This window comes from Rana temporaria, chromosome 8 (genome assembly GCF_905171775.1).
Source record: "Rana temporaria chromosome 8, aRanTem1.1, whole genome shotgun sequence".
In the NCBI taxonomy this organism is placed as follows: Eukaryota; Metazoa; Chordata; class Amphibia; order Anura; family Ranidae; genus Rana; species Rana temporaria.
The window spans coordinates 930,523-1,067,858 of record NC_053496.1 but is presented as its reverse complement, the minus strand read 5'-3'; the positions used below and the strand labels follow the sequence as shown (position 1 = coordinate 1,067,858).

At 50.5% G+C, this 137,336-nt stretch overlaps 3 protein-coding genes across 6 annotated transcripts in view; all 3 read right to left on the bottom strand.

Moving 5' to 3' along the window:
* Positions 1–27,686: 27,686 nt before the first annotated feature.
* Positions 27,687–90,523, bottom strand: P3H3 (prolyl 3-hydroxylase 3). Its single transcript, XM_040361163.1, has 15 exons — positions 90,092–90,523; positions 81,793–81,945; positions 80,281–80,458; positions 79,332–79,463; positions 77,648–77,781; positions 67,502–67,591; positions 66,041–66,093; positions 62,406–62,437; positions 56,584–56,708; positions 56,372–56,467; positions 53,401–53,548; positions 51,742–51,859; positions 45,963–46,038; positions 33,245–33,385; positions 27,687–30,925 (listed from the first exon to the last, which is right to left on the bottom strand). Exons 1-15 carry the CDS (start codon positions 90,458–90,460, stop codon positions 30,737–30,739), a joined length of 2,034 nt encoding a protein of 677 aa, XP_040217097.1. The 5' UTR covers positions 90,461–90,523; the 3' UTR covers positions 27,687–30,736.
* A 10,240-nt stretch (positions 90,524–100,763) lies between these two features.
* On the bottom strand, positions 100,764–116,325 carry LOC120946603 (tumor protein p63-regulated gene 1-like protein). The gene is made up of 5 exons (XM_040361162.1): positions 115,417–116,325; positions 113,128–113,219; positions 106,718–106,894; positions 105,586–105,742; positions 100,764–101,114 (listed from the first exon to the last, which is right to left on the bottom strand). The coding sequence occupies exons 1-5, from the start codon at positions 115,570–115,572 to the stop codon at positions 100,920–100,922; spliced, it is 777 nt and encodes a 258-aa protein (XP_040217096.1). The 5' UTR covers positions 115,573–116,325; the 3' UTR covers positions 100,764–100,919.
* Positions 116,326–125,909: 9,584 nt separating this feature from the next.
* GPR162 (G protein-coupled receptor 162) overlaps positions 125,910–137,336 on the bottom strand; it is a 68,615-nt gene continuing 57,188 nt past the window's right edge. For all 4 annotated transcript variants that reach the window (XM_040361158.1, XM_040361159.1, XM_040361160.1 and 1 more), the window contains one exon: positions 125,910–126,724. In XM_040361158.1, the coding sequence (XP_040217092.1) occupies positions 126,200–126,724 (525 nt within the window). In that variant the 3' untranslated portion in view covers positions 125,910–126,199. The remainder of the gene's footprint in view (positions 126,725–137,336) is intronic.

The following is a 137,336-nucleotide window of genomic DNA, read 5'->3' as shown; positions in this document are numbered from 1 at the left end:
GTACTAGGTGGGGCCCCCCGAAGGGAGACCCCATGGGAGGAGGAGAACCTGGCCGTAGGGCCACAAGCTCTTCCCCACAAGACTTTCAGGGCAAGTTGGTCTTCCTTTGAAGAGAAAGGACCCTGTCCCTGATCCCTAGGGGGCAACAGGACTTCTGGCGGAGACTGAGGTACTCATGGTCCACCTGACCAAAACCAGGGGCACCCATTCTTCCCCCAAGGTGCAAGACTCCTGACGGGGACTGGGCTACTTGTGGTCCACCCATCTGAAACCAGGCGGACCCCTTTCTTCGGTAGACCTGCCCAAGCACAGCCTACCCAAGCACTGGGGGGGGGGGGCCCAAAGGGAGACCCCATGGGAGGGGGAGAACCTGACCGTAGGGCCGGCAAGCTCTTCCCCACAAGACTTTCAGGGCAAGTCTGAGGACCTACACCCTACTAAGCAGAGGTAAATAAAGTGGGCACACTCGAAACTAACACCAGGAGCAAAAAATAAATAAAGATTTGTTCACAAAAAGAGAACGTGTGTCCCAAAGAGAAAGAGACCCCGACCCCCCAAAGCACAAGACTCCGGATGGGAACTGGGATACTCGGGGTCCACCCAGCTGAAACCAGGCGGACCCCTTTCTTCGGTAGACCTGCCTAAGTACTAGGTGGGGCCCCCCGAAGGGAGACCCCATCGGAGGAGAAGAACCTAGCCGTAGGGCCACAAGCTCTTCCCCACAAGACTATCAGGGCAAGTTGGCCTTCCTTTGAAGAGAAGGACCCTGTCCCTGATCCCTAGGGGGCAACAGGACTTCTGACGGAGACGGAGGTACTCATAGTCCACCTGACCAAAACCAGGGGCACCCATTCTTCCCCCAAGGTGCAAGACTCCTGACATGGACTGGGCTACTTGAGGTCCACCCATCTGAAACCAGGTGGACCCCTTTCTTCGGTAGACCTGCCCAAGCACAGCCTACCCAAGCACTGGGGGGGCAAAAGGAGACCCCATGGGAGGGGGAGAACCTGACCGTAGGGCCGGCAAGCTCTTCCCCACAAGACTATCAGGGCAAGTTGGCCTTCCTTTGAAGAGAAGGACCCTGTCCCTGATCCCTAGGGGGCAACAGGACTTCTGACGGAGACTGAGGTACTCATAGTCCACCTAACCAAAACCAGGGGCACCCATTCTTCCCCCCAAGGTGCAAGACTCCTGACGGGCACTGGGCTACTTGAGATCCACCCATCTGAAACCAGGCGGACCCCTTTCTTCGGTAGACCTGCCCAAGCACAGCCTACCCAAGCACTGGGGGGGGGGGCCCAAAGGGAGACCCCATGGGAGGGGGAGAACCTGACCGTGGGGCCGGCAAGCTCTTTCCCACAAGACTTTCAGGGCAAGTCTGAGGACCTACACCCTACTAAGCAGAGGTAAATAAAGTGGGCACACTCGAAACTAACACCAGGAGCAAAAAATACATAAAAATGTGTTCATAAAAAGAGAACGTGTGTTCCAAAGAGAAAGAGACCCCGACCCCCCAAAGCACAAGACTCCGGATGGGAACTGGCATACTCGGGGTCCACCCTGCTGAAACCAGGCGGACCCCTTTTTTTGGGAGCCCTGCTGAAGCGAGGTCTACTCATGTATTAGGTGGTACTGCCCATTGGAGGGGAAGAGCTTGAACCTGACCATTATGCCACATGCCCCCCCCCCCCAAGACTTTCAGGGCAAGCTTGAGGACCCCAAACCCTACTAGTCACAGGTGAGTGAGGTGCCCATAGCCAAGAGATGACCCAACACAATGGGTATGACCTTGATCTGTACCCCACATGGAGACCCCCAGCCGGGGGCCTTGAGGTTTAATAAGGGCTCAGCCAATATCTGATGGGTATTTTCGGTGGATTGTCCAAATCTTCATCACCAACCTGATCCGGGGGACAGTATGATGTCATAGGACTCTATATACTGTATACAGATCTCTGGGAGCAGAACGGCTGAAACACCCCTCCCCCGGTGACAGCGAGGGCGATTTGTTTCTGCCGCTTTTCTACTATGAAAACAATCCTGCTTCAATTTTTTTCTCCAGCTGAAGTTAATCTTCTTATATTTGGCCTTTCCTGGTTCCTCCCCTCCCCCCTCATCAACATGCAAATGACATAAAAAAAGGTTTTCATTCCATTTCTTATTTTAGACTCAGTGATGTCATCACCGGGTCTCTGTGCTTCTCTATGCCACCTCATTACACACCACGCAGAGCCAGCAGCCACTGGAAAAACCCTCCCACTATCCAGGGTGGGAGGAGACACGACTGGCATGGGAGGAGACAAGACCAGGGTGGGAGGGGACAAGACCAGGGTGGGAGGAGACAAGACTGGGGTGGGAGGAGACAAGACCAGGGTGGGAGGAGACAAGACCAGGGTAGGATGGGACAAGACCAGGGTGGGAGGAGACAAGACCAGGGTGGGAGAAGACAAGACCAGGGTGGGAGGGGACAAGACCAGGGTGGGAGGAGACAAGACCAGGGTAGGATGGGACAAGACCAGGGTGGGAGGAGACAAGACCAGGGTGGGAGAAGACAAGACCAGGGTGGGAGGGGACAAGACCAGGGTGGGAGGAGACAAAACCAGGGTAGGAGGGGACAAGACCAGGGAGGGAGGGGACAAGACCAGAGCGGGAGGGGACAAGATCAGGGTGGGAGGAAACAAGACCAGGGTAGGAGAAGACAATACCAGGGTGGGAGAAGACAAGACCAGGGTGGGAGGAGACAAGACCAGGGTGGGAGAAGACAAGACCAGGGTAGGAGGACACAAGACCAGGGTGGAAGGAGACAAGACCAGGGTGGGAGGGGACAAGACCAGGGTAGGATGGGACAAGACTAGGGTGGGAGGAGACAAGACTAGGGTGGGAGGAGACAAGACCAGGGTGGGAGAAGACAAGACCAGGGTAGTAGGAGACAAGACCGGGATGGGAGGAGACAAGACCAGAGTGGGAGGGGACAAGATCAGGGTGGGAGGACACAAGACCAGCGTGGGAGGAGACAAGACCAGGGTGGAAGGAGACAAGACCAGGGTGGGAGGGGACAAGACCAGGGTGGGAGGACACAAGACCAGGGTGGGAGGAGACAAGACCAGTGTGGGAAGGGACAAGAGCCTGTGGGAGGGGACAAGACCAGGGTGGGAGGAGATAAGACCAGGGTGGGAGGAGACAAGACCGGGATGGGAGGAGACAAGACCAGAGTGGGAGGGGACAAGATCAGGGTGGGAGGACACAAGACCAGCGTGGGAGGAGACAAGACCAGGGTGGGAGGGGACAAGACCAGGGTGGGAGGACACAAGACCGGGATGGGAGGAGACAAGACCAGAGTGGGAGGGGACAAGATCAGGGTGGGAGGACACAAGACCAGCGTGGGAGGAGACAAGACCAGAGTGGGAGGGGACAAGACCAGGGTGGGAGGACACAAGACCAGGGTGGGAGGAGACATGACCAGTGTGGGAAGGGACAAGAGCCTGTGGGAGGGGACAAGACCAGGGTGGGAGGAGATAAGACCAGGGTGGGAGGAGACAAGACCAGGGTGGGAGGAGAAAAGACCAGGGTGGGAGGAGACAAGACCAGCGTGGGAGGAGACAAGACCAGGGTGGGAGGAGACAAGACCAGGGTGGGAGGACACAAGACCAGGGTGGGAGGAGACAAGACCAGGGTGGGAGGAGACAAGAACAGGGTGGGAGGAGACAAGACCAGGGTGGAAGGAGACAAGACCAGGGTGGGAGGAGACAAGACCAGGGTGGGAGGAGACAAGACCGGGGTAGGAGGAGACAAGACCGGGGTAGGAGGAGACAAGACCAGGGTGAGAGGAGACAAGACAAGACCAGGGTGGAAGGGGACAAGACCAGGGTGAGAGGAGACAAGACCAGGGTGAGAGGAGACAAGACCAGGGTGGGAGGAGACAAGAACAGGGTGGGAAAAGACAAGACCAGGGTGAGAGGAGACAAGACCAGGGTGGGAGGAGACAAGAACAGGGTGGGAGGAGACAAGACCAGGGTGGGAGGAGACAAGAACAGGGTGGGAGGAGACAAGACCAGGGTGGGAGGAGACAAGACCAGGGTGGGAGGAGACAAGACCAGGGTGGGAGGAGACAAGACCGGGGTAGGAGGAGACAAGACCGGGGTAGGAGGAGACAAGACCAGGGTGAGAGGAGACAAGACAAGACCAGGGTGGGAGGAGACAAGACCAGGGTGGGAGGAGACAAGACCGGGGTAGGAGGAGACAAGACCAGGGTGAGAGGAGACAAGACAAGACCAGGGTGGAAGGGGACAAGACCAGGGTGAGAGGAGACAAGACCAGGGTGAGAGGAGACAAGACCAGGGTGGGAGGAGACAAGACCGGGGTAGGAGGAGACAAGACCAGGGTGAGAGGAGACAAGACAAGACCAGGGTGGAAGGGGACAAGACCAGGGTGAGAGGAGACAAGACCAGGGTGAGAGGAGACAAGACCAGGGTGGGAGGAGACAAGAACAGGGTGGGAAAAGACAAGACCAGGGTGAGAGGAGACAAGACCAGGGTGGGAGGAGACAAGAACAGGGTGGGAGGAGACAAGACCAGGGTGGGAGGAGACAAGAACAGGGTGGGAGGAGACAAGACCAGGGTGGGAGGAGACAAGACCAGGGTGGGAGGAGACAAGACCGGGGTAGGAGGAGACAAGACCGGGGTAGGAGGAGACAAGACCAGGGTGAGAGGAGACAAGACAAGACCAGGGTGGAAGGGGACAAGACCAGGGTGGGAGGAGACAAGACCGGGGTAGGAGGAGACAAGACCGGGGTAGGAGGAGACAAGACCAGGGTGAGAGGAGACAAGACAAGACCAGGGTGGAAGGGGACAAGACCAGGGTGAGAGGAGACAAGACCAGGGTGAGAGGAGACAAGACCAGGGTGGGAGGAGACAAGAACAGGGTGGGAAAAGACAAGACCAGGGTGAGAGGAGACAAGACCAGGGTGGGAGGAGACAAGAACAGGGTGGGAGGAGACAAGACCAGGGTGGGAGGAGACAAGAACAGGGTGGGAGGAGACAAGACCAGGGTGGAAGGAGACAAGACCAGGGTGGGAGGAGACAAGACCAGGGTGGGAGGAGACAAGACCGGGGTAGGAGGAGACAAGACCGGGGTAGGAGGAGACAAGACCAGGGTGAGAGGAGACAAGACAAGACCAGGGTGGGAGGAGACAAGACCAGGGTGGGAGGAGACAAGACCGGGGTAGGAGGAGACAAGACCAGGGTGAGAGGAGACAAGACAAGACCAGGGTGGAAGGGGACAAGACCAGGGTGAGAGGAGACAAGACCAGGGTGAGAGGAGACAAGACCAGGGTGGGAGGAGACAAGACCGGGCTAGGAGGAGACAAGACCAGGGTGAGAGGAGACAAGACAAGACCAGGGTGGAAGGGGACAAGACCAGGGTGAGAGGAGACAAGACCAGGGTGAGAGGAGACAAGACCAGGGTGGGAGGAGACAAGAACAGGGTGGGAGGAGACAAGACCAGGGTGGGAGGAGACAAGAACAGGGTGGGAGGAGACAAGACCAGGGTGGGAGGAGACAAGACCAGGGTGGGAGGAGACAAGACCGGGGTAGGAGGAGACAAGACCGGGGTAGGAGGAGACAAGACCAGGGTGAGAGGAGACAAGACAAGACCAGGGTGGAAGGGGACAAGACCAGGGTGGGAGGAGACAAGACCGGGGTAGGAGGAGACAAGACCGGGGTAGGAGGAGACAAGACCAGGGTGAGAGGAGACAAGACAAGACCAGGGTGGGAGGAGACAAGACCAGGGTGGGAAAAGACAAGACCAGGGTGAGAGGAGACAAGACCAGGGTGGGAGGAGACAAGAACAGGGTGGGAAAAGACAAGACCAGGGTGAGAGGAGACAAGACCAGGGTGGGAGGAGACAAGAACAGGGTGGGAGGAGACAAGACCAGGGTGGGAGGAGACAAGACCAGTGTGGGAGGAGACAAGACCAGGGTGGGAGGAGACAAGACCATGGTGGGAGGAGACAAGACCAGGGTGGGAGGACACAAGACCAGGGTGGGAGGAGACAAGACCAGGGTGGGAGGAGACAAGACCATGGTGGGAGGAGACAAGATCAGGGTGGGAGGAGACAAGACCAGGGTGGGAGGACACAAGACCAGGGTGGGAGGAGACAAGACCAGGGCGAGACACAGAGATGGAAATCACTTCATGTAACTCAATTCTGTGAAATTTCTTCCTCTGATTGTATCTTCCATCCATTTTATTCTGTTTTCTTTTCTTTATTAACCCCTTCCTGCCCCCCGCCCCCCGCTCCCCCGCGCCCCTTTACCTGGACCTTCATGACAGAGCCGTGTTTTTATATTCTTATATTGTCACTTAGATACATTTTATGTTTTTATTCTATAAATTCCATATAAATATTTATTATGATACATTTTGTATATTTTTATAGTATATATATTGATGTGCTTTATATATTATTTATATATTTAGATACAGGAAATGCATTTTTTAATTGCAGTGTTTAATTATATTTAATATATAGTATTTTTGTAGCTTAATATTTTAGATACATTTTATGCTTTTAAAATATAAATATAAACAATGTCTTCTTTTTTGTTTCCATGTATTGTGCTTTTCTTTTATGTTATTCTGAGATACATTTGATGCGTTTTTGTAGATTAAATATTTCCTATTCTATATATTGAGATACATTTATGGGGGGAGGGGGGGGGGTTTGGGGCAGATGGGGGGTTGGGGGGGTATTTGGCTCGGGCCCAGCGGCGGCGGTTATTCTTTGTGAATGAGGAGGTGCTGGGAGAAGGGAAGAGGCTATTAGCGGCGTCCTGATTAGGAGGACAGGTCTGCGCCGCTGCGATTTCTGCTTTCTGATTTTAGCTTCTGCTAAATCCTCTGAGCTGCATCTGTTGGACCTGCTGTTATCCTGAGCAAAGCAGATAATTCTCCATAACCCCGGATCGGGATCGCCTGCCCTACTCCACCTCCTCCTCCTCCTTCGTCAGCTCCGGCCTTCCCTCTACACAGCCAGGAATCACACCTTACAGCCCCGGGATCCCGACACTTGGTGGGAAGTGATCCCGGGATCCCGCCACTTGGTGAGAATGGTGGGAAAAGATCCCGGGATCCCGGCAGTTGGTAGGAATGGTGGGAAGTGATCCCGGCAGTTGGTAGGAATGGTGGGAAGTGATCCCGGGATCCCGGCAGTTGGTAGGAATGGTGGGAAGTGATCCCGGGATCCCGGCAGTTGGTAGGAATGGAGGGAAGTGATCCCGGGATCCCGGCAGTTGGTAGGAATGGTGGGAAGTGATCCCGGCAGTTGGTAGGAATGGTGGGAAGTGATCCCGGCAGTTGGTAGGAATGGTGGGAAGTGATCCCGGCAGTTGGTAGGAATGGTGGGAAGTGATCCTGGCAGTTGGTAGGAATGGTGGGAAGTGATCCCGGCAGTTGGTAGGAATGGAGGGAAGTGATCCCGGGATCCCGGCAGTTGGTAGGAATGGTGGGAAGTGATCCCGGCAGTTGGTAGGAATGGTGGGAAGTGATCCCGGCAGTTGGTAGGAATGGTGGGAAGTGATCCCGGCAGTTGGTAGGAATGGAGGGAAGTGATCCCGGGATCCCGGCAGTTGGTAGGAATGGTGGGAAGTGATCCCGGCAGTTGGTAGGAATGGTGGGAAGTGATCCCGGCAGTTGGTAGGAATGGTGGGAAGTGATCCCGGCAGTTGGTAGGAATGGAGGGAAGTGATCCCGGGATCCCGGCAGTTGGTAGGAATGGTGGGAAGTGATCCCGGCAGTTGGTAGGAATGGTGGGAAGTGATCCTGGCAGTTGGTAGGAATGGTGGGAAGTGATCCCGGCAGTTGGTAGGAATGGTGGGAAGTGATCCCGGCAGTTGGTAGGAATGGTGGGAAGTGATCCCGGCAGTTGGTAGGAATGGTGGGAAGTGATCCCGGCAGTTGGTAGGAATGGTGGGAAGTGATCCCGGCAGTTGGTAGAAATGGTGGGAAGTGATCCCGGGATCCCGGTGCTGTAAGGTGTAATTCCTGGCTGTGTCACTTCCCACCATTCCTAGCATCTCTATAAGAAGGGGGAGTTGTTCTGTAGTCCTAACACTCACCGTACTGTATCTGTGGAGGAGCCGCATTATCAGAATAGGACAGAAGAGTGCTAGGACTACAGAACACCTTCCCCTCACCCCAGAGGGCAATGGTCTGTAGTCCTGGGGTGACAAAGCTCACTCACTGTACTGTATCACTGGAGGAACCCCGACACCATCCCCCGCCAGGGAGGTGTTTTGTAGATCACAGAGGAAAGCTGGTAAGGCTGATAACATTGTAGATAAGTCCCCAGGATGTGACTGGCGTGATCAACAAATATTTTCTGTACTTTTACCTGAAAAAGAAATCTGGGAATGGAAGATACAAAACCAGTCCGGACCGGAATCTCTTGTGGGGACACTAAATGCCCCTCCCCCCGCCCCTCCCCCCCGGGGTCACCAATGGGGTAATAAAGGGAATTCTTCCCACTGCAGTATATACTCCATGTATATATACAGAGCGGGGGAGGGGCAGGCCGGAGATAAAGGGCTCCAGATTATACTTTAGAGATTAGAAGAGACGCCCGGGGAGACGATCGAGGAGACACCTGAGGAGATGATCGAGGAGACACCTGAGGAGACGCCCGGGGAGACGATCGAGGAGACTATCGAGGAGACACCTGAGGAGACGCCCGGGGAGACGATCGAGGAGACTATCGAGGAGACACCTGAGGAGATGATCGAGGAGACACCTGAGGAGATGATCGAGGAGACACCTGAGGAGATGATTGAGGAGACACCTGAGGAGATGATCGAGGAGACACCTGAGGAGATGATTGAGGAGATGATCGAGGAGACGCCCGGGGAGACGATCGAGGAGACTATCGAGGAGACACCTGAGGAGATGATCGAGGAGACACCTGAGGAGATGATCGAGGAGACACCTGAGGAGATGATTGAGGAGATGATCGAGGAGACGCCCGGGGAGACGATCGAGGAGACACCTGAGGAGACGATCGAGGAAAAGATTGAGGAGACGATCGAGGAGAAGACCGAGGAGACGATCGAGGAGACGATCGAGGAGAAGACCGAGGAGACGATCGAGGAGAAGATCGAGGAAAAGATCGAGGAGACGATCGAGGAGACGATCGAGGAGGCGATCGAGGAGACGATCGAGGAGAAGACCGAGGAGACGATCGAGGAGAAGATCGAGGAGAAGATCGAGGAGACACCTGAGGAGACGATCGAGGAGACACCTGAGGAGACGATCGAGGAGACACCTGAGGAGAAGATTGAGGAGAAGATCGAGGAGAAGACCGAGGAGACGATCGAGGAGAAGATCGAGGAGACGATCGAGGAGAAGATCGAGGAGACGATCGAGGAGAAGACCGAGGAGACGATCGAGGAGAAGACCGAGGAGACGATCGAGGAGAAGATCGAGGAGAAGATCGAGTAGACGATCGAGGAGAAGATCGAGGAGAAGATCGAGTAGACGATCGAGGAGAAGATCGAGGAGAAGATCGAGGAGACACCTGAGGAGACGATCGAGGAGACGATCGAGGAGAAGATCGAGGAGACGATCGAGGAGAAGACCGAGGAGACGATCGAGGAGAAGATCGAGGAGACACCTGAGGAGACGATCGAGGAGACGATCGAGGAGAAGATCGAGGAGACGATCGAGGAGACACCTGAGGAGACGATCGAGGAGAAGATCGAGGAGACACCTGAGGAGACGATCGAGGAGACGATCGAGGAGACACCTGAGGAGACGATCGAGGAGAAGATCGAGGAGACACCTGAGGAGACGATCGAGGAGACGATCGAGGAGAAGATCGAGGAGACGATCGAGGAGAAGACCGAGGAGACGATCGAGGAGAAGATCGAGGAGACACCTGAGGAGACGATCACTGCTGCCGCTGCTTGAGGACGGTGGAACCAGAAAATCCGCTCGCCTGGCTCTGCTATTCCCGGGAGAATCCCCGACATTCACCCATAAGAAGGAGGATTTCCCCGTCATTTACGGAAAGGTTTTACCCCCCCATGACCAGGCCATGTTTTCTTCTTCAGCTCTGCGCTGATCACAAATCTCATTTTATTCCCACAAATCCATCTTTTTTCTGTGATATTTTATCATCACTGCGATTTTTTATTATATAAAATAAAAAAAAATTCTGTAATAAAAAGAAAAATTTAATTTCTTCATAAAATATTTTCTGCGCTTTGCGTCTTCGGATTTCCAATGTTTGTCGCCGTTTTGCGCATTGATAAAGTGCGGCGTGTTTGGTGTCTATTCACTCGCCGCTTGTTTTATATTTTATGAATTTTGTCTTTTTTGCATTAAAAATGTTTCGATAAATAGTTTGAAAAAAACGCAAATATCGTGTGACATAAAAAATGGCAACACCCACCAATTTATTCCCCGGGGTCTCTGCTGTGATAATAATTGGGGAGAGAAGGCGCGGGCTGGAAGGGGTTAATCGCTGATGGTGATTGGCTGAGATGGAATGTGGTGAGGAGGATTCTGGGAGTTGGAGGACTGCGAGGAATCGGCGTGTTCCAGGAGGAGAGAAGATGACGGAGCGTGTCGGGGATTTGGTTACACAAACCAGAAATATTTCCATCGCAAATGAGTTCAGAGAACCGGCTTAACCCGCTCCGTCCCAGAAACCTTCCCGATCCCCTCCCCCGCTCCCTTCCCAGATCCCTTCCATGACCCCTTCCCCTCCCTGATCCCTTCCATGACCCCTTCCCCTCCCTGATCCCTTCCATGACCCCTTCCCCTCCCTGATCCCTTCCATGACCCCTTCCCCTCCCTGATCCCTTCCATGATCCCTTCCCCCGATCCCTTCCCTGATCCCTTCCCTGACCCCTTCCATGACCTCTTCCCTGATCCCTTCCTCCGATCCCCTATCCGATCCCTTCCCTGATCCCCTCCCAAATCCCTGCTCCGATCCCCTCCTGATCCCTTCCCTGATCCCTTCCCCGATCCCTTCCATGATCCCCTCCCCGTCCCCGATCCCTTCCCCCAATCCCTTGCTCCGATCCCTTCCCCGATCCCTTCCATGATCCCCTCCCCGATCCCTTCCCTGATCCCCTCCCAAATCCCTGCTCCGATCCCCTCCTGATCCCTTCCCTGATCCCTTCCCCGATCCCTTCCATGATCCCCTCCCCGTCCCCGATCCCTTCCCCCGATCCCTTGCTCCGATCCCTTCCATGATCCCCTCCCCGATCCCTTCCCCCGATCCCTTCCCCCAATCCCTCCCCCGATCCCTTCCATGATCCCCTCCCCGATCCCTTCCCCCGATCCCTTCCCCCAATCCCTTGCTCCGATTCCCTTCCCCGATCCCTTCCATGATCCCCTCCCCGATCCCTTCCCCCGATCCCTTCCCCCGATCCCTTCCCCCAATCCCTTCCCTGATCCCTTCCATGATCCCCTCACCTGATTCTGAAGATATCAAAGTGCCCCAACCCTTCCTTTCCAAGCGAAGAGCGATCACCGGAAGGCATTGAATTTGAATTCCGCCGAGTGATTTACGCCGCCGCAACTTTACAGGCAAGTGCTTTGTGAATAAAGCACTTGTCTGAAAAACTTGCGGCGGTGTAGCGTAAATAAGATACGTTACGCCAGCAGAAAGATCTGCAGATCTTTCTGAATCTGGCCCACTGTATATAGAGGGGTATGAATACTTTTTCCTGTCTCTGTATATAGAGGGGTGTGAATACTTTGTCCAGGCCCTGTCTATAGAGGGGTATGAATACTTTTTCCTGTCTGTATATAGAGGGGTATGAATACTTTTTCCAGGCTCTGTGTATAGAGGGGTATGAATACTTTTCCCAGGCCCTGTATATAGAGGGGTATGAATACTTTTCCCAGGCTCTGTATATAGAGGGGTATGAATACTTTTTCCTGTCTGTATATAGAGGGGTATGAATACTTTTTCCAGGCTCTGTGTATAGAGGGGTGTGAATACTTTTTCCAGGCCCTGTATATAGAGGGGTATGAATACTTTTTCCTGTCTCTGTCTATAGAGGGGTATGAATACTTTTTCCTGTCTCTGTATATAGAGGGGTATGAATACTTTTTCCAGGCTCTGTATATAGAGGGGTATGAATATTTTTTCCTGTCTCTGTATATAGAGGGGTGTGAATACTTTGTCCAGGCTCTGTATATAGAGGGGTGTGAATACTTTTTCCTGTCTCTGTGTATAGAGGGGTGTGAATACTTTTTCCAGGCTCTGTGTATAGAGGGGTATGAATACTTTTCCCAGGCCCTGTATATAGAGGGGTATGAATACTTTTCCCAGGCTCTGTATATAGAGGGGTATGAATACTTTTTCCTGTCTGTATATAGAGGGGTATGAATACTTTTTCCAGGCTCTGTGTATAGAGGGGTGTGAATACTTTTTCCAGGCCCTGTATATAGAGGGGTATGAATACTTTTTCCTGTCTCTGTCTATAGAGGGGTATGAATACTTTTTCCTGTCTCTGTATATAGAGGGGTATGAATACTTTTTCCAGGCTCTGTATATAGAGGGGTATGAATACTTTTTCCTGTCTCTGTGTATAGAGGGGTATGAATACTTTGTCCAGGCTCTGTATATAGAGGGGTGTGAATACTTTTTCCTGTCTCTGTGTATAGAGGGGTGTGAATACTTTTTCCAGGCTCTGTGTATAGAGGGGTATGAATACTTTTCCCAGGCCCTGTATATAGAGGGGTATGAATACTTTTCCCAGGCTCTGTATATAGAGGGGTATGAATACTTTTTCCTGTCTGTATATAGAGGGGTATGAATACTTTTTCCAGGCTCTGTGTATAGAGGGGTGTGAATACTTTTTCCAGGCCCTGTATATAGAGGGGTATGAATACTTTTTCCTGTCTCTGTCTATAGAGGGGTATGAATACTTTTTCCTGTCTCTGTATATAGAGGGGTATGAATACTTTTTCCAGGCTCTGTATATAGAGGGGTATGAATATTTTTTCCTGTCTCTGTATATAGAGGGGTGTGAATACTTTGTCCAGGCTCTGTATATAGAGGGGTGTGAATACTTTTTCCTGTCTCTGTGTATAGAGGGGTATGAATACTTTTTCCAGGCTCTGTGTATAGAGGGGTGTGAATACTTTTTCCAGGCTCTGTGTATAGAGGGGTATGAATACTTTTCCCAGGCCCTGTATATAGAGGGGTATGAATACTTTTCCCAGGCTCTGTATATAGAGGGGTATGAATACTTTTTCCTGTCTGTATATAGAGGGGTATGAATACTTTTTCCAGGCTCTGTGTATAGAGGGGTGTGAATACTTTTTCCAGGCCCTGTATATAGAGGGGTATGAATACTTTTTCCTGTCTCTGTCTATAGAGGGGTATGAATACTTTTTCCTGTCTCTGTATATAGAGGGGTATGAATACTTTTTCCTGTCTCTGTATATAGAGGGGTATGAATACTTTTTCCTGTCTCTGTATATAGAGGGTATGAATACTTTTTCCTGTCTCTGTATATAGAGGGGTATGAATACTTTTTCCTGTCTCTGTATATAGAGGGTATGAATACTTTTTCCAGGCTCTGTCTATAGAGGGGTATGAATACTTTTTCCTGTCTATAGAGGGGTATGAATACTTTTTCCTGTCTGTGTATAGAGGGGTATGAATACTTTTTCCTGTCTGTATATAGAGGGGTATGAATACTTTTTCCAGGCTCTGTGTATAGAGGGGTGTGAATACTTTTTCCTGTCTCTGTCTATAGAGGGGTATGAATACTTTTTCCTGTCTCTGTATATAGAGGGTATGAATACTTTTTCCAGGCTCTGTCTATAGAGGGGTATGAATACTTTTTCCCGTCTCTGTATATAGAGGGGTATGAATACTTTTTCCTGTCTCTGTATATAGAGGGGTATGAATACTTTTTCCTGTCTCTGTATATAGAGGGTATGAATACTTTTTCCAGGCCCTGTATATAGAGGGGTATGAATACTTTTCCCAGGCTCTGTATATAGAGGGGTATGAATACTTTTTCCTGTCTGTGTATAGAGGGGTATGAATACTTTTTCCTGTCTGTATATAGAGGGGTATGAATACTTTTTCCTGTCTCTGTGTATAGAGGGGTATGAATACTTTTTCCTGTCTGTATATAGAGGGGTATGAATACTTTTTCCTGTCTCTGTCTATAGAGGGGTATGAATACTTTTTCCTGTCTCTGTATATAGAGGGGTGTGAATACTTTTTCCTGTCTCTGTATATAGAGGGGTATGAATACTTTTTCCAGGCTCTGTGTATAGAGGGGTATGAATACTTTTCCCAGGCCCTGTATATAGAGGGGTATGAATACTTTTTCCTGTCTGTGTATAGAGGGGTATGAATACTTTTTCCTGTCTGTATATAGAGGGGTATGAATACTTTTTCCTGTCTGTATATAGAGGGGTATGAATACTTTTTCCTGTCTCTGTGTATAGAGGGGTATGAATACTTTTTCCTGTCTGTATATAGAGGGGTATGAATACTTTTTCCAGGCTCTGTGTATAGAGGGGTGTGAATACTTTTTCCTGTCTCTGTATATAGAGGGGTGTGAATACTTTTTCCTGTCTCTGTATATAGAGGGGTATGAATACTTTTTCCTGTCTCTGTGTATAGAGGGGTATGAATACTTTTTCCTGTCTGTATATAGAGGGGTATGAATACTTTTTCCAGGCTCTGTGTATAGAGGGGTGTGAATACTTTTTCCTGTCTCTGTATATAGAGGGGTGTGAATACTTTTTCCTGTCTCTGTATATAGAGGGGTATGAATACTTTTTCCTGTCTCTGTGTATAGAGGGGTATGAATACTTTTTCCTGTCTCTGTATATAGAGGGGTATGAATACTTTTTCCAGGCTCTGTATATAGAGGGGTATGAATACTTTTTCCTGTCTCTGTATATAGAGGGGTATGAATACTTTTTCCTGTCTCTGTATATAGAGGGGTATGAATACTTTTTCCTGTCTCTGTGTATAGAGGGGTGTGAATACTTTTTCCAGGCTCTGTGTATAGAGGGGTATGAATACTTTTCCCAGGCCCTGTATATAGAGGGGTATGAATACTTTTCCCAGGCTCTGTATATAGAGGGGTATGAATACTTTTTCCTGTCTGTATATAGAGGGGTATGAATACTTTTTCCAGGCTCTGTGTATAGAGGGGTGTGAATACTTTTTCCAGGCCCTGTATATAGAGGGGTATGAATACTTTTTCCTGTCTCTGTCTATAGAGGGGTATGAATACTTTTTCCTGTCTCTGTATATAGAGGGGTATGAATACTTTTTCCAGGCTCTGTATATAGAGGGGTATGAATATTTTTTCCTGTCTCTGTATATAGAGGGGTGTGAATACTTTGTCCAGGCTCTGTATATAGAGGGGTGTGAATACTTTTTCCTGTCTCTGTGTATAGAGGGGTGTGAATACTTTTTCCAGGCTCTGTGTATAGAGGGGTATGAATACTTTTCCCAGGCCCTGTATATAGAGGGGTATGAATACTTTTCCCAGGCTCTGTATATAGAGGGGTATGAATACTTTTTCCAGGCTCTGTGTATAGAGGGGTGTGAATACTTTTTCCAGGCCCTGTATATAGAGGGGTATGAATACTTTTTCCTGTCTCTGTCTATAGAGGGGTATGAATACTTTTTCCTGTCTCTGTATATAGAGGGGTATGAATACTTTTTCCAGGCTCTGTATATAGAGGGGTATGAATATTTTTTCCTGTCTCTGTATATAGAGGGGTGTGAATACTTTGTCCAGGCTCTGTATATAGAGGGGTGTGAATACTTTTTCCTGTCTCTGTGTATAGAGGGGTATGAATACTTTTTCCAGGCTCTGTGTATAGAGGGGTGTGAATACTTTTTCCAGGCCCTGTATATAGAGGGGTATGAATACTTTTTCCTGTCTCTGTATATAGAGGGGTATGAATACTTTTTCCTGTCTCTGTGTATAGAGGGGTATGAATACTTTTTCCTGTCTGTATATAGAGGGGTATGAATACTTTTTCCAGGCTCTGTGTATAGAGGGGTGTGAATACTTTTTCCTGTCTCTGTATATAGAGGGGTGTGAATACTTTTTCCTGTCTCTGTATATAGAGGGGTATGAATACTTTTTCCTGTCTCTGTGTATAGAGGGGTATGAATACTTTTTCCTGTCTCTGTGTATAGAGGGGTATGAATACTTTTTCCAGGCTCTGTGTATAGAGGGGTGTGAATACTTTTTCCAGGCTCTGTGTATAGAGGGGTATGAATACTTTTTCCTGTCTCTGTATATAGAGGGGTATGAATACTTTTTCCTGTCTCTGTGTATAGAGGGGTATGAATACTTTTCCCAGGCTCTGTATATAGAGGGGTATGAATACTTTTTCCTGTCTGTATATAGAGGGGTATGAATACTTTTTCCAGGCTCTGTGTATAGAGGGGTGTGAATACTTTTTCCAGGCCCTGTATATAGAGGGGTATGAATACTTTTTCCTGTCTCTGTCTATAGAGGGGTATGAATACTTTTTCCTGTCTCTGTATATAGAGGGGTATGAATACTTTTTCCTGTCTCTGTATATAGAGGGTATGAATACTTTTTCCTGTCTCTGTATATAGAGGGGTATGAATACTTTTTCCTGTCTCTGTATATAGAGGGTATGAATACTTTTTCCAGGCTCTGTATATAGAGGGGTATGAATACTTTTTCCTGTCTGTGTATAGAGGGGTATGAATACTTTTTCCTGTCTGTATATAGAGGGGTATGAATACTTTTCCCAGGCTCTGTGTATAGAGGGGTGTGAATACTTTTTCCTGTCTCTGTCTATAGAGGGGTGTGAATACTTTTCCCTGTCTCTGTATATAGAGGGTATGAATACTTTTTCCTGTCTGTATATAGAGGGGTATGAATACTTTTTCCAGGCTCTGTGTATAGAGGGGTGTGAATACTTTTTCCTGTCTCTGTCTATAGAGGGGTATGAATACTTTTTCCTGTCTCTGTATATAGAGGGGTATGAATACTTTTTCCTGTCTCTGTATATAGAGGGGTATGAATACTTTTTCCTGTCTCTGTATATAGAGGGGTATGAATACTTTTTCCAGGCCCTGTATATAGAGGGGTATGAATACTTTTCCCAGGCTCTGTATATAGAGGGGTATGAATACTTTTTCCTGTCTGTGTATAGAGGGGTATGAATACTTTTTCCTGTCTGTATATAGAGGGGTATGAATACTTTTTCCTGTCTCTGTCTATAGAGGGGTATGAATACTTTTTCCTGTCTCTGTATATAGAGGGGTATGAATACTTTTTCCAGGCTCTGTGTATAGAGGGGTATGAATACTTTTCCCAGGCCCTGTATATAGAGGGGTATGAATACTTTTCCCAGGCTCTGTATATAGAGGGGTATGAATACTTTTTCCTGTCTCTGTATATAGAGGGGTATGAATACTTTTTCCTGTCTGTATATAGAGGGGTATGAATACTTTTTCCTGTCTGTATATAGAGGGGTATGAATACTTTTTCCTGTCTGTATATAGAGGGGTATGAATACTTTTTCCTGTCTCTGTGTATAGAGGGGTGTGAATACTTTTTCCAGGCTCTGTGTATAGAGGGGTGTGAATACTTTTTCCTGTCTCTGTATATAGAGGGGTGTGAATACTTTTTCCTGTCTCTGTATATAGAGGGGTATGAATACTTTTTCCTGTCTCTGTGTATAGAGGGGTATGAATACTTTTTCCTGTCTGTATATAGAGGGGTATGAATACTTTTTCCAGGCTCTGTGTATAGAGGGGTGTGAATACTTTTTCCTGTCTCTGTATATAGAGGGGTATGAATACTTTTTCCAGGCTCTGTGTATAGAGGGGTGTGAATACTTTTTCCTGTCTCTGTGTATAGAGGGGTGTGAATACTTTTTCCTGTCTCTGTATATAGAGGGGTATGAATACTTTTTCCTGTCTCTGTATATAGAGGGGTATGAATACTTTTTCCAGGCTCTGTCTATAGAGGGGTATGAATACTTTTTCCAGGCCCTGTATATAGAGGGGTATGAATACTTTTTCCTGTCTGTATATAGAGGGGTATGAATACTTTTTCCTGTCTCTGTCTATAGAGGGGTATGAATACTTTTTCCTGTCTGTGTATAGAGGGGTATGAATACTTTTTCCAGGCTCTGTATATAGAGGGGTATGAATACTTTTTCCTGTCTGTGTATAGAGGGGTATGAATACTTTTTCCAGGCTCTGTATATAGAGGGGTATGAATACTTTTTCCTGTCTCTGTATATAGAGGGGTGTGAATACTTTTTCCTGTCTCTGTATATAGAGGGGTATGAATACTTTTTCCTGTCTCTGTGTATAGAGGGGTATGAATACTTTTTCCTGTCTGTATATAGAGGGGTATGAATACTTTTTCCAGGCTCTGTATATAGAGGGGTATGAATATTTTTTCCTGTCTCTGTGTATAGAGGGGTATGAATACTTTTTCCTGTCTCTGTATATAGAGGGGTGTGAATACTTTTTCCTGTCTCTGTGTATAGAGGGGTATGAATATTTTTTCCTGTCTCTGTATATAGAGGGGTGTGAATACTTTGTCCAGGCTCTGTATATAGAGGGGTGTGAATACTTTTTCCTGTCTCTGTGTATAGAGGGGTATGAATACTTTTTCCTGTCTCTGTATATAGAGGGGTGTGAATACTTTTTCCTGTCTCTGTGTATAGAGGGGTATGAATATTTTTTCCTGTCTCTGTATATAGAGGGGTGTGAATACTTTGTCCAGGCTCTGTATATAGAGGGGTATGAATATTTTTTCCTGTCTCTGTGTATAGAGGGGTATGAATACTTTTTCCAGGCTCTGTATATAGAGGGGTATGAATACTTTTTCCTGTCTCTGTATATAGAGGGGTATAAATACTTTTTCCTGTCTCTGTGTATAGAGGGGTGTGAATACTTTTTCCTGTCTCTGTATATAGAGGGGTATGAATACTTTTTCCTGTCTCTGTATATAGAGGGTGTGAATACTTTTTCCAGGCTCTGTATATAGAGGGGTATGAATACTTTTTCCAGGCCCTCTATCCCATAGCAGCCGATCCTTATTGTCCTCTATTGTTATGGCCGCCCTCCACACTGCCTGAGGCCACGGTAACCCATAGCAACCAATACATAATCCTATGAAAGGAGTGATAATAGCTGCGCTGTGTGGGTATGGAGGGGTGAGAAACAAAACAGTGATCGATAAGTCCCACCGATTGGGCGGGGTGAACTCTACAAGCAGTGTCCAATCTGAACTGTGAAGGTGAGTGGTCTGGAAACGGTTATCACTGCAGCAAAATCCTTATAAGGAAATAAAATAAACATGGAAGTGAATAAAAACTCTTTTCTTATGGGACTTCTTCTCCTTGTTTCCTCCGGGGGGGGGGGGTAATAATCCCTCCCTCTGGTTGGTTGTGTCCTTGTTCATATCGGTGTTCATAATCTCTCCAATCATCTGTGTGACAGGGGCTTCTCTCTCTTGGCCTCTGCGGTGGAGGGGACCACCCGACTCTTGGGTCCTGATAGTAACTGGGACCTGGACTTCTTCCATAGATCCTAGGTCCATAATGTTCTTCCCCTCTATATTCTCTAGTATCTTAGGGCCAAATCCACAGCCCCGCAGCACAACGTAACTTAGGCTGGGTTCACACTACGCTTTTCCCGTCCGTCAGCCGCATACGATTTCAGTATTGAAAACTTACGGGCCCGTACGGGAAAACGCATACATAGACAATGCATTGCAAATCGTATGCACTCAGATGCATCCGGGTGCGTACGATTTGCTTGCAAAACGTTTTTTAACAGTACGCAAAACCGTGTTCAACCACGGTTTTGCGGCCGTTTTTGAAACCGTATGGCAAACGCATACGTTTTTTTTTAACATTAAAGTCAATGAAAAACGCACATATGTGCGGTTCCATACGTTTACGTCTGTTTCAGCCGCATACGTTTTTTTTCATATAAATCGTATGCGGCTGACGGACGGGAAAATCGTAGTGTGAACCCAGCCTAACAGGCCAGGTTTTATGTATTACCTCGGGGAGATGCAATCACTGAGCAACAAATGATATCACCTGGGATGTATTTCAGTTATCCTGCAAACCTGGCCTGTTAGTGGGTCCTGAGGACAGGGTTGATGACCACTGATATACAGGTGGTTCACCCTAAAAACTACTTTTTTTTATTACACTGGCCCCCCACATTACAATACGATTAAGGCTATTCGTTTTTTTCCTGCTGTACATACCTTACTACAGCATATTCACCCGTGGCTTCGGGGTTGCGAGTCCCGCGGGAGTGGGCGTTCCTAACATGTCTGTGATTGACGTTTTGACCAAAAACGAGCTCCCCCCCGTCGTGTAAGCCGCGTCACGGTTGGCAAAAAGGAGCCGAACGGCGAGTCGGCGCTATACTGCGCATGCGCATAGCCGTTCGGCTCCTTTCGCCAACCGTGACGCGGCTTACACGACGGGGGGGAGCTCGTTTTTGGGCAAAACGTCAATCACAGACATGTTAGGAACGCCCACTCCCGCGGGACTCGCAACCCAGATGCACGGGGGTAATATGCTGTACTAAGGTATGTACAGCAGGAAAAAAATAATTAGAGCCTTAATCGTATTGTAATGTGGGGGGGGCAGTGTAATAAGAAAAAGTAGTTTTTAGGGTGAACCTCCCCTTTAAGTGATTTAAGTTACACTGCCACAAATTTCCTAAGTTAGGTATAGATCCACAACACACTTACCTGGAAATTTGCGGCGGTGTAACTCAAATCCGTCCCGGCGCAAGGTGTGCCGAATCTAATGGGGCGAGTCCCATTTAAATTAGGCGCGCTCCCGCGCTGGACATACTGCGCATGCTCCGTTGGGTAACTTACCCGACGTGCATTGCGCTAACTGACGTCACTCCGACGTCATTTGCTTAGACGGTAACGTGAATGGCGTCCAGCGCCATTCACGGACGTCTTACGCAAACGACGTCGAGTTTGAATTTTCGACGCGGGAACGACGGCCATACTTAATAGGGCTTAGTCAAATAGGACTTAGCCCTATTTTTACGCGGCGTAACTCGACGTAAACGACGTAGCATTAGAGCGACGGGCCCGTCGGAACGTTCGTGGATCGCCGTAACTGGTCATTTGCATATTCTACGCCGGCCTCAATGGCCTCGCCACCTAGCGGCCGGCCTAGAATTGCATCCTTAAGACCTGACAGTGTAATTCAATTACACATGTCGGATCTTCTGCCTAACTATGGGAAACTGAGTCTGTGGATCAGTTCCATAGATAGAAACAGAGATACGCCGGCGTATCCCTTTTGTGGATAACCCCCTAGATACGCCTGAAAATAGGCTTCATCCGACCGACGTAACTTTCCTACGCCGGCGTATCTCTTTTGTGGATAACCCCCTAGATACGCCTGAAAATAGGCTTCATCCGACCGACGTAACTTTCCTACGCCGGCGTATCCCTTTTGTGGATAACCCCCATAATACCCTCTCGGATAAGCTTTTAGAAGAAAAACAGAAACCCATAAGCAGACCAGACCCTGTTCCCGTCATTCTTGACTACAACATTTACTATAAGAAAATTGAAAAGATCATCACCCGTCACTGGCACATTCTAAGAGCAGATAACAAACTCAGAGAAGTATTGCCAGAAAAGCCGAAATTTGTCTACAAGAGAGCCCCCACTCTCCGGGACCAACTAGTTAAGAATGTCATAGACCCCCCCAGAAAACAATTTACATTCTTCACGGGGAAGGGATTCTATCCTTGTAAGAAATGTTACGCATGTGTCCGTACCAAACGCCCAAACGAAAAGAAATTCCAATCAACCAGCAATGGTACCCATTACGAAATCAAAGATTTCATTGGATGAAACACAGAGGGTGCCGTCTACGCGTTGGAATGCAGCTGTGGGCTCCAATACGTGGGGCGGACTAAACGGCCTCTCAAGGTCCGGATAAAAGATCACGTAGTCAACATCCAAAAAGGATTTGATCAACATAGCGTATCCAGACACTTTGACGCGGTTCACAACAGAGATTCTTCCCACCTGAAATTTGGGGGGATTGCTCCCTATAATAGACCATGGAGAGGCGGACATAAAGTGAGGTCTTTGAGTCAGCTGGAATCAAAATACATATACAATATGGACACGTTTGCTCCAAGAGGCTTAAAGCGGTTCTCCACCCTAAAGTGGAACTCGCACTGATCGGAACCCTCCCCCCCTCCGGTGTCACATTTGACACCTTTCAGGGGGAGGGGGGTGCAGATACTTGTCTAAAGACAGGTATTTGCACCCACTTCCGGCCCTACGATACGGGCAAAGGACGGGTTTTTCTGACTTCCCGTCCGTCCCCCGTTGTATGCTGGGAACACTCGACTCCCAGCACACAGCGGGAGCCAATCGGCGGGCGCAGCGCGACTCGTGCATGCGCCGTAGGGAACCGGGCAGTGAAGCCGCAGCGCTTCACTTCCTGGTTCCCTCACTGTGGATGGAGGGGGGAGCAGCAGGGTGACGAGCGATCGCTCGTCATCTGCTGCGATCGGCGCTGGACTCCAGGACAGGTAAGTGTCTTAATATTAAAAGTCAGCAGCTGCAGTATTTGTATCTGCTGGCTTTTAATATTTTTTTCCCGTGGCACATCCGCTTTAAGTATAGAATTCGATCTGAACTGCTTTCTAAATGACTTTTAGTCCCTGATCCCTACTTTTCCGAGAGCCTTTCTTGCTTTGTCCTCTCCTTTCCTCTATCATCCTCTCACCGGTAGTATCTCACTAGTGCGAGTTTGACTCATCCAATAGCTAGTCTTTCCACCACTAGATTTCTCAAGCTGCTACTCATACATGTTGGCAATATGTTACCTTGTTCACCCATGTACTCCCACCATATGTCGAGTGTGTGGGTTCTAGCACTTCCACATATTAGACTCGGTCTTCTCTTCTTTTCAATGCCAGTAGTCTGACATGGCTCATCGACTGGGACCCCCTCCCCCCCTCATACGTGTAAACGTCCTTTTATCCCTACTTTTATCCCCTTTTTTTACATATATTTTTAATTATCTTTTAGAGCCTAATCATATCCCATATACAGTATGATCCATTGTATGGTGTCTTCGGTGTTAATTAAGCCTCTCCCATCCAGTTTAGCGTTCGGCTTCCAGAATAGTTACAAACCATTATAATGCACCTGGCAGCCGTGTCCCGACTGGTCAGCCATCCAGTGTTCTGACACAACGTCTTCCATGCTTATAGTGTTGTCCCCATCCGTCCTTCAAAACTTTCATGTTTTTAATGGCTTACCAATCCATATCTTATCCTTTTTGCTGATTTATATGCCAATATATACTGTCTGCACACCAGCTGTGTTCCAATGATGGCGGTGACAATGGCCCAGATTCAGTAAGAATTGCGCATAAATTACGGAGGCACAGGGCAACGATTTTGCCCTGCGCCCCCGCAAATTTGCGCCGCTGCCCTCGATTCACGGAGCAGGAGCTCCGTAAATTGCGAGGGCGCGCCAGCAAAATTTCCCGGCCTAAGCGCGCGCAATTTAAATGATCCCGCAGGGGGCGGGAATCATTTAAATTAGGCACGTTCCCGCGCCGATCGTAAAGCGCATGTGCCGTCGGGAAACTTTCCCGACGTGCATTGCGGCAAATGACGTCGCAAGGACGTCATTTGCTTCAAAGTGAACGTGAATGGCATCCAGCGCCATTCACGAATCACTTACGCAAACGACGTGAAATTCAAATTTCACGACGCGGGAACGGCGGGGATAGTTTAGCATTGGCTGCCCCTACTATTAGAAGGGGCAGCCGTACGCTAAACACGCCGTACGGAAACTCCGTAAATTGCGTACGCAGGGCCCGCGCAACATTGTGAATTGGTGTTAGTATGCAATTTGCATACTATACACTGAGCACAATGGGAGCGCCCCCTAGCGGTCATCGCAAGAATGCAGCCTAAGATATGCGGGCATAAGAGCCTTATGCCAGTCATTTCTTAGGCTGCAGTCGGCGTTACGATGTTCCTGAATCAGAAGCATTCGTAACGCCGGCGCAAGCAAGCAATTGCGCTGCGTAACTATGGTTACGCAGGCGCAATTGCTCTCTGAATCCGAGCCATTGTTCTCTATGGGCTCCGACAAAATGGCTGACGGACACCCATGTTTGCAGACATTTTGACAGCCTATTTAAAGATCCCTCGGTACTCCCATCACTATACCCCTGATGAAGTCATGTGATATGACGCCACGTGTAGGGACAGGAAGTACCAGACCTCACACACTCTGAAGAGAGAGATATGAGCTCGCTGCTCGTTTTGTTTGGATATTCCTGACATTTTAAATGTGAGTTTTTTTATATGTTTTTATATTAAATACTTTTGAAGCGGAGCTGTACTATGTACCTTCTTCTCTCTTTGCCCATCTATACCCGCTGAGCATTTAGTGCCAGTATCTGTGGATGTTTAGGTGGAGGCCAAAGAGAGAGGATCAGCATACAATCAAGATCTCAGACTGGGTCGCAGGAACTCGCCGTTCGTAGGAGATAGGCCCACTGCTCACGGCCTCCATGTGAGTGCACGTGATTGATCGTTTTTAGACCCTTGCTTCCAGTATTACGCCATATCTTTTTCTTGTTTCTTCCAATATGGTCATTTAATGTGGAGACTACATCTAGCCCTCATCCTGCTGGATCTTTGAGTACACCCTGAGTGGTATCCAGGCTATCCGTGCTATGGTGGCCTTGAGGTGAGCATTCCATAGCACTAGAGGTGTGCGCAACGAAGCTTGCTCTTCTCTGAAATATTGGATTTCCTGGTTTCTTATTACTCACAGCTATGGAGGACTGCACCTTTATATATTCGCTTCTTGGATGCGAGATTTGTATTTGCACTTGATTTCACTGGATTTTTACCCTTTATTATGTGTTGGGATCACTTACCTTTGGTCCTTAGTACCAATCCTGGACATTTATTTTGATAACTGTGGGCTGGATTCAAGAAGCAATTGCGCCTGTGTAACCATAGGTTACGCAGCGCAATTGCTTACTTTCCCCGGCGTAACGAATGCTCCTGATTCAGGAACCTCGTTACGCCGACTGCAGCCTAAGATATGCGCGGCATAAGGCTCTTATGCCCGCATATCTTAGGCTGCATTCTTGCGATGGCCGCTAGGTGGCGTTCCCGTTGTGCTCAGCGTATAGTATGCAAATTGCATACTTACGCCGATTCACAACGTTGCGCGAGCCCTGCATACGCAATTTACGTCGTTTCCGTACGGCGGTTTTCGCGTAAAGCTGCCCCTGCTATTAGCAGGGGCAGCCAATGTTACGTATACCTGTCGTTCCCGCGTCGCGAAATTTGAAACTTACGTAGTTTGCGTAAGTGAATCGTGAATGGCGCTGGACGCCATTCACGTTCACTTTGAAGCAAATGACGTCCTTGCGACGTCATTTACCGCAATGCACGTCGGGAAAGTTTCCCGACGGAGCATGCGCTCTACGCTCGGCACGGGAACGCGCCTAATTTAAATGATTCCCACCCCCTACGGGATCATTTAAATTGCGCGCGCTTATGCCGGGAATTTTGCCGGCGCGCCCACGCAATTTATGGAGCTACTGCTCCGTGAATCAAGGGCAGCGCAGTAAATTTGCAAGGGCGCAGGGCAAAAACGTTGCCCTGCGCCTCTGTAAAAAAAGCGCAAATGTACCTGAATCCAGCCCTGTGTTTATTCACTTCCATGTTTATTTTATTTCCTTATAATGATTTTGCTGCACAGTGTTAACCGTTTCCAGACCACTCACCTTCACAGTTCAGATTGGACACTCTACGTTCACCCCGCCCAATCGGTGGGACTTATCGATCACTGTTTTGTTTCTCACCCCTCCATACCCACACAGCGCAGCTATTATCACTTATTTCATTTGCTTTCACTTTTGGCTGGGATCAGGTAACTGCAGCAGTGCCCCCTAGGTTTAGAACATCGATAGCGCGAGAGCCCTTCCATTGCACAATACATAATCCTGTCCTTCTGGGAGGATGTCGGAGAGTCTCACTTCTCTCGCGGGACCCCATATAAAGTCATGGAGCTCCGTGTCCCCCGAGGCCTCGCACACAGACACCCCATTGTACACGTCTTGGCAGGACGCGCTCCGCGCCGCACCCCGCAGGACACACCGACAGCAAACATCGCGCTTCATTATAAAACAATCACAAAATACACGGCTGGCGCGCCGCCATCTTCATTAACCCCTCGCCTCCCCAGGAGGAACGCTCTGCAGAGAGCCGCCGGAGCAACGCTCTGTCCTGAGACCTGCTCCAATGGGACCCACAGAGCGTTACTCTGGGCCTGCGTTCTGCAGATCGTTACTTCATCCCCACGTCCTGCAGAGCGTTACTCCGGGCCTGCGTCCTGCAGAGCTTTACTTCAACCCCACGTCCTGCAGAGCGTTACTCCAGGCCTGCGTCCTGCAGAGCGTTACTCCAGGCCTGCGTCCTGCAGAGCGTTACTCCCACCCTGCGTCCTGCAGAGCGTTACTCCCACCCTGCGTCCTGCAGAGCGTTACTCCCACCCTGCGTCCTGCAGAGCGTTACTCCCACCCTGCGTCCTGCAGAATTTTACTCAAGGCCTGCGTTCTGCAGAGTATTACTTCCCCCACATCCTGCAGAGCGTTACTCCCACCCTGCGTTCTGCAGAGCATTACTCCAAGCCCGGCTGCATGATAGAAAATCTCCAGTGAAAGAGTTGGTTCTCCTTTCCTGAGGGACTGCCCCCTGCAGGTGAGGAGACCAAACTGTGCAGCTCTGACCGCAGCAGGGTAACAATCTGCCTTGTGATTGGTGGAGGGCACCTACCTACCTCCCGGGTAGGGTCGCCACCTTTCCTCAAGCCAGAAGAGTAGTAATGCGGTGCGCATAGCCTCAGGCAGCAAAATGTGGGTGTGGCCAAAATGCTTTTTCTGACATTATCACCCCCCCCCCCCAGTGATGCCGAACCCCCCCCCCCAGACAGCGGCCCGCAGCTCCCGGATTTGTGTGACTCTCGCGGTTACTTGGGGAGCCACAGCCTGGTCCGGATATGACATCATCCTGCCCTGCCTTGTTGCTAGGGGGGTTGCTAAGACACTCGCGGCCATTTCTGCTCACCCCCCTCCCCCACTATTACAGGTGTGACCCTCCATTTCCTCTGCTGGTTGGAAATGTCTTAGCAACGTCCTAGCAACGAGGCAGGAAGGGCTGATGCCATCGCTGGGAGTTTTTCAGCCAGGCTTCGGGGGGGGGGGGGGGGGGGGCAGGAATGGCCTACTACACTTATAGGAAGGCCGTTATTACACTTTATCTATAGGCGCCCCCTGCACTTTATTTATTGGCGCCCCCTGCACTTTATCTATAGGCGCCCCCTACCTGCAGAGGCAGTTTTTTTTGGGGTAAAGGGAAAAGCCAAAAGCAACACAAAGAGGAAGATTTACTAAACCTGGAGCACTCAGAATGGGGAGGAGCCGTGAATGGCGGCCAATCAGCTTCTGACTTTGACAGATTGTTCGCCTAAGCCTGAAAATAAAACCTAGAAGCTGATTGGTTTCTATGACATTTCCATTAGTAGTAAATCCCTCCCCCATGGATCACCCATAGCAACCAAACAGACTCCATTTTGTTTTCCTGAGGTTTCTGTAAAGTAAACTTTATTGGTTTCTACATTTTGCTCCTTTTATTGCTTACAGAATAAGCCAATTGGCTGCTGCAGCGCTGCGTGTGCAAAACAGCATGTAAGGCTAAAGCCACACAATATGAGAGATGGAGAAGCCGCTTTACAATGCAAATGAATGAGGGCCAACCTGTGTCTGTGCCCCTCCCCCCTCCATACAGCGCGGCTTATACAAAGGGAAGGTCCTTCTGCATTATTGGGACCCCTTTTTATTTTTAGATGGTTCAAACTTCCTCAGCTACTACATGCTACGGGGGCGCTGCCAAAGAGGGGTACAAAATGAGGAGATAGCCGTCAGTTCTAGGAATGGAGGCACCATGTGGAGGAATCATAGAGAGTGCCGGGGACATTTCCTCACCAATCCATCTACCTGTCAGGGAAAGGTACACAGCTCTCTCACCTGGAGAGGAGGGGGCGGAACTGAGACCGGCGTGTCTATACCGCCACCACTCCATACTCAGCCCCTTGCTAGGTGCCCAGCTTCCCACACAGGGCTGGTTGCTATGAAGCTGGCAACAGATGACATCATAGCAACCAATGACCCACCCTGGCCCCATTCAGCTGCACAGCCGACGCCATCATAGCAACCAATGACTTCCCTCCATTCAGCTGCACAGCCGACGCCATCATAGCAACCAATGACTGCTCTCCATTCAGCTGTCATTCAGGAGATTCCCTGGCCAGACGCCGAGCCAGGGACAAGTCATAGGTTACTATGATGCCAGCGGCTGCCGGCTTCCTAGCCACCAGGGAGCCCTCTATGGTAAACTGTCATATTCAAGCCCCATTCTGGGCACCTCCGTGTCCACACTGCGGTCATTCCATACTCATGCATGCTAAGCCCCTTTTTTCAGTGCACAGTTTCCCACACAGGGCTCCCTGGTTGCTATGAAGCTGGCAGCCGCTGGCATCATAGCAACCGATGACTCAGCCATGGTCCCATTCAGCTGCACAGCTGACACCATCATAGCAACGGATGACTTCTCTCCATTCAGCTATCGGCCAGAAGCTGACTAGGCCCAAGGACAAGTCATAGGTTGCTATGATGCCAGCAGATGCAAGCTTCATAGCAACCAGGGAGCCCTGTGTGGTAAACTATCATATTAATGCCCCACTCTGCACACCAACGTGTCCACACCACAGTCCTTCCATACTCAGCCCCTTGCTTACAAAGTGGACAGCTTCCCACACAGGGCTCCCTGGTTGCTATGAAGCTGGCAGCCGCTGGCATCATAGCAACCGATGACTCACCTTTGGCCCCATTTCATAGCCGACACCATCATAGCAACGGATGGCTTCTCTCTATTCAGCTATCATTCAGGAGATTCCCTGGCCAGACGCTGAATGGCTGCCGGCTTCATAGCAACCAGGGAGTCCTTTGTGGTAAACTGTCATATTCATGCCCCACTCTGATCACCAGTGTGCCCATACTCCGTGCATGCTAAGAACCTTGTTAATTGCACAGCTTCCCACACAGGGCTTCCTGGCTGCTATGAAGCTGGCAGTCGCTGGCATCATAGCAACCAATAACTCATCCCTGGCCCCATTCAGCTGAACGTCCGACACCATCATTGCAACAGATAACTTGTCTCCATTCAGCTTCAGCTTGGTCATTCTATACTTAGACCCTTGCTAAGTGCCCAGCTTCCCACACCGAGCTCCCTGGTCACTATGAAGCTGGCAGCTGCTGGCATCATAGCAACCAATGACTCATCTCTGGCCCCATTGCACAGCTGACACCATCATAGCAACGGATGGCTTCTCTCCATTCAGCTATCATTCAGGAGAGTCCCTGGCCAGAAGCTAAATAGGGCCAGGGACAAGTCATAGGTTGCTAGGATGTCAGCGGCTGCCGGCTTCATAGCAACCAGGGAGCCCTGTGTGGTAAACAGCGCGTGAGCACCGGGGTGTCCACACGGCGTCATTCCATACTCAGCCCCTTGCTAACAAAGTGGACAGCTTCCCACACAAGGGATCCCTGTTTGTTTTGAAGCTGGCAGCCGCTGGCATCATAGCAACCAATGACTCATCCCTGGCCCCATTCAGCTGCAAAGTCGATACCATCATAGCAACCAATGCCGAAAAATAGATATACAAACATAAGGTGTGGGAATGCCAGTTTATGATGTCATCAGAATCCCGCCCCTTTGTTGCCTTTCGACTGTTGGCTAGCAGCTGATGAGGGTCAGGGACAAGTCACAGGTTGCTATGATGCCAGCGGCTGCCATCTTCCTAGCAACCAGGGAGCCCTGTGTGGTAAGCTGTCATCTTCATGACAACATCCAAGCATAAAACGGCCGACTCTGAGCACCGGCGTGTCCACACCGCGGTCACTCCATACTCAGTCCCTTGCTGACGAAGTGCACCGGTTGTAGGTACTGGAAGTCTTAAAAGTCGCACACCACAGCAAAACCCTGTAAGGATGTGTATGGAAGCCAGGCCACGCCCCCAATGCATGTCACTCCGCCCCCGGCACCTGGCATTTTTGTTGTGGGTCTAAGGGCACAGCTTCCAATACAGGGCTCCTTGGTTGCTATGAGGCCGGCAGCCGCTGGCACCATAGCAACCGATGACTCATCCCTGTATGCCAATGGAGAGCCGGTGTTAATTACCGCTGGTTTGCTTATTTGTAAACTGGTGGTGATCTGTCATCGTCATAGCAACAGACTCTAAAAGTGGAGGTAGCAGGAATTACCTGAATCCGGCACACGTGTCAGGACCGGTACCGAAGCGTTTATGATTTTGGCGCAGACCGCGGTAAAGGGGCCACGCCCGTATTACATGGCCCCTCCCCCGCACAGTTTTGGTTCTCTTAGGAGGTCATTTTATGTACAAATTGTCATGTCTGGAGTTCTCCTTTAACATCTTTTCCATCACCTTACCCATAATCCCCACCCAGGATCCGCCCCCCCTTCGGCGCTCTATTAACCCTCGCCGCTCTGCCCCAGGGAGCCGGGAAAAGTCTCTGCGCTCTGCAGTCTCTTGCGCCAAATCTCAAAGTTCATCTTTAATATTTCTCGTGGTTCTTCTCCTCTGCTGCCGGCCGGACGGCCTATCAGGCTCATCGTCGTTTGAGGAGATCCGCGATCTGGTGGTCTCTCTCCCCGCCCGCGGCGTCTCCTTCTCCTTCTCCTCTCTCGGATTGGTGTCGCCTTTTACCAGAATCTTTGCCTGATGTCGTTCCTGTCGGAGGAAAGAGGTGTCAGAAAAATGGGATGAACTCAATCGCCGGCAAACATATCACCGGCCAAGGTCCTTCCGGCAGAAATTATTTTATAACTAGACCCCAATCAGGATGGACTACAGCCAGGAAAATACTACATTCTGGCCACTAGGTGGAGCCGAGGATCCCGGGAAATAAATCCCTGGAATATTTTCTAATATATTTATTTCCTGTGATCCTCGGCTCCACCTAGTGGCCATTGTGCAGCATTTTCCTGGTTATAACAACAATTCTGAAGTATTTGCCTAAATCCTTCCTTGTGAGAGGTAAACAAATGTCTGAGAAGGATTTAATAAGTACACCCCAATCAGGACGCACCACGGCCAGGAAAATACTACATTCTGGCCACTAGGTGGAGCTCAGGATCACAGGAAATAAATCCCTGTAATATTTTCTAATATGTTTATTTCCTGTGATCCTCGGCTCCACCTAGTGGCCAGAATGCTGTATTTTCCTGGTTGGCGTATTTCCTGGTTATTAAAAAATTCTCAAGCATTTGTCTGGACGTCATGATAAACATATTAATAAAAATTCAGGGACATAACGCGACGGCTAGGCAAGTGCCTGAGAATTTTTGTACATCTAGGCCCCCCACCAGGAAAATACTGCATTCTGGCCACTAGGTGGAGCTGAGGATCACAGGAAATAAATCCCTGGAATATTTTCTAATGTGTTTATTTCCTGTGATCCTCGGCTCCACCTAGTGGCCAGAATGCAGTATTTTCCTGGTTATAACAACAATTCTGAAGTATTTGCCTAAATCCTTCCTTGTGAGAGGTAAACAAATGTCTGAGAAGGATTTAATAAGTACACCCCAATCAGGACGCACCACGGCCAGGAAAATACTACATTCTGGCCACTAGGTGGAGCCGAGGATCACAGGAAATAAATCCCTGGAATAGTTTTCTAATGTGTTTATTTCCTGTGACCCTCGGCTCCACCTAGTGCCCATTATGTAGTATTTTCCTGGTTATTAAAAAATTCTCAAGGATTTGTCTGGACGTCATGATAAACATGTTAGTAAAAATTCAGGGACATAACGCGACGGCTAGGCAAGTGCCTGAGATTTTTTGTACAACTAGGCCCCCCCACCAGGAAAATACTGCATTCTGACCACTAGGTGGAGCCGAGGATCACAGGAAACAAACACATCAGAAACATTTACAGGGATTTATAGTGACGGCTGAGGAAATGCCGGAGAATATTCTCTATCTGGACCCCGGAGAGTCTCCATGACTCCGCCCATGGAACCCGCCCACACCGCGGGAAGCCCCGCCCCTTATCGAGGAGAGGTTCAGGGAAGAAAAACCTGAAAGTCGATGTAAATCTAATCGGGAAGATCCGGAACTTTCCCTCCTTCATGTTTGTTTAGAAAGAATGTTTCCAATCCTTTAACCCCCAGCGATTATTCCAGCGACTTCCTGCTGATCCAGTCACCAGTTTCCTCGTTCCCCATAAGGGAGAACTCCGCCCATCGCACTATGACACTATGGGGGGGAGGGGATTTCCACTCGGCACTACAAGAGCTCTTAGAAGGTCAGTCGCTGGAGATCCGAGGGGGAGGGGCAAGGAAAATAAAAACAGCATTTTAGCTTGCACCTGATTGGATGATAAAATCAGCAGAGCTTCCCCCCAGATCTCCAGAGACTGACCTTCCAAGGGCACTTTGCACTTGTAGTAGATTTGCCTTTCATAAATAACCCCCCCCCCCAGTCACACGTCGCTCCTGATCACCCTCATGGAGGCGGGGCTTGACCTTCTCCACAGCTTGGCACTGGAGGGGGGGGGGGGGGGGACCGACTTTTATCAGTACCCACCTATGGCAGTCCATGGAGGTCGCTCATCAGGTGAGGATGGTGTCACTCGTCCCCCTCCCCCCACAGGACACATCACATGCTCAGAAAGGTCCAATCACAAAAAGCTGTGCAAGCGCATGCATGTGCAGGGGGAGGCGACTTAAAGCGGAGCTCCACCCAAAAGGGGAGGCTGCACTTGTCTTCCCCCTCCCCCTTCCATCCCACATTTAGGCTGAAGTTTTGAGTTGTCAAATCCTCCTGAGATGTGTGAGAACCTGGAGGCCAACTCACCTCTGTGATCGCCAACAAGGGCTTCTCCACCAATCACCAGGCCATGTTCTGTGAGGGGTGCACTTACTTATTCCACTCATTAAAATGCAAATCCATTGATAACTTTTCCAGGAAGGAGAGAAGAGAAATAGAGACTGTCTGTGATTGGAGGAGATATCGGGGGGACAGATGGGGCGGGGCCTCCGGTGTTACCTGCTCTGCTTGTTCTGCCGACTCCGTGAACCACAACGCGATGGCGCATCTTCGTCCCGCGGTCACCGCCCGCACCCCGTGGGCGTTCTCCCCTCCGGAGCCGTACATCACCAGGCGGCCACACTGAGGCCGGACCTCCGCCTGTCCACAGAGAGAGAGAGACACCAATCACAGATCAATACAGGTCACAGAACACCGCTACAGGACACACAACACCGCTACAGGACACACAACACCGCTACAGGACACACAACACCGCTACAGGACACACAACACCGCTACAGGACACACAACACCGTTACAGGACACACAACACCGCTACAGGACACACAATACCGCTACAGGACACACAATACCGCTACAGGACACACAACACTGCTACGGGACACACAACACTGCTACGGGACACACAACACTGCTACGGGACACACAACACTGCTACGGGACACAGAACACCACTACAGGACACACAACACCGCTACAGGACACACAACACCGCTACAGGACACACAACACCGCTACAGGACACACAACACCGTTACAGGACACACAACACCGCTACAGGACACACAATACCGCTACAGGACACACAATACCGCTACAGGACACACAACACTGCTACGGGACACACAACACTGCTACGGGACACACAACACTGCTACGGGACACACAACACTGCTACGGGACACAGAACACCACTACAGGACACACAACACCGCTACAGGACACACAACACCGCTACAGGACACACAACACCGCTACAGGACACAGAACACCGTTACAGGACACAGAACACCGTTACGGGACACACAACACCGTTACGGGACACACAACACCGTTACGGGACACACAACACCGCTACGGGACACACAACACTGCTACGGGACACAGAACACTGCTACAGGACACAGAACACTGCTACAGGACACAGAACGCTACTACAGGACACAGAACACTGCTACAGGACACAGAACACTGCTACAGGACAAAGAACACTACTACGGGACACAGAACACTACTACAGGACACAGAACACTACTACAGGACACAGAACACTACTACAGGACACAGAACGCTGCTACAGGACACAGAACGCTGCTACAGGACACAGAACACTACTACAGGACACAGAACACTGCTACAGGACACAGAACACTGCTACAGGACACAGAACACTGCTACAGGACACAGAACACTGCTACAGGACACAGAACGCTACTACAGGACACAGAACACTGCTACAGGACACAGAACACTGCTACAGGACACAGAACACTGCTACAGGACACAGAACGCTGCTACAGGACACAGAACACTGCTACAGGACACAGAACACTGCTACAGGACACAGAACACTACTACAGGACACAGAACACTGCTACAGGACACAGAACACTGCTACAGGACACAGAACGCTACTACAGGACACAGAACACTGCTACAGGACACAGAACACTGCTACAGGACACAGAACACTGCTACAGGACACAGAACGCTACTACAGGACACACAACACCGCTACAGGACACAGAACACCGTTACAGGACACACAACACCGCTACAGGACACACAATACCGCTACAGGACACACAACACTGCTACGGGACACACAACACTGCTACGGGACACACAACACTGCTACGGGACACACAACACTGCTACGGGACACAGAACACCACTACAGGACACACAACACCGCTACAGGACACACAACACCGCTACAGGACACACAACACCGCTACAGGACACAGAACACCGTTACAGGACACAGAACACCGTTACGGGACACACAACACCGCTACGGGACACACAACACTGCTACGGGACACAGAACACTGCTACAGGACACAGAACACTGCTACAGGACACAGAACGCTACTACAGGACACAGAACACTGCTACAGGACACAGAACACTGCTACAGGACACAGAACACTGCTACAGGACAAAGAACACTACTACGGGACACAGAACACTACTACAGGACACAGAACACTACTACAGGACACAGAACGCTGCTACAGGACACAGAACGCTACTACAGGACACAGAACACTACTACAGGACACAGAACACTGCTACAGGACACAGAACACTGCTACAGGACACAGAACACTGCTACAGGACACAGAACGCTACTACAGGACACAGAACACTGCTACAGGACACAGAACACTGCTACAGGACACAGAACACTGCTACAGGACACAGAACGCTACTACAGGACACAGAACACTGCTACAGGACACAGAACACTGCTACAGGACACAGAACGCTACTACAGGACACAGAACACTGCTACAGGACACAGAACACTGCTACAGGACACAGAACGCTACTACAGGACACAGAACACTGCTACAGGACACAGGACACAGAACACTACTACGGGACACAGAACGCTACTACAGGACACAGAACGCTACTACAGGACACAGAACACTGCTACAGGACACAGAACACTGCTACAGGACACAGAACACTGCTACAGGACACAGAACACTGCTACAGGACACAGAACGCTACTACAGGACACAGAACACTGCTACAGGACACAGAACACTGCTACAGGACACAGAACACTGCTACAGGACACAGAACGCTACTACAGGACACAGAACACTGCTACAGGACACAGGACACAGAACACTACTACGGGACACAGAACGCTACTACAGGACACAGAACGCTACTACAGGACACAGAACGCTACTACAGGACACAGAACACTACTACAGGACACAGAACACTGCTACAGGACACAGAACGCTACTACAGGACACAGAACGCTACTACAGGACACAGAACACTACTACAGGACACAGAACGGGTTTATTGGCAGCAATGGACATTCATTAACCCCTTCCAGACCAGGCCTGTTCTGACACTTTGTTTGCAAGTAATAATCTGCATTATTTTTTGCTAGAAAATTACTTAGAACCCCCAAACATTATACAGTATCTGATAAAAGTAAGTACACCCCCCAGTCACATTTCTTGTATCTTTTCATGTGACAACACTGAAGAAATAACACTTTGTATCTGCAATGTTGTGTAGTGAGTGTTCAGCTTGTATAACAAATAAATCAACACACAGCCATTAATGTCTAAACCACTGGCAACAAAAGTCAGGACACCCCTAAGTAAAACATTTCCAAATTGGGCCTAATTAGCCATTTTCCCTCCCCCGGTGTCATGTGACTGGTTAGTGTTACAAGGTCTCAGGTGTGATAAATTTGGTGTTATCGCTCTCACTCTCTCTGGTCACTGGAAGGACAACATGGCCCCTCATGGCAAAGATCTCTCTGAGGATCTGATATAAAGAATTGTGTCTCTACATAAAGATGGCCGAGGATATAAGAAGATCGCCAAGACCCTGAAACTGATCTGCAGCGCGGGGGCGGGACCATCCAGCGGTATAACAGGACGGGTTCCCCTCCCCCGCCTCGCCATGGCCCACCAGAGAAGTTGAGGTTGCGTGATCAGCGTCATATCCAGAGGTTGTCTTTGGGAAATAGACGTGTGAGTGCTGCCAGCATTGCTGCAGAGGGTGAAAGGGTGGGGGAGGGGTCAGCCTGTCAGCATTGCTGCAAAGGGGGAGGGGTCAGCCTGTCAGCAGCCCCCCCCCCCCCGATCCTCTTTATGGAGACATGTGGGGTCCCCCGATCTCTCCTTTATAATAAAGAAAAACATTGATCTCTACTTTACAATAAAAAGGGGGCGGAGTTTACTGCCTAACTGGAAGTGACATCATGACGTCACTGCGGACCTCCTGGACCATAGAGACCCTCAGGTCCCCGCTCAGCTCTATGATAAACCTGCGGAATCGCCGGATTGGATTTCAGGTTCCCCGACCGCACAGGAGACCCCAGGGAAGCACCTGTGGGGGCGTGTCGTGTCCTCCCCTCCCCCCGCCTGGAAAAGCGATCCAGCAGCGAATTGATTTTATATGAAAAATCCCGGATTATGGGGAACGGGTGTAACCACCGCAAGACGATCCCATCTACATGAAGTGTCCCCCCTCCCCCCCCATCATAAAACTTTTAAATATTTGAAGTTTCCGTTTCCAATCATTTTTCAGTCCCTGTGATGTCATCACCGGGTCTCTGCGCTTCTCTATGCCATGGAGGCAGATCATGGCTGGTGGGAGGGGTCAGCAGGGGGCGGTACAGATTCCTGAAAACATCCCAGCCCTCCCAGCCTCAGTACTCCTATGAAGAGCTGCTGATGAAAGCAGTGGGAGGAGCTATGCAAATGTCAAATAAATAAATAATGGGTGGGAGTCGGTGTGAAGGTGCGGACAGATCACCAACCAATCATAGTGAGCCTCGGTGATTGAAAGGCAGAAAGGGGCGGGGTCTGGGGAGGGAAGGGCTAGATGATGCTGGACGTCCTCCACCCAGGAAATGGGGCGGGGCTCTATAATCTGCAGCTTCTAATGTACATGGTGAGGAGCTCACAGTGTGCAGGGAAATCAGAGGAAGGGGAGGAGCCGGTACACCTGTGCAAGACTGAAGGGGGAGGAGCCGGTACACCTGTGCAAGACTGAAGGGGGAGGAGCCGGTACACCTGTGCAAGACTGAAGGGGAGGAGCCAGTACACCTGTGCAAGTCTGAAGGGGGAGGAGCCGGTACACCTGTGCAAGACTGAAGGGGAGGAGCCGGTACACCTGTGCAAGACTGAAGGGGAGGAGCCGGTACACCTGTGCAAGTCTGAAGGGGGAGGAGCCGGTACACCTGTGCAAGACTGAAGGGGAGGAGCCGGTACACCTGTGCAAGACTGAAGGGGAGGAGCCGGTACACCTGTGCAAGTCTGAAGGGGGAGGAGCCGGTACACCTGTGCAAGACTGAAGGGGAGGAGCCGGTACAACTGTGCAAGACTGAAGGGGGAGGAGCCGGTACAACTGTGCAAGACTGAAGGGGGAGGAGCCGGTACACCTGTGCAAGACTGAAGGGGGAGGAGCCGGTACACCTGTGCAAGACTGAAGGGGGAGGAGCCGGTACACCTGTGCAAGACTGAAGGGGAGGAGCCAGTACACCTGTGCAAGTCTGAAGGGGGAGGAGCCGGTACACCTGTGCAAGACTGAAGGGGAGGAGCCGGTACACCTGTGCAAGACTGAAGGGGAGGAGCCGGTACGCCTGTGCAAGACTGAAGGGGAGGAGCCGGTACGCCTGTGCAAGACTGAAGGGGGAGGAGCCGGTACACCTGTGCAAGTCTGAAGGGGAGGAGCCGGTACACCTGTGCAAGACTGAAGGGGAGGAACCGATACACTTGCGCAAGACTGAGGGGAGGAGCCGGTACACCTGTGAAAGACTGAAGGGGAGGAGCCAGTACACCTGTGCAAGTCTGAAGGGGGAGGAGCCGGTACACCTGTGCAAGACTGAAGGGGAGGAGCCAGTACACCTGTGCAAGTCCGAAGGGGGAGGAGCCAGTACACCTGTGCAAGACTGAAGGGGGAGGAGCCGGTACACCTGTGCAAGACTGAAGGGGAGGAGCCGGTACGCCTGTGCAAGACTGAAGGGGAGGAGCCGGTACGCCTGTGCAAGACTGAAGGGGGAGGTGCCGGTACACCTGTGCAAGTCTGAAGGGGAGGAGCCGGTACACCTGTGCAAGACTGAAGGGGAGGAACCGATACACTTGCGCAAGACTGAAGGGGAGGAGCCGGTACACCTGTGAAAGACTGAAGGGGAGGAGCCAGTACACCTGTGCAAGTCTGAAGGGGGAGGAGCCGGTACACCTGTGCAAGACTGAAGGGGAGGAGCCAGTACACCTGTGCAAGTCCGAAGGGGGAGGAGCCAGTACACCTGTGCAAGACTGAGGGGGAGGAGCCGGTACACCTGTGCAAGACTGAAGGGGAGGAGCCGGTACACCTGTGGGAGACTGAAGGGGAGGAGCCGATACACCTGTGGGAGACTGAAGGGGAGGAGCCGATACACCTGTGGGAGACTGAAGGGGAGGAGACCTTCTGACAGCAATAAAGTTAGTACAAAAAAAAGTGTAACATTTTTTTTATAAATAATTAAATAATAAAAAATGTCCCCCCATCCCCCCGCGCTAGAAGTGTGAACGGATACGTTACTCCCGCCCACGTCGATCGCAGCACACACGTCAGAGTGAGAGCGATAATTCTACCGCCAGACCTCCTCCTTTGTATCTCTAAGCTGGAAACCTTATAAAGCGTCGCCTGTGGAGGATTGTAAGCACCGGACTTTTCCGTCATTTACTCGCCGTGACATCATCTCCCACATTCTACACAACAAAACCCGCCGACTTTACTGTTTATTCTTTTAATTCATGAAAGAAAAAAAAAATTCCCCAAAAACATTGTGTTTGAAAAATGCAGAAATACGGCGCGGCGTATAAAATTGCGACACCCACATTTTATTCTCTAGGGGTCTCTGCTAAAATAAAAAAAAATCTAATGTTTGGGGGTTCCAAGTACATCTTAGGCGAGAATTGTCGGAGGAGGGGGAGGGGGTGGGCGGAGGAGGGGGAGGGGTTAAATATTCAGAAAGTGGAAATGATATTTTTTTGCTACATTGTATTTCATGGAAATTCTGAAAAGGAAAAATGAATTCCAATGCAAACATCGAGCAGACAGCGCCCCCTGCAGACAAGGAGGAGGTACTACATCCTCACAGACAGCGAAATACAATTCCTGTACAACTTTTATTCCTCCTCCTCCTCCGATCGATCGATCTTTACATCGCCGGGAAATATAAATCACACTTCAGGTGATGAAAATTATGATTTATTCCCAAATAAAGGAGAATCATATATACAGGAAATGTACGACTGACGAGCAGACATGACAGATACAATCTCTGGGGGGGGGGGGGGGGGTGTGGCTCCTCTGATGCCCCCACTAGGGGTACATTCTCTTAGGATGGGAAGGTGAGGGGGGGGGCGGTGTGGCTCCTCTGATGCCCCCTCTAGGGGTACATTCTCTTAGGATGGGAAGGTGAGGGGGGGGGGCGGTGTGGCTCCTCTGATGCCCCCACTAGGGGTACATTCTATTAGGATGGGAAGGTGAGGGGGGGGAGCGGTGTGGCTCCTCTGATGCCCCCTCTAGGGGTACATTCTCTTAGGATGGGAAGGTGAGGGGGGGGGGGAGCGGTGTGGCTCCTCTGATGCCCCCACTAGGGGTACATTCTCTTAGGATGGGAAGGTGAGGGGGGAGCGGTGTGGCTCCTCTGATGCCCCCACTAGGGGTACATTCTCTTAGGATGGGAAGGTGAGGGGGGGCGGTGTGGCTCCTCTGATGCCCCCACTAGGGGTACATTCTCTTAGGATGGGAAGGTGAGGGGGGGCGGTGTGGCTCCTCTGATGCCCCCACTAGGGGTACATTCTCTTAGGATGGGAAGGTGAGGGGGGAGCGGTGTGGCTCCTCTGATGCCCCCACTAGGGGTACATTCTCTTAGGATGGGAAGGTGAGGGGGGGCGGTGTGGCTCCTCTGATGCCCCCACTAGGGGTACATTCTCTTAGGATGGGAAGGTGAGGGGGGGGAGCGGTGTGGCTCCTCTGATGCCCCCACTAGGGGTACATTCTCTTAGGATGGGAAGGTGAGGGGGGGGGGGTGGTGTGGCTCCTCTGATGCCCCCACTAGGGGTACATTCTCTTAGGATGGGAAGGTGAGGGGGGGTGGTGTGGCTCCTCTGATGCCCCCACTAGGGGTACATTCTCTTAGGATGGGAAGGTGAGGGGGGGCGGTGTGGCTCCTCTGATGCCCCCACTAGGGGTACATTCTCTTAGGATGGGAAGGTGAGGGGGGGGCGGTGTGGCTCCTCTGATGCCCCCACTAGGGGTACATTCTCTTAGGATGGGAAGGTGAGGGGGGGGGCGGTGTGGCTCCTCTGATGCCCCCACTAGGGGTACATTCTCTTAGGATGGGAAGGTGAGGGGGGGCGGTGTGGCTTCTCTGATGCCCCCACTAGGGGTACATTCTCTTAGGATGGGAAGGTGAGGGGGGGGGGGGGGCGGTGTGGCTCCTCTGATGCCCCCACTAGGGGTACATTCTCTTAGGATGGGAAGGTGAGGGGGGGGGCGGTGTGGCTCCTCTGATGCCCCCACTAGGGGTACATTCTCTTAGGATGGGAAGGTGAGGGGGGGAGCGGTGTGGCTCCTCTGATGCCCCCACTAGGGGTACATTCTCTTAGGATGGGAAGGTGAGGGGGGGGAGCGATGTGGCTCCTCTGATGCCCCCACTAGGGGTACATTCTATTAGGATGGGAAGGTGAGGGGGGGCGGTGTGGCTCCTCTGATGCACCCTCTAGGGGTACATTCTCTTAGGATGGGAAGGTGAGGGGGGGGCGGTGTGGCTCCTCTGATGCCCCCTCTAGGGGTACATTCTATTAGGATGGGAAGGTGAGGGGGGGGCGGTGTGGCTCCTCTGATGCCCCCACTAGGGGTACATTCTCTTAGGATGGAAAGGTGAGGGGGGGGGGTGGTGTGGCTCCTCTGATGCCCCCACTAGGGGTACATTCTCTTAGGATGGGAAGGTGAGGGGGGGCGGTGTGGTTCCTCTGATGCCCCCACTAGGGGTACATTCTCTTAGGATGGGAAGGTGAGGGGGGGGGGCGGTGTGGCTCCTCTGATGCCCCCTCTAGGGGTACATTCTATTAGGATGGGAAGGTGAGGGGGGGGGGGCGGTGTGGCTCCTCTGATGCCCCCACTAGGGGTACATTCTCTTAGGATGGAAAGGTGAGGGGGGGGGTGGTGTGGCTCCTCTGATGCCCCCACTAGGGGTACATTCTCTTAGGATGGGAAGGTGAGGGGGGGCGGTGTGGCTCCTCTGATGCCCCCACTAGGGGTACATTCTATTAGGATGGGAAGGTGAGGGGGGGCGGTGTGGCTCCTCTGATGCCCCCACTAGGGGTACATTCTCTTAGGATGGGAAGGTGAGGGGGGGGCGGTGTGGCTCCTCTGATGCCCCCACTAGGGGTACATTCTCTTAGGATGGGAAGGTGAGGGGGGGCGGTGTGGTTCCTCTGATGCCCCCACTAGGGGTACATTCTCTTAGGATGGGAAGGTGAGGGGGGTGTGGCTCCTCTGATGCCCCCACTAGGGGTACATTCTCTTAGGATGGGACGGTGAGGGGGGGCGGTGTGGTTCCTCTGATGCCCCCACTAGGGGTACATTCTCTTAGGATGGGAAGGTGAGGGGGGTGTGGCTCCTCTGATGCCCCCACTAGGGGTACATTCTATTAGGATGGGAAGGTGAGGGGGGGGGCGGTGTGGCTCCTCTGATGCCCCCACTAGGGGTACATTCTATTAGGATGGGAAGGTGAGGGGGGGGAGCGGTGTGGCTCCTCTGATGCCCCCACTAGGGGTACATTCTCTTAGGATGGGAAGGTGAGGGGGGAGCGGTGTGGCTCCTCTGATGCCCCCACTAGGGGTACATTCTCTTAGGATGGGAAGGTGAGGGGGGGCGGTGTGGCTCCTCTGATGCCCCCACTAGGGGTACATTCTCTTAGGATGGGAAGGTGAGGGGGGGGAGCGGTGTGGCTCCTCTGATGCCCCCACTAGGGGTACATTCTCTTAGGATGGGAAGGTGAGGGGGGGGGGTGGTGTGGCTCCTCTGATGCCCCCACTAGGGGTACATTCTCTTAGGATGGGAAGGTGAGGGGGGGTGGTGTGGCTCCTCTGATGCCCCCACTAGGGGTACATTCTCTTAGGATGGGAAGGTGAGGGGGGGCGGTGTGGCTCCTCTGATGCCCCCTCTAGGGGTACATTCTCTTAGGATGGGAAGGTGAGGGGGGGGCGGTGTGGCTCCTCTGATGCCCCCACTAGGGGTACATTCTCTTAGGATGGGAAGGTGAGGGGGGGGGCGGTGTGGCTCCTCTGATGCCCCCACTAGGGGTACATTCTCTTAGGATGGGAAGGTGAGGGGGGGCGGTGTGGCTTCTCTGATGCCCCCACTAGGGGTACATTCTCTTAGGATGGGAAGGTGAGGGGGGGGGGGGGCGGTGTGGCTCCTCTGATGCCCCCACTAGGGGTACATTCTCTTAGGATGGGAAGGTGAGGGGGGGGGCGGTGTGGCTCCTCTGATGCCCCCACTAGGGGTACATTCTCTTAGGATGGGAAGGTGAGGGGGGGAGCGGTGTGGCTCCTCTGATGCCCCCACTAGGGGTACATTCTCTTAGGATGGGAAGGTGAGGGGGGGAGCGATGTGGCTCCTCTGATGCCCCCACTAGGGGTACATTCTATTAGGATGGGAAGGTGAGGGGGGGCGGTGTGGCTCCTCTGATGCCCCCTCTAGGGGTACATTCTCTTAGGATGGGAAGGTGAGGGGGGGGCGGTGTGGCTCCTCTGATGCCCCCTCTAGGGGTACATTCTATTAGGATGGGAAGGTGAGGGGGGGGGCGGTGTGGCTCCTCTGATGCCCCCACTAGGGGTACATTCTCTTAGGATGGAAAGGTGAGGGGGGGGGGTGGTGTGGCTCCTCTGATGCCCCCACTAGGGGTACATTCTCTTAGGATGGGAAGGTGAGGGGGGGCGGTGTGGTTCCTCTGATGCCCCCACTAGGGGTACATTCTCTTAGGATGGGAAGGTGAGGGGGGGGGCGGTGTGGCTCCTCTGATGCCCCCTCTAGGGGTACATTCTATTAGGATGGGAAGGTGAGGGGGGGGGGCGGTGTGGCTCCTCTGATGCCCCCACTAGGGGTACATTCTCTTAGGATGGAAAGGTGAGGGGGGGGGGGTGGTGTGGCTCCTCTGATGCCCCCACTAGGGGTACATTCTCTTAGGATGGGAAGGTGAGGGGGGGCGGTGTGGCTCCTCTGATGCCCCCACTAGGGGTACATTCTATTAGGATGGGAAGGTGAGGGGGGGCGGTGTGGCTCCTCTGATGCCCCCACTAGGGGTACATTCTCTTAGGATGGGAAGGTGAGGGGGGGGCGGTGTGGCTCCTCTGATGCCCCCACTAGGGGTACATTCTCTTAGGATGGGAAGGTGAGGGGGGGCGGTGTGGTTCCTCTGATGCCCCCACTAGGGGTACATTCTCTTAGGATGGGAAGGTGAGGGGGGTGTGGCTCCTCTGATGCCCCCACTAGGGGTACATTCTCTTAGGATGGGACGGTGAGGGGGGGCGGTGTGGTTCCTCTGATGCCCCCACTAGGGGTACATTCTCTTAGGATGGGAAGGTGAGGGGGGTGTGGCTCCTCTGATGCCCCCACTAGGGGTACATTCTATTAGGATGGGAAGGTGAGGGGGGGGCGGTGTGGCTCCTCTGATGCCCCCACTAGGGGTACATTCTATTAGGATGGGAAGGTGAGGGGGGGGAGCGGTGTGGCTCCTCTGATGCCCCCACTAGGGGTACATTCTCTTAGGATGGGAAGGTGAGGGGGGGCGGTGTGGCTCCTCTGATGCCCCCACTAGGGGTACATTCTATTAGGATGGGAAGGTGAGGGGGGGCGGTGTGGCTCCTCTGATGCCCCCACTAGGGGTACATTCTCTTAGGATGGGAAGGTGAGGGGGGGGCGGTGTGGCTCCTCTGATGCCCCCACTAGGGGTACATTCTCTTAGGATGGGAAGGTGAGGGGGGGGGGCGGTGTGGCTCCTCTGATGCCCCCACTAGGGGTACATTCTATTAGGATGGGAAGGTGAGGGGGGGGGCGGTGTGGCTCCTCTGATGCCCCCACTAGGGGTACATTCTATTAGGATGGGAAGGTGAGGGGGGGGAGCGGTGTGGCTCCTCTGATGCCCCCACTAGGGGTACATTCTCTTAGGATGGGAAGGTGAGGGGGGGCGGTGTGGCTCCTCTGATGCCCCCACTAGGGGTACATTCTATTAGGATGGGAAGGTGAGGGGGGGCGGTGTGGCTCCTCTGATGCCCCCACTAGGGGTACATTCTCTTAGGATGGGAAGGTGAGGGGGGGGCGGTGTGGCTCCTCTGATGCCCCCACTAGGGGTACATTCTCTTAGGATGGGAAGGTGAGGGGGGGCGGTGTGGTTCCTCTGATGCCCCCACTAGGGGTACATTCTCTTAGGATGGGAAGGTGAGGGGGGTGTGGCTCCTCTGATGCCCCCACTAGGGGTACATTCTCTTAGGATGGGAAGGTGAGGGGGGGGCGGTGTGGTTCCTCTGATGCCCCCACTAGGGGTACATTCTCTTAGGATGGGAAGGTGAGGGGGGTGTGGCTCCTCTGATGCCCCCACTAGGGGTACATTCTCTTAGGATGGGACGGTGAGGGGGGGCGGTGTGGTTCCTCTGATGCCCCCACTAGGGGTACATTCTATTAGGATGGGAAGGTGGGGGGGGGGGGCTGTTAACCCTTTTGTGACCAGAGATACAAATTATTGTCTATATCCATAGAACAAATCCCCCTCCAGCAGTCGGCAGGACCGTCTTTAATATTGATTGGACCCCGGGGGGTCCAATCAATTTGCTTTCAGCAGAGGCGTATCTAGAACCTTCAGGGCCCCAGTGCAAGAAACCATGAAGGGCCCCCTTCCCGGCTGGGGCCCTTTACTTCTATCCATGGGAGGGCGCAATATTACAGAGAGACATGTTTGGTATCTGATTACTCGGTGTGACATCATCTTTTATATTGTACCCAAAAATTGGGAATATTATTGTTGTGTTTTTGTGCATTAAAATTGTATTTTTTCTGAAATATTTGAAAACCAGTGTGTGACATAAAACATTTCCACACCCCTCATTTCATTCTCCGGGGTCTCTGCTTTATATAATATGTGGGGACAGGCCGGGATTTCACTTACGGTGACGGATTTCCCATCCAGCTCTGTGAAGAAGAGATTTCCTCCCTGGAAGTCGTCATTCAGGTAAATCATCGCACTGCGGAGAGAATCAGACATTCAGAATCCATCACCAAATCTTCCCCGACCCCCCAGCTGTGACTACAGGACCCCTCCCCCCAATATACTACTGAGGGCAGCCAATCACACCCACCTCCACAATTATACACACACCCTCTAAATGATACGGGGAGACTTTATTCTACAGCAATTGTCTCCAAACTACAGCCAGGGGCCAGATGTGGTCCTTCCACTGACACCAATGATGAGACACTATTCCTCCCACTGACACCAATGATGGGACACTATTCCTTCCACTGACACCAATGATGGGACACTATTCCTTCCACTGACACCAATGATGGGACACTATTCCCCCCACTGACACCAATGATGGGACACTATTCCCCCACTGACACCAATGATGGGACACTATTCCCCCCACTGACACCAATGATGGGACACTATTCCTCTCACTGACACCAATGATGGGACACTATTCCTCCCACTGACACCAATGATGGGACACTATCCCTCCCACTGACACCAATGATGGGACACTATTCCTCCCACTGACACCAATGATGGGTCACTATTCCTCCCACTGACACCAATGATGGGGCACTATTCCTCCCACTGACACCAATGATGGGACACTATTCCTCCCACTGACACCAATGATGGGACACTATTCCCCCCACTGACACCAATGATGAGACACCATTCCTCCCACTGACACCAATGATGGGACACTATTCCCCCCACTGACACCAATGATGAGACACTATTCCTTCCACTGACACCAATGATGGGACACTATTCCTCCCACTGACACCAATGATGGGACACTATTCCCCCCACTGACACCAATGATGGGACACCATTCCCCCCACTGACACCAATGATGGGACACTATTCCTCCCACTGATACCAATGATGGGACACTATTCCTCCCACTGACACCAATGATGGGACACTATTCCTCCCACTGACACCAATGATGAGACACTATTCCTCCCACTGACACCAATGATGGGACACTATTCCTTCCACTGACACCAATGATGGGACACTATTCCTTCCACTGACACCAATGATGGGACACTATTCCCCCCACTGACACCAATGATGGGACACTATTCCCCCACTGACACCAATGATGGGACACTATTCCCCCCACTGACACCAATGATGGGACACTATTCCTCTCACTGACACCAATGATGGGACACTATTCCTCCCACTGACACCAATGATGGGACACTATCCCTCCCACTGACACCAATGATGGGACACTATTCCTCCCACTGACACCAATGATGGGTCACTATTCCTCCCACTGACACCAATGATGGGGCACTATTCCTCCCACTGACACCAATGATGGGACACTATTCCTCCCACTGACACCAATGATGGGACACTATTCCCCCCACTGACACCAATGATGAGACACCATTCCTCCCACTGACACCAATGATGGGACACTATTCCCCCCACTGACACCAATGATGAGACACTATTCCTTCCACTGACACCAATGATGGGACACTATTCCTCCCACTGACACCAATGATGGGACACTATTCCCCCCACTGACACCAATGATGGGACACCATTCCCCCCACTGACACCAATGATGGGACACTATTCCTCCCACTGATACCAATGATGGGACACTATTCCTCCCACTGACACCAATGATGGGACACTATTCCTCCCACTGACACCAATGATGGGACACTATTCCTCCCACTGACACCAATGATGGGACACTATTCCTCCCACTGACACCAATGATGGGACACTATTCCTCCCACTGACACCAATGATGGGACACTATTCCCCCCACTGACATCAATGATGGGACACTATTCCTCCCACTGACACCAATGATGGGACACTATTGATCCCACTGACACCAATGATGGGACACTATTCCTCCCACTGACACCAATGATGGGACACTATTCCTCCCACTGACACCAATGATGGGACACTATTCCTCCCACTGACACCAATGATGGGACACTATTCCTTCCACTGACACCAATGATGGGACACTATTACTCCCACTGACACCAATGATGGGACACTATTCCCCCCACTGACACCAATGATGAGACACTATTCCTTCCACTGACACCAATGATGGGACACCATTCCCCCCACTGACACCAATGATGGGACACCATTCCCCCCACTGACACCAATGATGGGACACTATTCCTCCCACTGACACCAATGATGGGACACTATTCCTCCCACTGACACCAATGATGGGACACTATTCCTCCCACTGACACCAATGATGGGACACTATTCCCCCCACTGACACCAATGATGGGACACTATTCCTCCCACTGACACCAATGATGGGACACTATTCCTCCCACTGACACCAATGATGGGACACTATTCCTCCCACTGACACCAATGATGGGACACTATTCCTCCCACTGACACCAATGATGGGACACTATTCCTCCCACTGACACCAATGATGGGACACCATTCCCCCCACTGACACCAATGATGGGACACCATTCCCCCCACTGACACCAATGATGGGACACTATTCCTCCCACTGACACCAATGATGGGACACTATTCCTCCCACTGACACCAATGATGGGACACTATTCCCCCCACTGACACCAATGATGGGACACTATTCCTCCCACTGACACCAATGATGGGACACTATTCCTCCCACTGACACCAATGATGGGACACTATTCCTCCCACTGACACCAATGATGGGACACTATTCCTCCCACTGACACCAATGATGGGGCACTATTCCTCCCACTGACACCAATGATGGGACACTATTCCTCCCACTGACACCAATGATGGGACACTATTCCTCCCACTGACACCAATGATGGGACACAATTCCTCCCACTGATACCAATGATGGGGACACTATTCCTCCCACTGATACCAATGATGGGGACACTATTCCTCCCACTGACACCAATGATGGGACACTATTCCTCCCACTGACACCAATGATGGGACACTATTCCTCCCACTGACACCAATGATGGGACACTATTCCTCCCACTGACACCAATGATGGGACACTATTCCTCCCACTGACACCAATGATGGGACACCATTCCCCCCACTGACACCAATGATGGGACACCATTCCCCCCACTGACACCAATGATGGGACACTATTCCTCCCACTGACACCAATGATGGGACACTATTCCTCCCACTGATACCAATGATGGGACACTATTCCCCCCACTGACACCAATGATGGGACACTATTCCTCCCACTGACACCAATGATGGGACACTATTGATCCCACTGACACCAATGATGGGACACTATTCCTCCCACTGACACCAATGATGGGACACTATTCCTCCCACTGACACCAATGATGGGACACTATTCCTCCCACTGACACCAATGATGGGACACTATTCCTTCCACTGACACCAATGATGGGACACTATTACTCCCACTGACACCAATGATGGGACACTATTCCCCCCACTGACACCAATGATGAGACACTATTCCTTCCACTGACACCAATGATGGGACACCATTCCCCCCACTGACACCAATGATGGGACACCATTCCCCCCACTGACACCAATGATGGGACACTATTCCTCCCACTGACACCAATGATGGGACACTATTCCTCCCACTGACACCAATGATGGGACACTATTCCTCCCACTGACACCAATGATGGGACACTATTCCCCCCACTGACACCAATGATGGGACACTATTCCTCCCACTGACACCAATGATGGGACACTATTCCTCCCACTGACACCAATGATGGGACACTATTCCTCCCACTGACACCAATGATGGGACACTATTCCTCCCACTGACACCAATGATGGGACACTATTCCTCCCACTGACACCAATGATGGGACACCATTCCCCCCACTGACACCAATGATGGGACACCATTCCCCCCACTGACACCAATGATGGGACACTATTCCTCCCACTGACACCAATGATGGGACACTATTCCTCCCACTGACACCAATGATGGGACACTATTCCCCCCACTGACACCAATGATGGGACACTATTCCTCCCACTGACACCAATGATGGGACACTATTCCTCCCACTGACACCAATGATGGGACACTATTCCTCCCACTGACACCAATGATGGGACACTATTCCTCCCACTGACACCAATGATGGGGCACTATTCCTCCCACTGACACCAATGATGGGACACTATTCCTCCCACTGACACCAATGATGGGACACTATTCCTCCCACTGACACCAATGATGGGACACTATTCCTCCCACTGACACCAATGATGGGACACTATTCCTCCCACTGACACCAATGATGGGACACTATTCCCCCCACTGACACCAATGATGGGGCACTATTCCTCCCACTGACACCAATGATGGGACACTATTCCTCCCACTGACACCAATGATGGGACACTATTCCTCCCACTGACACCAATGATGGGACACTATTCCTCCCACTGACACCAATGATGGGACACTATTCCTCCCACTGACACCAATGATGGGACACTATTCCCCCCACTGACACCAATGATGGGACACTATTCCTCCCACTGACACCAATGATGGGACACTATTCCTCCCACTGACACCAATGATGGGACACTATTCCTCCCACTGACACCAATGATGGGACACTATTCCTCCCACTGACACCAATGATGGGGCACTATTCCTCCCACTGACACCAATGATGGGACACTATTCCTCCCACTGACACCAATGATGGGGCACTATTCCTCCCACTGACACCAATGATGGGACACTATTCCTCCCACTGACACCAATGATGGGGCACTATTCCTCCCACTGACACCAATGATGGGACACTATTCCCCCCACTGACACCAATGATGGGACACCATTCCCCCCACTGACACCAATGATGGGACACTATTCCTCCCACTGACACCAATGATGGGACACAATTCCTCCCACTGATACCAATGATGGGGACACTATTCCTCCCACTGATACCAATGATGGGGACACTATTCCTCCCACTGACACCAATGATGGGACACTATTCCTCCCACTGACACCAATGATGGGACACTATTCCTCCCACTGACACCAATGATGGGACACTATTCCTCCCACTGACGCCAATGATGGGACACTATTCCTCCCACTGACACCAATGATGGGGACACTATTCCTCCCACTGACACCAATGATGGGACACTATTCCTCCCACTGACACCAATGATGGGACACTATTCTTCCCACTGACACCAATGATGGGACACTATTCCTCCCACTGACACCAATGACGGGACACTATTCCTCCCACTGATACCAATGATGGGGACACTATTCCTCCCACTGACACCAATGATGGGACACTATTCCCTCCACTGACACCAATGATGGGGTACTATCCCTCCCACTGACACCAATGATGGGACACTATTCCCCCCACTGACACCAATGATGGGACACTATTCCTATTTGGGAGAGGAGAGGAGGGAAGCCGGGAGCACTGCGGGGAAAGGGGGTCCGGACAGATGGAAGCGGGGCATGTGCTGGAATCAGCAGGTGCCCGGGCCCCCCTTTTGAACTGATGGGACCCGGCCCCAGTACAGCCCGGCTGGTCTGATGGTCCGGTGTTCACAAACTTTCAGGAATTTAAAGTGTGATTTACAGGAAGTGATGTCAGAGAATTATAGATAAGTGGTCCCATCCCCCCACCTGTAGTCTCTGTGGATGTACGCAGGGGGCTCCTTCCAGCAAGCTTTCTCCTCCGTGTCCAGAATACAATTATCAGCATGGACGGGGTGACTGGCGTCTGAGCGACCTTCCTGCTCCCCTAAACAGAGAGAAGAGATAAAGAAAGATCACAGTTATCAATGAACTCCTTTCCCCCGACCAGGAGGGGGCAGTACACCCAAATGCTTCATAAGTTAAAGGAGGGAGTAGCCTGATACACATACTGTACATACATATATACACACACACTGTACTATACATATACATATACACACACACATATATATACATATATACACACACCTATGCATACATTCATATACACACACACACACTATACATATATATGCACACACTGTACACACATTGGCCCAGATTCAGGTAGATTCGCGCAATATTTGCGTGGGCAAAGAGCAAAACATTTTCTCTGCGCCCACGCAAATATTGCGCTTTGCCCGCGATCCACGGAGCAGTAGCTCCGTAAATTGCGCGGGCGCTATGCTAATTAGCCCTGCGTAAGGGCGCCTAATGTAAATGATCCCGCCGGGGGCGGGAATCATTTAAATTAGGCGCGCCGAGCGAACAGCGCATGCTCCGTCGGGAAACTTTCCCGACGTGCATTGCGGCAAATGACGTCGCAAGGACGTCATTTGCTTCTAAGTGAACGTGAATGGCGTCCAGCGCCATTCACGGTTCACTTACGTAAACGACGTAAAATTTGAACGTCGCGAGCGGGAAGCGCAGCTATACTTTAGCATTGGTTGCGCCTGCTATTAGCAGGAGCAGCCTTATGCTAAAGTCGCCGTACGGAAACTCCGTACCTTGCGTGCGCAGGGCCCGCGCAACTTTTGTGAATCGGTGGTAGTATGCAATTTGCATACTATACGCCGATCACAATGGCCGCGCCCCCTAGCGGCCAACGCAAGAATGCAGCCTGAGATATGAAGGCATAAGGAGGCTTATGTCTGTCACATCCTAGGCTGCATTCGGTGTAACGAGGTTCCTGAATCAGGAGCACTCGTTACACCGGAGCAAGTAAGCACTTGCGCCACGCAACCTATGGTTGCGTGGGCGCAAGTGCTTCTTGAATCTGGGCCACTATATATATATACACACACACTATACATTTATATGCATACAATATTTGTTAAAGAAATTAAAATGTAATGAAAAATGAAATGTAAAGAAATTAAAATGTAATGTAATAGATGATAAAAGCTTCCCAGAGCATGATGGGTTAGCTAAATAGCCAGTAGCGCAGAAGTCCTCCCCCTATAGGTATAACAAAACCATTTGGCACACTGAAGGGTTTGCTACATATTTATTATTCCCTTTTAAGCATTTTATCTCTCACCCATGTAACTCATTCACGTTTATATGTAAATTTCTCCTTGAGCTACTGAGGTTTGTACACAATAGGGAAAAAAAGGGCCTTAAAACTCCACCAATCCCGTCTAATCCCATTATAATAACATGAAGCTGGAAAAATCCCAGATGTCAGATGACTTTTATATCTTTAAACATTAGAGCCAATATCCAACGTTTTTTTAAGACCGCTGATCAGCAGACGTTCCCTCGTTTCTGATTGGTCCTGACACATCGACCAGCCCCGTAACATGTATACCATGCCGCTGTATTTACCTTCAATGGCCGTCCGACACACCAGCTGAGTGTAGGAGAAATGCAGAGGGCTGGTTTCAAAATACGACTGCGCCAGGACGTGAGCTCGCTCCCCGGCGTAATAGAAAAGGTGCGCCCGGGTGGTGTCCACCGATCCCGCCGATGCCATCTAGATCCAAACGCGACAATACGATAAATATACAATACAAACACGACAATACGATAAATATACAATACAAACCCGTTCAGTGATACACGTAATATTACCGGGAAAACGCTCCCGTGTAAATACATTATACAGCGGGGCAAAAAAGTATTTAGTCAGCCACCAATTGTGCAAGTTCTCCCACTTAAAAAGATGAGAGAAGTCTGTAATTGTCATCATAGGTAGACCTCAACTATGAGAGACAAAATGTGGAAACAAATTCAGACAATCACATTGTCTGATTTGGAAAGAATTTATTTGCAAATTATGGTGAAAAATAAATATTTGGTCACCTACAAGCAAGCAAGATTTCCGGCTCTCACAGACCTGTATCTTCTTCTTTAAGAGGCTCCTCCCCCTCCACTCATTACATATATTAATGGCATCTGTGTTGAACTTGTTATCAGTATAAAAGACACCTGTCCACAACCTCAAACAGTCACACTCCAAACCCCCCTATGGTGAAGACCAAAGAGCTGTCGAAGGACACCATAAAAAAAATTGTAGACCTGCACCAGGCTGGGAAGACTGAATCTGCTGAAAGCAGTTTGGTGCGAAGAAATCAACTGTGGGAGCAATAATTAGAAAATGGAAGACATACAAGACCACTGATAATCTCCATCGATCTGGGGCTCCAAGAAAGATCTCACCCCATGGGGTCAAAATGATCACAAGAACAGTGAGCAAAAATCCCAGAACCACACACGGGGGGACCTAGTGAATGACCTGCAGAGATCTGGGACCAACGTAACAAAGGCTACCATCAGTAACACACTACGCCGCCAGGGACTCAGATCCTGAAGTGCCAGATGTGCCCCCCTGCTTAAGCCAGTACATGTCCGGACCCGTCTGAGGTTTGCTAGAGAGCATTTGGATGATCCAGAAGAGGATTGGGAGAATGTCATATGGTCAGATGAAACCAAAGTAGAACTGTTTGGTAGAAACGCAACTCGTCGTGTTTGGAGAAGAGCAGAACACCATACCTATTGTGAAGCATGGCGGGTGACAACATCATTCTTTGGGGCTGTTTCTCTGCAAAGGAAACAGGACGACTGATCCGTGTACATGAAAGAATGAATGTGGTCATGTATCGTGAGATTTTGAGTGCAAACCTCCTCCCATCAGCAAGGGCATTGAAGATGAAACGTGGCTGGGTCTTTCAGCATGACAATGATCCCAATCACACCGCCCGGGCAACGAAGGAGTGACTTTGTAAGAAGCATTTCAAGGTCCTGGTGTGGCCTAGCCAGTCTCCAGATCTCAACCCCACAGAAAACCTTTGGAGGGAGTTAAAAGTCCGTGTTGCCCAGCGACAGCCCCAAAACATCACTGCTCTAGAGGAGATCTGCATGGAGGAGATCTGGGCCAACATACCAGCAACAGTGTGTGACAACCTTGTGAAGACTTACAGAAAACGATTGACCTCTGTCATTGCCAACAAAGGATATATAACAAAGTATTGAGATGAACTTTTGATATTGACCAAATACTTATTTTCCACCAGAATTTGCAAATAAATTCTTTCCAAACCAGACATAGTGATTGTCTGAATTTGTTTCCACATTTTGTCTCTCATAGTTGAGGTCTACCTATGATGACAATTACAGGCCTCTCTCATCTTTTTAAGTGGGAGAACTTGCACAATTGGTGGCTGACTAAATACTTTTTTGCCCCACTGTATATCCATTTATTATAAAACACAACAATATCAATAATAATTACACAAGAGGGAAAAAAGACACAAAAAGTCCATCAAGTTCAGCCAATAAAACCAATAAAACAATATATTGTATCACATTGTATTATATTGTATTATATTGTATTATATTGTATCACATTGTATTATATTGTATTATATTGTATCACATTGTATTATATTGTATCACATTGTATTATATTGTATCACATTGTATTATATTGTATCACATTGTATTATTGGTTTTATTGGCTGAACTAGATGGACGTTTTGTATACAATGTAATGCAATATGAAAGTATAAAAAGTATACAAGACACTAAAATATCTACTGGAGCTAAAAACCCCACAAATGAGATCTCTGAGGTCTTCCGCTGATCGTCTTCCAGTGATAATCATGTTTGTCCCCCACTTCCATTCTCCATGGACTCTACAACAGTGAGATGTCAGATTCACCAACCCTGTTCCACAACACCTGGAGGTTTTGGGTGTTTTTGTCCAACTTCCTGTGTTTCACCTTCTCCTGATATATTCTCCATACTATTAATTCAATAGACACCCATCACAGGGATGGTGGGAACCCCTCATAATGGGCACAGCGGGTGTACAGACCCGGGAACTCAGCACAGGGATGGTGGGAACCCCTCATAATGGGCACAGCGGGGGGTACAGACCCGGGAACTCGGCACAGGGATGGTGGGAACCCCTCATAATGGGCACAGCGGGTGTACAGACCCGGGAACTCAGCACAGGGATGGTGGGAACCCCTCATAATGGGCACAGCGGGTGTACAGACCCAGGAACTCAGCACAGGGATGGTGGGAACCCCTCATAATGGGCACAGCGGGTGTACAGACCCGGGAACTCAGCACAGGGATGGTGGGAACCCCTCATAATGGGGCACAGCGGGTGTACAGACCCGGGAACTCAGCACAGGGATGGTGGGAACCCCTCATAATGGGGCACAGCGGGTGTACAGACCCAGGAACTCAGCACAGGGATGGTGGGAACCCCTCACAAAACACTTCCCCATAGATAGGCTTTCTATCACAGTGTAGCTCCCCTGTGTGCAGTAGCATGCAGAGTGCTGACCTCTAGCGCTCGCAGAACAGTCAGGGCCTGGAACTTCTCTTTCGGGGTATAAGATGAGCGTCTAGCCTTAAACCCGTCTCCTGAGGCTTCAGCTTCCTGATAGGAGAAAATGGATGCAAAGAAAAGTAGAAAATTATATAGACGCATCTCTTTCCACGCCAACCCATCCCCCCCATCCTCCAATCAAGGTAACCCCGCATTTCTCCACTCACCTGAACCAGACTGAGCAGAGACTCGCACTCCTCCTTACTAAGGACCCCATCCAGAGTCACCCGGACTGTTCCATTCATCTGTCTTGGGGTAAGTGTGACAGATACCTCCTCATAGGGCAGATCTCCTGGGGGGGAGGGGAGAAGGAGCAGCGTCACATGACCACATCAACATGGCCTCCATACTGGGACTAAGAAGCCCATCACTTCCTACTGTGGAAACGGTTTCCTTCATATGACCACAAAAACATAACGAGCCACCAAAGGATCCATATGACCTGACAAGACTGGACGGGGTGTATCTAGATAAAGGAAGGCCTGTAGACGTGGTGTATCTGGATAAAGGAAGGCCCATAGACATGGTGTATCTAGATAAAGGAAGGCCCGTAGATGTGGTGTATCTGGATAAAGGAAGGCCCGTAGACGTGGTGTATCTAGATAAAGGAAGGCCCGTAGACGTGGTGTATCTAGATAAAGGAAGGCCCGTAGACGTGGTGTATCTAGATAAAGGAAGGCCCGTAGACGTGGTGTATCTAGATAAAGGAAGGTCCATAGACGTGGTGTATCTGGATAAAGGAAGGTCCGTAGACGTGGTGTATCTGGATAAAGGAAGGTCTGTAGATGTGGTGTATCTGGATAAAGGAAGGCCCGTAGACGTGGTGTATCTAGATAAAGGAAGGTCCGTAGACGTGGTGTATCTAGATAAAGGAAGGCCCGTAGACGTGGTGTATCTGGATAAAGGAAGGCCCGTAGATGTGGTGTATCTAGATAAAGGAAGACCCGTAGACGTGGTGTATCTGGATAAAGGAAGGCCCAAAGACGTGGTGTATCTGGATAAAGGAAGGCCCGTAGACGTGGTGTATCTAGATAAAGGAAGGTCCGTAGACGTGGTGTATCTAGATAAAGGAAGGCCCGTAGACGTGGTGTATCTGGATAAAGGAAGGCCCGTAGATGTGGTGTATCTAGATAAAGGAAGACCCGTAGACGTGGTGTATCTAGATAAAGGAAGGTCCATAGACGTGGTGTATCTGGATAAAGGAAGGCCTGTAGATGTGGTGTATCTGGATAAAGGAAGGTCCGTAGACGTGGTGTATCTGGATAAAGGAAGGCCCGTAGACGTGGTGTATCTAGATAAAGGAAGGTCCGTAGACGTGGTGTATCTGGATAAAGGAAGGCCCGTAGACGTGGTGTATCTGGATAAAGGAAGGCCCGTAGATGTGGTGTATCTAGATAAAGGAAGGCCCGTAGACGTGGTGTATCTGGATAAAGGAAGGCCCGTAGACGTGGTGTATCTAGATAAAGGAAGGTCCGTAGATGTGGTGTATCTAGATAAAGGAAGGCCCGTAGACGTGGTGTATCTAGATAAAGGAAGGTCCGTAGACGTGGTGTATCTGGATAAAGGAAGGCCTGTAGACGTAGTGTATCTAGATAAAGGAAGGCCCGTAGATGTGGTGTATCTAGATAAAGGAAGGCCCATTGACGTGGTGTATCTGGATAAAGGAAGGCCCGTAGATGTGGTGTATCTGGATAAAGGAAGGCCCGTAGATGTGGTGTATCTAGATAAAGGAAGGTCTGTAGATGTGGTGTATCTAGATAAAGGAAGACCCGTAGACGTGGTGTATCTAGATAAAGGAAGGCCCATAGATGTGGTGTATCTGGATAAAGGAAGGCCGGTAGATGTGGTGTATCTGGATAAAGGAAGGCCCGTAGACGTGGTGTATCTAGATAAAGGAAGGTCCGTAGACGTGGTGTATCTAGATAAAGGAAGGCCCGTAGACGTGGTGTATCTAGATAAAGGAAGGTCCGTAGACGTGGTGTATCTAGATAAAGGAAGGTCCGTAGACGTGGTGTATCTAGATAAAGGAAGGTCCGTAGATGTGGTGTATCTAGATAAAGGAAGGTCCGTAGATGTGGTGTATCTAGATAAAGGAAGGCCGGTAGACGTGGTGTATCTAGATAAAGGAAGGTCCGTAGATGTGGTGTATCTGGATAAAGGAAGGTCTGTAGACATGGTGTATCTGGATTTTGCACACAGTTCCCCATAAACACTTACTGTATAAAGTAAGGTCCGTTGGCATGGACCATAGGGGGAGTACATGAACCATAGGGTGAGTACATGGACCATAGGGGGGAGTACATGGACCATAGGGGGAGTACATGGACCATAGGGGGAGTACATGGACCATAGGGGGAGTACATGGACCATAGGGGGAGTACATGGACCATAGGGGGGAATACATGGACCATAGGGGGAGTACATGGACCATAGGGGGAGTACATGGACCATAGGGGGAGTACATGGACCATAGGGGGGAGTACATGGACCATAGGGGGAGTACATGGACCATAGGGGGAGTACATGGACCATAGGGGGAGTACATGGACCATAGGGGGGAATACATGGACCATAGGGGGAGTACATGGACCATAGGGGGAGCACATGGACCATAGGGGGGAGTACATGGACCATAGGGTGAGTACACGGACCATAGGGGGAGTACATGGACCATAGGGGGAGTACATGGACCATAGGGGGAGTACATGGACCATAGGGGGAGTACATGGACCATAGGGGGAGTACATGGACCATAGGGGGGAATACATGGACCATAGGGGGAGTACATGGACCATAGGGGGAGCACATGGACCATAGGGGGGAGTACATGGACCATAGGGTGAGTACACGGACCATAGGGGGAGTACACGGACCATAGGGGGGAGTACATGGACCATAGGGTGAGTACATGGACCATAGGGGGAGTACATGGACCATAGGGGGAGTACATGGACCATAGGGGGAGTACATGGACCATAGGGGGGAATACATGGACCATAGGGGGAGTACATGGACCATAGGGGGAGCACATGGACCATAGGGGGAGTACATGGACCATAGGGGGGAATACATGGACCATAGGGGGAGTACATGGACCATAGGGGGAGTACATGGACCATAGGGGGAGTACATGGACCATAGGGGGGAATACATGGACCATAGGGGGGAGCACATGGACCATAGGGGGAGTACATGGACCATAGGGGGGAGTACATGGACCATAGGGGGGAGTACATGGACCATAGGGGGGAGTACATGGACCATAGGGGGAGTACATGGACCATAGGGGGGAGTATATGGACCATAGGGGGAGTACATGGACCATAGGGGGGAGTACATGGACCATAGGGGGGAGTACATGGACCATAGGGGGAGTACATGGACCATAGGGGGAGTACATGGACCATAGGGGGAGTACATGGACCATAGGGGGAGTACATGGACCATAGGGGGGAGTACATGGACCATAGGGTGAGTACACGGACCATAGGGGGAGTACACGGACCATAGGGGGGAGTACATGGACCATAGGGTGAGTACACGGACCATAGGGGGGAGCACATGGACCATAGGGGGAGTACATGGACCATAGGGGGGAGTACATGGACCATAGGGGGGAGTACATGGACCATAGGGGGAGTACATGGACCATAGGGGGGAGTACATGGACCATAGGGGGGAGTATATGGACCATAGGGGGAGTACATGGACCATAGGGGGGAGTACATGGACCATAGGGGGAGCACATGGACCATAGGGGGGGAGTACATGGACCATAGGGGGGAGTACATGGACCATAGGGTGAGTACATGGACCATAGGGGGGGAGTACATGGACCATAGGGGGAGTACTTGGACCATAGGGGGAGTACATGGACCATAGGGGGGAGTACATGGATCATAGGGGGGAGTACATGGACCATAGGGGGAGTACATGGACCATAGGGGGGAGTACACGGACCATAGGGGGAGTACACGGACCATAGGGGGTGTACATGGACCATAGGGGGGAGTACATGGACCATAGGGGGAGTACATGGACCATAGGGGGGAGTACATGAACCATAGGGGGAGTACATGGATCATAGGGGGGAGTACATGGACCATAGGGGGAGTACATGGACCATAGGGGGAGTACATGGATCATAGGGGGGGAGTACATGGACCATAGGGGGAGTACATGGACCATAGGGGGGAGTACATGGACCATAGGGGGAGTACATGGACCATAGGGGTGAGTACATGGACCATAGGGGGAGTACATGGACCATAGGGGGTGAGAACATGGACCATAGGGGTGAGTACATGGACCATAGGGGGGAGTACATGGACCATAGGGGGGGAGTACATGGACCATAGGGGGAGTACATGGACCATAGGGGGAGTACATGGACCATAGGGGGGGAGTACATGGACCATAGGGGGAGTACATGGACCATAGGGGGAGTACACGGACCATAGGGGGAGTACATGGACCATAGGGGGGAGTACATGGACCATAGGGGGAGTACATGGACCATAGGGGGAGTACATGGACCATAGGGGGGGAGTACATGGACCATAGGGGGAGTACATGGACCATAGGGGGAGTACATGGATCATAGGGGGAGTACATGGACCATAGGGGAGTACATGGACCATAGGGGGGAGTACATGGACCATAGGGGGGAGAACATGGACCATAGGGGGAGTACATGGACCATAGGGGGAGTACATGGATCATAGGGGGAGTACATGGACCATAGGGGAGTACATGGACCATAGGGGGGAGTACATGGACCATAGGGGGAGTACTTGGACCATAGGGGGAGTACATGGACCATAGGGGGAGTACATGGACCATAGGGGGGAGTACATGGACCATAGGGGGAGTACTTGGACCATAGGGGGGAGTACATGGATCATAGGGGGAGTACATGGACCATAGGGGGAGTACATGGATCATAGGGGGAGTACATGGACCATAGGGGGGGAGTACATGGACCATAGGGGGAGTACATGGACCATAGGGGGAGTACATGGACCATAGGGGGGGAGTACATGGACCATAGGGGGAGTACATGGACCATAGGGGGAGTACACGGACCATAGGGGGAGTACATGGACCATAGGGGGGAGTACATGGACCATAGGGGGAGTACATGGACCATAGGGGGAGTACATGGACCATAGGGGGGGAGTACATGGACCATAGGGGGAGTACATGGACCATAGGGGGAGTACATGGATCATAGGGGGAGTACATGGACCATAGGGGAGTACATGGACCATAGGGGGGAGTACTTGGACCATAGGGGGGAGAACATGGACCATAGGGGGAGTACATGGACCATAGGGGGAGTATATGGATCATAGGGGGAGTACATGGACCATAGGGGAGTACATGGACCATAGGGGGGAGTACATGGACCATAGGGGGAGTACTTGGACCATAGGGGGAGTACATGGACCATAGGGGGAGTACATGGACCATAGGGGGGAGTACATGGACCATAGGGGGAGTACATGGACCATAGGGGGGAGTACATGGACCATAGGGGGAGTACTTGGACCATAGGGGGGAGTACATGGACCATAGGGGTGAGTACATGGACCATAGGGGTGAGTACATGGACCATAGGGGGAGTACATGGACCATAGGGGGAGTACATGGACCATAGGGGGGAGTACATGGACCATAGGGGGAGTACTTGGACCATAGGGGGGAGTACATGGACCATAGGGGGGAGTACATGAATTGAAAACTGGCTACAAGGGGGAGTTCAGAGGGTGGTGATAAATGGGGAGTACTCGGAATGGTTGGGGGGGGGGGGGTAGTGGGGCCCCCAGGGTTTTGTGCTGGGGCCAATCCTATTTATTTGTTCATAAATGACCTGGGGGAGGGGTAAGCAGTGCGATCTCTGTATTTGCGGACGATACTGAGCTAAGCAGGGCAATAACTTCTCCGTAGGTCCTGATCGCTCCCTATTGGTCCCCGGAGATCTACTCACCCCCCGCCTCCTCCGCTGCCGTCCGCTCCGCCCTGCATAACAGAAGAAAACGGAAAACGTGTTATTGTTACAGAAAACCCCCGACGTCATCATTACTGAAGAGACACTTCAATGTATGACAAGATGGCCGATCGCGCCAAACTGCGCTCTATCCAATCAGATATCTACAAACGCCTTTTACATCTTAGAGAGGAACTTCAGAGCAAATCCACCCACAAAAGGTGTCACTGATTTCACAAAGTGTCCTAAAATACAACATTTCCTATTCAAGGAGAACCCAGCGCGAAGCATCATCCCCACAAAGATGATCCTGCAAAGTTACAAAGTAAATAACGCTAAGAAAAGACACAAGTCCACCCTGTATTGGTGTGTCAGTGTCTGTAATGATTTCCCATATCCCTGTATGTTGTGTTCTTTAAGATGTATATCTGGGGCCCCGTACACACGACTGGATCTATCCGCTGGGATTGATCCGCGGATCAGTTCCAGCGGACAAATCCGGTCGTCTGTACGGCCTAGCGGATATTTATCCGCGGAGATTCCTCGGCCCGATCGATTTCAAGCGGATATAAATTTCTTAGCATGCTAAAAAATCTATCCGCTTGAATCGGCTCCAGCGGATTGATCCGGTGGTCTGTACAGACTCACCGGATCAATCCGTCCGCTCCCCTCCCTCGCATGCGTCGTAATGATTCGACGCATGTGTGGAAGTACTTACCTTCCAGCGTCACGCATGTCTCCGCGTCATCGTGACACGTCACCGCGGATGAATTCCGCACGGATATGGATCCGATGGTGTGTACACGCCATCGGATCCAAATCCGGAGGAGGAATCTCCGCTGGAAACGATCCGCCGAATCCGCCGAATCCGGTGGTGTGTACGTGGCCTAAGGCCTCGTACACACCAGCGGACATGTCCGATGAAAACGGTCCGCGGTCTGATGGCTGTACACACCATCAGACCAAATTCCCCGCGGACAGGATCTGCGGTGACGTGGCCGCGCCGATGACGCGGCGACGTGCGTGACCCTGGAAGGTCAATGCTTTCACGCATGCGTCGAATCACTTCGACGCATGCGAGGGCTTTCGGACGAGCGGATATGTCCGGTGAGTCATACAGACGACCGAACATGTCCGACGGACAGGCTTCCAGCGGGCATGTTTCTTAGCCAAGAAACATTTTCCGCTGGAAACCTGTCCGCTCGGCCGGAAATCCGGTCCGCCCGGCTGTACAGACGACCGAACATGTCCGCGGACCAGTTTCAGCAAACATGTTCGGTCGTGTGTACGAGGCCTTAGTCTTCTAAAGATATCCCACATCCACCAATATCTTATACCGGGGGAGGGGAGGTCATGAGAAACAACGTTACTAATTTCACCTCATTGCATTCTTCATGACATTCATTTTATTTTTTAGTTTTTTGTAAGGAAGAGCTGCTTCTATTCTATTGGATATTTGAATTTTGGAGGATAACTAGATTCTTTCTATTGTTTTTTCTATTCTAAATTCGAATTTCAGACGATGACTATATTCTATTCTATTTGTTTCTATTCTATTCTAATAGACCCCGGCCCAGACCTCTCAGTAAAGAGTACCTGTCACTGTCCATTCCATCACAAGGGAAGTTATTTAGAAATGTCCGATTCGTAATGAAGAGAAATTTTGGATCTTTCAGACATTCGGATGCATCTAAATGTCCGAAGAAAATAACGAATTTCAACTCATTCTGATTCTAATTAACTGTAACTAATTATAATTATAAACAATTATGAAGAAATTTTAACGAAAATAACAAATTAATTTGTATGATTCATGAAAGGTCTAATGAAACAAAAGGTCAAATCTTAAAGTAAATCTCACAGACCAATCAGGTGATTGATTTTGTGCTGGAGGATGGATGACTGGCGAAGTGCGTTCCTGAGAAGGGGGATGAGAAGGGGGATGAGAAAGAGGGGTGAGAAGGGGGGATGAGAAAGAGGGGTGAGAAGGGAGGTGAGAAGGGGGATGAGAAGGGGGTGAGAAGGGGGGGTGAGAAAGAGGGGTGAGAAGGGGGGATGAGAAGGGAGGTGAGAAGGGAGGTGAGAAAGAGGGGTGAGAAGGGGATGAGAAAGAGGGGTGAGAAGGGGGATGAGAAAGGGGATGAGAAAGAGGGGTGAGAAGGGGATGAGAAAGAGGGATGAGAAAGAGGGGTGAGAAGGGGGGATGAGAAGGGAGGTGAGAAGGGAGGTGAGAAAGAGGGGTGAGAAGGGGGGATGAGAAGGGAGGTGAGAAGGGAGGTGAGAAAGAGGGGTGAGAAGGGGGGATGAGAAGGGAGGTGAGAAGGGGATGAGGAGGGGGGTGAGAAGGGAGGTGAGAAAGAGGGGTGAGAAGGGGGGATGAGAAGGGAGGTGAGAAGGGGATGAGGAGGGGGGTGAGAAGGGGGATGAGAAGGGGGATGAGAAAGAGGGGTGAGAAGGGGATGAGAAAGAGGGGTGAGAAGGGGGATGAGAAAGAGGGGTGAGAAGGGGATGAGAAAGAGGGGTGAGAAGGGGGATGAGAAAGAGGGGTGAGAAGGGGATGAGAAAGAGGGGTGAGAAGGGGGATGAGAAAGGGGATGAGAAAGAGGGGTGAGAAGGGGATGAGAAAGAGGGGTGAGAAAGGGGATGAGAAGGGGGGTGAGAAGGGGGGATGAGAAAGAGGGGTGAGACAGAGGGGTGAGAAGGGGGATGAGAAGGGGGGTGAGAAGGGGGGATGAGAAAGAGGGGTGAGAAGGGGGATGAGAAAGAGGGGTGAGAAGGGGGGATGAGAAGGGAGGTGAGAAGGGAGGTGAGAAAGAGGGGTGAGAAGGGGGGATGAGAAGGGGGGATGAGAAGGGAGGTGAGAAGGGGATGAGGAGGGGGGTGAGAAGGGGGATGAGAAGGGAGGTGAGAAGGGGATGAGGAGGGGGGTGAGAAGGGGGATGAGAAGGGGGATGAGAAGGGGATGAGGAGGGGATGAGGAGGGGGGTGAGAAGGGGGATGAGAAGGGGGGATGAGAAGGGAGGTGAGAAGGGGATGAGGAGGGGGGTGAGAAGGGGGATGAGAAGGGGGATGAGAAGGGGATGAGGAGGGGATGAGGAGGGGGGTGAGAAGGGGGATGAGAAGGGGGATGAGAAGGGGATGAGGAGGGGATGAGGAGGGGGGTGAGAAGGGGATGAGGAGGGGATGAGGAGGGGGGTGAGAAGGGGGATGAGAAGGGGGATGAGAAGGGGATGAGGAGGGGATGAGAAGGGGGATGAGAAGGGGATGAGGAGGGGATGAGGAGGGGGGTGAGAAGGGGGATGAGAAGGGGGATGAGAAGGGGGGTGGGAAGGGGATGAGGAGGGGGGTGAGAAGGGGGATGAGAAGAGGGATGAGAAGGGGGGTGGGAAGGGGGATGATAAAGGGGGCTGAGAAGGGGGGTGAGAAAGAGGGGTGAGAAGTGTCAGGATAGGTCGGGCATCAAATTAATAAAATGTCCCCTATGAACGGGCAGACTGGTCACATGACCGCCCACTTGTCGGGACCGGGAGGAGGTGATGATTGGCGGCTCAGACACAGCGCCCTGTAATGATCTGCACCCCTAAGCTGTGCGGTGGCGCCCCCTGGATGTATTTGGTAATAAGAGGAATTCTGACCTGACTCTTTCCCGGAGACTCTCTGGGACGATCTCTTCCGGAGTCCAGACATCCTGCACCACAAACCAACAATAGAAGATAGAAAATTCACACACAGTTTAGGGTGCAAAACTACAACTAAACATAATACAACCCCCGAAAGAAACATTGTATCTCCAGTATAGGACATTTTTATAGTGAATGTTATGTTGATATTTTACATAAAAAGTATGAAAATCCCATTATAAGCCCCTGAATGCCACAACTAGTGTAAAAAAATAACATAAAAATCCCCGCAGTTTATAGACAGTGGGCTGGATTCAGGTACATTTGCGCTTTTTTTACGGAGGCGCAGGGCAACGTTTTTGCCCTGCGCCCCCGCAAATTTACTGCGCTGCCCTTGATTCACGGAGCAGTAGCTCCGTAAATTGCGTGGGCGCGCCGGCAAAATGCCCGGCGTAAGCGCGCACAAATTAAATGATCCCGTAGGGGGCGGGAATCATTTAAATTAGGCGCGTTCCCGCGCCGAGCGTAGGGCGCATGCTCCGTCGGGAAACTTTCCCGACGTGCATTGCGGCAAATGACGTCGCAAGGACGTCATTTGGTTCAAAGTGAACGTGAATGGCGTCCAGCGCCATTCACGATTCACTTACGCAAACGATGTAAAATTTAAACTTTGCGACGCGGGAACGACGGGTATACTTTAGCATTGGCTGCCCCTGCTAATAGCAGGAGCAGCCTTACGCGAAACCCGACGAACGCAAACGACGTAAACTGCGTACGCAGGGCTCGCGTAACGTTGTGAATCGGCGTTAGTATGCAATTTGCATACTCTACGCTGACCACTACGGGAACGCCACCTAGCGGCCATCGCAAGAATGCAGCCTAAGATATGCGGGCATAAGAGCCTTATTCCAGTCATATCCTAGGCTGCCGTCGGCGTAACGAGGTTCCTGAATCAGGAGCATTCGATACGCCGGGGCAAGTAAGCAATTGCGCAGGCGCAATTGCTCTTTGAATCTACCCCACTGCGTATAAAACTTTCACACAAACCAATCAATATACATTTATTGTGTTTTTTTTTATAACCAAAGACATGGAGTGGAATACAATTTGGTCTAAAAAAAATGAACATGTTTTTAACATTTTTACTGAATATGTTTTATAGCAGAGCGTAAATATTTTTTATTTATTTTTTCATTTATATTATAAAAATAAAAAAATAAAAAATTGAAAAAAATAAATAAAAATAAAACCCCCCCAGAGATGATCAAATGCCACCAAACATAAGATCCAATTTGCGTGAAAAAAATGATGTAAATGACGTTTGGGTACAATGTTGCACAATTGTGTCGCGCGAATCCCAGTTAAAGTAGCGCAGTGCTGAATAGCAAAACATGGCCTGGTCATGAAGGGGGGGGGGGTAAAACCTTCCGAAAACCTTGTCACCGCCATGGCCAAACACCCAGAAATAAGGATTACCTGATCCTGGAATGGGATGTCCAGGTTTTCCATGGCGTAATACAAGAGCTTCTTCTCTGCCAGAGTCTGGCGCACGTACGACGCGATGCTCTGCAAGACAGGAAGCGGAAATCACACAAATACACTACGGAAGAACCTCCCACAATATATACATATATACACACACACACAACATTCCGATGTGTCTGTACAGCGAGTCCGATTAGTACAAATCAGGCTGGATTTCTGGGTCCCCCTGGACCCCTATTAAAGACACGGGGTGATCTACACATAAGAGGGTCGGGGGAAGCTGGACACGGAGTTTCTGGAGCTCTCCAAGGTAAGCCGAGCCGCACAAACCCCCCACCCCCCATCCAAAGTGACTCCCGTCACACCTTCTCATCACCTTTGGCATGAACTGGAACATTGACTTCATGCCCAATGTGAGGCCCAACATGTGATCCAGATCTTCCCATCCAATGTGAGGCCCAACATGTGATCCAGATCTTCCCATCCAATGTGAGGCCCAACATGTGATCCAGATCTTCCCATCCAATGTGAGGCCCAACATGTGATCCAGATCTTCCCATCCAATGTGAGGCCCAACATGTGATCCAGATCTTCCCATCCAATGTGAGGCCCAACATGTGATCCAGATCTTCCCATCCAATGTGAGGCCCAACATGTGATCCAGATCTTCCCATCCAATGTGAGGCCCAACATGTGATCCAGATCTTCCCATCCAATGTGAGGCCCAACATGTGATCCAGATCTTCCCATCCAATGTTGGTTCCTAACCTGGGCACAGGCACCCTCAAAAATGATGTGGAAATCCTTCCCAGAAGAGTGGAGAATGCTTAAAGTCACACAGGGGGTCCAAGTCTATAAAGACACAGTGTGGCCAGCTTGGTGAGGAGGAACTCGCGTGTCCTGTACAGAGCCCTGGATTGGATTGTGAGCCGGGTCTTCTCATCCAACATGGAAAACACACAACCAGCGCCATAAATATGTGGTTTGATCAGTTTGGTGTGTGCCCTCCACAGAGATCTGACCCCCTCCATCTCCATAAATACACAACGTGACCAGCATGGTGAGGAGGAACTCAAGTGTCCTGCACAGAGTCCTGACCACAACCCTACTTTTGGAAGACCTTTGGTCATAATATCTTCTCATCCAACGTCGCTGCCTGCCCTTAATCCTAAGGATTGGGGTCTTCTCATCCCAAAGGTGTTCCGTAGGTTGGAGGTCATAGAGGAACTTGAGTGTCCTGCACAGAGTCCTGACCTCGTCCTTGCGGAGCACCTTCCAGAGGAATTGGAACACTAGTTGTGAGAAAGTTCTTCTCATCCAACATCACTTCCCGACCTCACGTATGATTTATTCTCACAATAAACCCTGGAAATGGAAATGCCGTGTTTTGGGATTCAGGTGATTCTCAGATCTCCACAAACATTTACCCAAGAAGTGGGTGTGGCCCCGGGTGGATTAATGTGCTTTTTTTTTTACCTTCTAATCAGTGGCGGGGGTGCAGGAGCGCCGCCCCCTCTCCATCACCAATAGATTTCATGCATTTTTTTTGGAAGTGCCGTCGGCTCTAATTGGCTTCCAAATTGGTAAACAGGGAGAGCAGTGCTGGGCGTTCTCTGTACAGCGTTGTGTTAGGGAAGCGAATAAATCGCTTTCCTAACACTCACCCGCCTCTCAGCCAATCAGGTGCTCGGGTTTGGTTACCCTGTCACCCGATTGGCTGAAGCGACAATTGCTGTGATTGGACACCTATCACACGTCCAATCACAGCAGAGTATGGGAGAAGACTTGGAGCGTGGAGGGCAGCGCCGCGACCAGAGACAGGTAAGTGCCCAGCGGGGGATGCACACTGGGGCGGCAATTGATGGGCACACTGGCGGCAATTGATGGGCACGCTGGTGGCAATTGATGGGCACGCTGGCGGCAATTGATGGGGCACACTGGGGCGGCAATTGATGGGCACAGTGGTGGCAATTGATGGGGCACACTGGGGCGGCAATTGATGGGGCACAGTGGTGGCAATTGATGGGGCACACTGGGGCGGCAATTGATGGGCACAGTGATGGCAATTGATGGGGCACAGTGGTGGCAATTGATGAGGCACACTGGCGGCAATTGATGGGCACAGTGGTGGCAATTGATGGGGCACACTGGCGGTAATTGATGGGGCACACTGGTGGCAATTGATGGGCACAGTGGTGGCAATTGATGGGGCACGCTGGCGGCAATTGATGGGGCACACTGGCGGCAATTGATGGGGCACGCTGGCGGCAATTGATGGGCACAGTGGTGGCAATTGATGGGGCACGCTGGCGGCAATTGATGGGGCACACTGGCGGCAATTGATGGGCACAGTGGCAGCAATTGATGGGGCACACTGGCAACAATTGATGCGGCACACTGGCGGCAATTGATGGGGCACAGTGGCGGCAATTGATGGGGCACAGTGGTGGCAATTGATGGGGCACAGTGGCGGCAATTCATGGGGCACAGTGGTGGCAATTGATGGGGCACAGTGATGGCAATTGATGGGGCACACTGGCGGCAATTGATGGGCACAGTGGTGGCAATTGATGGGGCACACTGGCGGTAATTGATGGGCACGCTGGCGGCAATTGATGGGCACAGTGATGGCAATTGATGGGCACGCTGGTGGCAATTGATGGGCACAGTGGTGGCAATTGATGGGGCACACTGGCAATAATTGATGGGGCACACTGGTGGCAATTGATGGGCACAGTGGTGGCAATTGATGGGGCACACTGGCGGTAATTGATGGGCACGCTGGTGGCAATTGATGGGCACACTGGCGGTAATTGATGGGCACGCTGGTGGCAATTGATGGGCACACTGGGGCGGCAATTGATGGGGCACGTTGGCGGCAATTGATGTTTTTTTTTTTCGGTTTGTTTGCGCACCAGCCGCCGCTGATCCTAATGTCGCGCTGCTGATGAGGGGAGAAGGAGGAAGACGACTAAACAGAAGAATCTTCTGCACTTTTGTTGTTGCGCCCCATAAAACCTGGGCGGGGTTCTAACTCCCCTCTAATCTCTCCCGAGGTAGAACCCGCGTCAGCGTCAGATATACTTCATGGTACAGATGGCAGAGTGAGCCGCTCATTAGATGCCATAACATTGCGAGGAAGACGGTGAATGGATTGTCGCACGCTCAGCATGAAGAGACATTAAATGGAACGTTTCCTAACAGCTTGAATACGGCGTGACAGCAGCGCGCTAATTATCCCTTTTATATCCATTGGAAGAGATAAAAGCGCCTATTAGAGAAGGATGACCGCAGGGAGAGTCCCCGGGACAGACGTACGCGTGTCGTCCCCGTCCTTTCTATTATTACAAATCGTTATCCCGCACAATTCAGCACATTAACTGCTTACTTCAGCTGTTAGAGGAGTCGGCCTCGGGGTCTGTCATGGATGGAGCCGGGCATTTGGTAAATTAGGTATTATGGAGACACTGAAAGAGTAACTTTAGAATCCCCCTCCCCCCCTCAGGGTGATCTCTCTACATTGCAGGGAATGTAACAAACGTTGTAGAAGATTCCTCCATTTTGTTATGGTGAAGAAATCCCTGTGTGTTTCTCTGTGTCCATGTGACAGGGAGGGACTTTATAATTATCAATCAGCTGCGGCACCTGCAGGGCTCTAATGAGGAAAGTGACAGGATCTGCACCCCTTTAGATGTGATTTCCCCAAAAATGACATTTGTGTTGCAGGGGATACCCAAAATCTGACTTGTATCTTTGTGCAGACTTCTGGGAAAATCAGTGAGCCAATCAGACAAGGAGGAGATGATATTTCTGGGGGGGGGGGCGGAGCTCTGTATACCATCTGTGTACAGAGCGCCTCCAGGTGGCCACATTGTATTTTACAGGAAATGACAGCGGCTGCAGATGGAAGCGGAAAGGACATTTCTAATGACATCCAATCACAATCCGACTCGTGTAGTGATTGTAAATAAGAGATTATTCGTTTTTTATTTTCTATTTTTTTTCCCATGAAAGTGAAGATCATCTTTAAATGAAGATTCTTATAGTAATGTGTTTCTTATTGTAAGACGTTCCGATTGTTTACACGTGCGATTCGCTTCGTTCCCAATTCGTTTTTTTAAACAAATTTCAACACATTCAGAAAAATCCAAATTTACGAAAAAAAAATCTGACTATTTGTAAATTCTCACATTCATACATTCACACAGTCGTAAATTCGTACATTTGTAAATTCGCACACTTGTACATTCGCACATTTGTACATTCGCACACTCGTAAATTCGCACAGTCATAAATTCATAAATTCTCACATTTGTACATTCGCACACTCGTAAATTCGTAAATTCGCACAGTCATAAATTCATACATTCGCACACTCGTAAATTCGCACACTCGTAAATTCGCACATTTGTAAATTCGCACATTTGTAAATTCGCATACTCGTAAATTCATACATTTGCAGTCATAAATTCTCACATTCGTAAATTCGCACACTTGTAAATTCGTACATTCGCACACTCGTAAATTCGTACATTCGCACACTCGTAAATTCGTACATTCGCACACTCGTAAATTCATACATTCGCACAGTCATAAATTCGTACATTCGCACACTCGTAAATTCATACATTCGCACAGTCATAAATTCATACATTCGCACAGTCATAAATTCATACATTCGCACAGTCATAAATTCGTACATTCGCACAGTCATAAATTCATACATTCGCACAGTCATAAATTCGTACATTCGCACACTCGTAAATTCGTACATTCGCACACTTGTAAATTCGTACATTCGCACACTCGTAAATTCGTACATTCGCACACTCGTAAATTCATACATTCGCACAGTCATAAATTCATACATTCGCACAGTCATAAATTCATACATTCGCACAGTCATAAATTCGTACATTCGCACACTCGTAAATTCGTACATTCGCACACTTGTAAATTCGTACATTCGCACACTCGTAAATTCGTACATTCGCACACTCGTAAATTCATACATTCGCACAGTCATAAATTCATACATTCGCACAGTCATAAATTCGTACATTCGCACAGTCATAAATTCATACATTCGCACAGTCATAAATTCGTACATTCGCACACTCGTAAATTCATACATTCGCACAGTCATAAATTCGTACATTCGCACACTCGTAAATTCGTACATTCGCACACTCGTAAATTCATACATTCGCACAGTCATAAATTCGTACATTCGCACAGTCATAAATTCATACATTCGCACAGTCATAAATTCGTACATTCGCACACTCGTAAATTCATACATTCGCACAGTCATAAATTCGTACATTCGCACACTCGTAAATTCATACATTCGCACAGTCATAAATTCATACATTCGCACAGTCATAAATTCATACATTCGCACAGTCATAAATTCGTAAATTCGCACACTCGTAAATTCATACATTCGCACAGTCATAAATTCGTACATTCGCACAGTCATAAATTCATACATTCGCACAGTCATAAATTCGTACATTCGCACACTCGTAAATTCATACATTCGCACAGTCATAAATTCGTACATTCGCACAGTCATAAATTCATACATTCGCACAGTCATAAATTCGTACATTCGCACACTCGTAAATTCGTACATTCGCACACTCGTAAATTCATACATTCGCACAGTCATAAATTCGTACATTCGCACAGTCATAAATTCGCACATTCGTACACTCGTAAATTCGTACATTCGCACACTCGTAAATTCATACATTCGCACACTCGTAAAATTCATACATTCGCACACTCGTAAATTCGTACATTCGCACACTTGTAAATTCGTACATTCGCACACTCGTAAATTCATACATTCGCACAGTCATAAATTCGTACATTCGCACACTCGTAAATTCATACATTCGCACACTCGTAAAATTCATACATTCGCACACTCGTAAAATTCATACATTCGCACACTTGTAAATTCGTACATTCGCACACTCGTAAATTCGTACATTCGCACAGTCATAAATTCATACATTCGCACAGTCATAAATTCGTACATTCGCACACTCGTAAATTCATACATTCGCACAGTCATAAATTCATACATTCGCACAGTCATAAATTCGTACATTCGCACACTCGTAAATTCATACATTCGCACAGTCATAAATTCGTACATTCGCACACTCGTAAATTCATACATTCGCACAGTCATAAATTCGTACATTCGCACAGTCATAAATTCGCACATTCGTACACTCGTAAATTCGTACATTCGCACAGTCATAAATTCGTACATTCGCACACTCGTAAATTCATACATTCGCACAGTCATAAATTCATACATTCGCACAGTCATAAATTCGTACATTCGCACAGTCATAAATTCGTACATTCGCACACTCGTAAATTCATACATTCGCACACTCGTAAATTCGTACATTCGCACACTCGTAAATTCGTACATTCGCACACTTGTAAATTCGTACATTCGCACACTCGTAAATTCGTACATTCGCACACTCGTAAATTCATACATTCGCACAGTCATAAATTCATACATTCGCACAGTCATAAATTCGTACATTCGCACACTCGTAAATTCGTAAATTCGCACACTCGTAAATTCGTACATTCGCACACTCGTAAATTCATACATTCGCACAGTCATAAATTCATACATTCGCACAGTCATAAATTCATACATTCGCACAGTCATAAATTCGTACATTCGCACACTCGTAAATTCGTACATTCGCACACTTGTAAATTCGTACATTCGCACACTCGTAAATTCGTACATTCGCACACTCGTAAATTCATACATTCGCACAGTCATAAATTCATACATTCGCACAGTCATAAATTCGTACATTCGCACAGTCATAAATTCGTACATTCGCACAGTCATAAATTCATACATTCGCACAGTCATAAATTCGTACATTCGCACACTCGTAAATTCGTACATTCGCACACTCGTAAATTCATACATTCGCACAGTCATAAATTCGTACATTCGCACAGTCATAAATTCGCACATTCGTACACTCGTAAATTCGTACATTCGCACAGTCATAAATTCGTACATTCGCACACTCGTAAATTCATACATTCGCACACTCGTAAAATTCATACATTCGCACACTCGTAAATTCGTACATTCGCACACTTGTAAATTCGTACATTCGCACACTCGTAAATTCATACATTCGCACAGTCATAAATTCGTACATTCGCACACTCGTAAATTCATACATTCGCACACTCGTAAAATTCATACATTCGCACACTCGTAAATTCGTACATTCGCACACTTGTAAATTCGTACATTCGCACACTCGTAAATTCGTACATTCGCACAGTCATAAATTCATACATTCGCACAGTCATAAATTCGTACATTCGCACACTCGTAAATTCATACATTCGCACAGTCATAAATTCATACATTCGCACAGTCATAAATTCGCACATTCGTACACTCGTAAATTCGTACATTCGCACAGTCATAAATTCGTACATTCGCACAGTCATAAATTCGCACATTCGTACACTCGTAAATTCGTACATTCGCACAGTCATAAATTCGTACATTCGCACACTCGTAAATTCATACATTCGCACAGTCATAAATTCATACATTCGCACACTCGTAAATTCATACATTCGCACAGTCATAAATTCGTACATTCGCACAGTCATAAATTCATACATTCGCACAGTCATAAATTCGTAAATTCGCACACTCGTAAATTCGTACATTCGCACAGTCATAAATTCGTACATTCGCACAGTCATAAATTCATACATTCGCACAGTCATAAATTCATACATTCGCACAGTCATAAATTCGTACATTCGCACACTCGTAAATTCGTACATTCGCACAGTCATAAATTCATACATTCGCACACTCGTAAATTCGTACATTCGCACAGTCATAAATTCGTACATTCGCACAGTCATAAATTCATACATTCGCACAGTCATAAATTCGTACATTCGCACACTCGTAAATTCATACATTCGCACAGTCATAAATTCGTACATTCGCACACTCGTAAATTCATACATTCGCACAGTCATAAATTCGTACATTCGCACAGTCATAAATTCGCACATTCGTACACTCGTAAATTCGTACATTCGCACAGTCATAAATTCGTACATTCGCACACTCGTAAATTCATACATTCGCACAGTCATAAATTCGTACATTCGCACACTCGTAAATTCATACATTCGCACAGTCATAAATTCGTACATTCGCACAGTCATAAATTCATACATTCGCACAGTCATAAATTCATACATTCGCACACTCGTAAATTCATACATTCGCACAGTCATAAATTCATACATTCGCACAGTCATAAATTCATACATTCGCACAGTCATAAATTCATACATTCGCACAGTCATAAATTCGTAAATTCGCACACTCGTAAATTCGTACATTCGCACAGTCATAAATTCGTACATTCGCACACTCGTAAATTCATACATTCGCACAGTCATAAATTCATACATTCGCACAGTCATAAATTCATACATTCGCACAGTCATAAATTCATACATTCGCACAGTCATAAATTCGTACATTCGCACAGTCATAAATTCGTACATTCGCACACTCGTAAATTCATACATTCGCACAGTCATAAATTCATACATTCGCACAGTCATAAATTCGTACATTCGCACAGTCATAAATTCGTACATTCGCACACTCGTAAATTCGTACATTCGCACACTCGTAAATTCATACATTCGCACACTCGTAAATTCGTACATTCGCACACTTGTAAATTCGTACATTCGCACACTCGTAAATTCGTACATTCGCACACTCGTAAATTCATACATTCGCACAGTCATAAATTCATACATTCGCACAGTCATAAATTCGTACATTCGCACACTCGTAAATTCGTACATTCGCACACTCGTAAATTCGTACATTCGCACACTCGTAAATTCATACATTCGCACAGTCATAAATTCATACATTCGCACAGTCATAAATTCGTACATTCGCACACTCGTAAATTCATACATTCGCACACTCGTAAATTCGTACATTCGCACACTTGTAAATTCGTACATTCGCACACTCGTAAATTCGTACATTCGCACACTCGTAAATTCATACATTCGCACAGTCATAAATTCATACATTCGCACAGTCATAAATTCGTACATTCGCACACTCGTAAATTCGTACATTCGCACACTCGTAAATTCGTACATTCGCACACTCGTAAATTCATACATTCGCACAGTCATAAATTCATACATTCGCACAGTCATAAATTCGTACATTCGCACACTCGTAAATTCGTACATTCGCACAGTCATAAATTCATACATTCGTACATTCGCACATTCGTACATTCGCAGTCGGAAATGAGTACATTTGGAAATCTGAAGTAACTGAACTATTAAATTCTAGGTATTGTAATTTCTTTTCACATTTTTCTGTTAGTGAATGTAACGAATATGAATTTATCCGAAGTTACGAATTATTTTCCAAAATCACAAATGGAACGTAATTAATAATAATAAATAACAATAATAATAAAAACGTTTTATTATTAATTTGTTCCGTTCCATCGGTTATTTCGGGATAATTCGTAACTTCGGATAAATTCTTATTCGTTACATTCACTACCAGAAAAATTTGAAAGGAAATTCCAATACCTAGAAATTAATAGTTAATTATTATTTCAAATGTTTGAATTTCCAAATTTACGAATGTAAAAATTTATGAATTTACGAATGTGCGAATTTACCAATTTTCGAATTTAGGAATTGCGATCATAACGAATGACCCGGAAAAAAGACAACGAATGAAAGGAAAATTAAGAAATTGTTGGACGGCGCATGTCGTCGATTGTTTCTATGAGGCCCAGTGATCTTTTCCGCCCCGGACAACCAATCAGATCCTTCCTTCCATTTAAATGACCCCATTAGAAAAATGACAGCTGTAATCTGATTGGATAACTCTCAGTTCTAAACCATCAGATAAGTTGAATGTATTCCGATCTCGCCATGGAAGGGAAACAAAACACGAAGCCACATGAAGGATATTGTTCCATGGAGACGATCGTTTTCCTCCGTTCGATCTTTGCCGTGTTTATTTACCTCTCGTGGTTTCCCTCCGGACTTTCCTCCGAGTTTCTCTTCATAGCTCTGCAGATTCTTTAGAAGAGATTGGTCCCGGGGATGGAAGAGTGATAACGATCGTGCGATCTCTGCCGCCGACTCCCATTCTCTGACTACAGCCAGCGGAATTAAAGGGACAGTACATCAGATTGGAGCGATCGAATATACATCCGCACCACATTTCTAAAAACACCACCACCTCATCTATTATATACAGGGGGGGGGGGGAGCAACCCGGGGCCCTCGGGCTGTGGTGGGGGGCAACCCGGGGCCCTCGGGCTGTGGGGGGGGGGCAACCCGGGGCCCTCGGGCTGTGGTGGAACTACATTTCCCATGAGGCATTGCAGGGCTGACAGTTACAAACACTCCCAGAGGCATGATGGGACTTGTAGTCCTGCAGCAGCTGGAGGGCCCCAGGCTGTCTACAATGAGATACCAGTGATGGAGAACCTCAGAACCCAGGATGTGTTGGAACTACATTTCCCATGATGCTCATGCGCTCTGCAGTGTGATTGAGGCATCATGGGAAATGTAGTCCCAAAACATCCGGGGTTCTGAGGTTCTCCATCACTGGTATATACTGTATATCATTGTAGACAGCCTGGGGCCCTCCAGCTGTTGCAGGACTACAAGTCCCATCATTCCTCTGGGAGTAATTGTATCTGCCAACCTTGCAATGCCTCATGGGAAATGTAGTTCCACCACAGCTGGAGGGCCCCGGGTTGCCTACCTCTGATATACAGTATATACACCGATCAGCCATAACATTCTGACCCCTGACAGGGAATTACGCCAATTATCTCATTACAATGGTATCTGAAAGTGGGTGGGGCATATTGGGCAGCAAGTAAACATGTTGCCCCAGGTTGTTTGTGTATGGTCCCCTCTGGCCCCCCCTAGTGACGCCACTGGTATGAGGTGGTGTCATGTGGAGGGCCGGGTGGGTCACTTACCTGGGGGAGAGATGACACCAGGATGCAGTATGGGAAGAAGCCTGCGGAGGCAGCGTGATGCTCTGAGCAATGTTCTGCTGAGTAGCCTCGGCTCCTCCCATTCATGTGAATGTTTCACGTGCCGCCTACCTAAACATTGTCCGTGACCGAGTGCACCCCCTTCATGAAATCAATATTCCCTGAGGGCAGGATAATGCGCCCCACCACACTGCAAAAATGGTTTGAGGAACGCAACGGGATTAAAGTGTTGACTTGGCCTCCTAATTCTCCAGATCTCTGTGTAATGGAGATGTGCTGGAAAAACAAGTCCGATCCATGGAGGCCCCACCCCCCCAACCTTACAGGACCTATAGGATCTGCTAGTGACGGCTTGGTGTCCCGGACACCAGAGCGTATCTTCAGAGGTCTAGAGGAGTCCATGCCTCGAGGGGTCAGGAGGGGGGAGGGGGGGCTCAATATTAGGGGAGGGGTCATAAACTTATGGCTGATCGTTGTATATTGTGATTTAAGGGGATCTGCCAACCCCCCCCCAGGAATTCAATAAGACCCAATAGAATGGTGTGTCCCATACAGGGCGGAACCCACCTACAAGACAATCACACGTCCCCATTGGAGGCTCAATAATCTACTACAATAGATAGTGACAGGTTCCCTTTAATATTATATGGGGGGGAGGGGGGAATACGCATGCGTGGGTAAAAGTCACTTACGCTGGGAGTAGCTGTCCTGCAGCAATCGCAGGTGAGAGACGATGGAATCTTGTTTCGGACGTTTGCGCCCCGGCGCCAAGGAGACGTCTACAATACAGCGCTGCTTACATTGTAACACCCGAGTGTAATAATCTGCAGGAGAGAAAGAGGGGCGTGAGCAACCGCAAAGGGAGGAGCTAAATACAGATATATATTATAGTCTGTCTCCAACATCAACGCGTTTTATTGTTCTGGTTCCTGTTAGTAGATTCGATTCCACTGCCTATAATTGGCCAAATTGTCCTACAAAAGTGTCAGTTACACAAGTGTCAGCTACACAAGTGTCAGTTAAAAAGTGTCAGTTTCACAAGTGTCAGTTAAAAAAAGTGTCAGTGAAAAAAGTGTCAGTTAAAAAGTGTCAGTTACAAAAGTGTCAGTTAAAAAAGTGTCAGTTACACAAGTGTCAGTTACACAAGTGTCAGTTACACAAGTGTCAGTTACACAAGTGTCAGTTACAAAAGTGTCAGTTACAAAAGTGTCAGTTACACAAGTGTCAGTTACACAAGTGTCAGTTACACAAGTGTCAGTTACACAAGTGTCAGTTACACAAGTGTCAGTTACACAAGTGTCAGTTAAAAAAGTGTCAGTTAAAAAAGTGTCAGTTACAGGGGTTATGACAAGCCATGGAACACTTGGAGCACCATGGAAAGCTAAATTCCGAGAATTCAACTCTTTCCCCCCCAAAAAATAAATAAAAATTAAGACACACAATGGGGGGAGATTTACTAAAAGTAGGAGCACTCAGAATCTGGTGCAGCTCTGCATGGGAGCCAATCAGCTTCTAACTTCAGCTTCTTCAATTTTGGCAATAAAACCTGAAAGCTGATTGGTTACTGAGGAGCCGACCTCAGGGGAGGAGCTGACCTCAGGGGAGGAGCCGACCTCAGGGGAGGAGTCTGTGGTTAGATACCTGCAATCACCTCGGATATCTCTTGGTGGGTTTGGTTCTCCTTCTCCCGGGTTCCCTCACAGAGGGTACGACAAGCGCGAAGCGCAGACAGACAGGCGGATAACGACTCCTCCAGCTTCAATACCGCGGGGGCCATTTTCCCCTCAGAGAGCAAAGACTGGGCCTGGGAGAAGAGCGCCTGAGGAGGAAAGAAGGACCATGAGGACGGAGAGTTCTGGGTGAAGGACACACACAGCTCTGACAGCTAGGAAGGTCTCATACTATATAGATAATAAAGAATATATATACCCAAGCAAGCTATTCAATTTTCCATCCTTCTCCCGCTGTCAGCTGAAAACTAGGATAGAATCATCACTGGTCCTACCAGCCAACGGGCCAGTTGGTGTCCCGACTTTTATCTACTGCAGTTAAGGAGAAGTACGGGGAAATGCACTCATCCTATGGATCACAGGAGTAGAATTTGTTCTGCATTCCTGTGACCAGTTTTCAGCAGGCAGCGGGGCTGAAGTCCGCTGTCTGCTACGTCACAGAGCCGGTCCTGGCTGCGGGCAAGATGGTGACACTGGGGTCGGGATCCACCCACATGCCTGGGCACCAGCACCTGCTCAGTGAGCGCCCCCAAGAGCCTGAGCTGGCTGCTCCTGCCCCCTCCACAGCCCAGCGCTCCAGTGAGCATTGGAGGGGGGGGGGCAGAGCAGAGTGCTGCTGACTGACTGGGAGTTGTGAGAAACAAGCAATCTCTAGTGTTTGATTGCTCAGTTCTCAGTGTTGGAGCTGGCGGGGGACAGATGCTGCATCCACCCAGCCAGTCACCAACCTGCACCCAGCCGATCACCAACCTGCACCCATCTCTTTATTCCTTCTGGAGTTCAGGGGGATCTCACCACCTTGGAGTACCAGAGGCTCCCACCCACCTTGGAGTTCCAGAGGCTCCCACCCACCTTGGAGTACCAGAGGCTCCCACCCACCTTGGAGTACCAGAGGCTCCCACCCACCTTGGAGTACCAGAGGCTCCCACCCACCTTGGAGTTCCAGAGGCTCCCACCCACCTTGGAGTTCCAGAGGCTCCCACCCACCTTGGAGTTCTGGGAGGTCTCACCACCCTGAAGTTCCAGGAGCTTCATTCCACCTTGGGGTTCTGGAGGCTCCCATCTACCTCAGTGTTCCAGGGGCACCCACCCATCTTGGGGTTCTGGAGGCTCTCACCCACCATGGAGGTTTCAGAGGCTTCTTCCCACCTTGGGGTTCTGCAGGCTCTCACTCACCTCAGAATACCAGGGCTCTCGCCCATCTTTAAGTTTCACCCTGGAATTATAGAGACCTCTCCTGGAAGTTGGGTGTTTTTCACCCACCTTGGAGCTGTAGGTGCTCCCGGCCCTCTTGGCATTTTAGGTGCTCCTGGCCCTATTGGCATTTTAGGTGCTCCCGCCCCTCATGGCATTTTAGGCGCCACCCCTGCAGAATTCTACATAACATGGAATAAGACATGCGGGGTTCTGTGTGAAATCTCACCCTGTGTGGCGGCTCCTCCAAATCTCGCAGACTCTCCTGTTGAACGCCTTTCATTCTTCGGTAACGTCGGAGATCATCCTGGATCTGCTCGTGGTGAGGATTCCGCGTGAAGAAAGTGAACGCGGCCGCTGCAGCTTCATCCAACTCCTCCAGCTGGGAAAGAGAACCTGTCATTAATAAATGTACATCACAAGACCCTTCAGGCTTCGGTCGCACGCGCTCCGGCCGCGGGTCACAGCAGGGTGTCCGGTGTGTCACCCAATCAGGTCCGAATCGGAACCAAAGACGCACAGGACCCTTTTAATGCTCTGCACTCCGAAGCCCACCCCTTTTTTTAACTGTTCAGTCCCCGGAAAGGATTTACCCCCCTTGATGACTGGCTATTTTTTTTGTAATTCGGCGCTGCGTCGCTTTAGCTGACAATTGCGCGGTCGTGCGACGCTGCAGACAAACAAAATTGGCGTCTTTTTTTCCCCACAAATAGAGATTTATTTTGTTGGTATTTGATCACCTCTGCGGGTTTTTATTTTTTTGCGCTATAAATAAAAAAAGAGCGACAATTTTGAAGAAAAAAAATATATATTTTTTTACTTTTCTGCTATAATACATATAAAAAAAAATATATATATAAAAAAATAAAAATGTCCTCAGTTTAGGTCGATATATATTCTTTTAAAAAAATAACGCATATAAAAAAATAGATATAAATAGAAAAATAGATATAAAAAAACAAAAAACGCAATAGACGTATATTGATTGTTTTGCGCAAAAGTTATCGCGTCTACAAACTACAGGGATAGATTTTGGGACTTTTATATATTTTTTTTATTGTTTTTACTGATAACAGCGGCGATCTGCGATTTTTTTTTTTGCGAGACCGCGACATTGTGGCGGACAGATCTGACCCCAAATTACGCTTTTTGGTGACCAGTGACATTATTACTACTAATAAAAAAATGCAAACGATCAATGATAAAATGACACTGGCAGGGAAGGGGTTAACACCCTCCAGGCCATGTCATGTGGCCCTCGCACCTCCAGCCCCCCTCTGGTCCTCCTCCAGACTCTGTACTTTCTGCTTTTAAGCAAAGCATCCAGCTTCTTCCCGGCAGCAGCATAAGGAAAGGGGGGGGGGTGCACTGTGATGTAAGGGAGAGTGGGGGGCTCTGATTGTGGGGGGGCTCCTAACATCTAATGTAAGGGGGAGGGGATGCGCTGGACATCTAATCTTACAGATACGATCGGCCTTTCTGAGGACAATCATAATGCTGATGGGGGGCCCCCACAATGACACAAGGAGTTAGCTGTGTTCCCTGGGTGTGTTCTAACTGTAGGGGGGAGGGGCTACCAGGGACATGACAGCGATCACCGATCACTGGGGACAGAAGATCTCTGTGATGTCACCGGGCAGAACGGGGATCCGCCTTGTTTACATAGACAGTCCCCCCCCCCGATGGACATCAAGTCCGTGGGACCCGCGGGCGCACTCCTGTGGCGGGGCGCACGCCCGCTATCCTGCATTTGCGGACTGATGTCCGGAGAGCCGATCTGCCGCCGATCGATAACTGGTGAAGTGAATTAGAGCCTCAGGTTCCAATCATCTGCTTCTAAAAAAATAAAAAATCCATAGAAATCGATGCGTTTGGTGCCCTGCGTGTAGATTAGGGGGCCGGACGCATGGATTGGGAGGGGAGGGGGGGCGGAGCCCCATGTGCCCTCCACTGGTATGGGGCCACTATCTGTATCTGCCCCACATGCATGACGTTCCCAAGCAACTTTTCAGAGGGCCGGTTCACACCACATGCAGTCCAGTGCGGTTCTTTCTTTCTGCCTCAAAAACGCATGGAAAGTCGGTTATATGGATTCCAATGGCGGAGTCCAGAAACAAAGGTACAACTTGCTGCAATTTTTCCTGCACTGGACTGAACCGGAATGCTGTAAAACGCATCAAAAACGCACCGGAACACGCATGTCCTTATAGGGCGAGGTCACGCCATAGAAACGCACCGGGACACGCATGTCCTTATAGCGCGAGGTCACGCCATAGAAACGCACCGGAACACGCATGTCCTTATAGGGCGAGGTCACGCCATAGAAACGCACCGGAACACGCATGTCCTTATAGGGCGAGGTCACGCCATAGAAACGCACCGGAACACGCATGTCCTTATAGCGCGAGGTCACGCCATAGAAACGCACCGGGACACGCATGTCCTTATAGCGCGAGGTCACGCCATAGAAACGCACCGGAACACGCATGTCCTTATAGCGCGAGGTCACGCCATAGAAACGCACCGGAACACGCATGTCCTTATAGCGCGAGGTCACGCCATAGAAACGCACCGGGACACGCATGTCCTTATAGGGCGAGGTCACGCCATAGAAACGCACCGGGACACGCATGTCCTTATAGGGCGAGGTCACGCCATAGAAACGCACCGGGACACGCATGTCCTTATAGCGCGAGGTCACGCCATAGAAACGCACCGGAACACGCATGTCCTTATAGCGCGAGGTCACGCCATAGAAACGCACCGGGACACGCATGTCCTTATAGGGCGAGGTCACGCCATAGAAACGCACCGGAACACGCATGTCCTTATAGGGCGAGGTCACGCCATAGAAACGCACCGGAACACGCATGTCCTTATAGCGCGAGGTCACGCCATAGAAACGCACCGGGACACGCATGTCCTTATAGCGCGAGGTCACGCCATAGAAACGCACCGGAACACGCATGTCCTTATAGCGCGAGGTCACGCCATAGAAACGCACCGGAACACGCATGTCCTTATAGCGCGAGGTCACGCCATAGAAACGCACCGGGACACGCATGTCCTTATAGGGCGAGGTCACGCCATAGAAACGCACCGGGACACGCATGTCCTTATAGGGCGAGGTCACGCCATAGAAACGCACCGGGACACGCATGTCCTTATAGCGCGAGGTCACGCCATAGAAACGCACCGGAACACGCATGTCCTTATAGCGCGAGGTCACGCCATAGAAACGCACCGGGACACGCATGTCCTTATAGCGCGAGGTCATGCCATAGAAACGCACCGGAACACGCATGTCCTTATAGCGCGAGGTCACGCCATAGAAACGCACCGGGACACGCATGTCCTTATAGCGCGAGGTCACGCCATAGAAACGCACCGGAACACGCATGTCCTTATAGCGCGAGGTCACGCCATAGAAACGCACCGGAACACGCATGTCCTTATAGCGCGAGGTCACGCCATAGAAACGCACCGGGACACGCATGTCCTTATAGGGCGAGGTCACGCCATAGAAACGCACCGGGACACGCATGTCCTTATAGCGCGAGGTCACGCCATAGAAACGCACCGGAACACGCATGTCCTTATAGCGCGAGGTCACGCCATAGAAACGCACCGGGACACGCATGTCCTTATAGCGCGAGGTCATGCCATAGAAACGCACCGGAACACGCATGTCCTTATAGCGCGAGGTCACGCCATAGAAACGCAGTCTGGATGCTTTCCAGAAGCTTTTCTGCATGTGCGTTTATGATGCAATCCAGTGCACCCCCCTTATAAGCACCCCCCCTTATAAGTGCACCCCCCTTATAAGTGCACCCCCCCTTATAAGTGCACCCCCCCTCTTATAAGTGCACCCCCCCTCTTATAAGTGCACCCCCCTCTTATAAGTGCACCCCCCTTATAAGTGCATCCCCCCTTTATAAGTGCACCCCCTCTTATAAGTGCACCCCCCCTCTTATAAGTGCATCCCCCTCTTATAAGTGCACCCCCCCTCTTATAAGTGCACCCCCCTTATAAGCACCCCCCCTTATAAGTGCACCCCCCTTATAAGTGCACCCCCCTCTTATAAGTGCACCCCCCCCTTATAAGTGCACCCCCCCTTATAAGTGCACCCCCCTCTTATAAGTGCACCCCCTTATAAGTGCACCCCCCTTATAAGTGCACCCCCCCTTATAAGTGCACCCCCCTTATAAGTGCACCCCCCTCTTATAAGTGCATCCCCCCTCTTATAAGTGCACCCCCCTTATAAGTGCACCCCCCCTCTTATAAGTGCATCCCCCCTCTTATAAGTGCACCCCCCCTCTTATAAGTGCACCCCCCTTATAAGCACCCCCCCTTATAAGTGCACCCCCCTTATAAGTGCACCCCCCCTTATAAGTGCACCCCCCTCTTATAAGTGCACCCCCCTTATAAGCACCCCCCTTATAAGTGCACCCCCCCTTATAAGTGCACCCCCCCTCTTATAAGTGCATCCCCCCTCTTATAAGTGCATCCCCCCTCTTATAAGTGCACCCCCCTTATAAGCACCCCCCTTATAAGTGCACCCCCCTTATAAGTGCACCCCGCCTTATAAGTGCACCCCCCCTCTTATAAGTGCATCCCCCCTCTTATAAGTGCACCCCCCTTATAAGCACCCCCCCTTATAAGTGCACCCCCCCTTATAAGTGCACCCCCCTCTTATAAGTGCATCCCCCCTCTTATAAGTGCACCCCCCCTTATAAGTGCACCCCCCCTTATAAGTGCACCCCCTCTTATAAGTGCACCCCCCTTATAAGTGCACCCCCCTTATAAGTGCACCCCCCCTTATAAGTGCACCCCCCTCTTATAAGTGCACCCCCCCCTTTATAAGTACACCCCCTGTGCGTTCCAGTACGTTTTTGGTGCCTTTAGGTGCGTTTTTGATGCAGGAAAAATAAAACGCATTGGACTGCATGTGGTGTGAAGTGGCCCTTAGGCCCGGTTCACAATGCCAGACATCGCATGCGACTCGCAGCGCACTGCTGTTCACGTCACATGCCATGCGATTTCAGTCATACAGAGATAGTCAGGGCCGCCATCAGGGGCCCCTTACACAGCTTCAGGCATGGGGCCCCCTGGTGGAGCAACGAAGATAAGTAGTGGGCCCCCTGGTGGAGCAGAGAAGAGAAGTAGGGGGGCCCCCTGGTGGAGCAGAGAAGAGAAGTAGGGGGGCCCCTGGTGGAGCAGAGAAGTAGGGGGGCCCCCTGGTGGAGCAGAGAAGAGAAGTAGGGGGGCCCCTGGTGGAGCAGAGAAGTAGGGGGGGCCCGTGAATTAAGGTCGGGGGGGCTTTGGAAGCTGACGTACAAAAAAAAAAATAGGGGGTTGCCATCCGGGCCCCTGACAGGTGTACGGCCTGTCCCCCCCTGATGGCGGCCCTGCAGATACAACGGCTGATATCGCATTCGGACCAAACTCGCACACGACCCTTTTCTTTGTTCGGATCAGAACCGAATCGCATTGGGTGCTCACATCTACGCGATCCGATTCATGGCCGAACAGAGAGTTCGCAGTGCGATATGCGACCTGAAATGGGGGCGGGGTTAACATTGGATGACACTCCCCAGCAGTTCAGATATGGCCGTGTGCAGCGCCGTGCGAGTCGGGTGCGATGTGGGAACCCGCAGGGGATTCGCAGGATTCTCGCATCGCACCGGTGGGAGGAAAAAAACGCATGCAGAAAAGCATCGAGAACGCCCCCCGCACTGCGTTTCTACGGTGTGATTTGGCCCCCGGGGGGGAGGGGTCGCACTGCGTTTCTACGGTGTGATTTGGCCCCCGGGGGGGGGTCGCACTGCGTTTCTACGGTGTGATTTGGCCCCCGGGGGGGGTCGCACTGCGTTTCTACGGTGTGATTTGGCCCCCGGGGGGGAGGGGGCGCACTGCGTTTCTACGGTGTGATTTGGCCCCCGGGGGGGAGGGGTCGCACTGCGTTTCTACGGTGTGATTTGGCCCCCGGGGGGGGTCGCACTGCGTTTCTACGGTGTGATTTGGCCCCCGGGGGGGGTCGCACTGCGTTTCTACGGTGTGATTTGGCCCCCGGGGGGGGGCGCGCTGCGTTTCTACGGTGTGATTTGGCCCCCGGGGGGGGTCGCACTGCGTTTCTCTACGGTGTGATTTGGCCCCCGGGGGGGGTCGCAGTGCGTTTCTACGGTGTGATTTGGCCCCCGGGGGGGAGGGGTCGCACTGCGTTTCTACGGTGTGATTTGGCCCCCGGGGGGGGGGGTCGCACTGCGTTTCTACGGTGTGATTTGGCCCCCGGGGGGGGTCGCACTGCGTTTCTACGGTGTGATTTGGCCCCCGGGGGGGGTCGCACTGCGTTTCTACGGTGTGATTTGGCCCCCGGGGGGGGGTCGCACTGCGTTTCTACGGTGTGATTTGGCCCCCGGGGGGGGTCGCACTGCGTTTCTACGGTGTGATTTGGCCCCCGGGGGGGGGTCGCACTGTGCGTTCTCACAGCGGTTTGGGGGTTCAGGTCACCCCAACATTCTGAACGCTGAAAGAAGCGTGACGTTTGGAATTGTCGCAGAGTGGTGACGCGGCATTTACAGGGTTAAAGCGAGTGACCTCCAACCACCTCTGAAAAGCGATCCACTGCGGACATTAGGAATCTGCGTGACGCTCTGCAGCGCATGGCGGGGGGCATTTTTTTAAAAAATGACGCCCAGCAATGCGTTTTACTGCGGTGCGTTTACAGCGTATCCCTGCGTGTGTGCGATGTGAATGAGCCCCTCCCCCCCCAGAGCGATTTGTCTGCGATGAATGCCAACTCCTCCCCCCATAGAGATCACACAGGGGGGCGGAGTCACCACAGGAACCAATCAGATCTCAGTATCTATACAGAGAGGAGAGGAAGAGATTTCTTTCTATTTACAAACATTTCATATAAAAAGTATCAAAGAACTTCCGGATATGACGTCACTCCTCCCAGCTCCGCCCCCGCCCCTCCCCCTCACTGTACATATCCACGTGTGCAGCCCAGACTACACCGCAATGCATGCTGGTCCTGTGCACACCCCTCCCCCCCAACTGTCAGTCCAGGGGGGGGGGGGACTTCCTGTGTGCAGCATCTAGACTGCCCTCCCCCCTCTGCAGAGCATTGCACCCACTTACACACTACTCCCCCCTCCCCTGCAGAGCATCGCACCCAGACAACTATCCACCTTCCTGTACAGCCAATGCAGAGCATCGCACTGATTTCCTGCAGAGCATTGCACTAATTTCCTGCAGAGCATTGCACTCATTTCCTGCAGAGCATTGCACTAATTTCCTGCAGAGCATTGCACTCATTTCCTGCAGAGCATTGCACTAATTTCCTGCAGAGCATTGCACTAATTTCCTGCAGAGCATTGCACTGATTTCCTGCAGAGCATTGCACTGATTTCCTGCAGAGCATTGCACTGATTTCCTGCAGAGCATCGCACCCAGTGAACTGAAGAGTGGGGTTTTGTGCTCTTTTGGGTCGTGTTCCTTGTTAACTGCAGAGCATTGCACCCAGGACTCAATGATGGGACATCTACTCAATATCATATCACTGCCCCCCCCCCCCGGGCTCTGCAGAGCATTGCAACCAGGCCACTTCACTCATAACATTGGAAAACCATTGCTCCCTGTTGCCACCATACCCTGCAGAGCATTTCACCCAGTTACAGGCCACATAACTCATACTTTGCAGAGCATTCAACTAGTTGCAGAGCATTGCACCCAGTTTATAAGCCCACTGCCCTCATACTCTTTAGACCATTTCACTTATACTCTGCAGAGCATTTCAGCCCACTGCTCTGATACTTTGCACCCAGTTACAGAACATTACACCCATACTCTGCAGAGCATTTCCCCCCTGCTCACCTTGTAGTGGGCCAGTTGCAGACCCCTGTACCCATACTCTGCAGAGCATTGCACCCAGTTACAGACCCCTGTACCCATTCTCTGCAGAGCATTGCACCCACTCCCAGACCCCTGTACCCAGACTCTGCAGAGCATTGCACCCACTCACAGACCCATGTACCCATTCTCTGCAGAGCATTGCACCCACTCACAGACCCCTGTACCCATTCTCTGCAGAGCATTGCACCCACTCACAGACCCATGTACCCATTCTCTGCAGAGCATTGCACCCACTCACAGACCCCTGTACCCATACTCTGCAGAGCATTGCACCCACTCACAGACTTCTGTACCCACACTCCGCAGAGCATTGCACCCATTTACAGACCCCTGTACCCATACTCTGCAGAGCATTGCACCCACTCACAGACCCCTGTACCCATTCGCTGCAGAGCATTGCACCCACTCACAGACCCCTGTACCCATTCGCTGCAGAGCATTGCACCCACTCACAGACCCCTGTACCCATACTCTGCTCACCTTGTAGTGGGCCAGCTGCAGAGCATTGCACCCACTCACAGACCCCTGTACCCATTCTCTGCAGAGCATTGCACCCACACACTCACAGACCCCCTGTAGCCACACTCTGCAGAGCATTTCCCCCCGCTCACCTTGTAGTGGGCCAGCTGCAGGTAGTTGTAGGGCGCCCCCCTCAGGAAGATCTTCTCGGTCTCCGGGGTCAGTCGGTAGAGGGAAGGTTGCCCCAGTTGCAGCTTCTCGCAGCTCAGCAGGCAGTCGGCCCTCTCCAGCACCAGCTCCTCCAGATGGGCCCCCCGGGGCCCGCACTCCTCCCCGCAGCGCAGCCGGGCCCCCCGCACCTCCCGCAGGCTCCGCAGGGCCCCCCAGAGCCGGTCCCGGGCCCCGGACCAGTCTCCCCGGGAGAAGAGGGCCACCCCGTCCATCAGCAGCTCATCGGGGGGCGGCAGGGAGAGGCTCTGGGCCAAGGTGAGGGGCAGCAGGATCAGGAGGAGGACCCTCATTCTATCAGACTGGATGGAGGAGCCACAGCAGCAGCAGCCAGAGAGGAGGACTGGGGGGGGGGAGGAGAAACTTTCCAGCTGATGGCCCAGCCTGGGGGGGGGGGGGGGGGGGGCTGCATTCCAGGCTGGGGGGGGGACCAGAGACCTGGGAGGAGTCATCGGAAAATCACCTGGAAATGTCTGCGCCAAATGTGACAATTCCCCAAATTTCCACCCCATGGAAGATCCCCCCCCCCTCATAGCTCCTTCCCCAAGTCACCCCCCCGCCCCCACCCCATGGAAGATCCCCCCCCCACAGAGAGCTTCCCCAAATCTACAACTTGTGAAGTCACCCCCCCCCACCCCATGGAAGATCCCCCCCCCCACAGAGAGCTTCCCCAAATCTACAACTTGTGAAGACCCCCCCCCCACCCCATGGAAGATCCCCCCCCCCCTCATAGCTCCATTAACTACTTAAGACCCGGACCAAAATGCAGCTAAAGGACCTTGCACCTTTTTGCGATTCGGCACTGCGTCGCTTTAACTGACAATTGCGCGGTCGTGCGACGTGGCTCCCAAACAAAATTGGCGTCCTTTTTTTCCCCACAAATAGAGCTTTCTTTTGGTGGTATTTGATCACCTCTGCGGTTTTTATTTTTTGCGCTATAAACAAAAATAGAGCGACAATTTTGAAAAAAACTCAATATTTGTTACTTTTTGCTGTAATAAATATCCTCCCAAAAATATATAAAAAAACATATTTTTCCTCAGTTTAGGCCGATACGTATTCTTCTACATATTTTTGGTAAAAAGAAAATCGCAATAAGCGTTTATCGGTTTGTTTGCGCAAAATTTATAGCGTTTACAAAATAGGGGATAGTTTTATTACATTTTTATTAATTATTTTTTTCTTACTTACTTACTTATTTTTTCATGACTGCGACATTATGGCGGACACTTCGGACAATTTTGACACATTTTTGGGACCATTGTCATTTTCACAGCAAAAAACGCATTTAAATTGCATTGTTTATTGTGAAAATGACAATTGCAGTTTGGGAGTTAACCACAGGGGGCGCTGTAGGAGTTAGGGTTCACCTAGTGTGTGTTTACAACTGTAGGGGGGTGTGGCTGTAGGTGTGACGTCATTGATTGTGGTTCCTTATATTAGGGATCACTCGATCCATGACAGCGCCACAGTGAAGAACGGGGAAGCTGTGTTTACACACAGCTCTCCCCGTTCTTCAGCTCCGGGGACCGATCGCGGGGCCCCAGCGGCGATCGGGTCCGCGGGTCCCACAGTCCCGGTCACGGAGAAGGTGAGCGTGGCAGGAAGGGAGAGACAGGGGAGCAGAGCGGGGCGGCGGTCCACTGTCACTGAAGCTGGCCCACCGGAAAACTTCCTGTAGTCCCAATGGCCAGTCCATCCCTGCCTCCTTGGCGCCTCCCCCTGCTTTCAGCCAATACAGTTGCTTCGCCTCTTGGCCAATGGGGTCTTAAGACCTGCTTCCTGGTTGGCTGGCAGGAGAAGCAGGAAGACAATAGCAAATATGAATTCACTATTGTCACACCTGGGTGGGCTTAGGGCACAATGCTCTGCGCCCCGAGCCCACCCCTTATTTTTAAGCCAATTAGTGCCTCCGCCTCTGATCATGTGATTAGGGGGGTGGCGCCCCTCCACCCCTAATGGAGCGACTGCCAGTGGTCTGAGCAGCAGACACAGAGTTGGCAGAGTTCCTGGGTCGTGTCCTGCTGGAGGCGACCCCCGCGGGGCAACTTTCTAGGAAGTATCTGTGAGGAAGACACTAGGCCGAGTTATTCACAAATTCAAGTCCAAGGATCGAGTGGGGTCTGGAGAAGGTCCTTGGAGAGAGTCAGGAGGAGGTTGGTGGGGACGAGTCCAGCTGTCCTATGGTGGTGCGACTCTACATCTCCCTCGCGGCAGGAGGAAACCGATGATCCTGCGGCTGAGTGATGAGTGAGTGACCCCATTGCTGAGTAAGGGGGTGTGTCCTATGCTTACATCTTTTTGCTAATAAGTACAATAAACTCTGCAACAGAAACCCGATTCTGCCCAATTCTGCCCTCAGTACTAGAGGCAAGTCTTTTGTAAAGATTATCTGCCGGCTACGTTGGGGCCCTTTAAAGCTGCGGGCGCGCAATGTGGTGACAATGAATCAGAGAGTATCGGTAAACGGCATTGTGGAGCAGTAATGGCCTCATGCTCTATGTATGGTTCATTGGCCATAAATTAGCGCTAGGTACGGCAGCGGGAGGGATGAACCCCCCGATATAGAATGTCAGTGGATGGGAAATGACTCTCTAATAGTCTGGGCCGGGAAAAAGTTACCAGGGGGGGGGGGGAAACTGAGATATGGTTCAAAGTCCCCCCCTCCGAATTCCTCCCAAAGTAGTCCTCTGATGGCATCAGGTTTTCTGTATGGTGGGGGGGGGGGGCTTTTATACAGACACGGAAAACAGCACCCAATGAGATGGAAACTCTCACCTGGATGCAGATGTCCCGAGTCACAGGTATAGCTACACCCCTTCCTGGGTCATCCTTCTGGTTCCAGAATCCAGCACAGCTTGAAATAGCATGGCTCGGCACAGCTTGAAATAGCATGGCTCGGCACAGCACAGCTTGGCCTAGCATGGCTCGGCACAGCTTGAAACAGCACAGCATGGCTCGGCACAGCACAGCATGGCTCGGCACAGCTTGGCTTGGCACAGCATAACTTGGCACAGCATAGCTTAAAACAGCACAGCTTGGCTCAGTAGAACTTGAAACAGCACAACTTGGCACAGCACAGCTTTGTTCAGCACAACTTGGCACAGCACAGCTTGGTTCAGCACAGCTTGGCACAGCACAACTTGGCACAGCTTGGCTCAGCACAACTTGGCACAGCACAGCTTGGCTCAGCACAACTTTGCACAGCTTGGCTCAGCACAACTTGGCACAGCACAGCTTGGTTCAGCACAGCTTTGTTCAGCACAACTTGAAACAGCACAACTTGGCACAGCACAGCTTGGCTCACCACGGCTTGGTTCAGCACAGCTTGAAACAGCACAGCTTGGCACAGCACAACTTGGCACAGCTTGGCTCAGCACAACTTGGCACAGCACAGCTTGGTTCAGCACAGCTTGGCCCAGCACAACTGAAAACAGCTCAGCTTGGCTCAACACAACTTGGCACAGCACAGCTTGGCACAGCACAGCTTTAAATAGCACAGCTTGGCACAGCACAGCTCTCTCTCCTTTATGGTTGGTGAGCTCGCCCCAACTGCCCATCTCCATCCCCGGTTTTGTTCTTTTTTTTTTCACTCCTCCTGCTCCCAGGTGTTTATGGGCCTTGTAGTTGTGGCCCAGGGAAGATTAAAGTTTAAATTCTTCTTCAAGACTACTAGCTAGATTCAGGTAGGCAGACGTATCGTTGCGGCGGCGTAGTGTATCGTGTTTACACTACGCCGCCGTAAGTTGGCGAGGCAAGTACATGATTCACAAAGTACTTGCCTGCTAAGTTACGGCGGCGTAGCATAAATCGGGCGGGCGTAATGGCGCCTAATTCAAATGTAGCTGAGGGGGCATGTTTTATGGTAATGGGGGGTGACCTTACGTGATTGACATATTTTACGAACAGCGCATGCGCCGTCCGCCTACATATTCCAGTGTGCATGGCGGTTAAGTACGCCACACGGTCCTATTGGTTTCGACGTGGATGTAAATGACGTAAATCCCTATTCACGGACGACTTACGTAAACGACGTAAATTTTTCGAATTTCGACGTGGGAACGGCGGCCATACTTAACATTACTATTCCAGCTATTTGATGGAATAACTTTAGGCCTGATAATGCGTTACGTAAACGGCGTATCTGTACTGCGTCGGCCGGGCGTACGTTCGTGAATAGGCGTATCTAGTGATTTACATATTCTACGTCGACCGCAATGGAAGCGCCACCTAGCGGTCAGCCTAAAAATTACACTTTAGGATACGACGGTGTAAGACACTTACGCTGCTCGTATCTGAGCCTAATTTAAGCGTATCTGGTTTCCAGAATACGCTTAAATTATCGCCGGCGCAAATTCAGACTTAGGCTGGCGTATCTACTGATACGCCGGTGTCTTGTCCTCAATGTTCCACTGTGGGGGAAGTTCCTTCACTGACTGCGCAAGCGCAAACTTCCAGACGGAAATCCCCGAACCTCGCCCGGCATCCAGGCTCATTCTTTAACATCCCTGTGGATTGGAGGATGTTAAAAAAAGAGCCAGGAGGCCGAGCGAGCGGAGCGAGCCGTCTGAGCGCAGCGAGGACGGGAGGCCGACTGGCCACTTACCTCAAAATCCACGTCGCCCTGGATGCCGGCCGCCGTTCGGGGATTTCCGTCAGCAAGTTTGCACCTGCGCAGTGCTTAAAGGAACTTTCCCGACAGCTGGAACCAGCTCAGCGCATCAGTTTGCGCATGCGCTGGAACTTCCAGGACACCTGGAACCAGCACGGCAGAACACCGGCCTAAGTCTTTCTGAATCCACCTACCTATCTCCCAAAACTGCTCTGGTGCAACCTGTAAGTCCAATCAGGGCCAAGCAAGGCATAATGGGCAACGCCATCTTGTGGACAAAGAGAGTTCTACACTTCAGTAACAATGAGCAGTGTTACACTACTAAGCAGCCCATTGACTTCTCATCCTCGTTAGTCTTCACACTGCTGTTTATCGGTTGGTTGCAGGTGGGGGGGTCGGCCCCTCCTATTCTTGTTCTACACGACACCTCTGGGAAAATTAATTGCTGACTTTAGACGCTGTATGGATGCAATGACATTCAGTTTGTATTTTTCTGCTCTTGAACCTTCACCCTCTGTGATAAATTCCGCAAAATCCTCGCCTCTCATCTCATTAATGGTTCTCTAACTTCCCTCCGAATCGGAATTATCGGTTATTCCGCCTCCAGCTAACACGCTACATGTGAACTTCCTCCACCCTTCGCCCCCCACATCAAAGCTCCAGCAAATCTCATCACTCTCAGATGTAAAGCGACTCTGATGTCTTCCGTACCCTACTAATGAAGCCATTGAAATATTCATGTAAACCTGACAGTTTCCACTACGCCAATGCTTTACCAACGCGCCTGCCAAGGCCTAAAGAGACCCTGTCATCACACCATTCATTTCAACAAACAACCTCCCTTAAGATTTATTATGTGCATTTCATTTATTTTACGCATGTTATTTACCTATAAAAACCTCCCTTATGTGGACATCCAAAAGCCCTGGAATTGCTGCTGGGTGCCGCCATCTTGGATGTGATATCAGCAACCCCAGCAGACCTGGAGCTGTCACTCAATGACACTCTATAACAGTTGTTCTCCACCACCGGCCATGGTCCAACATCCAGCCACGACCTTCATCCTCCATCCAGCTGAAGATGCCTCAACTTCCCACAATAGCCCTCGGCTCCCACAGTGCTGCACAACTTTCCATAGTGGCCCACCATACCCTTCAACCTCCCACAATGCACCTCCTGGCCTCCAGGCAGCTAAAGATGTCTCAACCTCACAATACCCATGAGCTCTCATAGTGCTGCCCAACCTTCCATTCCATCTCTCTATCACTTATTGGATCTCATCATCTCTCTATCATTTCTTGGATCTCATCATCTCTCTATCATTTCTTGGATCTCATCATCTCTCTATCATTTCTTGGATCTCATCATCTCTCTCTCATTTCTTGGATCTCATCATCTCTCTATCATTTCTTGGATCTCATCATCTCTCTCTCATTTCTTGGATCTCAATCATCTCTCTCTCATTTCTTGGATCTCATCATCTCTCTATCATTTCTTGGATCTCATCATCTCTCTATCATTTCTTGGATCCAATCACCTCTCTCATTTCTTGGATGTAAGTACATGGCTTGGAGTTTTACAAAGACTGTAATGAATGATCCACAGCCACAAGAATACAGAACATCACTGTAACAGACCTATGGAACTATGTATTCTGTGTGGACATCGATGATAATCCTACAGTGAGGCCTACAAAGGGTTAATTGTAGAATGACTCTTTAACTGCTAAAATTCTAATGTCCCTTCTTAGTTAATTGACTCTTTTGTGTATTGTTCAAGATAGCAGTCTTCTGTCAGGTGTATGTTGATGGGATGATCTGTGAGTGTTTAATTGTTTTAAAGGTTAATTGAATTCTATTGTCTGATCAAGTCATGTTAAATAAGATTGGAGCCAAAGGGTCTAGAGACTGATTGATTCAAGGGAATGTCATTATTTCAAAGTATGTGTGAAGGGGGGGGGGGGGGGCGGGGAGTGTCATTGTTCATGTAAGCTTGTAACCATATAAAAAGTGAGGTGAAATGTACAATAAAAGTCAGTCCTGCTTGACTCTGCAAACGTAGCACGTCTCGTTTCTTGGAAGGGCGTTCGATGGGATATACCGGCGGTACCTGCATATCGCAGCTTGCCAGGGAAAAGGACGTCTCCAACGGCTGAGACCCTCTCACTACCTGGGTAGCCGTTACATTGGTTGGCAGCGATGGGATGGTCCTTTTATCCAAAGAGCAAGTTCTGAATGGAGTCGCAGTACGCCAGGCTGAAAAGATCCACACTAAAAGATCTATTGGAGAGTCGTGGTAGGAGCGCCAGCAACAGACCACGGAGGGAGCTGATAGCTGAACTGCTGGGGCTGGACGAAATGGATGGATCCATGGAAGGAACGGAGCCCCTTGCACCGGTCAGCAAAGAAGATGTAATTACTGGGATTGTACAGCGGAGATTATCCTTGTATCCAGAAACGTCCGTGGAACTTATCAACCAGCTGTTCCGGGAAGCAAGGGAAGAGATACAAACTAAGAGGGGACAAGAACTGGAACTGGTAAGAGCGAGACAGCCCATTACACCTGCAGTTCCTACCCCCCCACCTGCTGCTACAGGAAAGAAAATACCGTTCACTGCATTTAAAGCTTTTGTAGAAAGTGAGGAGGAAATCGATGGATATTTGGCGGACTTTGAGAGGCAGTGCTCACTACACCAGGTACCACCAGACCAATGGGTCACTATTTTGTCGGGGAAATTGTCGGGCAAAGCCAATGAAGCCTTTCGGGATCTCGTGCCAGAGGATATTTTACAATATCAGCAAGTTAAAAAGGCGCTGCTAACCCGATATGCCGTAACGCCAGAAGCCTACCGCCGGCGCTTCTGGGAGTTCAAGAAGATGGCTGTGGACTCCCACATGGAATGGGCCAACCAGTTACAAAGGGTGGCATACGATTGGGACCAAGGGTGCAAGGCCAACACCGGGGAGGAAGTATTGCAGCTGTTCCTAATGGAACATTTCTTCCAAGACCTGGCCGCAGACATACAAGACTGGGTACGAGATCGCCGTCCCGCTAACTTAAACGAGGCGGCTCGGCTAGCAGATGAGTACGCGGAAACAAGGAAAGTAAGCCAGGGTACTACACGGCTGGCTCAGAAGGTAGAACCGCGTACTCCAACCGTCACCCCATGCCCAGAGTTTCGGGCTCAAGTCCCACCACGTCCTCAGGGGCCTAGCAACTACCCCCGGGATTCGCCTAGGGTGACGTGCCATCACTGCAGCGACACGGGACATATTGCTCGTTATTGCCCTTTGAGAGCTACAAATAACAATTGGAGACGCACAACACCCAACACAGAGGTCACTCCATCACGTCCCTCTGCGGCCCACTGCCTGGAGACCGAGGGGGGCCCTGAGGGATGTCTGGGAATTTGGTATGAGGCAGACCCAATACAAGCTGCCTCTCCGGATAACCGTCAGCATCACCGTCAGGAGGTACGAGTGAATGGGCAAGTAGCACAAGGCCTAAGAGATTCCGGGACTACTATCACTCTGATTCAAAAACATCTGGTAAAGCCAGAGAACGTGTCCACTCGCACAGTTGCCGTCCGGGTCGCAGGGGGTGCTGTATTTTGCGTGCCCACCGCCCGGGTGCACTTAGACTGGGGAGCCGGGTCAGGAAAGACCACAGTTGGTATCATGGACAATCTACCTGCCGAGGTTGTGCTGGGCAACGACATTGGCCCTCTGACTTCGGCTTATTTACCTACACCTGCTGCTGCTTGTCCCGTGACCACCCGCGTTGCTGGAATCAACTCGCTTGCTGCTGAGAACCGGGTAAGACCACCTTCCCCGACATGTACTGTAGATCCGGCACAATATCACAGTCTAAAATGGGAACGTGAAAAGTTGGCCAGTGAGAAATCAGAGATGCAACGACACTATGTCATGTATTATGAGATGTCCCGTGGCTTGAACATTGAAATGCACAAACAGGCGGAAATTGTCAAAAGATTAAATGGGATTTGCATCCAGGTGGTGCCATATCTGTCCCAAGAGCATCAGCAACAGGATTTGGGAGCCATTGAGAGAGCAAAGCAAGTGACTGTTCCAGAACTGAATTCTATTATTCACCGTCACCATGAGCTACCGACCAGGTAAGCCAATGGGAAGGCCGACGTTCTGTCCAGGCAAACGGAACTTTTACCCTAACAGCAGACCGGACATCCCCAAGTTGACCCGAAAAGGATCAATCCGGGTCTGCCGGAGTGTTCCACAAAAGGGGAGTAGTGTAACAGACCTATGGAACTATGTATTCTGTGTGGACATCGATGATAATCCTACAGTGAGGCCTACAAAGGGTTAATTGTAGAATGACTCTTTAACTGCTAAAATTCTAATGTCCCTTCTTAGTTAATTAACTCTTTTGTGTATTGTTCAAGATAGCAGTCTTCTGTCAGGTGTATGTTGATGGGATGATCTGTGAGTGTTTAATTGTTTTAAAGGTTAATTGAATTCTATTGTCTGATCAAGTCATGTTAAATAAGATTGGAGCCAAATGGTCTAGAGACTGATTGATTCAAGGGAATGTCATTATTTCAAAGTATGTGTGTGAAGGGGGGGGCGGAGAGTGTCATTGTTCATGTAAGCTTGTAACCATATAAAAAGTGAGGTGAAATGTGCAATAAAAGTCAGTCCTGCTTGACTCTGCAAACGTAGCACGTCTCGTTTCTTGGAAGGGCGTTCGATGGGATATACCGGCGGTACCTGCATATCGCAGCTTGCCAGGGAAAAGGACTTCTCCAACGGCTGAGACCCTCTCACTATCTGGGTAGCCGTTACAATCACTATACGAGGAAGAGACGAGACGTCCGGCTGTTCTTTCCTTTATTTCTCAAACAAATTGTTGTCACAAAATTTCATTTTCTATAAATAAATATATTTCTAAAGTACTTGATAAGAAAGAGTGATGCCCACATGTTTTCCTCGTCATAGAGCCTGACTTCCATCGGGTCGAATGTTTTCCCCGTCATAGAGCCTGACTTCCATCGGGTCGAATGTTTTCCTCGTCATAGAGTCTGACTTCCATCGGGTCGAATGTTTTCCCCGTCATAGAGTCTGACTTCCATCGGGTCGGATGTTTTCCCGTCATAGAGTCTGACTTCCATCGGGTCGGATGTTTCCCCGTCATAGAGTCTGACTTCCATCGGGTCGGATGTTTTCCCGTCATAGAGTCTGACTTCCATCGGGTCGGATGTTTTCCCGTCATAGAGTCTGACTTCCATCGGGTCGGATGTTTTCCTCGTCATAGAGTCTGACTTCCATCGGGTCGGATGTTTTCCTCGTCATAGAGTCTGACTTCCATCGGGTCGGATGTTTTCCCGTCATAGAGTCTGACTTCCATCGGGTCGGATGTTTTCCCCGTCATAGAGTCTGACTTCCATCGGGTCGGATGTTTTCCCGTCATAGAGTCTGACTTCCATCGGGTCGGATGTTTCCCCGTCATAGAGTCTGACTTCCATCGGGTCGGATGTTTTCCTCGTCATAGAGTCTGACTTCCATCGGGTCGGATGTTTTCCCGTCATAGAGTCTGACTTCCATCGGGTCGAATGTTTTCCCCGTCATAGAGTCTGACTTCCATCGGGTCGGATGTTTTCCCGTCATAGAGTCTGACTTCCATCGGGTCGGATGTTTCCCCGTCATAGAGTCTGACTTCCATCGGGTCGAATGTTTTCCTTCACTTGAAGTGCTGAATGTAGTTAAGTATTTCAGTCCTTAAAAATTGCTAACTAAACTTAATATTCACTCTGGGAAAAGAGGAAGGATGGAGTGATGTCGATGATTGAGTGATGTTGATGATTGAGTGATGATTGATGTAGATGATTGAGTGATGTAGATGATTGAGTGATGTCGATGATTGAGTGATGTAGATGATTGAGTGATGTCGATGATTGAGTGATGTCGATGATTGAGTGATGATTGATGTCGATGATTGAGTGATGTCGATGATTGAGTGATGTCGATGATTGAGTGATGTCGATGATTGAGTGATGTAGGTGATTGAGTGATGTAGATGATTGAGTGATGTCGATCTGATGACGTTTGTCCTCCCCTTCGATGTCTTCCTGGATCCCTCACTTGGAGTATTTCCATGGTGACCATTCAAAATCCGAATCCCCACCTTGGCTTGGCGTAACCCAACTGGACTTTGCTGTTGACGAAGGACACGAGTCCGATGGACGTATCGATCGGCACCGGCCTGGTGAGGAGGAGAGCGCCATTGGCTCTCCCAGGGAGGGGGCTGCTCTGGTGGGCCACGTTCACCATTTCCAATAGCTTCTCCTTAAATTGCTCCAGCTGTGAAAAACAAAAAACACAAAATCCTCTGTGAGTGAAAACATTAAAATGAGTCACTGAGGGTCCAACCAATTCCAATGTAAAATATAAATCCAAAATCAGGGCTTTTTTCAGCAGGAACGTGGGGGGACGCGGTGGAACACGGTGGAACCTTCGACCCCTGTCCCTTGGTTCCACCCCCTACCCACCTCTGAGCACCGTCCTTGGTTCCACCCCCTACCGACCTCTGAGCACCGTCCTTGGTTCCACACCCCCTACCCACCTCTGAGCCCTGTCCCTTGGTTCCACCCCCTACCCACCTCTGAGCACCGTCCTTGGTTCCACCCCTTACCCACCTCTGAGCACCGTCCTTGGTTCCACCCCCTACCCACCTCTGAGCTCTGTCTTTGGTTCCGCACCCCCTACCCACCTCTGAACCCTATCCCTTGGTTCCACCCCCTACCCACCTCTGAGCACCGTCCTTGGTTCCACCCCCTACCCACCTCTGAGCACCGTCCTTGGTTCCACCCCCTACCCACCTCCGAGCCCTGTCCTTGGTTCCACCCCCTACCCACCTCGGAGCACTGTCCTTGGTTCCACCCCCTACCCACCTCCGAGCACGGTCCTTGGTTCCACACCCCCTACCCACCTCTGAGCACCGTCTTTGGTTCCCCCCCCCCCCCCTACCCACCTCCGAGCCCTGTTATTGGTTTCACCCCCTACCCACCTCCGAGCCCTGTTATTGGTTTCACCCCCTACCCACCTCCGAGGCCTGTCCTTGGTTTCACCTCCTACCCACCTCTGAGCACCGTCCTTGGTTCCACACCCCCTACCCACCTCTGAGTCCATCCTTGGTTACACACCCCCTACCCACCTCTGAGCACCGTCCTAGGTTCCACACCCCCTACCCACCTCTGAGCACCGTCCTTGGTTCCACACCCCCTAACCACCTCTGAGCACCGTCCTTGGTTCCACACCCCCCTACCCACCTCTGAGCACCGTCCTTGGTTCCACACCCCCTACCCACCTTCAAACCCTGTCCTTGGTTCCACCCCCTACCCACCTCTGAGCCCTGTCCTTGGTTCCACCCCCTACCCACCTCTGAGCACCGTCCTTGGCTCCACACCCCCTACCCACCTCCGAGCCCTGTCCTTGGTTCCACCCCCTATCCACCTCTGAGCACCATCCTTGGTTCCACATCCCCTACCCACCTCCGAGCCCTGTCCTTGCTTCCACACCCCCTACCCACCTCTGAGCACCGTCCTAGGTTCCACACCCCTTACCCACCTCTGAGCTCTGTCTTTGGTTCCGCACCCCCTACCCACCTCTGAACCCTATCCCTTGGTTCCACCCCCTACCCACCTCTGAGCACCGTCCTTGGTTCCACACCCCCTACCCACCTCTGAGCACCGTCCTTGGTTCCACACCCCCTACCCACCTCTGAGTACCGTCCTTGGTTCCACACCCTCCACCCACCTCCAATATGAATATCAGGGCCATATTCCGATGATGTCATCAAAGCTTTATTGATAACACACACTGCATTCTTCCACTATGGATCTGCCCTTTAAACACGTTTCAGTAATTTGGGCTTAGCTATAGAGATCTCTTCATCTTTGCCAACATCATTGTCCCCTCCCCCTTTATCTTCATCGCAGCCTGCATCTTAGTATCAGTTTTTGGTGGACTGACTCTACAAATGTCTTTTATTTCTTTTCTTTTGCAATGACTTTTCCTTCCTGTCCCGGCAGGCATGGCGGAGAGAAGCCATCTTTCTTTTTGAACGATGATATTTCCCGATATGTGATTCCCCGCTTGGCCCGGCGCTCTGGTAATTGACTTTGGAGGCGGCTGGGAGGATAATAATACGCCAGCTTTCCCGGACAAATTGCCGGGATGACATGAAGCTAATTTGTTACGCGGAAAACTGATCGATACCCAACAACGAACGACGGCGGCGCCGCGATTCCACAGAGGGGATTCTGTAACAAATGCCTGACAAGGAATGAAGATTATTTATCAGACGCCACCGATCAATATAGATTAGTGACGGCCGAGGCTGGAGGGAGCCGAACAAACAGAACATCGTTACTTTGTACACAAGACTCACTGCTAATAAAGATACATGGAGAAGGAGGAGGAGGGGGGGAGGTGACAAGCGGGAGATCTATGGAGGCCAAATCTACATTTTACATATAAACTCTATGAGAGCCCCACAAATTTTCATTCATTTGTAATATTCAGAGCAACCCCCCCATCCATGTCTCCATCCATCCATCCATCCATCCATGTCTCCATCCATCCATGTCTCCATCCATCCATCCATGTCTCCATCCATCCATGTCTCCATCCATGTCTCCATCCATCCATCCATCCATCCATGTCTCCATCCATCCATGTCTCCATCCATCCATCCATGTCTCCATCCATCCATGTCTCCATCCATGTCTCCATCCATCCATCCATGTCTCCATCCATCCATCCATCCATCCATGTCTCCATCCATTCATCCATCCCTCCATCCATGTCTCCATCCATCCATCCATCCATCCATCCATGTCTCCATCCATCCATCCATGTCTCCATCCATCCATGTCTCCATCCATGTCTCCATCCATCCATCCATGTCTCCATCCATTCATCCATCCATGTCTCCATCCCTCCATCCATGTCTCCATCCATCCATCCATCCATCCATCCATCCATGTCTCCATCCATCCATCCATCCATGTCTCCATCCATTCATCCATCCATGTCTCCATCCATGTCTCCATCCATGTCTCCATCCATCCATCTCTCCATCCATCCATCCATGTCTCCAGCCCTCCGCCTATCCATGTCTCCATCCATCCATGTCTCCATCCATCCATCCATGTCATCCATCCATGTCTCCATCCATCCATCCATCCATGTCTCCATCCATCCATGTCTCCACATCCAATCCATCCATCCATGTCTCCATCCATCCATCCATCCATCCATGTCTCCATCCATCCATGTCTCCATCCCTCCACCCATCCATGTTTCCATCCATCCATGTCTCCATCCATCCATGTCTCCATCCATCCATCCATGTTTCCATCCATCCATGTCTCCATCCATCCATGTCTCCATCCATCCATGTCTCCATCCATCCATGTCTCCATCCATCCATTCATCCATGTCTCCATCCATCCATCCATCCATCCATGTCTCCATCCATGTCTCCATCCCTCCATCCATATCACCATCCATCCATCCATATTACCATCCATCCATATTACCATCCATGTCTCCATCCATCCATCCATCCATGTCTCCATCCATCCATGTCTCCATCCATCTATGTCTCAATCCCTCCGTCCATCCATGTCTTCATCTATGTCTCCATCCATCCATATCACCATCCATCCATGTCTCCATCCATCCATCCATCCATGTCTCCATCCATCCATCCATCCATGTCTCCAGCCATCCATCCATGTCTCTATTCCTTATTTTGCTGAGAAATCACTTTGAAACCCCTGCCCCCCCCCCCCCCAGCATTTCTAGCCATGGCAATTTTGATTAATGATTTTTGGTTGATATTCTGGGCCAGATGCTCAAAAGAGATACGCCGTCGTATCCCTGTTTCTATCTATGGAACTGATCCACAGAATCAGTTTTCCATAGTTAGGCAGAAGATCCGGCATCTGTAAGGGACTTACACTGCCGGATCTTAGGATGCAGTACCGCATCCGCCGCTGGGGGCATTTCGCGCCGAAATGCCGCTTCGGGTATGCAAATTAGCACTTACGGAGATCCACGAAGCTTTTACGCTTAGTTTTTTCTCTGTAAGTATTAAGTTGCATGTGTAAAATTAGGGCTGCTTTTTGTAAACTGTTTAGGCCTTGTAAAAGCAGACCCTTCTGTCCAGCGACGCTGTTATTTTATTTTTATTTTTTTCCCGCCGTATCTTTTTTTTTTCCCGACGCAATTTTTTTGACCCGGCGCGATTCACGAAGCTCGGCGTAATGTAATTTCGTGCTATGCACGTCGGGAAAATTACGTCACGAGCATGCGCAGTACGTCCGGCGCGGGAGCGCGCCTAATTTAAATGGGACTCGCCCCCATTTGAATAGGAACGCCTTGCGCCGGCGGAATTTAAGTTACACACCCGAAAATTTCTGGGTAAGTGCTTTGTGGATCGGGCACTTAGGTAGAGATTTTGCCGGCAGTGTAACTTAAATCAGAATATTTAAGTTACGGCGGCTCTTTGTGGATCTGGCCCTCTGTCTCTATCATAATAAATACACCTATGAGAAAAATTACAGACCCTTCAATTCTATGTAACGATCTGCAGGGGAGACGATCGGTATTCCCCCTCCCCCCCTGTTTGGATGATTCCTTAACACTGCCCTTGTGGAGATGAAGGGATCATTGGTGGGGGAATAAGGGGGGTCATTGGGAATTGTATCATACAAGATATATGTGACGTACCCTCTCCTGATAGTCCCCATTTGTGTCCCTTTACCTGGCACATGTCTCTCAGGTCCTCCTGGGCGGTCACTCCCGGGTGTTGGACGAGGTTGACGTAGGAAAGGTCTTCTGTCCATGGATTCCACCACGAGAGGAAAGATGGAGGAGCTCGGAGCTTGTCCCATTTCACCTGGAGAGCATTCCCCTCCCTCCTGGAGAGAGAAGAGACAACCAATAAGAATGGGAAATAAGAACGGGAAATGTCGGAATTTGTTCTTTATGACTTTTCCGCGATCTTTTCTCCCGGCGCCACCAACTCTACATAGTTCCCGTAACCTGGAGGTATTGGAGGGAAGTTGGATGTGCAGCAGGAATATGGCGGACCCTCCAGTGTGATGGTGAGGAGTCCATAGATCAAGGCCACGTGGTGGAGCCACCAGAAGGGATGAACAATTCCTGAACTCTTCTGATGACCCGGGAATAGTGGAATGGTGGAGATGGGAACCTGGGCTTGTCCTCCTGCTGTAGGAATTCTTATTCCCGCTCCCAGCGTGGTCTCTGCTCCAGTGAACGGCCACCGGCTTCTGGGATCTGCTGGTGCCAGGGCCAATCCTAGGGTCACAGACGCCTGGGTGCAGAAATATTGCTGGCGCCCCCCACATGGGCGTGGTCATGTTACCAACTCCTCCCCTTTACAACTGTTTCTATGGCAACAACTCAAACACAGAGATGCTCCCCTAACACGGTCAAGGAGAACACGTCAGGCACGGACCGCCCCCCAGCGACGTCACTGCACGGCTGGTCTCTCTCCACACAGAGACAGCCACTGCCTCGCTTTGCTCCTCTGATAGGAGGAGGGGGGGGACAGGCTTGGGCAGGAAACACAGTGGCGGCGGCGGTGACCGGCGGAGAGAGCCACCTCTGGACACGGACAAGGAGAGGAGGAGGGAAGGGAGCACTGTGGTGCTTCAGTGCCCCCACTTCTGTGGCGCCTGGGTGCACTGCACCCCACGCACCTGCCTAGGATCAGTCCTGGCTGGTGAAACTCCAATCAGAAACCGGCTGCCAGTGTGGCTCAGTGTTACAGACAATACACAACCCCCCCCCTCCCCCACTCTATCCAAAACGAAAAGCTAGATATTGGATCTCCATAGACTTTTAGTTCCGGGTTTCGGCAGAAGACTTACTTGTTTAGCGCCATCTTGGGGTAGGTCAGAGGTCCCCATATCACGGTGTCAATGAAGTTCAGAGGGATGCGGAATAAACGGCAGCTGCCCATCTCTAGGAAGTTGTAGTAACAGATGAGGAGGGAACGTTCGCACAGGAAGGCGAGGACTTCGCGCTCCGTGCCCCAATGGCTGATCCTGTACAGGACACACAGGAGACCAATCAGATGGCAGAAACATTATCGCTTTTCACTAAACCTTCCATTACGCTTCTCCTGATAGGAGGGCAGTCCCTGTTTTGCCAACAACTTTACACCTGATTTTTAAATCCCCCTAAAAAAAATGGATGTACCAAATCTTTGGTGTCGGCGTTCCGTTACCAAAACCAACCGCAAAGAGGAGTTCCAGCTGGTGGAAATGGAAATCTCAAAAGCATGAATCAAATTCTACACTTTAGTGTAGCGCCCTCCTAGGTAGGTACTGGGATTGCAAGGGTTGGTAGGATTAGTGTAATATCGTTTTGCTCCCCCGCTTAACGGAATTTCTAGGGAAATGCAGGGCCGTCTTAATCATGGGCCCCTGGGCAAAGTAATGCCTGGGGCCCCCTACCAATTGACACACCTACGTTCAAGAAATAAAGTATAAATAGTTGATAGAATTAAACATATATTGATTAGGACTTTCAATAAAATCGATTTTACAAAAGGAAAACATTCCATAAATCAAAGACTAGTCAACACAAAGGGCACAGTACAGGGGGATCAGGAGGGCACAGTACAGGGGGGTCAGAAGGGCACAGTACAGGGGGGGCAGGAGGGCACAGTACAGGGGGGGGGAGTCAGGAGGGCACAGGATAGGGGGGGGCAGTCAGGAGGGCACAGTACAGGGGGGATCAGCAGGGTACAGTACAGGGGGGTCAGAAGGGCACAGTACAGGGGGGGAGTCAGGAGGGCACAGTACAGGGGGGATCAGGAGGGTAGAGTACAGGGGGGTCAGAAGAGCACAGTACAGGGGGGGGGGGCAGGAGGGCACAGTACAGGGGGATCAGAAAAGTACAGTACAGGAGGGGTCAGGAGGGCACAGTACAGGGGGGGTCAGGAGGGCACAGTACAGGGGGGTCAGAAGGGTACAGTACAGGGGAGGGTCAGGAGGGCACAGTACAGGGGGGGTCAGGAGGGCACAGTACAGGGGGGGTCAGGAGGGCACAGTACAGGGGGGTCAGGAGGACACAGTACAGGGGGGGTCAGGAGGGCACAGTACAGGGGGGTCAGAGGGGCACAGTACAGGAGGTGTCAGGAGGGCACAGTACAGGGGGTTTAGAAGGGTACAGTACAGGGGGGGTCAGGAGGGCACAGTACAGGGGGGGGTCAGGAGGGCACAGTACAGGGGGGGGGGTCAGGAGGGCACAGTACAGGGGGGTCAGAAGGGTACAGTACAGGGGAGGGTCAGGAGGGCACAGTACAGGGGGGGTCAGGAGGGCACAGTACAGGGGGGTCAGAAGGGCACAGTACAGCGGGGTCAGGAGGGCACAGTACCGGGGGGTTCAGGAGGGCACAGTACAGGGGGGTCAGAGGGGCACAGTACAGGAGGGGTCAGGAGGGCACAGTACAGGGGAGGGTCAGGAGGGCACAGTACAGGGGGGGGGGTCAGGAGGGCACAGTACAGGGGGGGTCAGGAGGGCACAGTACAGGGGGATCAGAAGGGTACAGTGTGATACATTTGCCTATATGTCTCAGTTTACTGCTCCCTACTAGCCAGGTTATTGATGTGCTAATGTCCCCTCACTATTTCTAAAGGTTAATTGATCTATTGTGTTGTGTGAAGGAGAGCTGGGTTTAAGTGGCTTGTGTTAATTATTCTGATTGCTTCATTGTGGTAATTATCTCTCTATATGCGGGGTCGAGCGGTCTGGTTGATGTATTCAGTACAGCTAGTGCTCAGCGTCATTGATGTCATTGTCTAAAGAAAATGTGTTTCAGCATCGGCCCCGTCGTGTCTACCTATAATCTGTATGGAAGCCCCAGTGTGAGGGGGGGCGGAGATTTGTCATTGTAACAGTTTTGGAAATGACATATAAGCTGTGTGTTATAACATTAAAGTCTGTGTTGTTCAAGCAGTAAGCTGGTTTCATGTGTGGCTTTCTGGGCGATTCCAGGGATATCCCTCCTCGTGGAATATTGGGGTGATTTTCGTTATGGGAAGAAGGGAACGTTGACGGGGATATCATACCGATACCGTCACAATTGGTTGGTAGCGGTGGGATTTTTCCCTTCTATTCCCCTTCACACCCGGATTCCAAGCAGACACTGGAAGAACTACTGGAAGTTCGTGGAAGGATTGCTAGCAACAAAACCAAGCGGGTCATCATAGCAGAATCAATGGAGCTAGACCAGGAGGACGGGATTGCAGCAACGCCAGCAGTACAAGAGATGGAGACACCAGTGATTCAGGAGGAGGAATCGCCAGCCAACAAGCTAATGAGAGAGAAGCTAGCGTGGTTCGGCCCGAACCCAACGCCAGATGTGGTACTGAAAGTGATGGACATGTTAGTAAACGCAGAACTACAGAAGGATAAACAAATAAGAGACGCAGAGCTACAGGAGGATAAACAAATAAGGGACGCAGAACTACAGAAGGATAAACAAATAAGGGACGCAGAGCTACAGAAGGCTAAAGAAATAAGAGACGCAGAGCTACAGAAGGATAAACAAATAAGGGACGCAGAGCTACAGTTAAAACTGGCAGCAGTCCAATAAGCAGCCGCACCTTCTCCGAACAGTGAGTACAGCACAGCAGACGCAAGGAAGATTCCGTTTAGCGCTTTTAAAGCTTTTGATGAAAAGGACTGTGAGATTGATAACTTCCTGGCGGATTTTGAGCGACAATGTAACCTGCACCGAATAGCTAGAGGAGACTGGGTTTCAATATTGTCAGGCAAACTGTCAGGCAAAGCTTCTGATGCTTTCCGGACCGTGCCAGATCAGGATATCCATAGCTACGCCCGGGTTAAAGAAGTGCTCCTGGCTCGTTATGCAGTAACCCCAGAGTCCCACCGACAGAAGTTCAGGGACTCACGCAAAACCACGAAAGACTCTTATGCGGAATGGGCATGCCAATTGTCCCGGTCGGCCTCTAACTGGGCTAACAGCAGCCAGGCCACCACCGCAGAGGACATTTTGCAACTAATGCTCCTGGAGCAATTTTACAATCACATCCAGACGGACGTCAAGGATTGGGTGAGAGATCGCAGGCCCATGACTCTACCAGAGGCCGCGAAGTTGGCGGATGAATATGCAGATACTCGCAAGACGAACCAGGTCACACCACAGGAACAACCTCCACCACAAACGGTGCCCTCACACCCACCAACCGCTAGATACCAACCTCCTAACAGACCGGTGACATCTAGCCCTCGCTATCATCGCCAGGAGGGCAACGAACAACGCTGCTTCCGGTGCAAACAGCTGGGTCACTTCAAGCAGAATTGCCCCATGAATGACAACACCAGGTCAAATTGGTCTCAACCTGGGTACCGCCCACCAGCAGCAGCCCATTGTGTAGACTCGGCTTGGGATCCAAAGGAGCTGGGTCAGGAAGAACCATTGGGCACCCCTTACGAAGCCCTCATGGTACAATCTGTTATTACGGACAACAGGGAACACCATTGTCAGCTGGTCATGGGCGACAGCCCTGAGCCGGAGGGGCCCTGGAGGGAGCTGGGCAGAAAGAGGCACCGCCGGCCACCCTTCAAGAAGAAGAGGTCCTGGAAGCCGTATAACAAGCTGACCTGGGAGGAGAAGAAGCGACTGGAGGAGAGGGAGTCGCAGCGGGCGTCCCAGATGCGTGCCGAGATGTTCGCCAAGGGCCCACCGGTGGCCCCTTACACCACCACCCAGTTCCTGATGATGGACCACGTGGAGAGCCTGCAGGACATGAGCAAGCAGGAGCTGATCCGTGAGTACATAGAGCTGGAGGAGTGCATAAGCCGCATGGAGGAGGAGAACAACCACCTGAGGTCACAGCAGGCTGACCCCCCCAGGCTCCATGAACTGGAGATGGAGCTGGAGAAGCTCCAAGAGGAGAACCGGCGGCTGCGGAGGGAGCAGGGGGTGGCTGACCTTATGGGGCTCTGAGTCCCCTCTCTCCCCCCCCCCCCCGGACTCTGAGCACCAGTGCTACAACAAATATAACTTTTTCTTTTTATGAATCTCCTGGGATTGTCACTTCAGAGCCATAACCTGCCCCCTCCCATAGCGGGACACCTAGACGGCGGCGCACAGACCCATTCGCTGTCTTCACACTGACTTCTGGTGACTTTGCAGATCGCACAAAGACTTGGGGACTGACCGGCGTGTGATCTGACGACCCGGTGACATACCTGAGTCTGAAGCAGTTGCCAAGGGAGGTCAGTCATGCCAAACGGAGTTAACCTCTGACTAATAGCTCTGAACCCGTCAACCCTACTGGACCAGGGAAGGTCCAACCGGGTTTGCCGGAGCAGGGAGCAAAAGGGGGGCCATTGTGATACATTTGCCTATATGTCTCAGTTTACTGCTCCCTACTAGCCAGGTTATTGATGTGCTAATGTCCCCTCACTATTTCTAAAGGTTAATTGATCTATTGTGTTGTGTGAAGGAGAGCTGGGTTTAAGTGGCTTGTGTTAATTATTCTGATTGCTTCATTGTGGTAATTATCTCTCTATATGCGGGGTCGAGCGGTCTGGTTGATGTATTCAGTACAGCTAGTGCTCAGCGTCATTGATGTCATTGTCTAAAGAAAATGTGTTTCAGCATCGGCCCCGTCGTGTCTACCTATAATCTGTATGGAAGCCCCAGTGTGAGGGGGGCGGAGATTTGTCATTGTAACAGTTTTGGAAATGACATATAAGCTGTGTGTTATAACATTAAAGTCTGTGTTGTTCAAGCAGTAAGCTGGTTTCATGTGTGGCTTTCTGGGCGATTCCAGGGATATCCCTCCTCGTGGAATATTGGGGTGATTTTCGTTATGGGAAGAAGGGAACGTTGACGGGGATATCATACCGATACCGTCACATACAGTACAGGGGGGTCAGGAGGGCACAGTACAGGGGGGGTCAGGAGGGCACAGTACAGGGGGGTCAGAAGGGTACAGTACAGGGGAGGGTCAGGAGGGCACAGTATAGGGGGGGTCAGGATGGCACAGTACAGGGGGGTCAGAAGGGTACAGTACAGGGGAGGGTCAGGAGGACAAAGTACAGGGGGGGTCAGGAGGGCACAGTACAGGGGGGGTCAGGAGGGCACAGTACAGGGGGGTCAGAAGGGTACAGTACAGGGGAGGGTCAGGAGGGCACAGTATAGGGGGGGTCAGGAGGGCACAGTACAGGGGGGTCAGAAGGGTACAGTACAGGGGAGGGTCAGGAGGACAAAGTACAGGGGGGGTCAGGAGGGCACAGTACAGGGGGGGTCAGGAGGGCACAGTACAGGGGTTCAGGAGGGCACAGTACAGGGGGGGTCAGGAGGGCACAGTACAGGGGGGTCAGAAGGGCACAGTACAGGAGGGGTCAGGAGGGCACAGTATAGGGGGGTCAGGAGGGCACAGTACAGGGGGGTCAGAAGGGTACAGTACAGGGGAGGGTCAGGAGGGCACAGTATAGGGGGGGTCAGGAGGGCACAGTACAGGGGGGTCAGAAGGGTACAGTACAGGGGAGGGTCAGGAGGGCAAAGTACAGGGGGGGTCACCATAACAACCATGGTGCCGTGATGATTGAAGCTCCAACACCAACAATTTCTGGAAAAATTGCCGGCAAAAACGTATTTTCTGGAAGTGCCCCTCCCGAGACTAGACTCTGGATCTGCCCCCGCTCAGTTGTGAACAGTTCTACTTCTTGGAGTATCCCACTAAATCCCCTTCCCTACAAGCTCTCCAAAAAATAAAACAACAAAGTCAACACCCCCCCCCCCCTCAGGCCCGGATTTACTCCCTTTGCCGCCCCAAGGCCGGGTCCTTGGGGGGTGCTGCCGCCAAAACTGACATTGAGAACCGGGGGGGGGGAACTCCCGAAATTAAAGTGAAAGTGTTCTCTCCTCTCAGCCGCAATGCCGCCCCTGCACCCACTGCCGCCCTGAGGCCTGGCCTTGTCTGGAATCCGGCTCTGACCCCCCCCCCCCCACCAGACTGAATATTGAAGACAATGAGACTACAAAGGCCACCTTGTGCCTGGCTGTGGGCAAAGGTAGGGAAGACCTGGGCAAACGTCCAGCAGCTCTTACGGGATTCGGGCTCCATTCGTTTCCTTCACCCAGATGGCAATGCGGATCGAAGTTATTATCCTCCATAAAGAACGATCGTCTTTCATACAATGCGGCACATTCTGTTCCTGCTCTTCCCTTCCACCAATCATGATACCGGGTAATAAAGACACTGATTGGCACAAGACCAGATTCAATACTCACTGTGCCAGGATCCAGGAGCTTTGGATTTGCCCGTCCTCATCTTCGGAGAGGGACCCTCGAAGGTTCTGCACTGCCTGCTGGACAACCGAAGGCTATTGGAAGAGAGAATGAGAGACATCAGGAGATCGGAGATTTGGCGTTCCGCGAGCGGGATAGGAAATCTGCACCACAAGACCCCTAGGGCCAGATCCAGATCCATTGGCGAATCTATTGATACGCCGCGTAAGTTCCATCGATGCGCCGTCGTATCTTTGTTTTGTATCCACAAAACAAGATACGCCTGAATGTGGGCTAGATACGACTGACGTACGCCTTAGTACGCCGCCGGATCTTAGGTGCATATTTACGCTGGCCGCTAGGTGGCACTTCCGTTGATTTCCGCGTCGAGTATGCAAATTAGCTAGATACACCGATCCTCAAACGTACGTCCGGCCGGCGCATTTTTTTACGTTGTTTACGTAAGGCTTTTTCCGGCGTAACGTTACCCCTGGCTCTATGAGGCGTACGCAATGTTAGGTATGGACGTCGGGACAGCGTCGAATTTTCGGTCGTTTACGTAAATCGTTCGCGAATAGGGCTTTGCGTAAGTTACGTTCACGTCGAAAGCATTGACTATTTGCGACGTGATTTCGCGCATGCGCACTGGGATACGTCCACGGACGGCGCCTGCGCCGTTCGTAAAAAGCGTCAATTACGTGGGGTCATAGTAGATTAGCATACAACACGCCCACTACCAGCCTACTTTGAATTACGCGGCCTTACGCCGGCAGATTTACGTTACGCCGGCGCACATATGGCAGCAAGTTCTTTGTGGATACCCTACGAGCCACTCAGATTTACGGCGGCGTAGCGCATATGAGATGCGCTACGCCCGCCTAAATATACGCCAGTTTTTGTGGATCTGCCCAATATGTCCAGATATGGGGAAGCACTTACCTTTCTCCAACAAGATTACAAGAGTTGTCACATGGGGGGTGGGTGGTCCTTACTGATACCCATACCCACCTGTAGGCAGGTGCAGTCTATTTTATCCCCTGCAGGTGGCGCTCAACTGCAGGGGCAGTACAGGGGGAGAGGAAGTCAGGAGCAACACAGTTCCTCTATGGTTTCCTGGGGCAGCAAAATACAGTTGGACGCTGACAGCCCATGTGACTCTGGCGGCCATCTTGGGTCATGCAGAGTCTACTTAAGACTCCTGGGTTTGGCACGCTTTTAGTGTGTGGATAGTGTAGGGACAGGTCACCTGTTTTTAGGGTCTTAGCGGCAGGAAGAGAGGTTCCAGATAAGTGGAGATCTGCTACTCTTCTTGGAAAACCTCCCCACTTTGGCTCAGACCGGCCAGGCCGTTTTCCGCTGTCAGCTCAGCTGAGACCCGCTCCGTTACAGACTGCTGTCAGCCATGAATGTTACCGGTTGGGCTTCGTTCTGCACTTTATCTTCTGGACTGAGTGTGTGTCTCGGCACCATCCTCACACCCTTATGTTTTCTGGGCCCCTGTCTATGCTTGGGGCCAATCTGTACAGCAATGCTTATAAAGACAAACAGCCCATAACTAGGATTGCAAGGGCCATATACTGTATAGGGCCCATATTGTCCTAGGCCCCCTGGACTATTGCATGTCCTCTGTACAAGCTCAGCCATTTCTCTCAGGTCAGGCCCTACATGACCCCCGCAGCTGCTTCCCCCCTACAGACCACCAAACAAGAGCAAGAAGAGACCCCCGATATTCCCTCCATAGTCTTCTTACCCAATGTAGCCACAAATCTTCAGAGATAAAAACAGGAAAAAAAACATTATTACAACTCATCCATATTGAGGCTTGGTGCCCCCTCCACCACTGCCGCCCCCTCCACCCATGCCGCCCTCTCCACCCATGCCGCCCCCTCCACCCATGCCACCCCTTCCATCCATGCCGCCCCTCCACCCATGCCACCCCCTCCACCCATGCCGCCCCTCCACCCATGCCGCCCCCTCCACCCATGCCACCCCTTCCATCCATGCCGCCCCTCCACCCATGCCGCCCCCTCCACCCATGCCGCCCCTCCACCCATGCCGCCCCCTCCACCCATGCCACCCCTTCCATCCATGCCGCCCCTCCACCCATGCCGCCCCCTCCACCCATGCCGCCCCCTCCACCCATGCCGCCCCCTCCACCCATGCCGCCCCTCCACCCATGCCGCCCCCTCCACCCATGCCGCCCCCTCCACCCATGCCGCCCTAGGCCCGCACCCAGAAGTTTGCCATTATGGCAAAAACAGCCCCAGAGAGGGCATCTTTCATCCGGCTTACCCTGAATATGAAGTACTCCTCGGTGGGGGCGCTTTTCTTTGTTTCGGGGTCGACACTTTGAGGGGTAAAAGATGCTCGGGGCTCCTTGGTGTACATGGGGTGTGGAGGGATTTGGGGGTCTGCGCTGTCAGCAGCCGATGAAATCTCCGAAGACATGATGAGTCTTCTGGTCTTCTTCTCTTTGTTGGCTCTGACGGAAATCCAACAGGAGCTCGGTCAGTCCGTCCTCTGCGAGATCCGCCTTAGTCTTTTCTTTAGTGGACTTTTTGCCAAAAGTCAAATCTACATTGTATCTTGTTGTCAGTGTCGGGGATTCTACCTTCTCCCTTCTTCTAAATTGTTGTTTCTCTCTGCTTGTCTGTCTCCTGCTGTCAGTTCTGTCTGTCTCCTGCTGTCAGTTCTGCTTGTCTGTCTCCTGCTGTCAGTTCTGTCTGTCTCCTGCTGTCAGTTCTGTCTGTCTCCTGCTGTCAGTTCTGTCTGTCTCCTGCTGTCAGTTCTGTCTGTCTCCTGCTGTCAGTTCTGTCTGTCTCCTGCTGTCAGTTCTGTCTGTCTCCTGCTGTCAGTTCTGTCTGTCTCCTGCTGTCAGTTCTGTCTGTCTCCTGCTGTCAGTTCTGTATTTCCTTCCTCTGCTGTGAGTTCTGTCTGTCTCGTCTGTCAGTCTCCTACAGTCTTAGTTCAGATGTCTCTTGCTGGCGGTTCGCTCTAATTTTTCTTAACACCCAGCTGTCTCTTCTCTCTGTACAAGGTGTGTCTCATGCACGGTGTAGTCTCTGATCTGGTAGCCTCTCTCTCTTGCACAGTGGCTGTCTCTGCGTCTCGTTGTCTTTTCTTTACTTTCTCCTTTCTGCACACTCTCTATCTCTCTCCCCCTCTCTCTTTCCCTCTCTATCACTCTCTTCCCCCCTCTCTCTCTCTCTGTCTCTCTCTCTCTCTCCCCCTCTCTTTCCCTCTCTATCACTCTCTCTCTCTCTGTCCTTCTCTCTCTCTCTCTCTCTCTCTCTCTCCCCCTCTCTCTTTCCCTCTCTATCACTCTCTCTCTCTGTCCTTCTCTCCCCCTCTCTCTCTCTCTCTCTCTCTCTCCCCCTCTCTCTTTCCCTCTCTATCACTCTCTCTCTCTGTCCTTCTCTCTCTCTCTCTCTCTCTCTCTCTCTCTCTCTCTCTCTCTCTCTCTCTATCTTTCTCTATGTCTCTCTCTCTCCCTCTCTCTCCGTTTGTTGCTCTCTTCTATTTTCAGTCTCTTGTTTCCTCCTCTCAGTCACCTCTCGGGGTTTGCTGTCTCTTGGCTCTCTCCCCCCCGTTGGCTTGCTGTCTTGTTTCTCCTCTGTGTTTGTTCCTCTCTGTTCAGCTCTCTCTTCTCTTCTGTTTTCTCTCTCCTCTATCCGCTGACTGTCTCTTTCCTCCGCTCAGCGCTCTCTTCTGACGGTTTGCTCTACTTATCCCCTCCGGTCTCCTGCCCAGGCCTGCAGTCTCTTTTCTCCTCGCTGTCTCTCTGGTTGGTTGTTAGGGGGAAGCAGGAAGTAATTGTAAGAAAAGAAACTGGTTTATCCAGAAGTGGTCCCTGCCTGGTGTTTACAGTCCGTCACTTAGTGACCCCCCCCCTCCCCTCCTCCGCTCCATGGAATTACATAATAAACGTCTCCATACACTCAGAAAACGTTCTTCCGTTACAAAAATAAATCTGTGACAACACTGAAGAAATGACACTTTGTATCTACAATGTTGTGTAGTGAGTGTACGGGGGGGGGGGGGGGGGTGTACACAGGGGGGGAGTGTACAGGGGGAGGGGTGTACAGGGGGGGGGAGGAGTGTACAGCGGGGGGGGGGGAGGAGTGTACAGGGGGGGGGGAGGGGTGTACACAGGGGGGGAGGGGTGTACAGCTTGTATAACAAATCACTCAACACACAGCCATTAATGTCTAAACCACTGGCAACAAAAGTCAGGACACCCCTAAGTGAAAATGTCCAAATTGGGCCCAAAGTGTCCATATTTTGTGTGGCGGACATTATTTTTAACCCTCTTGGGCATGGAGGTCACCAGAGCTTCACAGGTTGTCACCGGAGTCCTCTTCCCCTCCCCCACGATGACATCACAGAGCTGGTGGGTGTTGGAGACCTTGCGCTCCTCCCCCTTCCGTCTGAGGATCCCCCACAGATGATCAGTAGGGTTTCGGTCTGGAGACATGATTGGCCAGTCCACAGGGGCGGACTGACAACTCATGGGGCCCCCGGGCAATAGAAGATTATGGGGCCCCTGGGCTTACAGATGGCCACCACGCCAGGAGGCAGTACAGAGGCGGGGCAGCTAAAATCTCGGGATTTTCACATCAGAAGCATGTCGGTTTCGGACATATCAGGGACAGATGTAAAAAAAAAAACATACATTTTTACATATTGCCCCTGGTTTTACTGAGCCTGGCAACCCTGATGGGGCCCCCTAGTGGCATGGGGCCCTCGGGCAGTGCCCAAGTGACTCAATGGTCAGTCCGCCCCTGCCAGTCCATCACCTTCACCCTCAGATTCTTTAGTGCGGCAGTGGTGGTCTTGGATCTTTATGTAGAGACACAAATCTTTATATCAGATCCTCAGAGAGTTCTTTGCCATGAGGCGCCATGTTGTCCTTCCAGTGACCTACGGTGGATTGCCTATGGTATCACCCAGTGTCACGGTCGGTATATTGCTGGTTACATTTGTAGCGCTACCACCACAGGAGCCGCTGGATAGAATAGGGATGGCGTGTTACCTCTGTGAGTGTCTAGGGATGATGATGATGATGATGATGAGAGCAGCAATGACGGAATGTCCATACAGCCGGTGTCTTCCTTGTGCTTTTATTCTTACCCAACACGGCAAACAGTGAACTTGAGGTAGATAGAGAAAGATGGGTGAGGAGGAGAACTTCAGATTCAGGCCCAACAACGACGGAAACAATCTGGCTTCCAACGACACTTTGACTTCGTCGCCACTCGATACAGAGGGGGTATAGTGTACCTGGACAGGCCTCTCACACCGACCTGGCAGCTGGAGGGTGTATAGTGTACCCGGACAGGCCTCTCACACCCACCTGGCAGCCGGAGGGGGTATAGTGTACCTGGACAGGCCTCTCACACCGACCTGGCAGCTGGAGGGTGTATAGTGTACCTGGACAGGCCTCTCACACCCACCTGGCAGCCGGAGGGGGTATAGTGTACCCGGACAGGCCTCTCACACCCACCTGGCAGCCGGAGGGGGTATAGTGTACCTGGACAGGTCTCTCACACCGACCTGGCAGCCGGAGGGGGTATAGTGTCCCTGGACAGGCCTCTCACACCCACCTGGCAGCCGGAGGGGGTATACCATTCGGGAGTGATTATCTTATACCATTGAACATCTTCCTTGTTGTATGAAGAGTCCTATCCTGATACAGCCTTTGTATACATCAAGCTTGATTGACCCTCTGGGGGTCGGCTCATTTGGGTTTTATATATCTGGAAAGCCTCTGCTGTATTGGTGGCGGGTTCATCACCCGTGTTTATCACGCTGAAGAGAAAATCGCCATTCACTGTGTTCACACATCAATCAAGTTTTCTTCCACTACATCCGTGTTTCTCAACCTTTCTAGTGCCGTGACCCCCGTGATAAAATTTCCCAAGCTGTGGGGACCCCAGACAGTAAAATTATTTTCGTAGCGCGGGTTGTCAGCCCCTAAGGTATGACAAGTAATTTGCGCCCCTAACCCACAGACATTTAGCGCTCCCTGAGTCCCTTCCACTCGTACCGTATCAAACCCCTTATGGTACTTTTTAGGATGTAGCATTGTTTCTCTTTTTTCTCCTTTCTTTCCCTTTTATCTCTATCCTATTTCCCCCCCCCCCCCATTTCTCTCTCTAGCCATCTTTCTTGTTCTTTCTCTTATTCTTTCTCTCCTTTTTCTTTGCTCCTCCCCCTCTTTTCATCTCCCTTCCATGTATTTTCTATTTTTATTCCTTCTCTTACTCCTTGGTGGGGGGGTGGGGGAATGGGATGAGTGGCAATGCTGGCAGGGAGTTGGGATGAGTGGCAGTGCTGAGGGGAGTTCTGATCGGCCAACTTCGGTGTTCTTGATGAAGGTCATCTGCTGATCTGAAAACTGTAGTGAGGACTTTTAATGGCAACTCTAATCACAGGTAGTGTTACTCACTGTGTCTCCAGCTCTGTGGTGTCTCGCAGCAGTGACACCTATGCTGAAATCAGGAGATGGGGGTCTCCTTCTCTCCAGTGGCGTATCTAGGGTATGGCAGCCATGGAAAGTGCCATAGGCGCCATATGAAGGGGGCGCTGTTGGGTGGCTGGGCAGCAAGGCACTTACCGGGGTCTGAAGGTCTCTTCTTCCCTCCTCCCGAGCATAGGCAGGATCTCCTTTTCAGCACCTTTGCTAATGGACAATGGCAGCGCTATCCCTGCTGCGTTCAGCCACAGCCCTCCCCCTGTTCTCCCAGGCTCTCCCATTCCATCTGGTCGGATTGGCAGAGCATGAAGAAGAAGGAGGAACATCAGTTTCTCCCTCTCCCCTGTGATGAAGGAGAGGCCTTAAGTGATGAAGATTTCATCACTTCCAGTATTGGTTCTGCATTTACCTGACCTTGGAGGGCAGAGGAGGGATCAGGGGAATAATAAACCCCAGATTTCTCCATAAAGAGGATATGTCACTACCCAAGGTATCACAAGGGATGATAAATATCACTAGTTTTGTTAGCTGTTTTTTTTGTTAAGGTTATCTGAAAGATGGGTTTCAAATGTTTTGACAGGGGCGCTGTTTTAGTGCTTGCCATAGGCGCTATTTTCACTAGATACGCCTCTGCTTCTCTCCCACTTAATATTCCTCACCAGTCAGCTGACCTCTAGTCTCTGCCCCCTACCCATGCCGTGAACTGAATGGGTGGCTGCAAAGAGGCTGAGTGGGCGGCCGCGGGCTCCAGGGACAGCCCTGCTGGGTGGCCACAAAAAGGCTGGGAGAGGAACGCGGGCAACAGCCCAGGATTTGGTGACCCCTGGCAAATCATCATTTGACCTCCGAGGGGGTCCCGACCCCCAGGTTGAGAACCATTGCACTACATACATTTGGAATTTCTTCCGCTTTTTTCTAGTTTATATATCAGACATCTGGTTTTGGAACTATTCACCACCTTTTTCACTGGTTCATCATATTTTTTCACTATATATATTTGGACTTTTTTTTATATACGTATCAGTCATTTGATTTTTATTATCACGTTTTTTAGCGCTACTATTTGTATGTTTTATTTGTTGTTTTCCACTGTTCACTGGTTTTTGTAGCTGCTTTATTTTGATAGCGCGGATTTTATTTGTTTTCTGGTTACATTATATTATTGGTTACATTATATTGCTGGGTACATTATATTATTGGTTACATTATATTATTGGTTACATTATATTACTGGTTACATTATATTGTTGGTTACATTATATTATTGGTTACATTATATTTTTGGTTTATAACGTATTGTACGTTGTAAAGGAAGGGAAGGTTTATTTTATTGCAGAAGAGAGAGTGATAGAATGTCTCTTTTTGCAATAAAAAGCCCGTCGGCTCGTTATTTTATTCAGTTTAGTTCCTCTTTAAAATTTTGCTCTGAATTACGATCGGGGAATGGAGGAATCCTTCGCTTGACTCATTCAGATTTATTTCCATCTGAACAGGAGAAAAACCTTCAGAAAACACGCAAGAGCGCCATCTGCTGACTGTAGATGGTAAGTATGAAATATACGTAGAACTTTATATGAACCTAATAAAATAAAAGAAATGTAATAGATGTTTTTTTATTGAAATTACACCTCCAGCCAAAACGTGTTCTAGGTCTAGAACCCCTGTCAGACTTTTGTGTGAGTCGCTGTCCTTAATGGTGAGATTTCCCTTCACTTCCTGTTCTTCTATCCTCGGCCATCTTTATGTAGAGACACAATTCTTTATATCAGATCCTCAGAGAGATCTTTGCCATGAGGGGCCATGTTGTCCTTCCAGTGACCAGTATGAGAGAGTGAGAGCGATAACACCAAATTTATCACACCTGCTCCCCATTCACACCTGAGACCTTGTAACGAGTCACATGACACCGGGGAGGGAAAATGGCTAATCGGGCCCAATTTGGAGATTTTCACTTAGGGGTGTCCTCACTTTTGTTGCCAACGGTTTAGACATGAATGGCTGTGTGTTGAATTATTTGTTATACAAGCTGTACACCCCTCCCCCCCCTGTGTACACCCCCCCCCCCTGTACATTGTAGATACAAAGTGTCATTTCTTCAGTGTTGTCACATGAAAAGATACAAGGAATGTGACCGAGGGGTGTACTTACTTTTGTCATATACTTTATATACACACTTTTGCACTTTATAATTTATGAATTCGGTGGGAATTTTCATTTTTTTTCTTCTATATTTGGATTATGTGGTTAGTATGATAGAATTATCCTAAAAGTGCGAGCGCGCCTGTACTTTTCTTTTTCAGTTTTGTATTCCGTCTCACCTGGAGCCGCTCTCAGCCACGCTGAGGTTTTCTTTTCATCGCTTTTTGTATAATTATTCGGTTGTTTGCAGATCTCATGTTTTTGATCGCACATCGATCGTAAACTGGTTGCTAAGATGCTGGCAGTTGGTGCTCACATCACAATTGGCTGATAGGATGCAGGCAGCTGGGCCACACAATATAATTGGTTGCTAGGATGCAGGGAGCTGGGCCACACATCATAATTGATTGCTAGGATGCAGGGAGCTGGGTCACACAACATAATTGGTTTCTAGGATGCAGGGAGCTGAGTCACACAACATAATTGGTTTCTAGGATGCTGGCAACTGGGCCACACAACATAATTGGTTGCTAGGATGCAGGGAGCTGGGTCACACAACATAATTGGTTTCTAGGATGCAGGGAGCTGAGTCACACAACATAATTGGTTTCTAGGATGCTGGCAACTGGGCCACACAACATAATTGGTTGCTAGGATGCAGGGAGCTGAGTCACACAACATAATTGGTTGCTAGGATGCAGGGAGCTAGGCCACACACCAAAATTGGTTGCTAGGATGCAGGGAGCTGGGTCACACAACATAATCGGTTGCATAATCGTTATTTTATTCAGTTTAGTTCCTCTTTAAGATTTTGCTCTGATTACGATCGGGGAATGGAGGAATCCTTCGCTTGACTCATTCAGATTTATTTCCAACTGAACAGGAGAAAAATCAAAGTGTGTATGGCCACCATTAGGGAGTCGGTGAATGGATATTTAATAAATACTCTTTGAGCCGGATTCAGAAAGCCCGGCCCAAAGTGAGTGAGGCAGGTTCTGTATTCAGAAAGAACCTGCGCCCTAAGTTACGGCGGCGTAGCGTATGTGGTCCGGCGTAAGCCCGTGTAATACAAATTATCCAGGCAGTGGGCGTGTTGAATGTTAATCAAGGCTGACCCCACGTAAATGACGTTTTTGACTTACGGCGCATGTGCCATCCATGAACGTATCCCAGTGCGCATGCTCCAAATTACGCCGCAAATAGTCAATGCTTTCAACGTGAACGTAACTTACGTACAGCCCTATTCGTGAACGACTTCAGCAAACGACGTAATCGATGGAAAATTCGACGCTGGCCCGACGTCCATACTTAACATTGCGTACGCCTCATATAGCAGGGGTAACTTTACGCCGGAAAAAGCCTAACGTAAACGACGCAAAAAAATTCGCCGGGCGGACGTACGTTTCTGAATCGGCGTATCTACTTAATTTGCATATTCAACGCGGAAAAGTCTTGGGAAGCGCCCCTAGCGGTCAGCGTAAATATTGCACCCTAAGATACGACAGCGTAGGAGACTTACGCCGCTCGTATCTAGGCAACATTGAGGCGTATCTGATTCTATGAATCAGGCGCCGAGATGCGACGGCCCGCATTCGGAGTTACGACGGCGTATCTGGAGATACGCTGACGTAACTCCTTTCTGAATCCGGGGCTTTGTGTATATCAGTGTTTATATAAACCTCAATCCTACATACCGATATTCATTATAGTAATAAATACAGAACTGAATTCATTTTTTATATCTTTTTGGAGTTCTTTATTGCCCCCCCCCCCCCCCCCCCCGCAGGATGTACTAACCTTTCCTCTACTCCTCCGCTGATTAGTTCAGCCAGCTTCAGGGGCTGTGATGGTGGCAGATGCTTATTTTCGCTGCCCCCTCAGGCCACACAGCATCACTGGCTGCTTATATCATAAGATTTAAGGATACTGTTCAGCAGGGGCTTTCTGCATCATTGGTTGCTAGGATACAAGCAGCTGGGCAACACAACATAACTGGTTGCTAGGATGCAGACAACTGGGCCACACAATGTAGTTGGTTTCTAGGAAGCTGGCAGCTTGACCACACTACATAACTGGTTGCTAGGATGCAGACAACTGGGCCACACAATGTAGTTGGTTTCTAGGAAGCTGGCAGCTTGACCACACTACATAACTGGTTGCTAGGATTCTGGCAGTTGGTGCTCATATCACAATTGGCTAATAGGATGCAGGCAGCTAGGCCACACAACATAACTGGTTGCTAGGATGCTGGCAACTGGGCCACACAACATAATTGGTTGCTAGGATGCTGGCAACTAAGCCACACAACATATTTGGTTGCTGGGATGCAGGGAGCTTGTCACATAACATAATCGGTTACTAGGATGCAGGGAGCTGGGTCACACAACATAATCAGTTGCTAGGATGCAGGGAGCTGGGTCACACAACATAATTGGTTGCTAGGATGCAGGGAGCTGGGTCACACAACATAATTGGTTGCTAGGATGCTGGAAACTGGGCCAAACAACATAATTGGTTGCTGGAATGGAGGGAGCTGGGTCACACAACATAATCGGTTACTAGGATGCAGGGAGCTGGGTCACGCAACATAATTGGTTGCTAGGATGCTGGAAACTGGGTCACACAACATAATCGGTTACTAGGATGCAGGGAGCTGGGTCACACAACATAATTGGTTGCTAGGATGCAGGGAGCTGGGTCACACAACATAATTGGTTGCTAGGATGCTGGAAACTGGGTCACACAACATAATCGGTTACTAGGATGCAGGGAGCTGGGTCACACAACATAATTGGTTGCTGGGATGCAGGGAGCTTGGTCACACAACATAATCAGTTGCTAGGATGCAGGGAACTGGGTCACACAACATAATTGGTTGCTAGGATGCAGGAAGCTTGTCACACAACATAATCGGTTGCTAGGATGCAGGGAGCTGGGTCACACAACATAATTGGTTGCTGGGATGCAGGGAGCTTGGTCACACAACATAATCAGTTGCTAGGATGCAGGGAGCTGAGTCACACAACATAATGGGTTGCTAGGATGCAGGAAGCTTGTCACACAACATAATCGGTTGCTAGGATGCAGGGAGCTGGGTCACACAACATAATGGGTTGCTAGGATGCAGGGAGCTGAGTCACATAACATAATTGGTTGCTAGGATACAGGCAAGTGGGATGCATAGCATCATTGTTGGTTTAGTTCAGGTGGTCTCCTGCACCATAACAACCAATGACGTTTTATGGCCCAGGATCCGAACATGCGCTGGGCTGAGCATGTACACTCCAGCCTCAGTTTGCCTCCTTGGTGGCATTGGACCCGGCCACTTGGTATGTCCAAGTATAAAGAAGAATGTGACTCTCTCCATGTGACAGTGCTGGTACCTTGGTCTGGTGCTGTTACATGGTTGGTGGGCCCTTTGTAATAAAACTGGTTCATCTCACAGCCTTCAAAGACTACACAGAAGCAGGGCTGTCCTAATGCATGGGCACCCCTGGGCATTGCCCAGGGGCCCCAGGTACATGGGGGCCCCATGATAATCTTGCCTTACATCATACTTGCCAACTGTCCTGGATTTGCTGGGTCAGCCACACTTTTTACTAAGCTGTCCTGGGATGGCCGTGTCCCAGACTGGTCCCCGAACCTGTACTGGGCCCTCCTGTCTCCCCCATACTGGGTTTTAACTATTTATACTGGTGTGTAAATTGGGGTAGGGGGCCCCAGAACATTGCTTTGCCCAGGGGCCCATGATGCTATTAGGACAGCCCTGCACAGAAGAAGGTGAACCTCCATGAGATAAGACCTCAACCAATCACCTTCTGGATCCGCCTATTCGGTGGTCTTTATATGTTGGCGCCCCAGAAGAAGAATTGAAAGTAAACCCTTTACCTATCGGTACTTCACAATTTTATTACTTTGTTCCGTCGTCTATCTTAAATATTTAACATGATTCCAGTCATACTTTTAACAAATGACATACAAAAAATAAAAAAGTCTGGAGGTGTATTGTTCTGCTTCTCTATTCCCCCGCCCTTCCTTGTGCCATCATTCTGGTATTTTTGTGCCATCATTCTGGTATTTTTGTGCCATCATTCTGGTATTTTTGTGCCATCATTCAGGTATCTTGTGCCATCATTCTGGTATTTTTGTGCCATGACCGCAACACACAGACTGGTAATCAAATCACGTTTTATTTATATCGTCTTTTGGCTCAATTTCCAGTGTATTTGTAGCGTGTCTGTGAGGGGGCAAAGTGGTATCAAAGGGGGCTTGACGGGTAGAGGCAGTGCATCAGCAAAGTGCCCCCTCCGAAATCCCCTTTGCCACCCCGACAAACATCTGATATGCCTGAGAACAACATATTTAAAGAGAGGGTCCATGTGCAACCATCTTTAGTTCAGTGGTTGCTGATATAAAGGAGGTAAGCGTTTTCGACCCTGTATGCTCTTCAAGAATTTGTCATTATGTTGCCTCACCTTTACAACCCCGTTCAGACAAGGAGGACCTACGGGTGTCGGTTGGGGCAAGAGGCGGGCTGCACAGAGATAGTCGGCGTTCCCCTAAAGCGGCCCAGGCCATGCCGCCATCGTGTCCCTTTCTAGGGAAAGGTGAGGGCCTAGGGGTTGACCGGACTCGGTGGGGTGTTCCAAGGGGAGAAGGGCAGGGCGTGTCATCGATAAAGGCAGTTATTTCATCTCGAAAGAAGGAATTGTGCCCGCCGCTGCCCATCCCTGCAGGTCCTCCCATGCCGCTCTGCAAGAACTGGTGTAGAGTGCTCAAGCTTTCATCCGAATCTCTTCTTGGGGGTGGGCGGCGGCCCCAAGGCGGTATGTCGTGACCCCGACGGGGGCTGGGTGGGCCGCTTCCACGCATCGATCCAGGCCCGCCCCGAATGTCATCTGAGGAAGACCACCTGAGCAAGAGTGGTGATGAGCGAGGGTTAAACAGGTCTATTTCATCATGGGACATCCTCCGTGAGAGGGCAGCCTGTACAGAGAAGAGGACAACATTAGCAAAATTCACTATTGTTGGAAGGCAACATGAGATAATATAATAGTTCTGAAATTTTGCTTCCTGGTTCATATAGCCAGATGGCCCCAAGTACATTCAAAGCTTTGGAACATATCAGAAACTGCATGGCAAGAGGGCTTGGCTCCAGCCCACCTGGTGTGATACAAGCTTCAAAGAGAGCAATGATGATTGATGACAAAGACAGCCCAGGGCTCATGGAGAAGATATGGGCAATACTGCCCCCAGAGGCCAAGTAGGGCAGGACAGTCAGTAATATAATCTATTGAGGAGGATTGACCTGTGAACACTCTGGTTCTTCCAAAACCAAATGGGGCTGGCAATGGGAGGGTTTGGATAAATCTGTGACTGAGTTTTGTAAAAAGGGCTGTTTTTCAAGCTCTTTTTTCCGCTGAAGGCCTTTGCTGGAGCCTCTTGGCTCTCTCTGCCATCTTGAGAGCCTCATGGAATCCTGGATTGGGCCTAAGCCATGAGGCTTAGCCCTCTCTTTGCCATCTTGAGCTCAGCCAACAAGGATTCTACCTAGAGGATGTGTTAAGTATATGTAATGTTTTATTGTTGTTATAGGCTCTATAGAGATCTGCTGGTTAGTGTGTGATATTCCTATTTTCTTGGGAAATAAATAAGATATTATTTACTAGCATATGTGTCTGTCTTCATAGCTAACATTATATCATTAGGCCTAGCGTACTCTCGATAGTCTAACAATTATAGGGACATACAATTGATACATATACAGTATGAAATAGCTATATAGGTTACAATAGAGTGTATAGCTTTGCAATTTTTACTTCCACTATATTCATTTTTAATGTTAAATTTCATATTTAGAGTCCAACTCAGAGATACTCTACTTCATTTTAAATGTGTCCCGGGGTTCTAAATTGTTTTGGATAAAAAGCAGCTCCATCTGCAATACTAATGCCCCGTACACACGACCGGATCTGTCTGCTGATATTTGTCCGACGGACAGTTTCAGCGGACAGATTCGGTCGCGTGTACAGCCGACCGGACCGGATTCCCGGCCGAGCGGACTTTTTCCAGCGGACAAAAATTTCTTAGCATGCGAAGAAATCTGTCCGCTGGAAACCTGTCCGTCGGACGTGTTCGGTCGTCTGTACAGACTCACCGGACACGTCCGATCGGCCGCCATCCCTCGCATGCGTCGTACTGATTCGACGCATGCGTGGAAGCTTTGAACTTCAAGGCTGTCCACGTCGCCGCGTCATCGTCGCGGCCACGTCCCCGCGTATTGTTTACGCGCGGATTTCTGTCTGATGGTGTGTACAACCATCAGACACAAATCTCCGGGCGGACATGTCCGCTGAAAACGGTCCGGCGGACCGTTTTCAGCGGACTGTCCGTCTGTGTGTACGAGGCCTCACCTTCAATCCAGAGATGTCCCAAACACTCTGTCTTCTTCACCACAAGAATATTCTCAATTTTCTGGGTTGATGTCGTCATTACTCAACCCAAAAGACTAGGAAAAGGCTGAAAGGATGCATCATGGCCTCCGAGCATAATGCCCAACGCCCTGCACCCGGTGCCAGGACAGGGTCACCTAGAGCCAAGGGCGAACATGCCAAACTGCACTCCCCCCCACCCAAGATGTACGAGTATAAACTCCTCCATCACAAATCAGCCCCCCTGCTGAAATCCCCCTTTCCAGCACAAATATTTGCCCCCCATCCCCCTAATCCCCCCAAACACAAATGTCTCATCCCCACAAAGGGACACCACTCCTAGCAAAAGCCTTCTACCACTCAAATTTACCCTCTGAGTACACAGCCCCCCCCCAAACAAAAATTTCCACTCCTAGCACAAATCTCCTCCACCATTCACCATATCACCTCTTCTAGCACAAACCCCCCAAATCCCCCCTCTTAGCACAAATCCTCCAAATCATCATTTCCCCATCCCCCTCCCAACACAACCCCCCCTAAATCACCACTCCTAGCAATTTTTACCCCCTGCCCCCCCCGAATTGCCCCCCCAACACAAATCACCTCTCCTTCAATCTCCCTGCAGTGCCCCTCCACCTCACATGAAACTACAGTACCCAGGGCAGCTGCCTCCTCCTGCCCGCCCCTTGTCCCGGCCCTGCCTGCAGCCACCATACAGTGATGGAGAGAGTGGCATGCTAGAGGTGCTCTATTTCAGGGCCATCTTAATAGCATCATGGGCCCCTGGGCAAAGTAATGCACTGGGGCCCCCAACCAGCTTGCCCCAATTTACACACCTACTCTCAAGAATTAAGGTATAAATAGAATTAAGCATATATTTATTAGTATTTTCGATTTTAAACAATTAAAAAAAACATGCAATGAATCAAAGACAAGACAACACAAAGAACACAGTATGGGGAGGCAGGAGGGCCCAGTACAGGTTCTGGGACACAGCTATCCCGGGACAGCTTATTAACCACTTAAGACCCAGACCTTTAGGGCTCTTTCACACTGAGCGCCCGTACAGGTCCGTCTGTCAGTTTTTTTTGCGGACCTGAACGGGCGCTCCGTGCTCCTCTATGGAGCCGCGGATGTCCGCCCAGTGTGAAAGAGGCCTTAGGCAGTTAAAGGACCCGGCCAGTTTTTGCGATTTGGCACTGCGTTGCTTTAACTGACAATTGCGCGTTCGTGCGACGTGGCTCCCAAACAAAATTGGCGTCCTTTTTTCCCCACAAATAGAGCTTTCTTTTGGTGGTATTTGATCACCTCTGCGGTTTTTATTTTTTGCGCTATAAACAAAAATAGAGCGACAATTTCAAATATTTTTTAATATTTTTTACTTTTTGCTATAATAAATATCCCCCAAAAATATATATAAAAAAAAATTCCTCAGTTTAGGCCGATACGTATTCTTCTACCTATTTTTGGTAAAAAAAATTGCAATAATCGTTTATCGGTTTGTTTGCGCAAAATTTATAGCGTTTACAAAATAGGGGATAGTTTTATTGCATTTTTATTAATTATTTTTTTTTTTACTACTAATGGCGGCGATCAGCGATTTTTTTCATGACTGCGACATTATGGCGGACACTTCGGACAATTTTGACACATTTTTGGGACCATTTTCACAGCAAAAAATGCATTTAAAATGCACTGATTACTGTGAAAATGACAGTTGCAGTTTGGAGTTAACCACAAGGGGGCGCTGAAGGGGTTATGTGTGACCTCATATGTGTTTCTAACTGTAGGGGGGTGTGGCTGTAGGTCTGACGTCATCGATTGTGTTTCCCTATAAAAGGGAACACGCGATCAATCACGGCTCACTCTCTGGTGGCGCTGGGCAGCGTGGCTCTCTCTCCGGTGGTGCTGGGCAGCGTGGCTCTCTCTCCGGTGGCGCTGGGCAGCGTGTGTCTCTCTCTGGTGGCGCTGGGCAGCGTGGCTCTCTCTCTGGTGGCGCTGGGCAGCGTGGCTCTCTTTCTGGTGGCGCTGGGCAGCGTGGCTCTCTCTCTGGTGGCGCTGGGCAGCGTGGCTCTCTTTCTGGTGGTGCTGAGTAGCGTGGCTCTCTCTCTGGTGGCGCTGGGCAGCGTGGCTCTCTTTCTGGTGGTGCTGGGTAGCGTGGCTCTCTCTGGTGGCGCTGGGCAGCGTGGCTCTCTCTCTGGTGGTGCTGGGCAGCGTGGCTCTCTCTCTGGTGGTGCTGGGCAGCTTGGCTCTCTCTCTGGTGGCGCTGGGCAGCGTGGCTCTCTCTCTGGTGGCACTGGGCAGCATGGCTCTCTCTCTGGTGGCGCTGAGCAGCGTGGCTCTCTCTCTCTCTGGTGGCGCTGGGAAGCGTGGCCCTCTGTCTGGTGGCGCTGGGCAGCGTGGCTCTCTCTGGTGGTGCTGGGCAGCGTGGCTCTCTCTGGTGGCGCTGGGCAGCTTGGCTCTCTCTCTGGTGGCTCTGGGCAGCGTGGCTCTCTCTCTGGTGGCACTGGGCAGCATGGCTCTCTCTCTGGTGGCGCTGAGCAGCGTGGCTCTCTCTCTCTCTGGTGGCGCTGGGAAGCGTGGCCCTCTGTCTGGTGGCGCTGGGCAGCGTGGCTCTCTCTGGTGGTGCTGGGCAGCGTGGCTCTCTCTGGTGGCGCTGGGCAGCTTGGCTCACTCTCTGGTGGCGCTGGGCAGCGTGGCTCTCTCTCTGGTGGTGCTGGGCAGCTTGGCTCTCTCTCTGGTGGCGCTGGGCAGCGTGGCTCTCTTTCTGGTGGTGCTGAGTAGCGTGGCTCTCTCTCTGGTGGCGCTGGGCAGCGTGGCTCTCTTTCTGGTGGTGCTGGGTAGCGTGGCTCTCTCTGGTGGCGCTGGGCAGCGTGGCTCTCTCTCTGGTGGTGCTGGGCAGCGTGGCTCTCTCTCTGGTGGTGCTGGACAGCTTGGCTCTCTCTCTGGTGGCGCTGGGCAGCGTGGCTCTCTCTCTGGTGGCACTGGGCAGCATGGCTCTCTCTCTGGTGGCGCTGAGCAGCGTGGCTCTCTCTCTCTCTGGTGGCGCTGGGCAGCGTGGCCCTCTGTCTGGTGGCGCTGGACAGCGTGGCTCTCTCTGGTGGCGCTGGGCAGCGTGGCTCTCTCTCTGGTGGCGCTGGGCAGCGTGGCTCTCTCCCTGGTGGTGCTAGGCAGCGTGGCTCACTCTCTGGTGGCGCCGGGCAGCGTGGCTCTCTCTCTGGTGGCGCTGGGCAGCGTGGCTCTCTCTCTGGTGGCACTGGGCAGCATGGCTCTCTCTCTGGTGGCGCTGAGCAGCGTGGCTCTCTCTCTCTCTGGTGGCGCTGGGCAGCGTGGCCCTCTGTCTGGTGGCGCTGGACAGCGTGGCTCTCTCTGGTGGCGCTGGGCAGCGTGGCTCTCTCTCTGGTGGCGCTGGGCAGCGTGGCTCTCTCCCTGGTGGTGCTAGGCAGCGTGGCTCACTCTCTGGTGGCGCCGGGCAGCGTGGCTCTCTCTCTGGTGGCGCTGGGCAGCGTGGCTCTCTCTCTGGTGGCACTGGGCAGCATGGCTCTCTCTCTGGTGGCGCTGAGCAGCGTGGCTCTCTCTCTCTCTGGTGGCGCTGGGCAGCGTGGCCCTCTGTCTGGTGGCGCTGGACAGCGTGGCTCTCTCTGGTGGCGCTGGGCAGTGTGGCTCTCTCTCTGGTGGCGCTGGGCAGCGTGGCTCTCTCCCTGGTGGTGCTAGGCAGCGTGGCTCACTCTCTGGTGGCGCCGGGCAGCGTGGCTCTCTCTCTGGTGGCGCTGGGCAGCGTGGCTCTCTCTCTGGTGGCACTGGGCAGCATGGCTCTCTCTCTGGTGGCGCTGAGCAGCGTGGCTCTCTCTCTCTCTGGTGGCGCTGGGCAGCGTGGCCCTCTGTCTAGTGGCGCTGGGCAGCGTGGCTCACTCTCTGGTGGCGCTGGGCAGCGTGGCTCACTCTCTGGTGGCGCTGGGCAGTGTGGCTCACTCTCTGGTGGCGCTGGACAGCGTGGCTCTCTCTCTGGTTTCCACCCAGCACACGCCTCTTTCTTTGTCCTGCAGCACTCACTCCCTCAGTTTTTTCCCAGGCTGCTGTTTCTCAATCTCTCTCTTGATCGAGCCGTAGCCTCCTTCCTGTGGAAAATGGAGCCGCCAATCTTCGGGACTACATGTCCCATGATGCTCTCCTCTCCTAGTCTCCTTTGATTGACCCTCAGTTATAGCCAATGGGGAAGGAACGGAGTGGGCAGGAAACCGATGGGCGAACCTAGTGAGAGCCGCCATCTCTTCTCCCTGACAGGAGAAAACGGGGGAAACCTCTGACAGCCCGCAGCTCGCCTTTCTCCCGTCACAGCGCCGCCGAGTTTTCTGCTGGACTGAGCAGGAAAAAGAGCCTGCAGTCACACTACACTGATAGGGGGGCTTGACAGCACCTTGACACCTGACTGGTGGGTGGCCCCTGGGTGGGGGCTGCCCACCCCCCCACAGCGACGCCACTGTGCTGAATTTAACGGCGCTGATCCGTTTCCTGATTCCCGGGGGGGGGGGCACTTGACCCCCCTTGCCCCTACCTGCGGACGACCATGGCTACCGGTCTCCGAGCCTGACACTGTCCGAGTTTGAAGATCCATTTCCCCCTGTCTGGCACTTGGGATGCTAAGAACTGTTTTCTTTAGAATAATCAATCCAGTCCTCATCCTAAGAACGCTCCGTCCAGTCTTCGGGGTCCATAGCGTCCGCCCTAAGCTTGGGAACGTAAGCAGAAGGTCTGGGCTGAACATCCTCGGGGAGAAATTCTGACATGAACTGTTACTACAGGAGACAGGGAAACTGACTTTAGAATCAGATTTTCCAGCCCGGGGGGAAGTCTCCGGATAGGAAGGACTTTAGAGCTCGGAACGTGCCGGAGAGATCCAAGACAAAGGGGGGAGGAGTTTACAAGTGACTTCTAAATCAGGCTGGAAATTCAATAAGATTTACAGGATTTTCACTGAGATATCTGAGAGAATCCGGAATATCTCACCAACACTCCAACAAATCCCCTTCAAGGAGGTAATAAACTATCCGACGTGACCGGATCGCCAAAGGAGACTGCAGGAGGAAAGATTGAAATTTGATGACAGCTGGAAAAAAATGGCAGATCTTAGGCCCCTTTCACACCTGCGGACAGTGCCCCAGATTCACAGAGTGTGGGCGCACATTACGCCGCCGTAAAGTAACCAACGCAGCGCAGAGAGGCAAGCAATGCATTCAGCCAGCCAGTGCTCCCAACGCTGCACCAGCAGGTGGAAGTGGGCGTGGCCCATGCAAATGAGACATGACCCCATGCAAATGATGGGCCGAGCGCCAGACAGATACGTATCACGAACTGCGCATGCGCCGTGACGTGGACGCATCCCCCTGCGCCTGCTCACAACCACGTCGGAACAACTGCCTAAACTACGCCCGATCACTGCGTACGGCGTCAACGTAACCTACGCCCAGCCAGACACAGGTCCCATGTAAAATACGCCGGCTTGTGTTCCCTGGTGCAGACCTGAGCATGTCTGTTGCCGGGTTGCACCTCCTTTATGGGGAATAACTTTACGTCGGACGTACAACTTACGCGCATCTTGCGTAGCATGCGTCGGGCGCACGCACGTTCGTGAATCGCCGTATTTCCCTCATTTGCATGTTTGAATGGATAACCAATGGGAGCGGCACCATGCGCCCAGCCTAAATGTGCGCCCACTCTACGCCGGCGTGAGCAAGCTACGTCGGCGGGGTGAAGCCTGGTTTTAGGCGCATATCTGTGTGTGGGTCTGGCGCACAGATACGACGGCGCACATTTGCACTTACATCGGCGTAACTTGTTATACGTCGGCGTAAGTGCTTTGTGAATCTGGGCCTATGTCCGTATTTCATCCATCCGTTTTCAAATGAAATACATGTATCCCTATGGGAATGCGGATGAACATCCCCTGACACCCGATCTAATTGGTCCCCGCTATGGTCCGATTCTGCAGACGGAGGAAAATCCTATATTTCAATCCGTCTGTGGAATGGATCGAGTGAACGCGGACAGGCTGTCCGTGTTCATCCTATCCCCCCATAGAGGAGAGCGGAGATCTGACAGGGAGGTCCCTGCACAGTGTGTGGGGACCGCCCTGTCATCAGCCGGATCAGCGGGGATCAACTGAGCGATCCCCGCTGAGCAAGCGGGTGATAAAGGTACAGATCCTCACAGGACCGTAGGTGTGAAAGGGCCCAGACTCTGACTTGTATAGGTGTGAGCAGGGCCGGATTTGCTCTCCCTGCCGCCCCAAAGCCGGGTTCCGCAATGCACCCCCTCCCCGCCAACCGAACTACCCCCAAATCAACGGAGAATGGCAACCGGATGGCAGGGGCGGCACAGTTAGTTCAAATATTTGTTTTCTTTTTTTTTACTTTATCGCTTTTTTTTTTTTTTTATTTGTAGCATGTCGCTTACTTTTCTTATTATTTTTCTTATTCTTTACTTTTTTAATTACTTTATTTTATTAATTTAATTATTATTTCTTATTTATAATTTTTTTATCAATTTTTTTGCTATCATACAGGAGAAAACAATTCCCTGTGTGATAGCAATTGGAGGTGACAGGTTCTCTTTATTGACCCTGTCACCTCCAAAACAAGAGTCCTAGCACTGTGCTAGAACTCCTGTCACAGCTATGATGGGAAGAGCACAGCTCTCCCCTCTCACTGTGTACATCGGCAGCAGGAACAGGAGACAGACTCGGTGGCCGGGGGGGGGGGGGGGGGGAGTCCCGAAGACAGAGCCAGCAGAGAGAGGTATGTGGGGTGGGGGGGGGGGGGAGGACGGACGGGAGCACACATTTTACAAGAGATTTCGGTGACATCGCCGCAATCACTTGTTAACGAGCGAGCGGATTCCCCCATAACTTACCGCTCTTAACTGTATGTTACAGGCGTCGGGGGAATCCATGCCACTGCCGCCCCTTGGCGCCCTGCCGCCCCAAGGCCTGGCCTCAGTGGCCTTGTGGGAAATCCGGGCCTGGGTGTGAGGGACTCCAAGTATGGATGATGAACAGATATCACTACATTATGTGGAAGGATGCCGGGACACTGAATGCAGATTGGATCCCAACAAAGAAGAAGATCCGAAATGTTACATTATTACAAATGATTGGAGATTCTTAGTATATTGTGTTTATTGCCTCCCTGGTATGACTTGGCCTATATGATTAACAGCTCAGATCGGTAAATTATTAATATGAAGGTTTGATATTATGGAAGAGCTGCGGCTGGGTGGGAATGTGACAGCTGGAGAGCGAGGAAATGATTATCATTTATAATGTCAGATAATAGAATGAATGACAAACGGTGAAAGAAAATGCCTTTTGTGACCAACAATATCACAATTTTATTAAGAAATATGAAAAATGAATCATTGAAGAGAAAATCGATCACTTTTATATTACAGACATCTCAGATATGGAAGATATTGCTAAAAGCGGAACTCTCTTAATCAGCGAGAACTCATTTTATTACTTATGCTGCTAGCCTTAGTAAATAGATAGGAAGGGATGATATATGTAGCACCCTCCTAGTTAGTGCAGGTCGATCGGTAAATATAGTTTAGCTCTTCTATATTCAGTAGAGCTGTCATGGATATGCAATAAAGTCTGGCAGCTTACCTGTCTCATGTGTTCATTAGAGGCCTGACCATCTTTCTGGCTGTCTTTTATCACCTTCCTCCCTATATGGCCCCACCCCAGACCATCCCAGGAAGTCTATATTAACTATTGCACTACGGGTCTGCAGTGCTGTTCAACCTTTGTTTGTAGCTTGTTCCTGTCTGCAGTGTGTTACGTTTACCTTCCTGTGTACCGACCTTGGCTCGTCTCTGACTTCTCCTGTTTGCCTGTTTCCCTGATCCTTGGCCTGTTCCTTGTTTATCCTTGTCTGCCTGTTGCCCCGACCTCGACTTACCCATCACTATCACTTGTCCTGGTTGCTGGTTCCCCCCCTCTCCCTTCAGAGAGTGACCTTGGGGACCCCAGGGGTTGCGACCTGGATACAGCTGCGGCGAAGGCCATCCTCACCACCAGAGGCTCTGGTGAACACAAAGCTGGGTCTTAGACTCCGTGCCCTGGGGAATATTGGGCTCACGCTTCCTCTCTGATCGCAGCAGTAGGCCATAGGGTTCACTACCCTGTGGTGCATCCCTGACCCCCCACGGGGTGACAAGAGCGGGGGTCGATTATTCTGGTTTGCTCAGAGTCTCACAAGCTGCTGCTCTGATTGCTTCTCTCCTATATTCCAGAGGAAGAACAGAATGGGCCGCATGAATATATATGAGAAATCCAGCCAATCCCTGGGGAGGTGTGCCCATTAGGTGGCTGGAGAACCCATAAAAGGTCTGAGGTAGATACAGGGGTCTGCTGGAGGAGACCCCTGGTGCAGGAGCTCTGCCTCTGTGTCAGGTTTACTGGAGGTACCATCTAGAAAACATTGAGGTCCCAGCTGAAGCTTAAGTGCGGGGGGATTCACAAAACCTATTCCTGGAATGAGTATGGGTCTGGAGACGCTCACCAGGGAGTTCCAAGAGGAATTTGGGTGAAAGGTTCCAAGCGGCTAAAATGACTAAAATGGACAGGATCTTTATCGTTAGCTCCAGATATAAAAGCGCCATAGAAACCTTGGACCTGGCTGTACTGTAATATAAAAGGTTTTAGGAAGATGTAATAAATGCTCGGGGTGTAGATATCCTAATAGTGAGAGGAACATGAATACCTTTATTTCCATAAAAAAAAAGGAGGTTTTCCTATCAAAGAATATTTGCAACACAAAGGTGGTAATTTATGTCACACAAAGACCACGATTCAAACCAATCGCACCAAACAGATGTTGAGGGAAAGAGAAAGAGACATTTTGGATACAGATAAACGTCCTTCAGTAAAACATTATAAGGATTATCATTCTTCCAATTTAAAGACTTTCTGGGGAATTAAAGTCGTTTGTGGGAACTGGAGGGGAGGAAAGGATGTGGAGATTATGTCCAAGGAGGAGACACATTGGATATATAAGACGAGTACCTTAATACCAGAGGGATTAAGCATTGAAGTAATTAAAGTGCGAGTCTGGACAAAACTGCTTTTTTTGGGGGGGGTTTGAATAGAGTGGGAACAAGTGAGACCCCCC

Bases quoted from the DNA above. Each gene is read 5' to 3' on its own strand.
- P3H3 (XM_040361163.1), bottom strand. From the start codon at position 90,460: ATGAGGGTCCTCCTCCTGATCCTGCTGCCCCTCACCTTGGCCCAGAGC. The intron at 79,464-80,280 runs GTATCTAACCAC...TCTCTCCTGCAG, and splicing joins GATATCCGAGGTGATTGCAG to ATTATTACACTCGGGTGTTA. The intron at 46,039-51,741 runs GTGGGGGGATGG...TTCTCTCCGCAG, and splicing joins TACATCCACAGAGACTACAG to TGCGATGATTTACCTGAATG.
- LOC120946603 (XM_040361162.1), bottom strand. From the start codon at position 115,572: ATGTCTTCGGAGATTTCATCGGCTGCTGACAGCGCAGACCCCCAAATC. The intron at 106,895-113,127 runs GTGAGTATTGAA...TGTCCTGTACAG, and splicing joins AGCTCCTGGATCCTGGCACA to GATCAGCCATTGGGGCACGG. The intron at 101,115-105,585 runs GTAAAGGGACAC...TGTTTTTCACAG, and splicing joins ACCTGAGAGACATGTGCCAG to CTGGAGCAATTTAAGGAGAA.